The 140279-nt window shown below is 47.3% G+C and overlaps 6 protein-coding genes across 12 annotated transcripts; 2 read left to right on the plus strand and 4 right to left on the minus strand.

Moving 5' to 3' along the window:
• Nucleotides 1-1961: 1961 nt before the first annotated feature.
• On the minus strand, nt 1962-43323 carry RTF2 (replication termination factor 2). Of its 3 annotated transcripts, none has more exons than XM_032878924.1 (9): nt 43195-43323; nt 38383-38477; nt 37584-37677; nt 35245-35384; nt 31255-31333; nt 6817-6930; nt 4045-4099; nt 3642-3728; nt 1962-2706 (listed from the first exon to the last, which is right to left on the minus strand). In XM_032878924.1, the coding sequence occupies exons 1-9, from the start codon at nt 43261-43263 to the stop codon at nt 2528-2530; spliced, it is 912 nt and encodes a 303-aa protein (XP_032734815.1). In that variant the 5' UTR covers nt 43264-43323; the 3' UTR covers nt 1962-2527. The 3 variants fall into 3 exon arrangements, with proteins under 3 accessions (XP_032734815.1, XP_032734814.1, XP_032734813.1); XM_032878923.1 differs by having other exon boundaries at nt 1962-2703; nt 3642-3737; XM_032878922.1 differs by having other exon boundaries at nt 3642-3737.
• Nucleotides 17704-24090, plus strand: LOC116880165 (beta-1,3-galactosyl-O-glycosyl-glycoprotein beta-1,6-N-acetylglucosaminyltransferase 7-like). The gene is made up of 3 exons (XM_032879026.1): nt 17704-18796; nt 19935-20030; nt 23867-24090. Exons 1-3 carry the CDS (start codon nt 17827-17829, stop codon nt 24088-24090), a joined length of 1290 nt encoding a protein of 429 aa, XP_032734917.1. The 5' UTR covers nt 17704-17826.
• Nucleotides 43324-49708: 6385 nt separating the features above from the next.
• On the minus strand, nt 49709-84016 carry CASS4 (Cas scaffold protein family member 4). Of its 2 annotated transcripts, XM_032878925.1 has the most exons (7): nt 83408-84016; nt 63179-63601; nt 57921-58022; nt 56592-56672; nt 54097-55407; nt 52537-52614; nt 49709-50694 (listed from the first exon to the last, which is right to left on the minus strand). In XM_032878925.1, the coding sequence occupies exons 1-7, from the start codon at nt 83441-83443 to the stop codon at nt 50284-50286; spliced, it is 2442 nt and encodes an 813-aa protein (XP_032734816.1). In that variant the 5' UTR covers nt 83444-84016; the 3' UTR covers nt 49709-50283. The 2 variants fall into 2 exon arrangements, with proteins under 2 accessions (XP_032734816.1, XP_032734817.1); XM_032878926.1 differs by lacking the exon at nt 63179-63601.
• Nucleotides 84017-90914: 6898 nt separating this feature from the next.
• CSTF1 (cleavage stimulation factor subunit 1) lies at nt 90915-101196 on the minus strand. Of its 3 annotated transcripts, none has more exons than XM_032878928.1 (6): nt 101066-101196; nt 97658-97858; nt 95796-96073; nt 95456-95653; nt 94237-94627; nt 90915-91510 (listed from the first exon to the last, which is right to left on the minus strand). In XM_032878928.1, exons 2-6 carry the CDS (start codon nt 97824-97826, stop codon nt 91251-91253), a joined length of 1296 nt encoding a protein of 431 aa, XP_032734819.1. In that variant the 5' UTR covers nt 97827-97858; nt 101066-101196; the 3' UTR covers nt 90915-91250. The 3 variants fall into 3 exon arrangements, with proteins under 3 accessions (XP_032734819.1, XP_032734818.1, XP_032734820.1); XM_032878927.1 differs by lacking the exon at nt 101066-101196 and adding an exon at nt 100891-100969; XM_032878929.1 differs by lacking the exon at nt 101066-101196 and adding an exon at nt 100857-100969.
• Nucleotides 101197-101251: 55 nt separating this feature from the next.
• Nucleotides 101252-119317, plus strand: AURKA (aurora kinase A). 2 transcript variants are annotated; one of them, XM_032878930.1, is made up of 9 exons: nt 101252-101454; nt 105811-105857; nt 108506-108785; nt 110025-110079; nt 111180-111371; nt 112248-112386; nt 115970-116118; nt 118359-118533; nt 118661-119317. In XM_032878930.1, the coding sequence occupies exons 2-9, from the start codon at nt 105816-105818 to the stop codon at nt 118844-118846; spliced, it is 1218 nt and encodes a 405-aa protein (XP_032734821.1). In that variant the 5' UTR covers nt 101252-101454; nt 105811-105815; the 3' UTR covers nt 118847-119317. The 2 variants fall into 2 exon arrangements, with proteins under 2 accessions (XP_032734821.1, XP_032734823.1); XM_032878932.1 differs by lacking the exon at nt 101252-101454 and adding an exon at nt 105578-105695 and having other exon boundaries at nt 105784-105857.
• A 3144-nt stretch (nt 119318-122461) lies between these two features.
• On the minus strand, nt 122462-130332 carry FAM210B (family with sequence similarity 210 member B). The gene is made up of 3 exons (XM_032878933.1): nt 130130-130332; nt 124189-124364; nt 122462-123780 (listed from the first exon to the last, which is right to left on the minus strand). The coding sequence occupies exons 1-3, from the start codon at nt 130313-130315 to the stop codon at nt 123564-123566; spliced, it is 579 nt and encodes a 192-aa protein (XP_032734824.1). The 5' UTR covers nt 130316-130332; the 3' UTR covers nt 122462-123563.
• Between the last annotated feature and the right edge of the window lie 9947 nt (nt 130333-140279).

Consider the following 140279-nt stretch of genomic DNA (forward strand, 5'->3'; position numbering starts at 1 on the left):
GGTGGTCTGCGAGGGGCTGGCAGGGATGCAAATCCAAAGGTCTGATTAGAAAGTAGGCAGTGAAAGAAGCCCTCCCAAGGGGCTACTTTGTAGCTGCTCCTTTGGGAAACAGGTGGTTGGTATCTCAGGCCACGTGCTGGGGGGGGGTGCCCGGGTGACCCTTGGGGGCTCATCCTCGGAATCGAGGCTCGGTCCTGATCTGAGCAGCCTCATGTGGGTCTTATGGGAGAGTCACCCCTGTTGCCGAGCTACGGCTGCAGGGTATTTTGGGGTGGCCCCGTGTCTGTGTGGACCCTATAATTTAAGTCACCCCCCCAACAGTACTCTAAAATGTGGCAGTTATGGTGCGATGCAGTGAGGGGCACACAGACTTCTCGTACATGGGTGACCCCACTCCACGGGAATGCTTGGGAAATCTCGTCCCCACCTGATTTTTGTTATTCGGAAATGTTGACATAGATTCCACGACAGGAATCACACTGTCTTGGTTTATACTGTGTTCAAAAGTCAAAGCACTTTTCAAGAGAATGAGGACAAGTGGAAAAGCAGGTATGAAGCAAAGATGTTTGAGCCAAAGTGCTCTCTGGGTCCAAATCCAAGCAAGAACAGGTTCAAGGTGTTGAGTGGAAATCTCAGTTCATTGTGGGGAGGCTTTCGTTAGATTTCTTGGAAATCAAAGACTGAAACAGCCTGTGTTTGGAGCTCTCGCCCTCCCGGGTCCCTCCGGCCTGGCAGAGTGGCTCGGGCCCTGCGGCGTGGGCAGAGGCAGCGGGAGCTTGCGGGCGCGTGGAAGCCTCGTCCCCCCCTTCCGCTGACTGACTGGCAAGTCTCTGTGGGAGAGACGGCGTGGCATCCTGACCGGACACGAGCTGTGACCGTGTGTGCGATGCTGCAAGACGTGAGGTGGTCACCGGCCCTCTCTGTGGTGGGCGAGTCCCAGGAGATGAGGCCCATTGAGGCTTCAGTCAACATAGCGGCAGCTCTGAGCCATGACTGCTCTGCGCTCCTTCGCCTGTGTCCCTGGCACCCTGCCAGGCCCGGAGGGACACAGGCAGACCGTTCCCCGCCTCCAGAACAAGTTCTGCTCCTCGGGCCTCTGTGGACTCCATGCCTTGCTGGACACGGAAGGCTGGAAGCAGTCCCCACGGCAAGCTCTCCGCCGGGGCTGCGGTGCTCGTGGGGCTGGGGGGAGCCGCAGGGGGTGGCTGCTGAGTGTGGCAGAGGCTGGGGTGGAAGGCAGGGCAGGGGGACACTCAGAGCTTGGAGGTGACTTTGAGGGGAAGCAGGCGGCTTGAGCTGCTCAAGTTTTGATGCTGGGGACACTGTGACCGGGTAACGGGGAAAAACTGGAGATAAACTAATCCCCACAGAATAAGATTAAGGCTAAAATGAGGTAAATTGAAGTTGGCAGAAATAATGGCTGCTAATATAAAAAAAAATGCAACAATTAGGAAATGGTTTTACCGAGCTATATAGGAAATGGGTGAGGAAAAGAAAATGGGCAATTCAGTTTTGTTCTGGAAACGTCCACCACAAAAATCCACTGATGTGAACTGAATTCCGATTAAAATGATTCTGTTCATAACAGAGACACCGCAGGGCCGAGCTTCCATTCCTCGGAGACAGAGGACATGGGGACACAGTCCTCCCGCCCAGGCCTCCGGCCTTTCTCCCCGGCTCCATCTCCCGCGTGCTGATGGCAACCGGCCAGGCCCGTCCACGGTGCGACCGTCTCCAGAAAGCTGGGCTGATGTGGGGTGTTTCCAGCTCTGAATCAGTCCCACGGGACGTTTCCATGCCTGACGTCAGCACACGGGATGGACCAGTGAGACACATCGATTTTACACAGAATTGCCTTCATCTTCTGCAAGAAAAGGGAATTCATGATGTGGAAATGCTCTGATTGCCATCAATGGAGAGGCTGTCATTTTCTTAAACATGGAAGAGAGAAAAATACAGACGAGAGAAAAGGCAGACTTGCTTTATTTTTATATCAAACCCTCAGGTGCCCAACTAAAAGGCTTTCAACTTGAAAGTGATAAAAATAAAGGAACCTCCCTCAAGACGCGACCGGGAAGGCTGCAGCTCCGCTGGGGGGCGCAGAGGGGTGCCCGCCAATGGACACGCCAGCGGGGTGCACGGAAAGCTCATGTTCTAAAGTCCAATTCCACCTGGTCTGTTTCACTACCGGCAGCAAAATTAGAATTTCAGGCAAAATGGGCCACCCCCACACCCCAAGGAATCTGGAGTCTTTATTTCAGCCATAAAAGGTACAGCGAATGCCTCCTTCCAGGCCGCAGGGAGGGCGTGAGCCTGCAGGAGGGGGCGGGCAGGGCCCAGCACGTCACCACGGGAACCCACACACGTCACAAGCAGGGGAGACCACGCCAGCTCTGGGGGTTGGGAGGACGACTTCATAGCTCGGCGCAAACGGAGAGCCAGCAGGACACAGGGCACGGGCATGCCCCGGCCACCGGCCCTGGTGGAAACTGGACGGGCCTGTGTGGCACGGGGTGCAGCACGCGCTTCAGAAGCAGTAGGACGTGTGGGTGACCCAGTGGGCGGACTCCTCCTTGGAGCGCTTGGCGGAGCTGTGAGTCGTGAAAAGGGACTTGTAAGCCTCCGACTCTTCACTGTCGGCAATGGACCGCTTTGGGGGTCCACCCAGAGGCTTCCCGACTTTTCCAGAAGAGCTCCCGTTTGCTGCTGAAGAACGAAAAGCCAAATACGTTAATGTTGGGCCTACACCTCACTCCACATATCACGTTCTTAAAAAGGGAAAAAAAAGTCTGTTAATCTCAGGAATCTCCCTCTTCCTTCCTTGGGGTAAATGAGAAAGTACATCACCTCAACTGCCAACTCCTAGAAACAGATGAGGCTCCTGCACCGAAGTCTATCACTGAAAACCACACCAGTGACTGTTCGCTGTCCTCTGCGCTCTGGTGCCAGCCCTGTGAAAGCTGTAGGTCAGATCGCCTTCGGGAGAAGTGCCACCAGCCTGCCTCACAGTGGCAGGTGCGCAAGTCCCAGGAGGCCCGGTCACCTACCCCCAGGCCAGTGGCCACGCTGTGCAGGGTGGAGGTTGGAACCCGTTAACCGTGGCGGGTGCCACTCACGACACAGGATTACACCTTCTTTCGCCTAACAATAAATCTGTGTTGCCTTCTTGTGAAATCTCTTTCCTTTAAGATAAAGATGGCAGGAGAAACGCACTGACTTCTGGGATATGCATCAAATGTCCCTCTGACTCTTGGCCAGAGGCAGGTAAAGGGAAGGCTGGTGGAATGCCACGTGTGGTGCACGTGAAACCCCAGCCTTATCAGGGACGTTCCCGCCCATGCCCCGAGCCTCGGGCCACTAACCAGTTTCGTGGTATGTCTGAGTCCGGCTCCCTGGGCAGCCTGGCTAGCCTGGCGCCAGAGGCGGGCTCAACAGGGGAACAAGTAGCATCGGTGGCCAGACTCCTTCAGCCAGGCTTTGGGGTGGAGCGGCTGTGTCTCAGCCTCCCAGAGAGCTCAGGGACTACTAGAAACATGACTTAGGATCAGCTCGAGCTTTCAGATTCGCTCCGCTGGAACTGGGACATCAGCTGCTGGGTCGGCAGCCCTCCCAACAGCCCCTGTAGTCTCAGTAGGACCCACCTGCACTCCGGGGAGCTGAGCTGGCTTTCTTCTCTCTAGAATCAAGGCTGGCTTCTTCAGGCTTCCCTGTCTTAATTTTTGATGGCCCTGGAAATTCTGTTTAAAAAATAACAAAAGTAAGGCAGACAAAAACAAAGCAAAAGCATGAATTTTTTTTTTAAGATTTTTAATTTATTTGACAGACAGAGATCACAAGCAGGCAGAGAGGCAGGCAGAGAGAGCGGAGGAAGCAATCTTCCAGCTGAGCAGAGAGCCTGACGCGGGGCCCGATCCCAGGACCTGATCCGAAGGCAGAGGCTTCAACCCACTGAGCCACCCAGGCACCCCAAAAGCATTAATTTTTGAAAGAAACAGCTCCACAGCCTTATTTTTGCTGAAATATGGCCCTCTTTTAGTGTCTTACCTTCACTGACACCTGGCTTTGAGACAGACTCTGCCGCCTTGGGCTTCTTTGCTTTCTGTAAAGAGAAAGAGCAAACCCGAGATGTGCTTGAACTCTACTTCAGCGGAAGCGTGGCTGCTGCCGCCGCCCCGGAGCCCGCCGACAGGCCGACGCGGTCCGTGTGAGGGAGGTGCTCGGAGGAGCCAACTCGGACCGCACGAGTCCTGAACCCCGACCCTGGGCATGTGTTTCCAGTTTCGCGCTTCTGCTCCCTCAGGAATACAGCTGAAGAGATCTGCGTGGTTCTCTACTCATATTCCAAAAACCACATTCTCAAAAACCTTAAACGAAGGCGCCAGATTTCAGGGGTACTTGCATCAGCGGTGACTACCGCACACGAAAGAGCGAGTCCAGGAGCCGCGAGGCTACGGATGGGCGCCGCGGGCCGGCCCGGCTAAGATGCACCAAGCCTCACCCATGCCGGCCTCTCGTGTTCAGAGCGGCAAAGCTGCTCTGAAACTTGTTTATCTCACCAGAGACTTGAGGCCAGGGACACTTGGCTGGCTCAGTCTAAGAGCGCGCCGCTGTTGATCATGGGGTCATGGGTTCGAGCCCCACGCTGGGTGCAGAGATTACTGAGAACAAAGACCTGACACTGTGCTAAAGGACACTTGAGCCCATCCTCCTAAACTCTAGATTACTCCTGTTAAGACTTCTAGGCACTAGAATTCTGTCACTCAGAATCATGACATTGGTCAGCAAAAATTTAAGAAACGAAACTAACCATTCTAAAATCACACAGCTGTGTCAGAATGGATTCAGAGCAGGAACAGAAGGAGGTTTATTCAGAGAATTTACTTTAACATGCACTTCCCTAAGTATCCAAAAGGTGGCGCTAAAGACACACGGCCTAATTATGACCAAAGGCTGCGGTCACTAGCAGCAGGGGGAGCACACCTTGAACCTGTAATACAGACAGGCAGAATGACTTGTAACGCTTCTACACAACGTAGAAACTTCCCGTTTGCTTCACACATGCAAGGCCCACATTCAAATCCGTGAGGATGATACCCAGTCCTCAAGGAAAGACAACGGGGTTTTGGAGCCTTTCATTCACAGCTGAGGCTTCTAAAGGCAAGAGCAGTAAGAAGTCGGAGAAGAAATGCCATGTCCTGTCCTCGGCTGGGAGTATATTTGGGAAATATTTTGGTATCCTGGTAGCAGTATCTAAGAGGCATTCCCAGAAGCTGCGGAGAGGGGTGTGCTGGCCCCACTGGGCTTTCAACACCTCAGCGGGAACTCTGGGACTGGAGCCCGCTCCCTGCAGCGGCTCCGTTAATGACAACACAAACGCCAGAGCCTCGGAAACACTTTTCTTGCCCTTTCGTGCTTTTTAAAAACTAAGCTTGATCAATGACAGCAAGGAAGAACCAGCAGATCCTTTTTGATAACTGTCAAAACTCTCTCAAGCTTTTTTCTTTTTTGCTCATACGATAACAAAATCACACAAAACTAACAGAATGAGTGCACTTACATTCCGGGGGGTGTAGGGTCCTGTTCTTTCGTCTGTGATGATCAGAAAAACACAACTCCGAAAAATCTTTGATGATTACATCACTGACACATGGATGCCCCACAGAGGCAGGCAATTTTCCCCACTATTTTATCGTCCTCAGGACACTGAAACGCATTTCGTAATGCTTCAAAACATTCCTCTTAGTTTTGATCATAAAATTTCTCCCACATTTGCCCTGAACCTAACTTCTGTATTTTTAATCTTATAATTTAAAATTGTGATTATTTAAAAAAAATTTATTATCTTTTAACAATCTCTACACCCATCATGGGGCTGGAACTCACAACCTGGAGATCTAGAGTTCTGTGCTCTCTGGACTGAGCCAGACAGGTGCCCTAACTTGTTTTGTTTGAAGAATGAAAAACTTGCTGTTCACAAAAATCACAGGAATCATTTGTAAATATTTAAGAAACAACAAAATTTGCTGCTGGACCTGTAACGGATGGCACACAGAAGGACTTCTTAGCTAATAAACTGTTTTGAGCCTGGTCCTTAGGCCAAGTCAGGAGGCAATGAATCCACCACTTATGGAACAAGATCCTAGGCCCAGGGCCACAGAACAAAGCCCTCCCACCATGTCTGTGTCCACACAGAGCTTTAGTTGCGGCCATGGGTCCCCAGCACTGGTCTCCCTTCAAAGAGCAGAGGCAGCCCTCGCAACTAGAGGCCGGGCAGGGCTCAGGAAGGCCGGGGGCAGCCCCCAGGCGTGGGAAGGCTGCTCAGCCCCACACTACCTGAGGTGCCTCAGCAGTGGGTGGGGTTCGCAGGCTCCCAGGGCCCCCAGATCTCCAGGGGATTCGCAGGTCATTCAGACCTGGACGGACAGGCTCTCCGGATGTGCTGTCCACTCTACCGTCCGAGTCTTACACACTCACACTCTTAAAGCCGGCACAGCACAGTGGGGGTGGCGGCCGCACCCCTCCCCACTGGGCTGCAACCGGGCCCCATCTTGGTGACCCTCCTGAGCACCCTGCCCCACACAGGTGCTGTCACCAGCCCCATGTCACAGATGCAGCAACTGAGTGAAGGAGGGCAGAACCGCCATGCCCCCCACAGTGAGCCCAGGCCGGTCAAGGCCATACAAGAGCCTCCATCACTGCACGTCCAAAAGCCAGCCCCCGCGGTGCAGTCCCAGGGTCTGCCATGGCCCCACAGCAGAGGCGGCAGGTGGCAGCTGAAGACTCTGGGGACGGGGGTGGACCCCAGGGCTCTGTTACCTTCTCCAGCTTTGCCCTCAGCCTCCTCTCCTCCATCCTCCCCTTCAGCGTTTCCACGTCCTCCTTGGTGCCGTTGAGCACGATGACGTCGTCATCCTGGAAGGCGGCCCCACACTGGAGAGGACAGAACACAGGAGAGACTCCATGAGCACGTGGAGGGCCGCTCAGCTACGCCCCCCAGATGCTCCCCGAGCCCAACCACAGCTCTGCGAACCCTAGGGAACTTCCTGCCCGGGTCTTGGCTGAGCCAGCTTGAGAGCGAGCCCTGCTCTGGCCAGTTCTGTGTACGCAGGCAGCATGGCAGGCCCGAGAGGGGCTCTGTGAGGCTAGCCCCACACTGGTGGCTGCAAATCCGGAGGGGGCCCACCATTTCCTAACGGCATCGGGCTTCTTTCCATCCAGGTGTGCTCCGCGGCCCCGACCTCCAGGCGGCGGGAGAAGGGTCCGGTTCACAGCCACGGGCAGCGGCTGGGCACGCAGGGCACGTCTGCGCCAGGGACCGGCCTATCTCTCAGCACTTGCTGCTGGTTCGCCTCGGGAGGATCACTCCCTGACAGCCCGTGCTGTGCCCGCCGCACCCCGCTGGCCCCGGGCTGAGCCTCGTCCCAGACAGAGCAGACGTTCGCCAGCCTGACCTGGCGTCAGGGTCTCCGGGAGCGAGGGGACCCTCGGCCGGTGTCCGATTCAGGAGCTCCGGGGTGAGGCCCCGTCACCCGCATATCTCCCGCGTCCTCAGGTGATGCAGACGCTGCCTGTGGGGGAACCCTGCTTTGAGAACCCCTGCTCCAGCGTCCGGGAAGATGGCCAACGGGGGGAACTGGGCTCCATCCCAGCAGCACAGCGGAAGGACCTGTGTGGAGGCAGGGGCTGCCTGCAGCTCTCTCCTGGGCCGCTGCCCACTCTCGTTCCCAGGGGGGGGGGGGGGGGGGGGTCCTGCGTCTTCAAAGGCCCGCCTGGGGAGCCCACCCCGCTGAGGGAAGGATTGGGGCTGTTCTGGGCTCTTCCTCCTCCTGTGGGTCCCAAAGCCCGGACACTCCCGTGCATTCTCTGGGCCTCAGTTACCGCATCTGTTAAATGGGAAGTAAACGGAAGTCCCAGCGCAGCCGGGAGGAGGTGAGAATTCAGGGCGATGGCTAAGGGAGCGGAGCACAGGGCTGGGTACCCGACAGTCAACCAGAGGGGCTACGGCTGCGGGCTGCGCTTTCCTGGACGAGCGCCCCCCGTCCCGATGCACACCGTCTCCAGGACACATCTCTGTGTTTCTAACTAGCTTCCCTGGGAGAAACCTCACACTTACATGAATGCATGTGTCTTGAGGACACAGTGGGTCTCTGTGCCCTTTCACGGAGGGAGAGCGCACGATTTCTGCTGACCCTGCCCAGGTCTGTCCCTTACCATCGGCCACGCAGCCCTACCAGCCTGCTGGGATAAGCATGAGCTGTGAGCACGACGACGTGCTGACCCCAGGGAGGCCTCGAAAGCCTATCCTGCCCGGAAGAGGAAAAGCCACAGACCTACTGTACCCAGAATCTCTTTTCTACAACACATTCTCAGCACAAGACACGGAAGTGCTCTTCTTAAAACTTGCCAAGTTCTTCCCAGCACCTCCCCACACACAGGAGAGCCACTGGACCTGGGGGCTGCCTTAGCTTGGTTATTTACTGTGGTTCTCACCCCCAAAACCCACTGCACACACCGAAGACACCTCCTTTCCTAGGAGGGACCTGGTAAGATGTCACAGCTGAAGAGAACCCCCACCCCCACCCTCTGGCCCACACGGCCCGAGATCAGGGCCACAGGGAAGTCCTAAGAACAAGAGAAGAGGGGCTGTTAGCACCTCGCTGGGACTACCTTGGAAGAAAAGGAGCTTGTTTGTCGCCATCACTGCAGGGAGGCCTCCAGGCTCTGCAGGAGGAGGCCCCCAGGGAAGCCCCACGCTGGGGGAGATTTGGGTAGAGACTTCCCTTGGGGGATCTCCTTCTTGAGAAGGGAGTGAAAAGGGATCTGCAGGAACAGAATCATGTGGCGGATGTGGCCCAGGGGGGCTGGGGCAATGGCGTCAATAACCCTCCTGAGCACACCACCAAGAGGCTGAAAGGAGTCCCCATTTGTTCCATTAGCCTGCCCCCCTTTCTTCCCCACCTGGGGTTTCCGTGGCTGATTTCCACCAAACTAAACGTGACTGTTTAGTTGTCTAGATAGGATTGTGGACCCCATTCTACCTACAGTTGTGGTGTGTTGTGCCCAGAGTTCTAAAGTTGAATTAGCCACTAACCATAAAAAGTCAGGAACACCTTTCATACTAAAAATTATCTTGCTTTCTCCCCCAAACTCAAAAGGTCCATTAATACTAAACCCACGCTCTCCAGGCCTTAATTGCTGGGACCTGAACAGGGCTGCCCTTTAGAGCCCAGGCACATGAGTTCCCACTGGCAGCAAGCCCCATCCTGCTGGGGGTGCCTGACCCTGGCAGGCTTCTGCCTCCAGGAACTTGCGTGAGTGGCCCATTCCTTGGGAGCAAGTGCAGCCAGAGCAGGAAGCAGCTTTCCATCCACAGTTCCCGCTGCCAGCCTAGGGCTCTTCTCTCGGGACTGAAGGGAGAGGGAGGGCTATTTCTGAAAGTGAGGGGAGGGCTGCAGCAGAGACACGGCTGACCCAAAGGGGCGGACCCTCTCTGCTTATAAAGTAACTCATATCATAAGCGAAAAACACCCATATGTTCCTGCAAATGCATTTCTCTATGTGTACTGTTACTGCACAGCTGAGATCATGTATTTATTTTAAATTAGCTTCCTTTTATCACTTATAACTTAGACGCCCCCAAGATGGGGAAAATCAATCACAATCCATTCTTTAAAAGGGCAGGCAGATAGTTATTTTAGAGTCTGACAATGTAGAAAGTGCTTATTAAGCTAAAAGAAAAAGAAATTATATGTCCATGATCTCTAGATATTAACTTTTTTTTTAAGCATCAGGGGAAAACAAGCCAGCCGAGAGAACTGTAAAAAAAAGGGCCGAGAGAACGGGTAGAATTATGATAACATGCTACTCTGCTATTCTGCCTGCAGGTCTGTATCCTGCACAAATGGAAAAGTGGTTTCTCAGTCACTCTTCTTACAAACAATCTTTGCAATGAACACCCAAGAGCATACATCTCAGACCCCAAAACCCCACTTGTGGGACTTGTTTATTCTCCATCACTGAAGTCTGTTTCCTACATAATACTTTGTGACACGTAGTAAATGAACGTGTGCCCCTACGTGGGTACTGACTTTTAAAGTAGTGCTTCCCTCTGTCACACCGGAAGCCCCGAGAGGGACGGACTGGTCGTTATCCGCCTCCGCTGTGGCCGAGTAGTCCCGCACACACTGGGCACCAGGAAATAATCGCTCTATGCATAAATGAAAGCACGACCCAAAGAAATACCTCAAACCAGGATGAAAGGGAATAAAATTTTAAAGCCAAAGAGTTCTCGTGAAAAGTCATATGAACTTTACACTCCCTACCACATGTAAGACTTCCCATCACACCACATAATTTGAAGGAACAAAAACGCTTACACTGATCTGAAAGGTAAAAGAAGATAGTTCCTTTTTGGCTTTAAGAAACAAAAATCCCCACCGCATTCCTACTGCCTCTCGGGCATTACGTGTATATGCTGTAGGTCCACTTTACTTATTAGGATGTTTTTTAAAGACTTTATTTGAGAGAGAGCGCGAGCGTGAGCGGGGTGGGAGGAGGAGGGGAAGCAGGCTTCCCGCAGAGCAGGGAGCCCCATGCGGGGCTTGATCCCAGGACACCGAGATCATGACCTTCGCCAAAGGCAGATGCTGAACCCACTGAGCCGCCCAGGCGCCCCTACTTATTAGGATCTTCATCCAAAAGATTTTTACTTGAACCAACCTGTGTAAGAAGCTGATTCATTAGGCCTGTTGACCTTTGGTCCACTTATCACAATAATTCCTCCCGTGTGTTTGGTTTTATTCTGTATTTCCCTTCGAGCTACGGAAGCGTAAAGCTGTATGCAGGCCACTGTGTTCTCACTTGTTTCTTCCACTGCTTTTTGCTTAGAGAATCTTCCCCGCTCCAGGTTCAGGGTGTGAGGTGCCAGGTGAAGTCCAGCACCGATCCTATCCCCTAGGAATGGGCCACTGCGAAGCACCCGGTTCCCGAGCACCCACAGGCTGACCTTCCCGACAAGCACTCAAGGTACGGGGGACACAGCTGCGCAAGACCGCACCAGTGGCCGGGAGCCTTTCCTTTCCCGATTCTTGCCCGAAAACCTCACCTCCCGGCCTCTGAAGATCTCCCTGCAAACACATACAAGGTCTCACCACTGAAAGGCAGCACGAGTCTGTTTCCGTATAAGAAGCACACCTGCCACACACAGCCACGCTGTGGCCCCATGAGCTTAAAGAGACTCGACCTCATCGGCCCAATGACGCAGTTTTCCTACGGCAACAGCGACACCTGTCCTGCAGAAGAGCGACAGGCACCTCGGATCACCTGTGACCAGGTGAAGCGAATCAGGACCCACCGGACTAAACGTCAAGCTCAGGTGCCTGGACACCTTCAAGAGGAGGCGTGTGACTCCCGCCTCTTGGCTCCGCTCTTCTCAGATCTGTGTGCGGGAAGCCTGAGAGACAGCAAGTGAGGGACGCTCTGAAGCCAGAGAAGGGAAGGGAGGAGCACGAGCATCCGGCCGCGCAGACAGCAGAGCGGAAGAGCGGCACCGGCGCAGAGGCTCCCTCAGCCCGTGCCCGGGCCCTGCCTGCCCCTGGCGGAGGCCCCAGGCAGCAGGCCGGGCACAGCTCCCCTGCACCCCTGAACTCAGGCCCTCGGGAAAGCCACGCTGAAACGCTTGGATTATGCTGAATGCTATTGAGGAAGCGACCAAAAAAAAAGATTTTTAAAGGACTTTCATTATCTACCCCTTTAATGAAAAAGGCTCAGATAACCACATCTGGCCTCCGGTTTTTAAAAGCATTTATAGAATTCGCCCCTCGACTGCCAGGATCTCGTCCAGGCTTCCGAACGCCAGACCCCTCTGCTGCCCTCCGCCTGGGCCAGGCTGCTGTCGCTCATCGTGTTCGGAAGGCGGTGACCTGGTCCTAGAGAAACACTCAGAGAAGCAGACGCTGTTTTTCAATCCTCAGGTCAGACCCAACAAGAATAAAATCCTCCAGGGATGAAAGGGTAACAAAACCGGCCAAACGACTCCGTTCATGTGATCTGAGCGGAAGCCACGGGAAGAGAAGCACCGATGGGAGAGAAAAAACCAGACCAGGCGCGGAGGCGGCCAGCATTCCACCCCTCGGAATCTTGAGGAGCAGCTTCTGGAAAGTGCTTCACTAAGTACGCCCGGGTCATAAGCGGCAGAGGCTGAGCAGGTACAGTATGAAAATAAAATGTTTTTCTTTGCCTCCTTTAGTTCTAAAACAGAATATTGGGAGATGAGTAGTATTTTTCAATGCAGATGTAGCAGGCATCTTTTTCTCTCAAAACCAGCCCTCAAGTCTTTGTTTCAGCCAAAGAAAATAAAAGTAGAATGTTTTCAAGTTTGAGATTAGATTTTTTTTTTTAAGATTTTTATTTATTTGACAGAGAGAAAGCACAAGCAGGGGGAGCAGCAGGCAGAGGGAGAGGGAGAAGCAGGGTCCCCTCAGAGCAGAGCCTGATGCAGGGCTCGATCCCAGGACCCTGGGATCATAACCTGAGCCCAAGGCAGATGCTTACTTAGCTGACTGAGCCACACAGGCGCCCATGTGATTAGATTTTTAAATTTAAAATGCGACCAGCTGCTCCTTCCTCACAGAGCAGATAACAACTAAGCCGGTATCAAGGCCATGTCCTCAGGCCTCACTTTGTGCCAATCATACATGTGCTATTTTTGTTGTGGGGGTTTTTTGTAGGATATCCTAAAACGAAGTTTTCCTCTTCATATTGGAGCTGAGAATTGTATACCTACTGTGACTAAGACATTTGTTTTGCTGGACAGTTGGGACAGCATTTGAACTCAAAAATAGTGTCATGTTCTAAACAAAGAGTTCAAGAAAACCAAATGTTTTTAACTTATGGGTATTGTTCTGAGCCCAGAGACCACAAAAATAACAGGTGTCAAATTTTCATTGCTGCGGCTGGAGTGACTTTTTTTAGAACAAACCTACAGTAAATGACACCGTTACCTTCAGTCTTGGGGGTCAACACTAAGCACCCCACTCCTGCTCAAGCTGAGTGTCCATCCCCGGCGAGGCTCAGCAGGAAACTCACACCCACCTGCTCCTGGACTCCTGTCCTGGTGTTCCTATGGGGCAGGTACTACCATATACCCCATCTTCGGTCCAGGAAATGGAGACTACAATGTTTAATCTGGGCAAGCTAATGTTAATGGTCTGAAACAATAATATTCTAGAGTATGTGGCAAAATATTTTAAGTTCATCTTTAAAGATGCCCATTTATTATCTGTTTACTCACAGATATTACCAAAAACTAAGTACAAAAGAGTCAGCAAAACGAGTTAGCTTATACAGGATATTGTCAACTCCCCTGAAAAGTTGCTACAATTCATCCCATCCTAACAAACAAAAAATGACTCCCTTAAAGAAAGTGTTCTACTGGTAACACCCGGTACTGAACCCATGCTGCCCACTTGTGTTTCTCGCTGTTAAGGCTTGTCGTGGGGGGCGGGTGGTGGGTGAAGGGGGGTGGGCACTGTGGCTGGATAAAGAAAAGAAGAAGAAAACCATACTCGGTCTAGTAATTAGGGGAGTAACGCGTTTTGAAGTAACTCCTTGATAATATTATATGCTCGGGCAAAAACATAAAAAGCAAAACAAGCCCATTTTGAGAACTAGTAACTGAAAATCATTTCTGCTATTATATAGATTCTAATGCTATAAAAAAGGAAAAAAATTAAACCCCATCCTTAATCACAACTTTGGTAGTTATTTCTACTGAAAGAGATTCTCGACTATCTCTTGGATGTCATGTCTTCGGTCAACTGAATGTATGATCTTCAAAACATGACTCATGGTTTAGAAGCTATCTGCGCACTGAACATATTCCCTGACTCTGTCTCCCAAAAGCTGCAGGGATGCAGGCACTAAAAGATTATCAGAGTATGTAAGACTCTGGAAAGGTAATTTCAGTAACTGACAATAAAATAAAAAGAGACTTCGAATGCTCTCACTTACACACAAAATAATACATAGTTCCAGGAACCATGTGTGACTCCAGTAACACGTGAGGAAAGAAGATACTGGAGTAGTAAAAAATGGGTCTAGTCCGGACAAACAATCTTTATATCTGCTCCATAAAACACAAGGATAACTACCAGTCTTTTTTTTTTTTTTTGTAAGATTTTATATTTATTTGACAGAGAGAGATCACAAGTAGGCAGAGAGGCAGGCAGAGAGAGAGGGGGAAGCAGGCTCTGCACTGAGCAGGGAGCCCCATGTGGGACTCGATCCCAGGATCCTGGGATCATGACCTCAGCCGAAGGCAGAGGCTTTGACCCAGTGAGCCTCCCAGGCACCCCACTGCCAGTCTTTCTAAAGCCTTTATTATTATTACTATTTTTTAAGATTTTATGTGTTTGAGAGAAAGTGAAAGAAAGCAAGCGCGTTTGTGCATGCCGGGGGGGTTGCAGAGAGAGAAGCAGACTCCTCACTGAGCAGGGAAGCCCGACATGGGGCTCCATCCCAGGACCCCAGGATCATGACCTGGGTGAAAGGCAGATGCTCAACTGACTGAGCCACCCAGCTGCCCCTTTCTAAGGCCTTTAAAATAAATACTTTAAATAAAGATTTTGCAGACGGGAAAAAAGGGTCCAAAAATCAGTCTCCCTGCCCTTCTACGTGAGCTGCCGATCCCTCACACTTGAAAAACACCACGGACATGTCTGGCAATTAGTTCAGTGATAGGAAAGTCACCTGTTTAACGATTACATTTTCATGATGGCAACAAAAGCCACGTTTAGGGCGCCTGGGTGGCTCAGTGGGTTAAGCTGCTGCCTTCGGCTTGGGTCATGATCTCAGAGTCCTGGGATCGAGTCCCGCATCGGGCTCTCTGCTCAGCAGGGAGCCTGCTTCCTCCTCTCTCTCTCTCTGCCTGCCTCTCTGTCTACTTGTGATCTCTCTGTCAAATAAATAAATAAAATCTTTAAAAAAAAAAAAAAAGCCACGTTTACATCCCAGACAAAACCATCACAGATCACAAGAATCAAGGCTAGGAAGCGTTTGCAAAACCAAAGGTGGGGCACGTCCCCCCATTTAAAGAGGATGGGCTGGCAGCCTGGCCCAGAGATGCCACGCCCGCAGGGGGTGTCACTGGCACGTGAAAGCCAGGCAAGAGCCCCAATCACGGGGCAGGCGGGCCTGCCGGGAGGAGCCTGCGGTGAAGCAAGGACAACTAAGCTCCACCCCACTGCCCCGGGCACCGGAGGGCACAGCGGCTTCTGCAGTGCAGAGGCCACCCGGGCGGGAAGCTGCGACTGCACAGGCCTGAGCTCTGCTCGGCCAGACCCGGGGAGAGAGGCGGCAGGTGGACGCAGCCCCGCTCACACGCCCGGGGCTGCAGAAGGGACCGAAAACACTTAGCTCAGGGATGGCCCGGAAGGACAACGGATTGCACATGGGACTTGTCCTCATTTAATTATTACAAACTACTGAAAAGAGCCAATTCCCTGGGGCGGAGCCACAGTTTCTATGGCGTGTGACCTGTCAGCGAAGCGGGGCTAACAACAGTCCTACCATGAAACCAGAACCTTTTACTTTGACCCGAGCCTAGAAACCACCCCGAAGAGGACAAGCCCCCAAACCACCTCCCCACACTACAGCTGTCACACAGTGCCACAAACTACGGTACGTGCGCGCCCTGGAGCCAACATCTATAAAAATAGCTAAATTTATTTTAACTTCAGGAAGGTATTTCCTTCCTGCTGAATTTCTAGGTTTTGTTTATTTTACAGACCAGACAGGAAGTGTGTTCATTATAGTGAGTTTTTGTCTTTATAAAAAGTATTACATAATTTAAAAAAAAGTCTTTAAAATTATGCCATTAGATTTCATGTTTGGGGCTATCCACAAGCGTTTACTGACCTGGCAAAAAACACTGTAACTTGGTTTATTTGGGCAGTGACTGCTTTTTATTTTTGAAGCGGGATGAAGGAAAAGAAACTATGAGAGGAAAATAAATACATTTTTAAAATTCACAACCTGTAATCAGCACTTACAACCTTTATTAGCTCATAGTTTAAGAACACAAGGAGAGGGGTGCCTGGGTGGCTCAGTGGGTTAAAGCCTCTGCTTTCGGCTCAGGTCATGATCCCAGGGTCCTGGGATCGAGTCCCACATCGGGCTCTCTGCTTAGCGGGGAGCCTGCTTCCCTCCCTCTCTCTCTGCCTGCCTCTGTGCCTACTTGTGATCTCTGTCTGTCAAATAAATAAATAAAATATTTAAAAAAAAAAAAAAAAGAACACAAGGAGAGCTCACATGCTGCCTAGTCCATGCTCCATCTGTGTGGCGTCTGTAATAATGATGCGGAAGGGCAAAGGGACTAATGTCAGTGTGAGCTAGAACACTACTCAAAAGCAAATGGGCTTTTTAAACAGGCAACGATACGACTTCTTATGGAAACCAGGAGTCAGGATTTATAAATAAGAAAAAAGTAATTACTATCACATAGATGTTTTACCTGATCAGTTTTCTTCCTAAATTTCAAAGGTGATGACATCTTCATGCATTAATAATGAATCAAAATGCTTCTGGTCGCCTTTGCTCCTGCTACTAAACCTATTCATGCATTTCTGTAGGGTTCCAGAAAGGCAACTCATTATCAATTAATTTTTATCAGATAAAGATACCATGTTTTCAATCACTGAACTCTTCTCTAAAAATAATCATAAACTCACGTCAACAAGTCGAATTCTGTGATCACAAAACTTCTCTCCATATGTTGCTTCCTTCACTGAAAGGAGTTATAACATGATACGGAGTAACAGCATAAAATGAACTCTGAATCATGAGGAACAGGACAGGGTCTATCTACATCTGTTCCAAAACAAAGTCTTAAGTAGATATGAAACATCATGACTATAAGTTCGCTGAAGCCGTCATCAGGATTTTCTGCTGTAACATAAGGAGACCTCCAGCACCACAGGTGTTGCAAATGGCTACTGTGTGCAGTGTGCAGCCAAGGCCATCCAGGATGGCTGTGCCCAATTCTGACATAACGTTATGGGTAAATAACCCCTGGAAAATAAACCACAGACCCACAGTATATCTCATACTTTGGTAAACATGATTTGTGGATCGCTTTTCAATTTTCCCGAAGGCTGATACATTTTCAATCATTTGAATCCATAAGTGTTAATTCTGAGTCGGTAGGGGTCACCTAACCACCTACCATCATGTTTTGGTGCTAAGGGCTGCACCTTTCAATAAAGCTACTGAAATAAAAAAAACAGAAACAAAGGGCCAAAGACTTGTGCATGAATGCTTATAGTGTCTAGTAATATCCTGAAAACTGGAAACATTTTCAATGTCCACAGCAGATGAACAGATAAACTGTGGCGTGCCCGTGATGGAATCCGGGACAGGGATAAATGCAATGATGTGGATGAAATCTCAGAATGAGTAACCAAAGTGAGACAAGCCAGGCAGAAAGCACACAGTGTAGGACTCCATTTATATAAAGTTACAGAACATGCCAGCAAATCTGGTGACGGACAGAGCATCAGAAACTGCCCAGAGACACAGTGGAAGGAGGATGGAGTAAAAGGGGCCCAAGGGAACTTTCAGGCTGAGGGGAATGCCTGTCACGATGATCGTGGTGATGGTTTTGTGGGTGTGGACGTATAGAAGAACTAGTGCGTTATACACCTTAAATATGTGCACTTCAGTCATGCTGCAGGTTGGGGGAGAGCTGCCACACCCTAAATTCTCCCTCTTGTTCTCGTAGGAAGCTTAAAGGAAAACCCTTCAAACCATAGTGCTGAGAAGGCCGGAAACATGAGCCAGCTGCGAGCCACAAAGCCCGGGCTCCTCGTGTGCGCGGCCGTATGCATCTTCGTTTTGCTTTATTTACGGAACCCAACCCCTGAGGAGGCAGAGGAGGAACCCACCTACCCAGCAGTAGTGGAATGCGGCTTTTATCCGGATGAACTGTGTTCAGCTTTACTTGAAGGGAAAGGGGCCGCCCTCCAAATCGCAAGATTTTGTAAAAACCCTCACGGTTCTCAAATTCTTGCTCATTTACGCACATCAGGAAATTGCTCAAGGATTTCCCAGGAGTTGCGTGTCATAACCAGACCCTTGTCTGCAGAAGAGGGCAATTTCTCTCTGGCATACATTATAAGGATTCGCAAGGAGCTGGCGATGTTTGCACAGCTTCTCAGAGCGATTTACATGCCTCAGAACGTTTACTGTATCCATGTCGATGAAACGGCTCCGAAGAAGTACAAGACCGCTGTGCAAACCCTGGTGAACTGTTTTGAAAATATTTTTATTTCATCAAAGAGCGCAAGAGTGGCCCACACCGGCTTTTCAAGACTCCAGGCGGATATTAACTGTATGAAAGAGCTGGTCCGTCCCAAATTCCAATGGAACTACGTCATTAACCTTTGCGGGCAGGATTTTCCAATCAAAACCAACAAAGAAATCATACACTACATCAGAAGCAAATGGAATGACAAAAATATCACTCCTGGAGTAGTCCAACCACCGAACGTGAAATCCCAGACAAGCGAAAGTCATCCTGAATCCGCCCCTGAAGGAAATATCTACGTATCTCCAAATAAACGATTCAAGGACAAACCGCCCCATAATTTAACAATTTATTTTGGAAGTGCTTACTATGTCCTGACGAGGAAGTTTGTAGAGTTTGTCCTGACTGACACCCGTGCGAAAGACATGCTTCGTTGGTCCAAAGGCATCCAGAGCCCAGAACGACATTACTGGGTGACCCTGAACCGACTGAGAGGTAAGAACAATCAGGCACGTGGTGTCTGTTCAAATCAGAGACAACGACAGAAGTTTACTCTTGAGTGAAAGCTCTATCTCACTGTTTTCTATGGCGTGTAAATAGCTCTGCATTTTGCAAGACCTTCCACTTGAGTATGGGAAGCTCTTTGGTTTTAGGGATCCCAAGTTTGCTGAGAATGTGCCATGTTCCCACACCAGCCCGGCTGCTCCTGTTCCCTTTCTAGAAAGAAGTCCTACCAGCACCTGAGCATGAATCTTCAGAAACTTCTTCATTTAGTCATTAAATACTACTGTGTACCTACTAAGTGCCAGACATAATGCTAGGGGCTCTTTAAGAATAGAAAATATTGGGGGACCTGGGTGGCTCAGCTGGCTAAGCAACTGACTTTGCCTCAGATCATGATCCTGAGGTCCCAGGATTAAGTCCAACATCAGGGTCCCTGCTCAGTGTGGGGGAGTCTGTTTCTCCCTCTGACCTCTCCCCTGTCATGCTGTCTCATTTTCTCAAATAAATAAATAAAATCTTAAAAAAAAAGAATAGAAAATACTAAAAGTAGTAATTTTGGGGGTGGCAGACAGGATACCTCGGATGGGTTCCCTGAGAGGCAGAGGGAGGGCTGATGTCCTTCTGTACGTGACTCACTTTCTCTCTGCATAAAGCTGACTGGCTCCTGCAGGGGATGTGGCTTCAGGCTCGAACAACTAAGCTAATCGGTCCAGATGACAATGCAAGTGCCGAATCCAGTAGAAACCAGTTAGGATCTTATTATAATCTCTCATAGCCAGTGAAAATCCTATTTCCGAATCCCCTCAGAGGGCTGTCACGGGGAAGACACCATCCCAAGAAACCCAAGATCATCAAGCCCAGGGCACGCGCTACCTGGTCAGTGACTTTGGGGCTGCAGGAAGGGATGAAAGCGGAGCACAGCGCTGGAACACGAGGCCAGCGCGGGGCCCCCCACTGCCCCCCAGAGCCTTAGCCCCTCGTCGGATGACAGCGGAGAGCCGAGCCCTTGTGGCGAGGCTGGACTTGCCCTGCGCCCCGCCTCTCCCCCGGACCCCTGCCCGGGGAGCAAGGGGAAGGGCCGAGGTGCTGTCTGCGCACGGGGCCATGCCTGTTCTGCTTCCCCCCCCAGATGCCCCGGGAGCCACCCCGGACGCCGGCTGGGAAGGAGGTGTTCGCGCTGTGAAATGGAGACACGAGGAGGGACGTGTTCACGACGGATGTAAAGGTAAAAATCGAACCAAACCAAAAGCCAGCCTTCCTGTTTGATGGAAACTGTCCAGCTGCCGCCCGGGTACTGTCGGGAGCCGCGGACGATCGTGCGCACAACAGGGATGGGATGGACGAGCTTCCGATGCCATGGGGTCAATTTTTAAAAAACTTATTTAATTATAATACCTAGACAGAAAAGCGCACAAATCCTAGGCATTTGGGTTGACACATTTTCAAAAAGTGAAGCCAAAACCGGGCTGCAACTTTAAACGTTTTAAGATAAAAATACACAAAAGCTAGCGGGTTTCTTCCGCCCGCTCCTAGAATTCAAACTCAACACCCACTTCAAAACGCTGTGTGTCTCCCGGGCTCGCCACCAGAACAGACGATCAGTAACAAACACAGGGGGAAGGTCCGGAGCGGGTTTTTAAGTGGTTCTTGCTGAAGGAAGGTCTTTTTGCTTTTTGCCCTCAGGAGACTGTCCTGGGGAGCTGTGAATTCTTGTCTGGTGTCCCGAGGTTTTAGTTACCAGGACAATACAGAACAGCACGGCTTGGGTGGGGAGGGCGGTGTCCCCCGGTGGCGAACAGGCTGGAAAAGCACCGGCTGCCGGCAGGGTCTCAGGCACCCGCTCTCCGCACCCACCCGGAGCCCAGGGTCGGACGGCTGCCCCCGAGGAGCACATGACCTTGGGGACAAGCCGGAGGCCAGCGGTCACATTGCCACATATACAGTCCCACAGGGAGAGACGCAAACCCTCTGGGAGCCTGCACGGAAAGGCAAATGAGGGGTCTGACCGTTATGGGGCCGCTGACGTATGGGACGGAGAAGGCCGCAAGAGTGGAGCAGATGTGCGTGCGGGCAGCCAGGGCACAGCAGCCCCTGTCCGAGGGGACCCGGCCTCCCCTTTCCGTCTGCACAGGGCTGCCCAGCCATGGTGGGGACTACCGCCAGGTACAGCCACCTCCTCTCAGTGGGCATTTGGCTGTGGTCCTCGGGCCTGAGTTACAGTAGACCAGAGAGAACCGGGGTCACCCAATTTTCAAGCTGTTTAAAAGACTGACCTAAAAGAAACAGGCTGCAGACAAATGGAAAGTCCAACACCCAACACCAGAGTAATTTGAAAACAAGCAATTCCTGCTGCTGTGTGTGCTGCCATCCTCCCGACAGGAACCAGGTCGGAAGGGCTGGAAGAATTTTCCAGATTTTTTTTTTAATATTTGTGTTCCCTTCCTTTTTTTTTTTTCTTTTTAAAGATTTTAATTATTTACTTATGTGACAGAGAGAGAGCACAAATAGAGAGAGGGGCGGAAGCAGGCTCCCCGCTGAGCAGAGAGCATGATGTGGGACTCAATCCCAGGACCCTGAGATCATGACCTGAGCCGAAGGCAGAGGCTTAACCCACTGAGCCACCCAGGCGCCCCCTAGATATTTTTAATAAATATTTTTGCCAGGATTCAATTAGGGACCTAAGGAGCAACCTCAACCTTTCTTTACAAAACAGGCACTTGCTGCCATTACACAGATGTGGGGTGAACAAGCCTGGTCAATAAATGCTCGGGTGGGGCTGGGGGGCTCAAATGCTTCCTGAAAACATGATTCACTCACAGTATAAGAAGTCATGAAGGAGGGGCACCTGGGTGGCTCAGTCGTTAAGCGTCTGCCTTCGGCTCAGGCATGATATCCGGGTCCTGAGATGGGACCCCACATTGGGCTTCCTGCTCAGCAGGAAGGCTGCTTCTCCCTCTCCCACTCCCCCTGCTTGTGTTCCCTCTCTTGCCGTCTCTCTCTCTGTCAAATAAATAAATAAAATCTTTTAAAAAAAAGTCACGAAGGGCTGTTGCTATCAATAATAATGATTTTGAATTCTCTGAGTGACGACCTGGATATGTCAATGTTGGCAAAAAAGCCCAATTACTGTGAATATCTTTTTTCTTAAGATTTTCTTTATTTGACAGAGATCACAAGTAGGCAGAGAGGCAGGCAGAGAGAGAGGGAAGCAGGCTCCCCGCCGAGCAGAGAACCTGATGCGGGGCTCCATCCGAGGACCCTGAGATCATGACCTGAGCCAAAGACAGAGGCTTAACCCACAAGCCACCCAGGAGCCTAATTACTGTGACTCTTAACAAAAATCAGCACTGCTCCAAAGGAAACACTTCAGAAAGCTCTCGCCCTTGCTCACTTCAGCGTGCAGACCATCTACAAGTAAAGCAGTAATATGGCCCCTGCCTTTGGCCGAGCACTGGCAGACCCGGCCCCCTTCCGGGGTCTGGCTCTGGGCCCGCAGTCAACGCTCACAACGACTCTCAGTTTTTAACTGTCATAGTCACACTTTACAGAGGAGGAACCCCAGACTCTGAGAAGTGAGGTCACTTCCCCGTGTCACAGGAAGTGGTGGAGCCAGGTCTCAAACCAGGTGCTGCTGCCTGGTACCCCTCCATTGGATGAGCTGACACCGAGAGGGACGGTCACCCTGTTGCTATCGGCAACAAGGAGTTCATTTGTAATCACCAAAACAAGAGGAACCCGACTGAGGACTTTCCGTTCGCTTGTGTACCCTTCTGGCTCCAACTCATGTGTATGCAGATGACAGAATTATCCAAACACAATCAAGGTGCTGCTCATTCTTCTTTCAGTCTGTCCTAAGTATTCCAGCCTGCTTTTCTTCACAGTCGGACTTTTCTTTCTTTCTTTTTAAAAAGATTTTATTTAGTTATCTGACAGAGAGCGAGCGAGCCAGCGAGAGAGGGGACACAAGCGGGGGAGTGGGAGAGGGAGAAGCAGGCCTCCTGCAATGCCGGGAGCCCGATGCGGGGCTCGGTCCCCGGAGCCTGGAGTCATGACCTGAGCCCCGCAGCCGCCCATATTCAGAATTTTCAAGTGGCGAAGTATCACTCTCTGGTGACTCTGCGACACCGTACCAGGAGCGTCGATCAGCCAGAAAGATTTCAATCAGACGACAGGTGCCTTGTCCAGAGCGCTCACTGTGTGCCAGCTGCTTGGCCTCCTCCTGGATGAACGCCTGCTCCCAGGGGAGGGTTCCCTCGGCCTCTCTCCAGCCTCACAAACAGCACCGGACGGTTCTGTGCTTGCAGTTCCGCTCCTTCCCTCGTTCTCTCAGACAGGTTTTCAGGAGTAGGATGGCGAGGCTGGTGTGGAGAGGAAAGCTGGGCGGAGCTGCGCAGAGAGCAAGGTCTCCAAAATGGGTAGACCTTTCCCTCACACACAAACTGGGAGCCTGCTTCTCTGGGAACCGAAGGTGGTAACGGAAGCCACCTCACAGCGCTGGCGGGAGGGTGACAGAGAAGGAGGCGCTGCGCGCGGACTCAGGCACATGAAACATGCTACTGAGTTCACCTAGAAGGAATGAGCACTGCATTCTACCATTCCAATTTTAATGCCTTCCATTTGTATCACACACTCACTCAGCAAGAGCAAGAATGGACCGTAGCAAGGGCCTGTGGCCACCGAGGCAATTCTTGAGAACTACCCACAACCAAGGAAAGCAAAGTTCATGGGACCTAACACAGAATTTAGAGTGGGCCAGGCAAATGAGCGCTATTGAACCCCCCTCGTGTGTTTGTGACTAACGAACCTTCCACAGCATTCCCTTAAAGTAGCCATTAAACATGCCAGAGATCACGGACAGAAAGAACGGCAACATCCCTGTCCCCACTGACTCAAAATCCTACACAGAAGCCCCGTGAGAGCGAGCTGGGAAATCACACTCAGTCTGCGCTCCTACGAAGCAGGGGCCTTTACAGATGACCCTGGAAAAGTGTCCCTTTTTGTGTGTGAATGTGACCTGACGAGGACACAAAGGTAGCTGGGTTTTTGTGCTTCTTTCCGCAGGCCGCTACGTCCACGAGCGCTGCGTGTATGGCCCGGGAGACCTGCCGTGGATCACTCGGTCACCTTCTTTGTTTGCCAGCACATTCGACTCGACAGACCCTCTGGTGGTGACATGCCTGGAGCGGTGGCACCGGCTGCGGGTGCTGCAAGAGGCAGAGGCTCCCGTGGAGCCACACTGGCGTTTCCCACAGGACAGTCACTTCAGCAGGAGACCAAGCGGCTGAGCGGGGAGCTGCCGAGTGTTTGCTTTCTTACTGCTACCGCCTGCTCCTGACTCGTAGTAAGAGAACTTTCAGCCAAAGAAGGAAGAGTGAGAAATGATGACTTGATACAAGCCAGTCGTCAGATGACTTTAGCAACACGCTGTTGACAAGCCGTTCCTATTAACCATGGGCCACCTTCCAGCTTTGAGGAAGAAATCACGAGAGGAAAGGTGACTCAAGGTACTGCTGGGGGCCCCGGACCTGCCAGCTGGAGGGCTGACTGCTCCCGTAAACAGTGGCCGCGACACTAGATCCTGACTCAAGTCAGACAAGAACACGTTGTCTCGGAGACCTGCTGTGGATGAGGGTCTAAAGCGGAGCGAACCCACTGGAAAGGAGACTTCACTTGTCTCCAAAGGTGCTCTCTGGCTGCGAACCACGCACCTTTGTTCCGCTAATCCTACAAAAACACAGAAGCGTCTACTTCCTTTGGGTAAAATGAAACTAATCCAGAGTTCAAACACACTTTCTTAAAAGGGTTGCCCTACGTCTCTGGAGTCTCACAGTGCTAATGGCACCATCAGCACCGATGGCTCCGTGCTACGTCTGAGCTGTCCCATACCAATGACCACAGCCATGGCCACAACCACAGGGGGCTTCGGGGCATTTGAAATGTAGACAGTGTGACTGATTAAGTCCATTTTCATCTTTATTTTTAAAAAATGTAATGAACTGGAAATTTAAATAGTCACATGTGGCTGGTGGTTACCATACTGAACAGCACTGGCCGAAGGCAGGAATGATCTTAATTCTCTCCACTTGCAGATCTGGGTCTCTTAGCAGTGCATGGCTTTCTCATCATTCTGTTGAGGACTTTCCTCTATATTCTCCTTCTCTAAAATAGTTCGTGGCATCGTACAAGATTGAAAATGTCCAACTATAAAGTGGCAAGACATGGAACCACCAAAATAAATCAAAGCTGGAACCACAGGAGAAGACACTAAAGAAATAAACACGTGGGACGCCTGGGTGGCTCAGTTGGTTGGACGACTGCCTTCGGCTCAGGTCATGATCCTGGAGTTCTGGGATCGAGTCCCGCATCGGGCTCCCAGCTCCAAGGGGAGTCTGCTTCTCCCTCTGACCTTCTCCTTGCTCATGCTCTCTCTCACTGTCTCTCTCTCAAATAAATAAATAAAATCTTTAAAAAAAAAAAAAAAGAAAGAAACATGTGATTCAAAAGCAGAGTCTAAAGCCTCCAGGAACTGAAGCTCCACAGTGAAATGAAATCAAATCAACTTGGTCAAGGCCAAGAGCCCCTGGAAAGCACAACGCTAAACAGAAGGAAAAGAGGCTCTGAAAGCAGGTGCCACGAATCAAATATAAGAAACCCCAGAACACTAAAATCCCCGTCTCAACAAGCATTTCTCCCACCTGGACACCTGATTCCAAAGAAATCACACACTGAAAATGTTAAGACTGTGAAAGAGCAGAACGCAAGGGCCCCACAATAGCACAGCTCTACTTTTCTACACAGTTTTGCAGGCCAGCACAGTGCTCGCGGATGATGCCAACTGGCTATGTTCAGAAAGCTTGAACCCACCGTGGCTGTATTTTATAACAGCTCACTAGCAAGTTAAGGGCAAAACCCATTAAAAAAAAAAAAGCAAGCTTGTATCTTTTCAAGTTACTTGAAACACAAACCTGCCTTCATTTTGTTTCAATGTCAACTGAATATTTCATTTCGATGCTCATTTCATTCCAATTTCATTTCACTGTCAATCCAATAGTCACTTTACTATGGAAGGGGCCAACCTGGGCCTCTACTTAACAGATCTGCTGTGAGGATGAAGCACTTAGAATGACGTCTGACTCCTCTCACAGATGAGGAAACTCAGCCAGGGCAGCAGCGGAACCTTCCAGGACCACACGGCTAAGCAGGAGGAGCTGGGATTTGGATCTAAGCAGGCGGCCTGGCTCCAGAGTCCAGCCTTACTCTATGCGGAGTCAGACTCTCCCTGTGTCCATTTGTAAAAACAAAAGTAAATCGCATGCAAAGACAATGTCTGAAACATAGCGCTACAGAATGTATCTTTAAGGTGACACATTTATCAGATCTTGAGATAATTTCCCTTTTCGGGAGCAGAACCTTCTTGCTTATAACGCAGACTCTACTGTTCAATTTTCCTACTGGTTTTCTCTAACGTGAAAAAGTTCAAGGCTGCCTGTGCTGCAGGTTATGCAGTTCCCTGAGGCTGAATATTTCCAAGGACCATAATGATGGCAAGAAAGCTAAAATTGCCCAAAGAAGGTCAAAGCATGAAAAAAAAAAAAAATCAGCATTCACAGACCCCTTCTGAAGATACCCCTTTCTCTAACATTTTCTCCCCTTTCCATTCCACCTCCCCACGAAAAGACAGCAGAAGAGTGGTGCCTGGCCAGCTTGGTCAGCAGAGCATGCCACTCTTGATCCTGAGGTGGTGAGTTCAATCCCTATATTAGGCTTACAGATTACTTAAAAAAACAAACAAACAAACAAACCCAGCATGAATGTAAATTTTTGTTTCACTTCTGACTTTAAAATATCCACACACCCTACTCAATGACTACAAAGCCTAAATAAATGAAGTGAGTGGAAAGTCACACCTAACTCTCAATCAGAGATTTAGATCACTCTAACACGGACATCAGGGATTCTCAAATGTTGTAGAGCACACAGATCCTCGGGGTGGGGGCATCTTGTTAAAATGGAGGTTTTGATTCCACAGGTCTGGAGAGGGACCCAGGAGTCTGCATTTCTTAAAAAGAGAAGCACAAAGGAAGTCCCAGGTGATGCCAATATGGCAGGACCATAGATCATTCTCTGACAATGACAAGCACTTAGTTCATTTGGCAAACTCTAATTATGACTCCAATGTGTTTCCATTATTACAAGAAGGGAAGAAGACGGTGGGGAATACAGTTAGTTTTTGGCTAGTGACTTGTTTATAGTGAAAACAAACATACACACAAACCTAACAACTGCATCTCCTAGGACCCTGTTCAGGGAAATGATGTGTGCGCGCCGTATGTTTCAGAACACACAGCCGGAGTGATCTCAAAGGCCAGAATCTCTTCTAGTCAACTGCAAACCCAAATGTGTATGGAACTAGAGTGAAAAGTAGAGAAAACGTACACCCTAAACATCCCTGAGTTCGGGAGTCATTCTTATGACACTCGTTTCTCTAGATTGTAGATGTTACTTAAAAAACCGAAAATACTTGTTTTATTCGTCAATACTGTGGCTTCAGCTCCCTGCACGGACATTTCCCTGATGCTCTGCAGCTCCTGGAGCTGCACGTGACTCTTTATTTTGGCAGCTTCGGCAGAAAAGGCTGGTCTCGCTCCCTCCTGGGCATCCGGCTCTAGCACCTTCCCCAGGCTTCCCTGCAGTTCGGTGTGGCCGTGGGACTGATGGACAACAGAAGTGATGACCCACTTCCCGGCCTGGGCCATAAAAGTCTCCCACGTTGTGTGCTCCCTGCCTGTTCCCATCAGTCAGCTGAGAGCAGAGTACTCCAAACCCCGGGGGAGGTCTGAGCTGAAAGACAGCAGGAGCCCGAGTCCTTGAGTTTCCCGTGGAAGAAAGCTGCCCACCCAGGAACTGTCCCTGCGTTGGCCGCTGGAATGGGAGGGCTGTGGGTCGGAGCAGTTGGCCAACCTTGACTGATACGCTTAGTTCTCCTACACTTGAGAGACTTTAAATGAGAAGCAGGAGTTCGATTCCTGGTAGCAGGATATACATTTGTAATTTATTATTTTAAAATGTTACTGTTTGGAATCTGGATCTAAAAGGAAAGCTGTCTAAGAATTTACTATAAACTTTCATTTTATGTATTAGAATCTGAAGCCCAGAGAAGAGACAGTCTCAAGCTAGCGCTGGTGTGTGACCCAAAGCTGACTCTCCGTGTTGGTTATGTGGACAAATGACTCCCACTGAAGGGGGCCACTGACTGTCCCATGCTCTATGATTTTCTAAATTGCACAGTGTTATACACTGAATGCGTCCCCCACAAAAAGCTAAAGTCCTAGCCCTCAGTATTTTAGAATGTGACCTTCTTTGGAAATCAGGTCGCTGTAGATGCAGTTAAGATGCAGTTACTGGGGTGGGCCTAATCCGATGACTGGTTGTCCTTACAAAAAGGGGAAATCTGGACACAGAGACCGCCTCCATAGAGAGAAAACCACACGAAGACATGCAGGGAGAAGATGGCCATCTCCCAGGCCTCAGAAGGAACCAACCCTGCCAATACTGTGATTTCAGACTTCACGCCTCAAGAACTGTGAGTAAACTTCTGAGGAGCTCCCCAGTGTCTGGCGCCTTGTTGCGGAAGCCAGTATGAGCAAACCAGTATTCCATCTGGCTTTGCGAAGGCAATTTTTTTATGTGGATCCTGAAGTGAGAAAGTGCTCATTATCTCGCTCTTCTGGCAACAGATTTATTTTCCCGAAAGTTCTCTCCCCGAGGGATTCCTGGAGGGTAGCCAGCGCCCTGTCTTGCCTGTCAGAGGTTTCGACAGCCATGGCAGCTGCCCTCATGAGAGAGGAAGAGCCCGCGCTCCCGGTTCTCACCTGCCCCTGCCCCTTCTTGTGCAACCCCTGACGCCCTCAGTTCCCCTTTCCACCTGCTTCCTTCCCTTCCCTTGAAGTACCCAAGGTGCTGACGTTTAAAAGTTCACTAGCGCCCAGTAAAACTTCTCAAGTACCAAGAAAAGTGTCCGACTTCCCCTGCAATGCTGTATTTCCATGACATACAATCAACCTCTCTGTGAAGCCCTGCACAGACAATCCTGTTTCGCTACAAGTTTGTTAACGTGGTCACCGATGATGTGCGAGGTCAACCCAGGCAAAGGGCAGCTTCGGGCCATCCGAGGGATGGTTACCATTACGGGTAGAAGAAAATAAGGTCTGGCTGCTTTGGATCAGCCACTCGCCCCTGCCCCCTGGCCTGGCTGCCCACTGGAATCGTTCTGGAAACTGTAATAAAAGCAGTACTCCGCGGGGTTCTTCCCCAACTGTGAAGATCCAGCTTTAGTGGCTGAAATGGGGGACGGGAACCGACATGGCTGTGGAGACTCTACCGTGCGGCCTGGTGTGGCAGCCACGGATTTAGCGGGTTTGGCTTCTCTACTACATTTCAGCATTTCCCACCTCCTCAACCACACTTCCGGTGCCTGCACTGTGTCCAACACAGAAACACCACCTTCCATACTGCGTGGGAAAACAAACACACCCGAACACGATGTGTACAGAGCTCCCCTCCTGCCCGAGGGAGCCCCAGGCCAGCCGCGGGCCGGCGCCCACGAGGCCTCCCCCACGGGAGCCCCGCGCACACCCGCCGCCCGGCTCCTCCCCTTGGCCGGCCGGCACCCTCTGCGTGCCCTGCACAGGCCGACACTTATGCTCCCACAGGCATCGACAGCGCCACACTGCACGCGCAGCTGGACCTGCTCCTTGCGCTGGCCTCGAACTTTTCACCACCCAGTCCGACCCCCTTCCCAGGCCTCTCTCCTGGCCCACACGCCCCGCCCATGTGTGGACAACACCTTGCATTGCACCTCCCGCTCTGCTGGATCCCCAGGCCGCTTTCTCCTTCTGACGCGGCAGCGGGGCCTCTCCCTCCTCTTCTCAACAGCCTCCACCTCTTCCCAGAGCCCCACCCACGTCCTGCGCCACCACCTGCGACCTGTCCCATAGCTTCAGGCTTCAGCGGGGGCTCATGTACCATCAGTGTCTTGATGTATTTCTGTAAACATGCCTGTCATTTCTAACTTGACTTAAATTTACTCGAACACTAGCTTTACTCTCCTGCCATAAAGAGCAAAGCAGCAGCCCTTGCCACTGCAGCAGCCCCTCTCCCTAGGGGACATCAGCCTCTGTTTCCTTCCCAGCAGCTGTCACGATCCCTACTGCCGTGCTCAGCAATCTGAGCCCCTCTTTCCAACGGGACTGGGGGTCCCGTGAAGGCAGAGTCTGTAGCAATCTTATCCACCAGGCTATCCCACTGTACCATGCTTCGGACAGAGGCTGGCCCCTCACAGGTGTTCAGTGAAAGCCGCTGAATGAAAGAACATTCCCAGCAGGGAGAAGCAGGGCAAGCGGCCCGGTGAAAGCCACACAGGGTTAATGTGGGTGAAAATACCATCAGGAGCTGCTGGCATCCACGACATGAAACTAAACAGTTTCCCATGGCCAATGGAACACCAGAGACACAGATGTCTGGTCTGCGCCAACGACAGTGGGAAAGCAGGGCCATCGGCACTTCCGGCACGTGAGCTGCACGAGCAGCTCCTACATCAAGTGTGAGCGTGCACGGACGCGCTCTGCGGGTGCAAGACGGACACGCCTTGCTCCTTGCTCTCACACACTTCCAGGTGGAGCAGAGAGGACCGTGAGGGCGGTGAAAATACTCTGCATGACACCGTGATGGCAGACATGTCATCAACCATTTGTCCAAACCCACAGAACGTACGCCACCAACGGAACCTGACGAGATCTGGGGTGATGGTGTACTGATGGAGGTTCATCAGTCCCCCCAGCGAGGGGGGACATTGATAATGGGAGAGGCTATGTGTGGTGGGGAGGAGGGTAGAATGAACAGAGGAAATCCCTCACTTTCCTCTTAATTTCACTATGAAAACTACTCTAAATAAATAAATAAAGTCTTCCAGGAAACAAAAAGGGAAAAAAACAACTGTCCCAGTCCAGTGGGGAAACCACAACGTAACTACCAATGACATTTTGATGAGATCTGTGGGGTAACAAGGTGCTCGGGGAATGGGGAAGGAGGCCTGGCAGCAAGGGTTCACAGAGGAAGCAATCGCTCTGCAGCTAAGGTTCACAGGGGGCGCGACCTCCCTAGGCTGGGCAGGTCAGGGCAGAGGGAACGAAGGCACACACGGGAGGTGGTCAGGCAGCGGCCTGAGCTCAGCCTGAGCTGGTCAGTCAGGACACGTCACAAAAGGCGCTCTGAATCCACATGCAGCCAGGATGAGCCATGCAAGCGTTTTAAGCAGAGCAACAACGAATTAGATCTGTATTTTGGAAAGAATTGAAGGATGATGAAATGCCACATGAAGGGAGGGACCCTAAACCATCTGATTTCCTGAGCTACAAAGACGGAACAAATGATGTATGTCAACTACTCACTGTGTGACAAACTTCTGCTTTTATCTCTTTCAAGGCTCGCTCAGAAAACACACAACCACAGCACCGCAGGAAGCAAAACCTGGAGAAATAATCCAAAATGGAGGATGACTTCAATAATAATTTAAAAATGATCGCCCAGATTATCAGTTAACATTTGCTCAGTTTATACATAGGCCAGGAACTACAAAGAGAAAAATGGTCACATTTAATCCCATTAAGGAAAAAGAAATTACTATGTCCCATATATATTTACTTACATACTACTTTATATAGCTTTTATATATACTTTATATATTCTGGTCTACATAGACCAGAAATACAGGCCATAGTCCCATTCCTGGTCCCTTGTAATAATCCTTTAGAATAAAGTCTCTCCTTAAAAAAAAAAAAAAAAAAAAACCACCCCCCACAAACATAAAAAGTCACAATACAGAACAGGAACACTGGGAGAGACGATTTTAAATATATGTGAGATTCAGTGTTTTATGAATATTCACAACGGTCTCAAAAAGCAAAAATAAACAATGTATTAGAAAAACGGGCAAAGGCATTAACATGCGATTCATGGGAGAACTATAAATGGTCAAAACATATAAAAGATGCTTAACCTCAACTGTTAATTAAAGAAATTCATGGCAAAATAATGAGGTACCACATTTTACGTATCTGGCAGTAGTGAGAAAGACTGAGTTACCCTGCTGGAAACAGGTGCATCCGCAGGTGGTGGGCACAGCACTGTGCATCTTGGAAGGACAATGCATCAGTATTGGGCAAAGAATCACTTTTCAGAGCATCTCCTATAGAAACACGCTCACAAGTGTGCAAATGCATAAATATGTATTTATGAAGTTGTATAAAGACAGTGCCACTCTTTTTTTTTTTTTTTTAAGGTTTTATTTTATTTGACAGAGAAAGAGAGATCACAAGTAGGCAGAGAGGCAGGCAGAGAGAGGAGGGAAGCAGGCTCCCCGCCAAGCAGAGAGCCTGATGCGGGGCTCGATTCCAGGACCCTGAGATCATGACCCGAGCCAAAGGCAGAGGCTCAACCCACTGAACCACCCAGGCGCCCCAGGACAGTGCCACTCTTACAAGGAAAAAGGAAAGCACCTAGATGTTCATCAATAGAGGAATGGTTACATAAATTATGAACACTCACACAGCTATTAAAGGAGCAGGGTCAATCTGTGTGCAAGGCCATGGAAACACGCTCACATTAGAGAAGTACGAAAGAAAGGTTACAAGATAGGTTACAAGATGCATATAACACCTTCCCACGACTGGAAAAAAAGATACAGTTATTTCTATTTCCAATGGCAGGGGTGTAAGGAAGTACAGAGTATGTGTGTTGGTGCTGGGCAGGTCTGTAGGGGGGCATGAAACTCCAAATAACTAAGAACATGACATGGGAGGTGGAAACTGGGGGAAAAGGAAAGTCATGTACACATTTTACTTCATACAGTCCTCTAAAAACACCACAACAGAAAGTCTCTGCAAGGGGTGCCTGGGAGGCTCAGTCAGTTAAATGACTGCCTTCAGCTTGGATGGTCCTGGGATCGAGTCCCACAGGGCTCCCCGCTCAGCAGGGAGCCTGCTTCTTCCTCTTCCTCTGCCTGCCGCTCTGCCTACTTGTGCTCTGTCAGATAAAATAAATAAAATCTTTAAAAAAAAAAGAAAAGAAAAGAAAAAGAAAAGAAAGTCTCTCCAATTCTCTAGGGATTATAGTGGATACAGATTACCTTAACAAAAACCCAGTTAGTAACACTGTTTGTCAGTTGTACCTAAATAAATACTACATTCATTTACTGTGTTTGGGGCAAAAAAAATATTTTTTTATGGATGCTTACTAATTATTAGTAATTTAGAAAATTATTTTTCTTTAAACAAATGCTCAAAGTTTTCGTTACATTAAGTCATTTACATCTATTTTTCTCTGTATTTAAATCTTTATTATATAAGCTTTTAATAAACGTATGAAGTCACCCCCAAATCAATTTTCTACTGTGGAGGCCCTATTAATAGCAGGAGGGCAAAGCCAAAACAGGCAAAGCTCAATTAACTGGGAAGAGAGAAGAGAGGAGACTAGTAAAAAAAGGGAAAAACTAGGGAACCCATAATCAGAACAACAGGTTATAGGTAACCCCTGCTCAAGACCCCAGAGTTGAGTCTTTCTGCTAAGTTCCTCTTTTGGGGTGAACCATGGTTTTCCTAAAAAGAAGTGGAAAGCCAGACACAAAAGGTCAAATGCTGAGTGATTCTACATATAGGAAATCTCCAAAATAGGCAAATCCATGAAGACAGAGCAGACCAGCGGTGGCTGGGGCAGGGGCTGGGGCTGTGGCTGGGGGTATGCGCAGAGGCTGCTGCGTGGCTACAGAGTTTTCCTGTGGGGTGAGGGGAATGAGGGAAATGCAAGGAGACAGAGGCTGGTGGCTGCACAGCACTACGGTTGTACTGAACACCTCTGAAACATGCACCCTAAAATGGTCACTTGGACGTTATAACTTTAAACTTGAAATAATGTGTTGTACACCACATACGAAACCACACACAAAAGTGGGATGAGGTGAGGTACGTGAGTCTGCTTCCCTAGAACTTTAGCTTTTTAATTAATTCATTACTTTTTCTTTCTTTCAGCTTTATTTAGGTACAACTGACAAACACAACTGTCTATACTTAGGGTGTACAGCTTGATATTTGATATATGTACACATCATGAAATGGTCATCACTATCAAGCCAATTAACATATCCATCACCACTAAATGGTAAACTTTGAGAGGCTTAATAAAGTCAGACTATCTAAAGAATATAATCTTTAAAAGCTCCTTGGCCCTAAAATTTTATTTCTCCCCAAATCTACAGAGCCACAGGTTCCGCCATTTCAGGGCATGGTGGTCCTGCTCTCTGACGTGGTTTGCCACACAGAGTGCACACACGTCTGTTAAACGGATGTGTACAAATGCGCCAGAATGCTCCAGATCCTATGTGGTCATTTATAGCTCAAAGTTTTTACTTACTTGAGATTCTCCCCCTACCTCAGCCCCAACCCGTTTCCTGAATGAAAATAGTAAAAAAATACTATCTTTCAACAAGTAATATCTTTTTTTTTTTTTAAGATTTTATTTATTTTATTTCACAGAGAGAGATCACAAGCAGGCAGAGAGGCAGGCAGAGAGAGAGGAGGAAGCAGGCTCCCTGCTGAGCAGAGAGCCCGATGTGGGGCTCGATCCCAGGACCCTGAGATCATGACCCGAGCCGAAGGCAGAGGCTTAACCCACTGAGCCACCCAGGCGCCCCTCAACAAGTAATATCTTAAATGGAAGATTCCAGATGGCAGATGGGACCACCAGTTATTAAAGGTATTTCTAAATGGTAGGAAGAGCTGAACGCTTTGGCTTGCTGAGACATCTTATAAAAAGGCACTGATTAACCATTCAACACTCATATTTTTTAAGGCAGAAATATACACATCTCTTATGTTTGCTATAGAACTCTCGACCTCAGATTTCTGGTGCTCTAGTCAGAGGATTCGTTTGCTACAAATTCAGAGTAAGCTATAATCATCAGCTAGGTCTTTAGGTGACTGACCGACCACATATTCAGTGACCGTTTTCCACTGCATAGTTTTCAGCAATTGTAAGGAAATGGGAGTTGTCTGATGGGCAACATTTGTCCTTTGCTTTCTTCCCATAAGAAAAGACCAAATAATCCAACTCAAGTCTTCTAAGTGTCCCGTGAAAACTTTTTAAAATCCCTCTTGAGGTGCTCCTACTTTCAAGAACAGAAAGCAGAGACAGTGAAGTTAAGGGTCTCGGTGGGACACCACGTTATAAACAGCTGTTAGGGAATGCACGAGGTCTTATGGCAGCACCACCACCTCTAAGGTGCCACCCAAACCAAAGGACCCCTTAAAGAGGACTGTGTGATTACATGGCTACAGCAACATGATCTAACCAGACTCCACACCAGCTGCCCCCCAGCCCTTACTGACCTGTGCCGGCCATTCATCTCCAAGCCCACCACGGGGCAGATGAAACGTGCCCGCTGGAGGTCATCGTGTTTGTCACCTTTTGTGTTTCCTTTGTCCCCTTCCCAGGCAGGATTATCAGAAAGCCTCAGTTCTGTCACATTCTGTGAAAAACCATCCATAGTTTATGAATTCATGTGATAAACGGATCTTTCTTAGCCTCAATAACCACCTAAATCGATCGAGAAACTGTTTTTCCAGACCTTTCCCATCCAAACCTCTTCTTCCTAGCTCCTTTCCTTCGGCTGTCAACTGTAACATGGGTAAAAAAATTAAATCATAAATTATGATAGAAAACAAGACTTCTAAAATTCACTGACTGGCAAGTGAATTAGTTAACTTCTATTTTACAAATATTTTGCTATTTAAGGAAAAGTAACTTTGGACATGAAAAATGACTCCACTAAGAGAAAGCTCTGGATCGGTTTCATCCAGAAAGCAACATTTTCTTTCCCTGCCAATCCTCACTGAGGCTGCTCCATATTCCTGGCAGCCCAGATTTATTTAATAACTGAACAGACAATAACATCTATGAGGCCACAGTCCAGTGAGTCCAGCACAGAACATTAGCCAGGGAATACCACCGTATTCCAAGAGCTGGCCATTCGTGGTTTCAGAAGCTCGCCTTCACAAGGACTGATGCAATGGCACCACGTCAGCACTTGGGCATTCCTGTACCACCCTGATGTCAGCACTCCGGACATTACCTGAGTGCTCCGCAAGGAAAGCCACCACGTGTACCGTCCATACAGTCAGCTTCTGGTGTCTCATTCAGTTCTCCACTCAAGAGTCTGTGAGGGCTATCAACTGACAGTAATGACTACCTTGCATATTTGCACTGTTTTATTTGCATCCTTCTGCCATTACAGTTCTGATTTCTTGGAAGTCTTTTTTTTTTTTTTTGCATTAAAATTCAAAATTCAATCATGTGCCTTGAATATTATTTTAAATATAAAACTGTATAAATTAATTTCAAAGATAATCACTTTTTTTAGATAATTATCTCAAAAATAATTATCATTATAATGGGTTTTTTAAGAATGAATTCTCTTTCCCAAATAAAAGGTGATAAAAATCAGCATGGTTATTTCTTTCTTTCTTTTTTTTTTTTTTTAATATTTTATTTATTTATTTGAGAGAGAGAGAGAGAGAATGAGAGACTGAGCATGAGAAGGGAGAGGTCAGAGGGAGAAGCAGGCCCCCTGCCAAGCAGGGAGCCCAGTGCGGGACCTGATCCTGGGACTCCAGGATCATGACCCGAGCCGAAGGCAGCCGCCCAACCAATTGAGCCACCAGGCACCCCAGCATGGTTATTTTTAAAGCACTACTTTACCTACATTCCAGAACTGCTGATTTGCTTATAAATAGCATATATCCTGTAATCACTCCAAGAATTCAAACAAAAGGCCCAATATAATAAAAATTTACAAAGAAAGATGAGAAAAAACCCAAAGCCTTTTAAGGGAAGCAGGGACTCTGGTTCTGGGTTAGGTACCTCATTAGCTATGCAGCCTCAACAAGTCAAGGACAGTGAGTATTCTCACCTGTGAGATGAAGTGCCTGCCAAAGCGATGGCTCTCAAATTCTTTACCCCTTTCCGGATTTTTCTCCCATTGACCGATTTGTAAGATTTTGTCCTCTCAACTTCCTGTACTAAAAAACTTATTTTTTCCATTTTTATAGAAGAATTTTAACTGCCAATCAGAACATCTAATTAGCAGGAGATACCACACTGACTTACTAGTGATCTACCTGTTAAATTCTCCAATTCTATTAGTGTCTTCCAAATCAAAACTTCAAGTAGCTGAGTTTTAACTACAAAAGTGATGTCTCCTGGGGCGCCTGGGTGGCTCAGTGTGTTAAAGCCTCTGTCTTTGGCTCAGGTCATGATCCCAGGGTCCTGGGATCAAGCCCTGCATCAGGCTCTCTGCTCAGCAGGGAGCCTGATTCCTCCTCTCTCTGCCTGCCTCTCTGCCTACTTGTAATCTCTGTCTGTGAAATAAATAAATAAAATCTTAAAAAAAAAAAAAAGGTGATGTCTCCAAACATTTGTACATCACATTAAGAGTTTTCAAAGTTCTTTTGCATGTATTAAATTATAACAGATTTATAAGGCAGGAAGGATAGGCGTGGGAACTCCTGGCTTGAGCTTTAAGTGACCTTCCCCAAATCACACTTTCATTAGGTGGCTGGGTGGGACCAGAATTCCAAATTTCTAAGTTCAGTCTATAATGTACATGAATTCTTTAAAATAAACGTTAGCCACTGAGACCCCTGGAGAACTTCAGAATCACTGGTCTTACCTTAATGCTTTTAATGTGAGATGCTGCCTTCCCAAGAGCCTTTTCAGAAGATTTGTCCAATAGAAACTCAATGACAGCATCTTTGTTATAAAGTCTGCAACAGTAAGGATGAATCAGAACATTCTAGCAACAATAAACCTCCACACAAAGGAGTAAGATGAAATTCAGTACAATCCAAAGTCATTTACACCTGATAACAGGAATGCCCTGCATTATTAAAGAAGTAAATTAAATCCTGTCTCAACTATTTCCAGAGTATACAAAGAAAGAACTAGTTTAAACCAAGGGTTGCAAACTAGCAGTCTGAGGGCTGAATGTGATCTGAACAGGATCTTAAAAATCGGGTAGTTTAATATAAAAGTGCATTTTCCACTTTTCCTGGGAAAAACCAAGCTCTGAATCATTAGGCCCACATTCTTGAACTGCAACATCTGGTTGGAAATGAGCAGCAGCTCCCCTTCCACAAAGAACATGAACTCTCCAGTTTCCTCCAGACCCCACCATTCCCTACTACCCCACATAGCTCCTTCATGCATTTCTGTTTATAAATGAGCTCTTACTGGCCCCTGAACTTTTAAATCACAGATTAAATAAACCAAACTGAATAGAAAAATGCAGACATATGTTCTGAGACAGGGAATGATAACCTAGGCTTCACGAATTTGTTTGAGATGATTCACATTTCAAGAATCAAGAACTGCATTTACACCTTAAAATTCTTTTATTTTTTTTCCACATTAAAATTCTCTCAAAGATTAGTTAATAAAAACTCATCTTAAGTAAGTAAAAGGAACCCTACCTGCCGAGTTCACAGGCAACTATTGGTCGCCTTAATATTTCTTGACTTAGAGTGCAATAGTTCCACTGGGCCACTAGCTCAGCATCTTTGTCAACCTGAGAAAAGAAAAAAAAAAACCCTTTCAATTAACTTTTACCTCTGAAAGATAATATGGGCCACAGTTCTACATATAAAGGCTTATTTAGTTATACCACATGTGATGATTTTTTTGTCTTTTATATCAAAGATAGTGACACATGAAGCTGAAACTTTAAAAGTCCAAGTAACTTGGGTGCCTGGGGGGCTCAGTCATTGGGCGTCTGCTTTTGGCTCAGGTCATGATCCTGGGGTCCTGGGATCGAGCCCTGCATTGGGCTCCCTGGTTGGCGGGAAGCCTGCTTCTCCCTCTCCTATTCCCCCTGCTTGTGTCCCCTCTCTGTGTCTCTCTGTATCAAATAAATAAATAAAATCTTAAAAAAAAAAAAAAAGTCCACGTAACTAATACCATGTCAAATCAAGTTCCCACTAAACAGGACACGTACAACAAAAGAGTTCACATTAAGCCGAATATGAGTATTTGCATCTATTTTTTAAAGTTTATGAACTCATAACCCTGAGATCCAGAGTCACATGCTCTTCCAACTGAGCCAACCAGGCGTCCCCTAGCATTTGTACCTTAACAGTAAGTTAGAAAAGTCATACAGGTGCACCTGGGTGGCTCAGTGGGTTAAAGCCTCTGCCTTCGGCTCAGGTCATGATCCCAGAGTCCTGGGATCAAGCCCCGAATCAGGCTCTCTGCTCAGCGGGGAGCCTGCTTCCCTTCCTCTCTCTCTGTCTGACTCTCTGCCTACTTGTGATCTCTGTCTGTCAAATAAATAAATAAAATCTTTAAAAAAAAATAAAAGTCATACTGAAAAAATAAATAATACGGGTTAATTTCTATCAATGGAAGAGGCTATAAAGTTTTAGCTGAATTTAAAGACTAAGAATTTATAATATAGGTTTTTTTTTTAAGTTCAGCATAAAGACTAATATAATTCTTTATAAAAATCACCAATTTAGGGTCACCTGGATGGCTTAGTGGGTTAAGCCGCTGCCTTGGGCTCAGGTCATGGTCCCAGGGTCCTGGGATTGAGCCCCGCATCGGGCTCTCTGCTCAGCGGGGAGCCCCTTCCCTCTCTCTCTCTCTCTCTGTCTGCCTCTCTGCCTACTTGTGATCTCTCTCTGTCAAAAAAAATAAATAAAATCTTTTTAAAAAAATCACCAATTTAACTTGTTCATTAGGGGGCATCTCAAATCCTTACCCACACTCTAAAAATCCAAACACAAGAACTTCTATTGCCCTCAAATGATATTTCACCTATATAATATTCCATGGCCCACTCTTTTCCCCTCCTAAAATGCCAAATCTGAATAATATAATAGAAGGGCACAAGTGGGAGAAAGTAGGAAGAGAAAAAAAATACAGAAAAATTCCCTAAAATTTACTTTTTGCAGTAACAACTGCTTGTTTACTGTGTACCAAATGCTATGTTAAGCAGTTTCTGTGACTTAATCTTTTAGCCCTTATAAAAACCCCAAACTTAGTACTTTTTACTCTGCTACTGAGGAGATGGAGGTACCAAGAGGTTCGGTTACATGTCCAAGGTCGCAGAGCAAGTAGATGAAGAAGCTAAGAACCCATGTGACTGGCTCCAGAAACCATGTTTTTGTGTTGGTTTTCTTTTCTTTTCTTTTTTTAGATTTTATTTATTTGAGAGAGAACGGGGGAGGGACATGGTCAGGAAGAGTCTCTGTGTTGAGTGCGGAGGCCAAGGCAGGGCTCGATCCCATGACTCTGAGATCATGACCTGAGCCAAAACCAAGAATCAGACACTTACCCAACTGTGCCACCCAGGCACCCCAGAAACCACGCTTTTAATTGCTACTTTCTACTGCTTTTCTATTATTTCAAACAGAACAAAATAAAAACAAAACCCACACTACGGCAACTGTTATTCTATCCACACTGCAGACCCAAAGGCTATACTTTGGCTCCTTAAATAACTTTTATCAAAATTCACAGTGTAGCGGAGCCCCAAGAGAAACCTGTCACCAGTGAAGTCGTTTACTACATCCTTTGCAGAGTCAAAAAACCCATGTCCAACAAGTCCAAGATCTCCTTTCTGAATCCCTCGCCTGCTTTACCCATAGTCCTTTGCTGATTCACAAAATAACTGGAAGAGCTGCGGACAGAGAGAAAAGTGATAAACTAATCCTTACCCAGATTGATAACCCCCCAAAACTTCTGAAACCCTTTTTTTTTTTTTTTTTTTAAACCAGGGTCTCTCTTCTTTTCAGGGCAAGGTCTTAAATTACAGCAATGGTTTGGCCAGACCAAACATACCATATGAGTGATCAAAAATATTAATTATATATGAAACGTAAGCAATGCAAAGGCTGAACTCTGTTTGCTGCTGTGTCCCCAGGGCCTAGAATGGTGTCTGTGATAAGCATTAAATAAAGTATTCGTAGAATAAGTAAGGATAACAAAAATCCATCCTGCCTGAGGACTCTGCTGGTCTCAGATCACGATTTCTTCTTTTCTATCTCCTTCTGACACCTTGCCAAGCTTTGCATTAAGCTACTCCTCTTCAGCCCTGGCCACAAGTTAACAAAACTAACTGAATCGTTTTTTGGCAAAAGCGCTCATAAATGCTAACGACCTGCCATTGGTCTACACATCTGTAGGTGTGATGAGAGGACACACTCCATCCTCTTGAGAGTTCATTCATTCTCAAATTCAACACATTTACCAGGTGTCTACTGTGTGGTGGACAAAGGTAAGACACAAAGTCTCCATTCATGTCCGAGAAAGACAGACAATACACAAACGAGAACAGCGACAAGCACTATAAAGCAGCAAAAGAGGACAGACAGCAATGGAAGCGAGATGTATGTTGGCAACAGTGAACTGAGATGACATCTGAGGAAAGAACTGAATGACGTAAAGAAACAAATGATGTGAACATCTCAGTGAAGAGCATTATCAGGTTATGGAACTTACACTCCAGGCGGAGAAACAGAGGCCGGTATGGCTGAAACAAAGACCTGGAGAGGGTAGAAGCTGAGATGGAGAGGCAAGGCATCCGATCATACAGGACCTTGTATGATTTTGTTCTGAATATGACAAAAATCTGCTGGAGGATTTGAAATATAGTAGCGATACAGGAGATTCACCTTTTATAAAGATTTTCTAGCTGCTGGAGAATATGTGTAGCATCCACGTGTGCCACACTCTGTTAGCTAACTTTGCATGCCCTCTGTTAATAAAGAGTAATTACTGGGGAATCTGAGTAGCTCAGTCTGCCTTTGGCTCGGGTCATGATCCCAGGATCTTGGGATGGAGCCGCATATTGGGCTGCTTGCTCAGTGGGGATTCTGCTTCTCCCTCTCCCTCCTGCTCCCCTGCTTGTGCTCGCTCTCTCTCTCTGTTAAATAAATAAATAAAATCTTAGGGGAAAAAAGTAATTACTAATGCGGGGCACCTGTCTTAACTGGTAGACAACTTGACTCTTTATCTCGAGGTCATGAGTTCAAGCCCCACGATGGGCACAGAGTTTATTTAAAAAATAAAGGCTTAAGGGGCACCTGGGTAGCTCAGAGGGTTGAGCTTCTGCCTTCGGCTCAGGTCATGATCTCAGGGTCCTGAGATCGAGCCCCATGTCGGGCTCTCTGCTTAGCAGGGATCGTGCTTCCCCCTGTCTCTCTGCCTGCCTCTCTGCCTACTTGTGATCTCTCTCTCTGTCAAATAAATAAATAAAATCTTTAAAAAAAATAATAAAAAAATAAAGGCTTAAGAAAGTAAAGTAATTATCAATGCTAACTTTGAATTCCTGAATAAATGGTTGGAACTCCTGGCTTCATTACCTGTCCGTTGTGTGATTTTGGTCATGTTACTGACTCAATTTTGCTGTTAATAGCATGAAAATTATTATATACAGTTCTTCTCAGTTACCTGTGAGAATTAAGAATTATCCACTCATGGGGTGCCTGCGCGGCTCAGAGGGTTAAGCCTCTGCCTTTGGCTCAGGTCATGATTTCAGGGTCCTGGGATCAAGCCCGGAATCAGACTCTCTGCTCAGCACGGAGCCTGCTTCCCCACCACCCTCTGCCTGCCTCTCTGCCTACTTGTGATCTCTGACTATCAAATAAAAAAAGAAATCTTAAAAAAAAAAAAAAGAACTATCCACTTACTCATTTAATCACCGTATTTACTGGGCCAGGAATTGCGCTAGCTGTACAGGGGAAAGGCAAGATTGTGCCACAGGGAGCTTATTTTTATCTGTGGCTGACACTAATCGGCCATGAAGGCAGTATGCAGGGCGGTAAGATAAGAGAAGGACCTGATCACATGTGGATAAAAGAACCTTTGGGACGAATTCCCGGAGAAAGTGAAGTTACGTGTGTACAAAGCTCAATAAACAGCGGCCGTTTGTATCACTGTAACTGACGGCGCAGATAAGCTTTAAATCCTGGCCCTGCCACTTGCCAGCGTTGCAATTTTGTCCTCTTGGCCCTCAATTTCAATGTCTGAAAAGCGAGGATCATGGCAATACGTGTCCACAGGGCTGCTGTGAGACCTGTACGAGCTACCCCATACTAAGCACGCCGCCAGGCGAATGGCAACAGCAAGCACTCAATAAGAGTCTGATCCTAATAATGTTAATTCGGAATTCTCCAAGTGAGATAAATGAACACGGCGGCGTCAGGAACCCCACTAGCTCCCCGCCCCCACCCCCACTCCCTGGGGACCCCACTACCGCTGGTCCCCACCGGACCCACGTCTCTGACCTTCTCAACCTTCTTCGGCCCCTTCACCAGCTCGTGTCTTTTGGGGATTGTTCCTCCGTCGCAACCCATCGCAAACCAGGAGTCAGAGTCAGCCGCTACACTCCAGAGCGACCACTTCCGGGGGGCCCCTGGCGACCGCCTCAGTCACTTCCGGCGCGCTGGGATGACGCAACACGGCGGCCGCGCCGCAACGGGGCGGATCCGTTGCCAAGCCCCAGTTGCCATGGAGAGCGTCGCTAGGCGCTGGGCGAGGCGGGGCGGCTAGGGCTGCCTGAACGCGAACGGGTACTCGCCCGCTCAGGGGTGGGCGGAGCGTCCCCAACTCCGCGCCCGGCCCGTTCCTCCCTCCTTCCGGTGGGTGCAGGGTTTCTGCTGCGCCCCGGCGATCGCTCGCCGCGCTTCGGGGTGCAGGGGTGCTTCGGGGGGCAAGGGTGACTCGGGAGCACCCCCCTTCCTTACGCCTCGTCCCACCCAAGCGTGTCTGACTGTGGGTCTGGCGCGTCCTGGGGTGGGAGCGCCGCGACGGAAGGGTCTGCATTTTGTTAATGCAGCTACGAGGCAGGTGAAGGGCGCCCGGGGGGTTAAACGAGAACTTTGCACGGAGCACCGCGGTGGCCTGAGCGCTCGCAGCAAATCCTGTGACGTGGAGTTGAAGGAGATTCTGGGGACGTACGATCCTCTGAGGCCCGGAGCTTTGACGTGCCATGCTACGGTCTATGCGGGAAAGTTGCAAAGAGTCTGTACGTGCGTGTGTGCGGTTCGCAGCCTCCTGTATTTATTTACTAATAATCAGGTACAGTGAAGAGAGGCCGGTGTAAAAGCCGCACTGATGTTTACCTGCCTTTCCCCGGAGACGGGCTGCGTCTTAACGAGAACACAGATCCTTGCAAAACCCCTGCTAAAATCCACGACTGTCTGCGTCTATCCTCTTGACTATGGTTCCAGTGGTTCCTTATGATTAGGAATATTTGGGGAAAGTCTAACCACGGCAAGCAGGGTGGACCTACATAATTGGATGTCACCTTGCTGACCAAAGTGAGACATAAAAAAAAGAAAAAAAAATCTGAAAATATTCCCCAGTTAGGAACGGAATATAAAAACTTCACGGATTGTAACATTGGTTATCTGTTACTGCAATGAATGAGAATTAAAACAATGTAAACCCTTTAATCAGTTCGTCTCTCATTGCCTTATGACTTATTTTTATGCCGCTCACAGAAATTGTAAACTCTGTGAGGATAGGGACTACGCTTTAGTCCCCTCTGTGTCCTCAGTGAGTGGAACCTTTGACACACTTAATATTCATTTCCTCAGTAAACCAAAAGGAAGTACAGACACATTCAGGGAGGGTGACAAGTCCAATTTTGGCAGCCCCTAAATCTGGTGTAAGTGCTATGAGAATCCGTTTACAAGTAAGTAAATAAAAGCCAGGAATGATCAAGGGACTTACCCAAGGTCCCACAGCTAGTAAGAGGGAGAGCTGGGACTGGGTTACAAGATTAGTTTTCTCCCTTCTGTCCCCGAAGGACAGAAAGTCAGGTTACAGAATACCATAAATGCAAAGATCTTTAGACAGACTCTCAAACCAGTGCTCTTTTCTGGCAACTTAATCTTCCCTTCACCAAGTTCATTTGGAGAAATTAAAATAAAAATAACCACTCTTTATTAAACCATGACTCCACTGGGGGACTTGGAGGCACTGCTTCCTCTGTCTTTGTAATTTAGGACATAGGGCATATAATGCCTTCCATTTCCCAAATGACAGACCTGAGACTGAGGTGTATAATCTTGGGTCAGGGGCACACAGCAGTTGAGTAAAAGGAGTGCAGGTTGGGAGGCATTCTCAGATGAGGCCCTTGTGACTATGCCATGCTCCTTAGCCTCTCCCCAAAAGCTGTGGCGCCCCGCAGGGCCAGCTGGGTGGATGCTGAAGCTCTGGCAGCTGGATTTTTTTTTTCTCTTCCTCCTTGGTGTCCTCATTTAGAGTATTGGTTTTTAGGCTACTCTGTGCTGCAGACAATACACAGCTTAAGGTTTGTAGAGTTAATATCATCAACAGCAACTAATTTGTGTTGAGAGCTGGCTGAGTGTCAGCTCCGTGACTTGAGCTGTTTTGTTCCAGGCACGGTGACACACTGGTGTCATTAGCTGCTGTTACTTTCCATTGTTTTTGCAGAATGAATTAATGCAGTATATTCCCTTGCAAGGATCTTTGCGATTTGCCCCAGCTGAACTGTGGATTTAAAGGACAGGAGAGGAATAAAACCAGGAAAGAGAAAACCATCATCCTCTGGCAAAACCAGTATTTCTTAACCTCTTTGGTGTCATTGGACCTGATAGAGAATTTGATGAAAACTTTGGACTTACTCTCCAGAAAAATATCCAGTAGTACATAGAAAATTTTGCTACCGTTTACACATCTATGTATTTCATGCTTCCCATGCTGAGGCTCAGGCTAAGAACAAGTACTTTAAGCGCTCCTACTGCCTATTACAATCTTTCCCAAATGTTTCAGCCTCCTGAACCTTGAGGGTTTGATTTCCAGTGAGTGCTGCCCATGTGCTCTCCCATACCTGGAGTTTACAATTCTGTCTGGACAAGGCAGGCAGGCAGAGTGACTCATTTTAAGAGTTAGCATGAAAAAAATGACAAAAGCCTGTGTGTTAGGATTCTTCGAGAGTATCACAACCATCATGTACGGTGACACTTCTGAGGTTGTCCCAAAGAGGGTTAAAGTCAAATAAAGTGGAAAGCTAGAAGTAATTCATCCTGACATAATTCAAGACCAAAAGCAATTACTTTTGATTTTCAGTTTTAGGGGAACATTAAACGTATTTCAGGAATATACAGGCCTTTCATGAACTGGCCTTTGGCTACCTATCCCAGCTGATATCACCCATGTTCCCTTTCCTCTCTTGGTTCCAGCCACATTGGCCCCTTCTCTCCCTTGAGAGCTCCAGGTTCATTTCCACTTCTGGGTACTTGCCTTGCTGTTCCTTCTCCAGGAGCACTCTTTTCCCACTGGTTTCCAGACTGCCTCCCTTAAGTGACTCAGTGTCTGCTCCTGGCAGGAGGGGTGGGTGGTGTCTCCGTAGAGCTTCGTCCCTGACCTCTCCCAGTAAAAGAGCACTCCCACCCCATTCCTCCATCCACTACCACCACCTTGATTGAATTTCGTCATTGCACTTACGCCACTGACCTCATGTTATAAATCTAAATTTTGGTATCTTGTTCAACATGGACTTCTTTGCACTGGTTGTAGCAGCTCTAGTGATCAGTAGAGGCCTGGTGGATAGGAGATGTGCAATAAATAGTTGTTCAAGGAATAAAAGAAAGGAAAAGGGCATTAGCAAACCACCTACACAAATGGGCAACCTTTGTAAATGGACAGATTTGGAGACCTGGGTGGATCCTTGGGGAGAATATAAAATTTTAAAGAGATGTTTTATTAAAAAAAAAAAAAAGAAGGATAGTTGCCCCCAAACCAGAAACATGGCTCCCCGGTGCTTGTCACACGGAAGATCTCTCAACGAGGTCCCTCACCACTTCCATCCTCCTGATGAAATTCAGCTTAATTGAGGTCAAGTTGCTATCACCACCACACCACCCACCATTTCCTCTTCCTACTTTGAGAGGAAGCGGCACAGAATTCTGGGCATAAAAGAAAACTACTTAGCAAAACATTGCTAAAAGTTACAAACTGTGATATTAGTTTTCAGTGTTTTTCAGAAACAATTATCCTATCGAATTAAAGGAAACTCATCTCATAACTGCCCTCCCTCAAAAAAAAAAAAAAAAAAGGGAAGGAAACACATTTAGCTAAGAGCAGCAGCTTTCATTATTTTCAACCCAATTGTTTTGTATTTTATCAACAAAGGCTTGAACTGGTTGGTTTGAACTCGTCTCAAAATATATGCAGAGAACCCCCTCCCAAATGTTACATAGACAGATATGTCTCCATATATATTGATCTGCCTATCTGCGTACATACATCGATGGTATTCTGAAAGCAATGGGGATCTGTTGATTACCTGTTAGAGCCTCTCACGTATGAGGGACCAAAAGAGTTAAAACAGATAAAGCATTAAAACAGGATGTGGAATGTAGTAGTCCCTTAATAAATACATGCTATTGTTATTACTATGGTGCAAAAATCATCTTGCCAGCTGGAATACAAGTACTAGTGCCTCCCTGCACCGTCCCTGACCCTGCATGTCCTTCCAGCACAGGCATTGATGAAATTTTGTTCTGAATTACCCCTTCAAGGTGATTTTCAGCAAACAGCCTTAGAAGACAGAGATTGTGTCTTTCTCCAGAGCACAAAGGCAGGTTTGCTTGCTGTCCAGTATCGTAAAGATCCTGTCTGCCTCTAAGGTAAGTCTTGGTTAGGTTTGCGCAGAGGCTGCTAAGAAAGACTGGGGTTGCCTGTGCTAAGTTCTTTGGCTTTGGCACAAATTCAGTGTGCGTGTGGCATCACCCGTGCCCTCTTTTGCTCTGCCCTGGGACATGGGGTGAGGTGGAAATGATATAAGCATAAGCTGCTTGCAAGGCTATAAGGATAATCCCAGGTCTCTGGGCGGAAGAGTTGACATAGCAAGCCTAAATAATATTCTTAGAAAGGCTGGCTTGCCAGGATGGCCTTTGGTTGTTTGTAAAAACTTGGATTTGGGGAGGGTTCCCACCATCCCTGGAGTTGAGAATGGGTCCACGTGCCAAAACTGTTTGTACACACAATGTGGTTCATACTGGACACCTGCTTGCCTTTGGAGAGTCTGGAATTCGGGAATGTACCATGTAGAGACTGCCGACACGATCAGCCCCATGGAGTCCTGGAGGTGAGGCTCTCGTGACCTTCCCTGGCTGGCAACATCTCACGGATGTTGTCACAATTTGTTGCTGAGTGAATTAAAAGTGACCCTTGTGACTGCAGAGAGAGGACTCTTGGCCACTTCAGCCTGGTTTCCTTTGTACCAAACTCTTTGAGCTTTTCCCTCTGCTTTCTCTTTTCACTATACTAGATCAGAGCCATGAGTAGGAACACAATGCTGAGTCTTGGGATTCCTCCTTGTGAATCACTGGACCAGCCATGGTCTTGGGGACCCCAGACATAGTTGTTGACCCCAGAATCTTATGTCTTCTTGAAACACCCATGAAAGTGGCAGGCTAACTTGTTAATTGAAAGCAGGGGGATCCCAGACATGTCATAGCTCTTGGCAAGGCTATTCTTTCCCTCTCTCAGGACGTGTGTGTGTGTGTGTGTGTGTGTGTGCGTGCGCGCATGCATGTACACATGGGGAGGGGTGAATCCCAAGTCTAGGTCAACCTGAGTACTACATTCTCTCCTTGTCCTGGGGATTTCAGGGGCAGGCACCTGCTCTAAGTTAGGCCAAGTAGAATCAAGCCTCTTTCTTCTCTTCCAGCCACAAACCAAAGACATAACCTGGGGCAGCCACCTTGCAATCATGAGAGTTAACACAGAGAAAGTGGGACTGAAAAACTGGGCAACCCACACCAGCTGTCCTTGAAGCCAGTCTGTCCCTGGGTTATTTTAAGACACTTGAGTCAATAACTTTCCTTTATTGCATAAGAAAAGTTGGATATAGTTTTTGATCACTTGCAATAGGAGTTCTTGCCGATACAGATCACAGCTGTTCAAAGAATGCGGCATCTCTGTTCTAGTGTAGAGAACCCAGCAAGCTTCACAAAGATGTGATCCTTCTTTAGAGACCCTAGGAGCAACTCGGTGAAAACAACCAGCTTTCTAACAATCAACCATTAGAAGTGCCTGCTAAGTGCAGAGTAGCGGGCAGGCTGGTGACATTTCAGATGACTTCCAGCCTGAGGATGCTGGTTCCAGGTTACAAAGGTGTTTAGTGGCTGAGATGTATATAGGAGACATGGACCTTCACTTGAAACAAAGTAGAGATGGTGTCACCATAGCAACATGAGCTGAAGACCCAGCCGCAAGGAGAGGAAGAGCAGGTGGTTTGACTTGAGGTGAGCTCTGCACCGCTTTCAGATCTGTGCCCAGCAATGGGTATCCTGTCCACACCACACCTCCCGTTGCCTCACCACAAGTGATGGCTTTGTTTTTGCCACACTAGCCTTGTGCATGAGCACCTGGCCTCTATGGCATCTCCTTGCACACTTTGGGGAGAAACATTTGAATAAGAAAAGTAAACATGGGTGGCTTCGCTTTGATATCAGAACCTGGGTGACAAGGATCACCAACTTTTCCGAAGAGAGGATTGCTACAGAGAATGCTTCAGTTCATGATTATATTTACATAATATTACAAATGGTCACAGATCGGCGACTGTTGTAATAAAAGCCTTTTCTGAGTAAACATACTGAATTTATCAACATAGACTGTTATATACAAAATAAATTAATAAGGAACCCAACAGAACACGTTATGTTGTAAATATAAGGTGTATCTTTAACTCAGTTAAGGTAAAACAGCATATATATATATATATATATATATATATATATATATATATGTTGTATAAGATGCAGGTACATGATTTGTACCAAATCTTACAGACTTAATTCAATTCAAAATGAAAAACTTATCACATTTGCTAATGGATGCAACAGAAATTCATCATTTGAGAATTAGTCTCTCCTCCTTTACCATCTTGCTAACACCTGACAATTTGTGCATGTAATTCTTTATCATTTATCGTCTATCTCCCCACTAGACTGTAAGCTCCCTGAGGGCAAGGTCTCTGATTCACGGCTATATGCCCAGCACCTACCATTACATAAGTAAATGCCCAATAAATAAGTCCTGAATGAATGATTTTAAGGCAGGCATACATTTGACCAATATAAAATTGGTTTCTACAACATCCCTGCGTACACTGACCCCACAGGCTACACTAAAAACTCCGCAAAGTTCTTTCTTAATACCTGGACTTCTCTGGGCTAAGTCAATGTCCTGGGGTTGTTTAGCCACTCAATAATACCAGCTTGTACTCACTGGTGCGTCCCCAGGTTGGCTTTGCCTGTAAGACAGAGTTGCACATGTCAGGCTGGGAAAGCTGAGGCTAAGAGGTTAAGAAGGAGAAAAAGGGGGAAGGAGGCTCATTCTAACGTCCCTCTGAATTGCCGAGTGTGTTGCTCCAGCTTCTGGGCCTCGGCCTGCAGGTGCCCCAGGGCTGCGGGGCTGGGGTACTTGAGCACGGCGTGCTTGGTGGCCAGTGCGAGGTTCTTGAGCAGGCTGCACAGGTGACTGCTGCCGCAGAGAATCTCGTTGCGCACATCCCTCTCCTGGGTCTCCTTGCACAGCGTGTCCACCAGCTTCTGCCCCACCATGATGACCAGCTTGCTCTGTGTGATGAAGACCTCGGGGGGCTGGCTGTTGCAGAGGCTGTGGTTAAATACGCTGAGGGCTTTGAAGAGCGCCCCAAAATAGAGCCGACAGTGTTCAGAAAGTTGGAATCTCTTCTCAGGATTCTGTTGACTCAAAGGCTGCAGGATGAGGGAGTTAGGATTCTGGAAAAGGGAAGAAAACCATTGGTAAGAGACAGATTTGATCACCAGGCTGTGGTTGTCTCCCATTTCCACATTTGCTCAATTTTCTAGATTTTTTATAAGAAAAAACACAGTTTTGTTTGGGAAGCTCCGCAGTGCACCATGTGCCTAACAAATTAATCTTTTCAAAGCACTGTTAACATATGAATTATAATATTTATATATACAATCTTACATATTGTGTTGTCTATATAATTTCACATATTAAGTATATAAAATCTTATTTAGTACTCCCAACAAACCATTAGCTGCCCATTCCATTAGATAAAACATTAGACAATGTCTAAATCTATAACTTAAAAAAAATAAAAGAAAACTTGATGGTGAGATTTTAAAATTTACTCGAAGAACATATTTTAAAGGATTTAAGAAAAATCTTTAATTCTGTTATCAGCAGTAAACCTGAGTCCCCAAAATTTCTAGAAGAAATCCAAGTATGTTGACCTAGCTCCCTTAATGTTATGATATTTCTCCAAATTTCTAATAAGATTTCATCTAGAATTTTACTTCCATGAGTTGTATTTTCCAAAATGTGGAACCAGTGTCCTCCCAAAGCCTAGGCACTGTTGAAAGGTTCTCAGCATCTAGCTTACAGGCAGCCACTCCAGGTAACCATCCAAAGACCCTTTGTTAGGACAGGTGGGGAGACTGGAGCTCTCTGAAGTGGGGGGCCTGCCCATGGTCATTCATTTAGCAAAATGAAGAGCCAGAGCTCTAAATTGAGCCAGCTAAGTCTTTTTGTTAAACTGCTCTCTCTCAACTACCTTCGATCTCAAAATTCATAGCTTGGAAGCACTGACAGTGTGAGGGTCTGATTTTTTTGTGCCTCCCCCCCTTTGTTGAAACTCTACCCCATAACATGAAGGTAGTAGGATACGAGCCTGTGGAAGGTACCTGGGATTGGATGAGGCCATTTGGGTGGGGCCTCGTGATGGGAATAGTGCCCTTGTCAGAGGTCACTTCCCTTCTCTGCTCTCTGCACGAGAGGACAGGAGAAGACAGAGGAGAGCCCTCCCCAGGATCTGACCATGCTGGCTCCCTGACCTAGGACTTCCTAGGGGTTCTTGTCCCAGTTTGCCCCCAAGAAAATGAACGATCTTGTCCATGTCATGAGACATCATTCCTCCCTCCTCCACCCCCACCCACCCCCAGCCGGGGAGTTGATCTGGTTCAGTGATCCCAGGTTTCAGGTACTCAGACAAATTTCACAAGTGATGCCCTTTTTGTCTCCCTTTTAACCTGACTTGCTTCATCTTTGTCCTTAAAGGAATTCACTGGTTTTACTTATATTTGTTTAACGGAAATGCTTCAAATTGGTAACTGGAAAATCATTGTCATTTGCCACCAGTAGAAGGCAACCAATAAAAATAAGCACAATGATAACATCTTTGACTAAAAAAAAAAAAAAAAAAAGGAAGGAAAAGAAACATCAAGTGTCCAAAAGGTGTTGATGATACACAAGCTCCAAACCAAAATATCTTTTCTACTGTAATCAGAAGCATTAAAAGAGGATGTCAAAGGGAGTGTGAGTCCGAGCTGCCAAAGGTCAGGTCAGTCCCACCTGTGATAAACCTGCAGACAGCCGAGAACTATGTCACAATGGTTCAAGACTCATGCTCCATGTCCTGGGGTTCACTGGACTTGTTCAGGGCTCCTTCTACCTCAAACAGGAAAAACTGTCACAAAAACAGCTACTCCCAAGGGGATAATGACTAGCATGCCAACTTGTTCATAGCAGGAGGTATCTCAAGGGATAAAAAGTGTGTGAGTCAGAAGTCTGGGAGACACAGCGCTATCACTTACCTGTCCTTCCAAGTTTTTGTTTTCATCCAACCTTCCTTCTGAGATGGGTTTTTCTGTCTCTTCTAGGTTAGACAACTTCTGAAAAATGAAATCTCTTCCAATTACCAATGTGAGTGGTTTTTACACTGTACAGAAGTATTTTTTTTTCAAAGATTTTATTTATTTATTTGACAGACAGAGATCACAAGTAGGCAGAGAGGCAGAGAGGGAGAGAGAGAGGAGGAATCAGGCTCTCTGCTGAGCAGAGAGCCCGATGTGGGACTTGATCGCAGGACCCTGGGATCATGACTAGAGCTGAAGGCAGAGGCTTTAACCTACTGAGCCACCCAGGCATCCCTGTACAGAAGTATTTAAGTCCATTTTTAAAAACTTGAACATTTCTCTTTATATTTTTGTCAGTGGTTCTGCCTCCAGATGCCTTTTTTAAATTAAAATCAATTAATTAGCATGTAGTATATTAATATATTAGTTTCAGAGGGCTGATGCCTTTTTTCAACAAAGGAGACTTTGCAAGACCAAGGTCTGAACTTTGCCTACCAACACGGCTTAATACAAGGACATATGAATTTTTAAAAAATTATATATACATTTATATTTGTATTTATACTTATGTATATTATACTGCTTTATATCTATGTCTATATTTTTAAATTAGGGAATGAGAAATACCCAAATTTCTAGCTTCTCTAGAATGTGTGAAAGCTGTAATATTAACCAGCATGCACTTTAACAAAACACTATGCACGACTAGGGCTAAAAGGGCCAAGTCATGTTATCCCCAGGTTACGTGCCATGCCTCTTGGCTCTCGCAATCCTTGAACGAGAGGTTCTCTTTCTACAGAGTCCAAACTCATGCAGCAAAGAATTTCTAACAGTAGCTGCAGTCTGGAGGCTGCTAAGACCATAGGCAGTTGGAAGGGTGTTTACACTTCCTCTTCTGTTTCTAAGAAACACAAAAACAATGACTAAATCAACAGCTTTCAAAAATGCAAGGAAACTGGGTGGTGAGATTTTAAAAAGGGGCTCAAGGAACAGATTTCAAAAGGTTTTCAAAGTCCTTCCTAACTCTAGTATTACCCCATGGGGCTTTCCAGAAGACATCCTACTGCCTTAATATTAAAGTGTTTAATCTTTTTTTTTTTTTTTAAGATTTTATTTATTTATTTGACAGACAGAGATCACAAGCAGGCAGAGAGGCAGGCAGAGAGAGAGGGGTAAGCAGGCTCCCCACTGAGCAGACAGCCCAATGTGGGGCTCAAACCCAGAACCTTGGGATCATGACCTGAGCAGAAGGCCAAGGCTTTAACCCACTGAGCCACTCAGGCCACCCCTTAATCTTACTTCTTAATAAGATTTCATTTAGAACATTACTTTCATGAATTTCATTTAAAAAAAAAATGGAACCAATGTCTCTCAAAAATTATTGAAAGATGAGTATCTTTCAATATCCAATTATTGAACTATCTAACAGTTAGTGAAAGCTTCTTAGCATCTAACTGATGGGCAACCACTCCAGATAAAATTTGAAAGCCTCCTTATATTATACCACCCTGAACTCACCGATTCACACATAATTGTCCCATTTTTCTTTAGTAGCTCAGGGGAGTGTTCATTTTCCTTTCGTTTATTAAAAGGAGTATTTCTTTCATCCCGTTCAATTTCCCTTTGGGGAAGCTGGATGCATTTTGCAAGTTTCAGTTGTCCATTGGGGGTCATTTGCAAGGTGTCTTCCTTTTCACAGTTCTGTTTGAAAAGGAGCCTCCCATTGGCAATGACAATGGAGGCAAACCTCTTGATGTCTTCTGGAACCATCCGTGCCACCATGACAAATCGCTCGAGGTTATCTGGGCTGTTTTGGATTTTGTCCGTCACAAGGACTTCCAAGGACCACTTGCAGCTATCCAGGCTTTCCTTTGTCCCAAGCAGGATCTGGTAGGAGTTGGAGATGGTCTGTAGCTGGTCCCTAATCCTGGCCTGAAGGTTCGTGTCGCTGAGGTTACAGGCGGTCCCACGGACCTCGCGGGCAAAATCCAGAAACGCTCTCAAGGATTCTTCCACGCGGTCGGCGGCGCTGCGGATGGCGCTGAGGTTGGCCTCCAGGTAGTCTCGGAACCTCCACTTCCTGCTGACAAAGAGCATCAGGCTGGCGACAGAGCTGGCCACCTCGTGCTGCAAAGCCGCGACCGTCTCTCTGGCCAAGTCCGGGTCCAAGGAGAGCTCCTTTCCTGACTCCTCCAAGCAGGAACCAGACGAGGAGTCCGTGGACGTGGAGGAACACGAGGAGACCACGCTGGCTCTGCTGTCCGAGCTGGAGACGGAGAGCCGGTCCGGGTCCGGAGACAGCGAGGGGGCCGGGCTGGAGAACCAGGACGAGCTGCGGTCCACGGCGATCTCCGGAGCCCCGCCCGCTCTCCCTGGCTCGTTCCCCGCCTGAGGGTCGCTGGGCGTCGCTTTAGGGATGTCGTAGATGTTCGGCTTGGTGTTCTGCTGCTCCACCCGGGGGATCAGAAAGCTTGAGGGCACCTTGTAGCCGGCACCGTCGTCCAAGGGAAATGTGTCCCTGGGTGCCAGGGCTTTATAGGAAGGAATTTCGGGGAGGCTGAGTTTTTTCTGCATGGGCACGTTTTTATGCAGGTGCGGATAGTGGGACCTTGCTCTGCTGTTTAGAGGATTCTGGAAGCTGGACATGTGCCCCGGGGGACAGAGGGGCTCTGACTCTTCCACAAAGCTGCACAGAGATGCATTTCTGCCGTCAGCTTTTTCTGGAGACACTGGCGAGTCATAAATCCATTCTGATTTCTGGGGGCTGGGTAACGTGTTGTAGCCACCTCGCCTCGTGGCCATCACTGATGTCAGGGGAGCACACTGTCCCTGTGAAGAACCACACAAAAATGCCCAGGTCAGAAGCATAAAAAGAGGATTCGAGCAACCCATGTGACAAATGTACATCACGCTGAGGGCCTACTGAGTGCTGGGTATTGTGCTTCTTAGAAATCTGATTGTCACTCCCCTCCTCAAGCACCTTCAGTGGCTCCCCATTGTCATGATCACTCAAGGCCCTTCATTAACCGGTTGTACCCGCCTTGAAGCCTCCCCACCAGGGCAGGCACCAGCCTCCTTAGGGGTCCAGTCACCCCGGCGGTTCACTTCCCCTGAACCCAGAGGCCCTCTTAGCCCACTATGGTTCATTTTGCTCAAACTAGTCCTTCTGTGCTACGTGGCCGCCTAACGCTTTCCATTCCCTCCAACAACCTCCTCTACGTTCCTCACGATACTGCGGAGATGACTTCTCTTTTGTAAGGCCTCCCCCAGAACACTTGGGAGTAGGTATATGTACTGTAAATGTGTGACAATTCAACGATGAACGTGGATTCCAGATTTTCAAATTAAGGCATGTCCCCTATAAACACATAAAAATCTACCTTAACGCAACATATCTCTGAGATGGGGACCAAGAAGAAAAAGAAGGAGGAGGAGAAGGAGGAGGGGGAAAAGGGGAGAAGGAGGGGCAGAGGAAGGGGGAGGAAGAGGAGGAGGAAGCCTTTGATAGGTTAAGGTATAATTATTTGTCAGGATGAATATACTATTACTAGGACATTTTGGAGCCAGAGCCAAACTTTACAAAAATTCAGCAATAACAACTACATGTGACCCCATACAGAGTTCTGCTCTTTGTCAGCAGGAAGTGGATGTTCAGAGACTAACCAAGTCAAGAGGAGGAGAGGGAGAAGGAGAAGGAGAGGAGGAGGCATTTACCTAAGATCTACTGAGCTTCTGCTCCGTGCAAAGCACTACACCTGTACTGGGTCGTCTGCGGGGATTGTCTCAATGCTCGCAATTAGTCCGTCATGAGAAACTGAGGCACAGAGAAGGTAGAGGACTTGCCCAAACCACATTACTCACCTTGTTCCTGAACACCGCTGCCATCGGGGATTTCAAATGAAATCAGCTCTACTATGAGGAATTTGCCTTCCCAATCTGACCAGGCTAATAAAACATCCCAGAGGATGCTCCCATTTTCCCAGCATCAAATCTCTGTGCCTCGTCATACTCACACTCAGTTGGTTGGCCGAGGGACCCAGTCCTGCCTTCTGGGGGCTGGGGGGTATATCATATAATTGCCTCTTCTCTGGCTCCTGGGGGAAAGACAGAAAAGGATAACTTGGATTTTTCCTTCCTGATGGACTCACATCACAAATTCTGCCCACACCAGCAATTTTTTGGTTTTTGTTTTGTTTTGTTTCCAAATGAAAACAGAAATCACCAAGGAATTTGGGGCTTTTGGTCATGATGTTCGCATGGTGGAAGTTTATGTAATTCTGTTTTCAACAATGTGGACTTTGTGCTTTAAAAAGATGCCTTCTTGGGACGCCTGGGTGACTCTGTCGGTTAAGCGTCTGCCTTCGGCTCAGGTCATGATTTCAGGGTCCTGGGATCAAGTCCCATGTCAGTTTTCTTGCTCAGCGGGGAGCCTGCTTCTCCCTCTGCCTGCTGCTTCCCCTGCTTGTGCTCTTTGTCTCTCTGACAAATAAATAAAATCTTAAAAAAAAAAAAAGAGAGAGAGAGAGAGAAAAAGAAAGAGCTGGACTCTGGATAGGGGTTTTCTTTGGAGAAAGTTGACCTGTGAGTTTCCCACTGATTCCTCCCCACAGGGGAAGGGTGGGATGCATTTCATTCCCTTGAAGCAGAGTGGAAAGGGCACCAACAGGACCTTCATTGATGAATTGTGACACCTGGGTGTGGGGTCGATGTGCACAGGGGCTAACTCCAGCTTGGGCAAAGGTTAGGGTGAGAATCCGGTGGCTGTGCTGGGGATGGCCTGTTCCTGGGCAGGGATCAGGGTGAAGAACATGGCCACAACAGTTGAGGCCCCCCCCGCAAATTCTTGGTCATCAAGATAAATAATAATGGAATGCGACATTAAAAAAAATCACAATGTGAAAAACTCAAGATGAACAAAATGTCACCATTTTCAGTAAAGACAGGGTCAAGAGGGCAAGGGTGAGGTGAGGTGAGTCCTGCACGTGTGTGTCTTTATTTAAGACTTTTGTGCCCAAGGCCAGGTCATTCTGCTGGCACAGCTGTGTCCTGGAGAAGGGAGCGCGTGTGCTCATCCACGGGCCAGAGGCAATCACACGTGAGCTGGAGCAAGGAGTGTGGGATATCTCAGGAGGCTGAGACTGGAGATGACCGGCCGCCCCCAACCCTAGGGAGGAGCCCCCTGGGAACCTGGCACCTGTGGGTGAGAGACGCTCAGCCACGGGGTGGGGTGGTGGGGGGAGGCAGGTGCGGGGAGAGGAGAGGCGGGGCGCAGCTTGCCCCAATGCAGAAAAACAATCTGCCTGCCTAGGGGAACCCCACAGCCGGGCCAGGCCAACACTCACCTTCAGGGCTGGGGGGCCCCGGCTCTGGGCCGGCACGTCGTACACCTGAGAAGGCAGCGTTGGCAACGAGGCCCGAGCAGGTCTGGGCATCGTGAAGAGGGCCTTGGAGAAAGAAGAGCCGAGGGAAGGAGACGTCACCGCGGAGTCCACAGATCAAGTTCCAAGTTAGCCCCGACAGACAGCGCAGAGGCCCTGTCCCTGCGCCCACCCCTGACTGGCGGCCCTTCACTCCGACCGTGGGCCTGGGCGGTGGAGGGAGAGGCCCCGTGGTGGCGGGGTGCCCACAGCTGCCTGCGTCAGCCCCACCTGGGAAGCAGGCTAGAATGCAGATTCCTGGGCCCTGCGTCCGGGGTACTGGGGTCTCTGAGTCCTGCCGGGGAGCCTGGGAATCTGCAGTATCAGGGAACTTCCCAGGTGATTCTGATATTCTCGAGGGATCGAGGCTGTGGTTCGAGTCTGGGGTGTTAACTATTCATCTGATGGCGCAGGGGCCGGCGCGGTGCGCGGGACAGGCAGGTGGGTCCGGGTGTAAAGTGGAGGGACTTGTGGGGGTGGGGAGGGGGCAGGGAGCCTCTCGCAGGACGTGTCGCTGGGGATGAGGGTCGATGGGGCAGCAGGAGGAGACGGGACCAATGGTGGCCCTCAGCCATGGTGGCTGTGTCTATCACTGGACTCCAGTGAATCCTCTAGAAGTCATGAGTGTCCCCACACCGGGTACCACGCTGGCTGCTCCCCACTGCAGCTTCCAGACCTGGCCAGGGAAACCACGGCGGGGCGAACTTCAGAATGATACAGTTGCCCAGCTCCACATCAGACCTCTCTCAAACAAGGACGTCGTCTCCAGGAGGGGCCCGGGAATGGGTGATTTTATAGGGGAATGGGTGCTGTGTGTCAGGGTCAGGTTCTAACAGGGGAGGAATAATGTGTGGACACAGGCAGGACACAGGCTGGAAAGCAAGACAGGGCGTTGAGGAGAGGAAAGGGTCAAGCCCGGAGAGGCTGGCAGAGGGAGCCTGCGTTTCCCACCAGGTCCCCAGGAACCTGTCCCTGGATAGGGCTTTCTGAATTGGATGGCGTGGCTGGTGAGGACCTGAGTCTGTGCAGACGGGGAGGGCCGGTGGCGGAGCAGCTTATGAGGACAGGATCAGAGTCCCTTTGCTCACCAGGGTGACCCCGCATGGCATGAAGGAAATGCGAGTATCTTCTTATTTATTTGCTTGTTTTGGGTAAAAGAAAGTGCACAGCTTGAGGCAGAGGTGGGGGACCAGCAGGTCCCACCACCCGTCAGGCTGGAATAATGGATGCAGATAAAGCAGGTGCAAAGCAAACGGGCAGACATTCCTTCCCACAACACAGCTGTCAAGTGTCCAAATAACCTTCGGGCAAGTGATGACTTCTTCCGTACTCACAGAGAAAGCTGGTTCTCTAAAATCCTGGACTCTCGGGAGCACAGCAGACTGAAGTCATGTCAGTGAGAAGAGAACATCCCGCTCTCGTGAGAGAAGCAGGCTCGCTTTCCATCCCCAACGTGGAGCTTGTAACATGGGGTATCAGATGGGACATTCCCCATGTACCCCATCCCAAGGAGAGAGCAGTCTGCTTTGCAGTCTGGGCTGAGGCTGACCCTTGACGCACTGCCCTGTTTTGCAGAGAGCCCATCAAGACAGCCCTCGGTATACAAAGGGCCATGGTCCCTTACCTCCACCTCCGCTTGTTCTGACACCCCAAGCTCTCCCCTACCACAGAGCTTTTCCAAATGCACCCCCACTGCCTCTTACCCCCTAAAACTCCAAGCCCCTTGTCTTTCTGTAGCTGACTTTGTGGGGAGACCACCCACAGAGAACAAAGGGGTTTTCCTGGGTGTGGAATTTCAGGTGGAGGAAGCTGGTTCAAGGTGGCAATCAATTAAGGAACATGCTTTAGAACCACAATTTCAAAAGGTTTAGGGGCACAGAAGGAAATTCCAGTTCAGAACTAGTGCGTCTGAGAATAATTCCACCAGGAAGTTGGATCCTTTTTACTTGAAATATGAAAGATTCCCCTTTCTGAATGCAAACCAACATCAAATGGGTTCTTTGTATGGTGATTAAAAGGAAAAAAAGTCAGGCCAGCATATTATATTAAGGAAGTTGGAATAAAAAGTAAAACAAAGCTCAAGCCAGTGGTTCCCCTAGAGGAAGTGACCAGGAGAAATCGTGAGGGGCTTCTGGGGGGCTGCTTTTGTTCTGTTTCTCCACCTGGATCCAGCGACTAAGCTACCCCCTTAGGATCTGGAGGTTACGTCTCAGTAAAAAGCTAATTGTGAAGAAGAGATAGCGTCGCCACAGAGTTAGGAAAAGGCAGCACAAGGGCAAGCCGAGTCCAGGGGCATCGGCAGCCACGCACGGGCACAGGGAAGCTTCGGTCCCTGGAATTCCTCCTCCTGGGACCCTGGCTGGGCCCCGTCACCTCCCTGGGAATTGGTTCCCTCGTTCCTAACATGATGAGTCGTTCTCAGGACCCACCGTGGTCTCTTTCAGCAGCACAGACGTCTGATCCTGACACGTGGATTCTTTGATTAGAGAACTTGAGAAAAGGGACGTATTTTCACCTCCTTGGTTTTTAATTTTTGGCTAACCTTAATCTGGTGGTCATCATGCAGGGCTAAGGGCAGTCTGTGAAACAGGTCACCTGGGCCAGTTCCAGCCTGTGAACTGCCCGTTGGAAAACAGCTCAAAGCTAGTGGCCGGATTTGCCGAGTTACCCCCCGACTGCACAGACGGGGCAGCAAGGTCTGCCTTTACTGTGGAGCAGAAGCTTCTGAACTGGGTTTCATCCACTCTTTCTAGCTGCTTTCTTCTTGGGGTAGAAGGAGTGGAATTATTTAGAATCACTAGAAGGCACAACTTTGAGGAGCCCTTAGAAATGGGCAAGACAGAGAGGTACAGAGGGGTGTTGGGACTGGTCCACTCTCCCACTGTGGCGGTGGCTGCCCCACAAGCCAGGTGACCTCTGGTACTGCTGATTTCCAAATCACAGGTGGCATCACTTGCTCTCAGAGACTCCCCCTGCCCCCAAGCACAGAGAAGGCGATACAAATAAAACGTTGGGGAGGAGGGAGCAGAAATGTTGATGGGGCAGCCACCGAGGAAACGGAAACAGGAGAAAAAGGCAGGAAAGTTCCCCAGGTGTTTTACTGGGCCCACCTCAAGAGCCCCTGGTTTCTGAATTCCCCCATCGGGCTGTGGTTTCTGCCCACGGCCTCAGCCATGCATGGGGGAGGGCTCCCATCACAGACACGTTTCATGTCAAGGACACATCTCCCAGCCAATGCCCTGACCCTGTGCTGAGTTAGGGTGAGAGAGTAAATGCATCCTTCTCTTTATCGTGATGCCTGTCTAGAAGCTGGGGTCCACAGTCACTTCATTCATTTAGCAAACATTCAAGTGGTAGGAGCCTGCCTGCCCAGGGCTCAGGTGCCAGGGCCAGCTGGTGAATAGCAGACGCAGCCCTCGGTTGCCTTTTAGGGAGGGGGGATGCCCAAATTAACTTCAGCAGAGGCCACTTGTCAGGGGAGGGCCCACCACCAAGGCCCCTGCTCTGAGTCAGCTGCTCCAGCAGCAGCTGGGTGGGCCAGCTGTCCCAGGGCCGCCTCGTGGGCTGCTGCAGAAGGCTTGACCCGCTTCCGATGGGGCTTTGTAGTCAGCCCCTCTGAACCGCAGCTGTTTTGTGCACAAATGATGTCTACTTCTCTGCCTGGCAGCCCCAGGGGTTAGAAAATCTGAAGTATTCAAAATATTTTAAGAAATCAACACCTTTCAGGGCACTTGGGTGGCTCAGTTGGTTAAGCGACTGCCTTTGGCTCAGGTCATGATCCTGGAGTCCTGGAATCAAGACCCGAATCCGGCTCCCTGCTCAGCAGGAAGTCTGCTTCTCCCTCTGACCCTCTCCTTTCTCATGCTCTCTCTCTCTCTCTCTCTCAAATAAATAAAATCTAAAACCAAAACAAAGCAAAATACCTTCAAATTTAAAAAAAGAAAAGAAATCAACACCTTTCTGTGGTTGGAGGTGCTGTGGGGAAGGCTAGCAAGACCTTCCCAGGGTCCCCAGCTCGTGCATCAGGGGTGGGGTGGGACAGTGTGGGGGTGGCAGCCGTCCTGGACACAGACCTTGCCAGGATCCCTGCCCTGAGCTCAGGCCAGGTGAGACCAAACTTCAGGAAATCCCCATAGTGACCCCAGACCATGAAAATCTGTTCTGCTTGCTTAACACCTCATCAAAGCCTAGGCCTGGGGACAGCAATCCATTGTTTTTCTCCTTTCTTCTTTAAATTCCTTTCCATTAAAAAAAAAAAAAAAGTTTTCATTTTGCATTTACCTAGTGCTTCTTTTCCTCTGTTTCTTTTTAATTGCTATTTTTGAAAACTGCTGATGTCATACATACTGTATATAATACACAAACCAACTTTCTGATCTCTCTGCTCCTTGACTGGGCACCCGCCCCAAGCCAGGCACAGTCGCAGGCACAGGGACGATATGAGTGACCAACTCTACTTCCCAAGGGAACCTTAGTCAGTGAATGAGCACACACACATATATACACACAGATCATCTGGTTTCTTTTTCTTTTTTTAGTTTTTGTTTGGTTGGTTTTGTTTAAATGGTTATTTTTCCCCCTTCTACATGCCTCCTAGAACAACTTCATCTTTCTTTCGACAAGTGCCCAGTATGTTGCAAACATTGATATAACCAGTCCCCCCATTAACAAACATATAGGCATCTTCGATTTTTCCCTATAACAAAAAGTGCGATTATGGCCATGGCCTCCTCCACTCAAATATATGTTTGCCTCCTTGGGTATTTCTGTAGTAATTCTGGAAGTTTCTTGGCTGAAGGGAATCTAGATGTTAAATCTAGATTCCCTTCAGCCAAGAAACTTGCCTTTGAACCCATCACTAGAAGTTCTAGTGTCCAAAGGGCCATGGCAAAGGTCCTTAATACTTTCATAAATACTCCCGCTAAGCATTCAATTTCCCACCAAGCATGGGCGTCTTGGAGAGCCGGGGTGGGGTGGGGGGAAATCACTGGGGTGCCGAGAATATCAGCAAGAAGCAAACTGGGGGCCAATACAAGCCCACCTGTCATCACCCAATCAAAGGGGTCCAGGTTCCCATTTTGCACATGGTTCCTCCTGATGGACACCAAGAACTGAAGGGTGAGGTCAGCCCCTGGGTGTTACACACCCCTCGACGCATCTGTTTTATCTGGAAACATGCATACCTGTTTCGGAAAGCTTAGAGTCTTTTCACAGACGATTCTGGCCCCCGCCGGTGCGTCAGGGAATTCGTAGACTTGGGCGGTGGTGGGTGGAAGCCCCTCCACCCAGCTTCTCATGTCCTCGTACACGGGGCCTGGAGTCAGGGGCTTGAGCAGGGTGGGCACCTGGTAGGTCTCCTCGGAGCGGGTGAGAGGTTCTTCTAGGCCTCTCAGGAAAGGGGCACACGGCCTGTCTGCGGGGGCCTCAGGGAGGATTTGGAGGCGGTTGGCAGGGGCCAGACCTTGCCTTCCATGGAGCAAACACTTCCACCAGCCCTCGCTTTCTGGCACGTTTTGTTCCAGAATGGTCAAGATGTCTCCTCTGCAGAAAGCCAGCTCGTAGGAGCAGTCTGGGTGGTTGTCAAAAAGTGCTCTGGCCAGGAGGGTCTGGGGGTGGGAGGAGAAAGAGCTCATTGTGATTCCTGCTGCCAACATCCACTCCGCCAAGGCCACTGGCTTGGAAACACATTTGAATGTTTCCCTGACCCCACAGGCTCTTGTCCCTACTCTTTGCCTGATTCGTTCTGACCCATCCTTGGGGACTCCGGTGAAATGTCCTGTCCTCAGGGCGGTCTAACTTGTCTAGTCGCCTGAATGTGCTCTCAGGCCCTGTTTCCACTTGTGACGACCACGAGCTGCGTGGGTCAGCGCAGCAGAGCACGTAGTTGAATTGAAATCCTGGCTCTGCGACTTCTTAGCTGTGGGCCTTTGAGCAAATTAGCTACTCTCTCTGGGCCTCAGTTTCCTTGTCCGTTAAATGGGACTAGTGATAATATCTCCCGGGGCGGGGTGGGGGGTGGTGGTGGCAAGAATGAAAAGAGCTATTATGTACGTAAAGCTCACTGAACAGAGCCTGGCCGTTAGCAGGTGCTTGGTAAAGGCTGTTTACTGTCCTAATGATCACGGTGCTCTTTGTCTGGTTGTTGTTATTTCTCTCCTGAACTGGATTCTAAGTTCCATGACTGCTGCCACCATATCTCCCTTATTTGCTGCTCAGTCCCCAACATCAAATGCAGATTCAGATGCCTGGGAGATGCTCAGTCGACCTTCATTAGCGGGGGAGTGAGGAAGGAGACACACGGGAGTTAGTGACTAGTCTGTGGCCACACAACCAGGATCAAAACCCAGTCAGGGGCACCTGGGTGGCTCAGTGCGTTAGGCATCTGCCTTCAGCTCAGGTCATGATCTCGGGGTCCTGGGGTTGAGCCCCGTGTCGGGCTCTGCGCTCAGCAGGGAATCCGTTTGTCCTTCTCCCTCTCCCCCTCCCCACACCCATGTTCATCCTCTCTTTCTCTAATAAATAAGTAAAATCCTAAAAAGAAAGAAAGAAACCCAGTCAGTCTCCCTAATTCTCAGATTCATTCTCTCCCTGTAAGACACACACATGGTCCTGCCTCAGGGACAGCAATGGGTAAGCCTCCTTCTTATTGGATTTTGTTACTGTAATTACATGAAGACAGTTTGTTTCTCGGGGTTTTAACGTGACCACCTGTTACTATGTCAATGCACAGTTTTCACAGAAAAATTAGGAAATTCAGAAAAGCAAAAAGAGGTGAAAACTACCCATAATCCCACCACTCGGAGGTAACTTTTCAGACCATTTGGTATTTAGCCTTCTGGTTGCTTTTTTCTTTCTTCGACTAAATTTAGTTAATTATACCTTTGATAGTCATTAGCTCCTAGTACATACAGTTTATAAATAAGACAAAGCAAATTGACCTGCTATCCCATTATGTTTGTCAAGGAGTGTTGCTTTTTATTTATTTTTTTGCGTAAAGTCTTTCTGTTACGAAAACGGAATTGGAGGTCCAGCTGCGGAAAAGTATCGTTTTAAGCACACAGTGAGGTCTCTTTGCATTTAGAGAAATACTATTGCGTGTAAATCCAAGAAGCATAAGTAGAGTCAGGTCCTGCGTGCAGACACTGATAATCCCATATTAAATCTACTGCAGTTGAGGTCCCAGGAGATCAGGAATAAGTTCTGTACCTGGAACTCTCTTCTTACTACAAAAGCAGTAAACGTTCAGGACAGAGAGAGTACAAAGTAATGATAAGCAAATAGAAGAACACAGAAGTGCCTGCCACAGATGACCACTGTCACTCCTTGGGGTCGTCACCTCTTGGATCTTGTGCCTATTTGTTCCTATTATGCGCAGGGTCAGTTGTGTTTTAAAAACCTCATGCATGGTTTTACAATCTGCTTTTTTTTTTTTTTTTCACTTAATAGTAGGTTAGGAACATTTTTCCATGTCCATGAGCAGCTTCCTTCTCTCAGTATCCTTTTAAACAGTGACACTGTTTTCCACTGTGAGGATGAACATGGTTGCTCTTCCTGGTTCTGGGACATTTTAGCTAATTCCAGTTTTTAGTTATTACAAACAGTGCTGAGAAGATCGTCTTTCTCGCTAGATATTTGCAACGCTCCTTATTTATTTCCACAGAGAAATGCCCAGGGGGCTGAAATCCTTAGGACGCCCCCTGCCCTCATTGCCCTCAGACACGGCTGACCCATGTACCCTTCCATCCACTGTGAATGAGACGGCCCACTTCCTCACACCCCATCACCCTCGGCACGAGCTCTTGGTTGGATGGTACATTTGTTTTAAAATCTTTGTCATGGAAACTTGAGATTTTTTTTTTAAACACATTCTTGGCAATCAACTCCTTTTTAAAAAGAAGGAACACATGGGGTGGCTCAGTGGGTTGAGCCTCTGCCTTCGGCTCGGCTCGGGTCATGATCTCAGGGTCCGGGGATGGGGCCCCGCATCGGGCTCTCTGCTCGGCAGGGAGCCTGCTTCCCCCTCTCTCTCTGCCTGCCTCTCTGCCTACTTGCGATCCCTCTCTCTCTCTCTGTCAAATAAATAAATAAATAAATAAAAATCTTTAATTAAAAAAAATAATAAAAAGAAGGAACACAGTCCCGAAGCATTAGAGGTGTGTGTGTTGTGAAGGACATTCGTGCCAGTGAGCTTCTCCTCTTCCATCCTTGAAACCCTCCCCTGAGAGGGGTGACACAAAGCTCACCGATTGTAGGCAGAGTGAGTGTGTCGGATTACACGGAAAAGCAGAGAGCCCAGTTAGGGCTAATAAACACCGATTGCCTCCGGGGTGTGAGGGACTTCATGAAGTGTCCCCTTGGCCACCTACAAATTCCTTAGATAAGGGCAGCCGACCTTGGCTGAAATTTCATGAGCTACAGCACTGTTCTGTGTGCTTGTGTTTGGAGATACCAATTTTGACCATGTGGTGGTCCACTCTGTTTATGCTTTCCACGGCTCCCCCGTAGCCCGTGCTCTGCCCAAACCTTCGGTGCCCTGAGAGATCCCACTCCCGCCCACATCTCCAGGCTCGTGGTATCACTTCCTCATCAGCCCCACAGGAGCACACCCTTTGTGTGGGCTTGAGTCCCTCACACAGGCTGCTGCCTCTGTCTGAGAGTCAGCAGCTGTGTGCCGAACCAGACCCACTCATCTTTCCAGACTCCTCTTAGATGTCCCTACTTGGCAGAAGGATTCCTTGACACCCAGAGTCCTTCAGACTACACTAGTTCTCTCCATTTTTTTTTGCTCAATGCTTTTCCGTGTCAGGACTGATGACATTGGCATATAATTCATTAAGTAGGTGATGATCATCTATTCGGTGTCTATGTCCGGGCTAGAGCACCGACTCCGGAAGAGGACACCTTCCTCACTCTAACTGCATCTCCAACTTCTGGCACATGGCAGGTGCTTATTGGTGGCTTTTTGACTGAATTGGGTGGATAAGGGTCCTGTGTGCATAAAAGGACACACAGCTGAGATGAGAGCTCCTGTTTCTTTCTAGAGTAGGATAAAAAGGAGGGTCTCTGAGACTCTCTGCCCATCCCATTAGGTGGCCTTTGATGGGAATGACCACCACGAGGTCCAAAAGATGGGCCAGAAGACCCGGCTAGTCTGGTCACTCAGTGACTGCCCCATGGATGTGGTACAAGTGCATTTCCAGCCTGGGGGGTCTAGCAGAGCTGAAGCATTTAGAGGGAAGAGAATTGTCGGTTCTTATAAAGAGTACCAATTAGGGCGCCTGGGTGGCTCAGTCGTTAAGCATCTGCCTTCAGCTCAGGTCATGATCCCAGAGTCCCAGATCGAGTCCCACATCAGGCTCCTTGCTCAGCGGGGAGTCTGCTTCTCCCTTTGAGCGTCCCCCTCTCACGCTCGCTCTCTCTCATTCTCTCTCTCTCAAATAAATAAATAAAATCTTAGGGGAAAAAAAGAGTACAAATTAAAGGCCAGGATTTAGTGAAGTTCTCTGTTATTTTGTAGATTTTTTTTCTAGTTAATAATAATCTCTGTATAGTAAGAAAAGAACCTGAACGGTTACGGTCTATTACCTTGTCAGACTTTAACCAGATTTAATAATCGTTATTCAATTGCCTGTGGCTACCTGGATTCTTAAAGGCTCTCTGACCCAGTTTGAACATCTTCCTGGTTCTCTCCTTAACGGATCCGTTTAACAAAATCTTTGACATGAGTCCGTGGTACGTGCTCTCGAGGGTCCTGAGCTGACCTTCCTGAACATTACACTACAACCGTTCACACTGGCGGGAAAACAAAAACACAGTCTCCAACCAGGCATCACGACTTCACGAAATACACTTGGCACAGCCGTAAAAGGAAAAGCAGATCGTTGGAGAGCCGCTTGCATTTGTCTAGAATAAGATCACGTGTGTGTGCAGACAGAGCAGTTGCCGCATTATGGCCGCTGCTCGGAAGCGCCCAGACTGGCATCAGCTTCGTTGGCGGATTTGCCTATTACGAGAGGCAGGGACTGCTTCCTGGAGAACAGCTGCTCGTACCGTCAGCCGCTCCAGCGGCCACCCACAGCTGTCCGCGACGACAGCCCCCATGCTACGACTCTGTGCCTCCAGCCTGCAGGGCAAACACGCCTCCCTAACAGGCTGTAAGCTCCAAGCAAAGGAAAAATCCTATGCATGTTGCTATCACTTAACTGTCTTCGTTCTAATTGGCAGGGATGTCTCTGGACACCTCGTGCAATCAGCCAAAGTCTCAGAGTTTTAATAGCAAAGCCCATCAAAGTTCCTGTTCCGAAAGAGGAATTTAACACAAGTGAGGCATCTTGGGGCTCTTCACCTGGAAAACAGAGGACCGTATTGAATGGGGCCCTACTTTGTATTGGGGGTGATGCGGTCATTATATCCCTTATGGGAGTTTTCTTATCCTCATCTTACAGAGGAAGAGACTGAGGGTCAGAGAGATCAAAAGACTTGTCTAAGGTCACCTTGACTCTAACTGCTCTCCTCACATCCATTACTGCACCGTTCATTCCCCTTACAATCCATTCTCCAGACATTCAAGCACATGAGTATTTAAATCCTTAAATCAAATCGTGCTGGTTTCTTATTTAAAAACCTCCAGTGGCTTAGAAATACACTTAGAACAAAACCTTCATTCCCTGTCTGGCCGCCCTCCTGGCCCACCACTCTGCCTGTTGATTTTCCTTCAGCCGCATTGTTTTCTCCCTTTTCCCAGATGCACTGAGCTCGCTTCCACTGCAGGACCTTTGCCCTTGCTGCTCCTCCTGCCCAGAACACTCTCCCACCAGACCTTTGTATGACTGGCTCCTCTTACTGATCTCAGCTCAAAGGTCACCTCCCACAGAAGCTGTCCTTGCATGAAAGTTACTTCTTGCTGAAATGTCCCTGACCACCCACCCAAGTAAGGCCAATCTTCTTGTCTGCGTCCTGACAGACTGAGATGCTGAGCCTTTAGGCTTGCTGAGGAAAGAATCCAGTCAGGGCAAGCCAGACGTTTTTGGGCCCATGGCCGGTGTGGGGAAGAGAGGAAACAGCAGCAGCAGCAAACACTCAGCGTTCACCTATGTCCCTGGCATTGTGCTAAGCTCTTCATGGATAACACTTGGAAGCAACCGCCAGCCCGCCGCGAGGGAACCTCAGGACCATAGCGATACTCTCTGAGGCCACTCACAAGGTATTATTTTAATAGGGTGTTAATTTGGAAACTGTGTAGATATTGAGAAGATGAAGGAAGATGTATGTTTATACTTTTATTGGCTGTGGCCACACTGGGAGAGTCTGTGAGTAGTGAAAGAAATATTCCTAACTAATTTCCAGAAGGGGCATTTCCCTCACATGCCCCACCTCATACAACAGCTGGAGAGGAAAGGAAAATGAAGATGAATTTGGAAGAAAGAAACAAAGACAAAGTATAAGATTCTCTGGAGAGGGGGTGCCTGGGTGTCTCAGTGGGTTAAGCCTCTGCCTTCAGCTCAGGTCATGATCTCAGGGTCCTGGGATCGAGCCCCACATGGGACTCTCTGCTCAGCAGGACTTCTGCTTCCCCCTCTTTCTCTGCCTGCCTCTCTGCCTACTTGTGATCTCTGTCTGTCAAATAAATAAATAAAATCTTTAAAAAAAAAAAAGATTCTCTGGCGAGACCTTTACACAACCGTCAGATGCAAGGCGTTCGTCTGTGTTGAATGAGCTATGGGAGTAACTAGCTACAGCTGGAGAAATCTGGGATGTTGTTCGTTCATTCATTCATTCATTCATTCACCAAGATCGTATGAAGAGTCTACTATATACCCAGTGCCCTGCTAGAGATACAGCTGTGAACAAAGTTCCTGATCTCATGTCAGTCTACGTTCCAGTGGGGGGAGACAAACCTAATCAGGCTTTCCCAGAAAGCAACAGAGGGTTTCTGCTGCTCTTCCGGACAAGGAGGGAAAATACAGGAAGTTACGAGGAATGCGGGTGTAGTGAGAGCAGAGCCATGGAAATTGTGGAAATTGTGCTCTGGGGGTGAGGGGGTAGGAGTTAGTCAGCTCAGAAGTCATCCAGGCGAAGGAAGAGAAAGGTTTGAGGGCTGCGGGGGAGCGATGGAGGGAGAGGGTGTGTGTGGAGTGGTTGGTGAGTGGGGAGGAACCGAAAGGTGGCCTTGCTGAAGGGAGAGAAGTAAACAGAGGATCCCAGCGGCTGCTGCTTGTATCTGGTTGCTGGGTGAGAGGGATCGGACGGAGCGGCCCTGAGACCAGAGAGGCTCATCAAGGCCAGTGGCCCAGCAGATGAGGGCACAGGCTGGGTTTAGGACAGCCCGGGGGAGGCGGTGGTGAAGGATCGCCTGCGATCTCTAAGGCGAGTCTTGAGAGAAGGGCAGGATTGTGACCCCCAGAGCAGGGAGGAGGAACGCAGCATGGGCCAGGGAGAGTAACTGCTTCTCGTGCTTTCTGTCTGCTGCAGTGGCGCAGAGATCCAGCCGCCGCGGCCACAGCTCGAAGCAGAACCACAGAGAACGAGCCCGAGGAGGGGCCGCCGTGGAAGCTTCGGCTCTGTGCCTCTCTTCAGTCATCACGCTCTAGACCGGGAGGGTGTGCAGCCCCTTTACCTTCCATTGTACTTTCCTTCCTTGAAAGAACAAAGCTGCAGACACTCAGAGCCTTAGAGCAGGGCGGGGACCCAGTATGCTGTCTTCATTCGCCTCATTTGAGAATGTTCCATGCCTGAGACCCGGAGAGGTTACGCGACCCGCCTGAGGCCACTTTGCCAGCTCGACGCAAGACCTCTCCAAATCCAAGTCAACCTCTTGCTCTGATCTGCCAAGGTCTAAAAGCATGTACTTGTAGAAGAAGCAGCGAACTCACATGATGATAGGAGCTGGGCAGCAAGCGCACTGGGGCCAGGGGTGGGACATTTGGGAGCGTTGGAAAGTGCAGCAAGCTCACACAGATTTTAAAATATAACTTCTTGGGCCAAGAGAAGTGCGCTGCCGCTGAGTGCAGCCACCTCCGGCGTCTTGCAGGCCCCATGCTGCCCTCCTTTTGCAAACCCGGAGCTAGTGCGCAGGAGGCTGGAGCATTTCTGCTCAGTGCAGGGCTCCCGAGTGAACAGGCGATCTGCTTTGATGAGCCCCCACCCCGCCAGGTTATGTTATGGCCAGGACCGTGTGCTGACTGCTCACAACATGAGACTCCTCTACCCTTTCCCGCTTGCTCCTCTCCTCCCCTTCTCCGCTGACACAAGTGCTATCCCCATTCCCCATACTCCAGTATTCCTAAAATGAAAAAGTTAGTAGCCAGGGAGATAGGAGAGACCCTGAGATGATTTCCTGCAAAGTAGACAGAAGATCGTCGTTTCCTTGGGAATAAATCGTACCACAAGGTCTCCAGCGCATGGCCGGAAACAGTAAACAAGTAAGCACTCAAGCAAGAGATAAGAGCCTGTACATGTGGCAAGAACCGAGAGCCCCAAGTGATGGCTGGCCCCCCGCTCTTACAGTCATAGAATCTCATCGCTGACAAAATGAGCATCTGACTTCTACTGAACTCCTTCTCTGAAAAATGTCCGTGTTTAGCATTTTAGCCTCTTCCTCAGCAATTCCATCACTTGTTTCCAAGAATTCTTCATTTTAGGAGAAGGTAGCAGAATTGTTCATACTTCCCCTCTGAGGATCATGAGAAAATAGTAACACATAAACCACAATTTTTTTCAAAGCACACACTGTAAATATTCGAAGGCTTTGACAGACGGCAAGTGTGGATCTCTGAAGTTCATAAAAGCTTCCCCTGGATGGAGGAACTTTGACTTTGAGATCAGTGAGAGCTTCCCTCATAGATCTCTATGGGGCGGCTGAACCCAGACTTGGGACACCAGGAGTAGACACGGAGCGGAGAAAGCCCTTTGATCCTCATTAGGGACAAAGTCTCCCTCAAATGCCCTGGAAGAATTCACCAGAAGTATCTCACGCTGGGTAAATACACAGGCTTGGAAAGACCAAAGCAGGGAGAATGGTGCTGTCAGCTCGTTTGCACATTTACTTTCCATCATTTTTAAAAGCACATTATGTTTAGAAAAAAATAAGTTTCCAAGAATATAAGCAAAATCCCCTCACCACCTCCATTTTCTCACCCGTATTCTCCAAAAAGGGAAGAAAGACAGAGGAAGAAGGACAACCCTGGGGAAGAGACAAAGTGACATGCTACTCACTTTGTGAGAGGTTTTGGTGGGGAGCAGCATTCTGTGAGGTAAGAGGACAGGACAGACGTGTTTTTAAGGAGTCGTGGCAAAGATGGTCTGGAAAGGATTCCCAGTTTGCAACCCCCCCATAACAATTTAACCTACTCCAAACACACGCTGTGTGTTAGCTGCTACTGACTTCCTGCAGTTAATCAAAGAGAAAAGAATCCCCTTGACTTTGGGCTGCATGTTGAGTCAGGCATCACGTTAATTTCGGTTTTTACTACTTAGCCACTTCCTTTTGGATGAGGATAGCTCACAATCTTCCGACTTCTGGGCCAGACACTGCAATAATTCGCCTACATTATCTCTCCTGGTATTTACCACCCCACGGAGCAGTTACTGTGACTAATGTTCTGTTTGAGAGATGAGAAAACTAAGGCACAGAGAGGGTGATACAGTATCTTAAGGGGGCTCAGAAAACAAGACACAGAACGGGAATGAACACAAGCAGTTTGGACTCTGGAGTCTGCCCTTTTGGCCCACAAATCACAGTGCTTGGCTCAGACAGCCAGATGGCACGTGTGTCTTGACAGACGAGCAAATGACAAAGTGTGCCTCCAAGAGAGGGATGTTAAGCTGATAAATACATTTTATTTTATTTTATTTTACTTTTTAAAGATTTTTATTTATTTAACAGAGAGAGAGATCACAAGTAGGCAGAGGCAGGCAGAGAGAGAGGGGGAAGCAATCTCCCCGCTGAGCAGAGAGCCCGATGTGGGGCTCAATCCCAGGACCCTGAGATCATGACTGAGCTGAAGACAGAGGCTTAACCCACTGAGCCACCCAGGCTCCCTGATAAGTACATTTTAATCAGTTGTGTACGTTGCATGGTCATTTATCAGAATTAGATCCTGCCCTAAGAATTCAGAACACAGCTCACAGGTAATTACTGGTAAATAATGATATACTTTTATAATGGAATACCATAAGGCCATTAAAAAGAATGAGGTAGAATTTATATGAGTTGAAATGGAACCATCTCCAAAATATAGTATTAATTTAAAAAAAGTCAGGATGACTAAATGTGAGTATGGTGTGTTCCCATTTATGCTATTGTGAATATAGCATCTTTGTGCAAGGTGACATAAGTTTTTGGTTGGTGCTTTCCCTCTCTGGCCGGGGGACCAAAGCCCAGGAAACCACAGATATTTTGGGTTAAAGGAAAACATGCTTTTAGTTTGTAAATGCTCATTTGTAGTTAGAATTTTGTAAACCCTGGGTATGTGTTTTAGTTTTAAAAAAGGGTTCGGTTCTATTGGAAGAAAATGGCTTTACATTGGTAAACTTGAGTAACTGTCATTAATCACTACCATCCATTCTACCCTGATTAGATAGAAGAAACTTTGCCTCAAAGTCAACTTCGTCTCAGCTGAAAGCAGTTTTCTGCACAAAGTCATGCCACCAACAGAGAAACTAGGACAGTGTTGCAAGATACAAGAGAGGCTGTCGTGTGCCTGTAAAGTGGGGGAGGACAGCGAGGGCGACTTGCCACTGCTCCCCCCCAGCTGTATTCTGAGGTCTGTAGTTGAGATGGGACCACCTTCTCTTCCTTTTCTCCACCCCCACCACCCCATTTCCCGTTTTCTATTTGTCCCTCCTTCCTTCTTCCCTCCTCTTGAAGAATCTCCCCTTGAAACAATAGTTCAAGAAAGAAGTTGTTGCCTTAACTTCTGTTTTCCCTCATGGTTTCAATAACTTTCCAGAGCAACACTGACATTGACAAGTGCAATTCCACAAGGTATAGGGAACTAAGCGTCACGGAAGACAGCAAAACGGTACATTTCATAATCAGAACGTGCCCTGGGACTTGCAATGGTATTCAGCTACTCACCTTTCATGGGTCATGCCTAATGTGCTGAGAGAGCTCGTTGGTGCTATTGTGGGGCTTGAGACAACTCTGTGTCAAGAATCCGCATTTTAGGGGTGCCTGGGTTAAAGCCTCTGCCTTCGGCTCAGGTCATGATCCCAGGTCCTGGGATCGAGCCCCGCATCCGGCTGCCTGCTCAGCGGGGAGCCTGCTCCCCCACCCCTCCTGCCTCTCTGCCTACTTGTGATTTCTCTCTGTCAAATAAATAAATAAAATCTTAAAAAAAAAAAGAATCTGCATTTTAGTGGGGGGTTTGGGAGGTAGGAAAAGAATAAATGAAACAAGATGGGATTGGGAGGGAGACAAACCATAAGAGACTCTTAATCTCACAAAACAAACTGAGGGTTGGGGGGTGGGGGGGGTGGTTATGGACATTGGGGAGGGTATGTGCTATGGTGAGTGCTGTGAAGTGTGTAAACCTGGTGATTCACAGACCCGTACCCCTGGGGCCAATAATACATTATATGTTAATGAAGAATTAAAAAAAAAATCTACATTTTAGTCTCAGAAATATTTGGGCTTTTTTTTTTTTTAATGAGGTGACAGCTAAGTAATTTCTTGCATCATTCTACGACATAAAGAAGTTGTTTCTCTTGGAGCTGGTTTTAAAGGCGTAGCAAAAGGAGAGACACGGAAGGAAAGCTGCTGTCGCCTGTCAAGAGAGGCTGAGGCTGGGAAAATCAGCGAGTTTGGGCTCCAGCCGCTGCTCTGAAAAAGTGGACCAGTTCTCCAGTGACCGGCTCCAGAATGTGGACAAAGTGACCCGAAGTCACTTTCACTGAGACACCAAAATACCCTTTTCTCCCAATAACCTTTATGTTTAGAATAACACTTAGGCTTAAAAAAAAATTAACCGAGTAGCATATAGCTTTTTAAACAAAATATAAATTCTCTCTTTTTGGTTCCGAAGCCAAAAATGGGCCATAGAGCAACTTTCAGTTGCTTCAACTGGTGTGACAGCCCTTTGAGGACGATCCTTACCTGCACTCTTAACTTAGGGGGAAAATTTGAAATAACAAGTAATAGACCCCTTCACATGGTTAATGTAGAGTCCTAAACAGTTTGAATAGTTGCAAGAAATGGATGCCCGCTGAGAGAAACTCTGATACTCACATTCACCTTCATCTTGATCCTTTAAAGAAATCATTTTTCAGAGTGATTATTCCATATCCTGGAAAACACCGGCAGAAATCTCTTGGGAAGGGAAGTCCTTCGGTGGCAGTTTAAGCCGGAATGCTGAGGGGTGTGGGTCGAACACAGTTGTGTGTAAACCGTGTGCTCCTGCTGCAGCTGTTCTCACCAGCAGATCTGAGCGGAACTCAACAGCCCTGCCAAAGGATAAGGCCGGCCACACCACGCCTTCCCTCCACCTGCCCCCTGCTCCCCGCCCCCCATCCATGGGGTGCCAATAGCCATTGTGGTGGGAACAATCCTGGCGAACATGGAAATGAGACGCTACATGAGAGAAAAAGAACAACTTAAGTCAAAGAATGATTCCTTGTTCTCCTAACACCTGTAAAAATGGCCCTGGTTGATGGCATCATCTATGAAAAAGCAGAAACGTGAAGTGATTTCTCCACTGTAACATTGACCTCTGAACCCTCCAGCTTTGAAATCTTCTTGATGGTTCAGATGAGAAAGCCCCTCATCCCAGGACTTCCGTAGCTGCGGAAGGTCCTGTCCACGGATAAGACTTTGAGGAAGTGACTGACCAGAAAAAAATTCCGAAGACGACCAATGGAAGTGAAGTATTTTCTTCCCTGAGGCCTGAATGCTGTGGTTTTCCAATAGGTTTGAGTCTTGACCAGATCCACTCCTTTGAATCTACTTCCCCTATTGATGGGAACCTTGCTAGAATGCACTTTTCGTGCTTCATTGATTTGGCAATCATATATTAAACCCCTACTGTATGTTTGACAACATATGCTGGGGGGAGTGAGCAAAGCAGTACAGGTCCCCTTGATGTAGCCTCAGGATAGAAATGATGCAGTGAGAAACCAGGCCTTCCAGTAACTGATATTTAATCGGTTATGGCCCAAGACGGGTCCCTGTTATACCAAACTGTCTCCTTCAGTCCACTATTCCTCACTGTTCCCCACCCCCCACACACCATCTCCACGTTCCCTCCTGGCCAGTCACGTCCCTGGGTTATCGATTAAGATACCTTGTTTAGAAAAAAAGAGAAGTTGGAAGCAACTTCTGGAAGTGGTTGAGGTTCAGCCCTTGCTCGTGAGAAGTGCAGGGAGGGAGGAGGGCTAGTAACTGGGAAATTTTCGGGGCCTCCACAGGTGGGTTCTTTCCCTTCTTAGCTTCCTTTCCTCTCTTCCTTTTTTCTTTCTTTCTTTCTTTCTTTCTTTCTTTCTTTCTTTCTTTTGAAGGAAAAAGAAGAGGAAAGACAGGGGGCTACAAGAAGGTGTTCTGTGCGATCGTGCCATGTCCGATGAGGAGGACACTTTGTCTAGGATGGCACCTGTCAACTCCGTGTGTCTATTAACGGCTTCCCGTCATAGCCATGTATCATCGTCATTGGTACATTGTTTTACTTAGAGTAAAATGTTAAAAGAGACCAATCACAAACAACTCTCCCTAAGCAACCTTACCTGTAAAATTGTTTGATGAGCTAGTATTCGTTTTCTCTAATGCATATGAGAATACATAACAGACGTTAGAAAAATGTTCTATCCGTGTCCCGCATCTAAGATCATCTTGGAGGCTAGCAGTCAAGGGCCCTTCAGGGTGTGATTTTTTTTCCATCTGATTGATCAGGAAGAATTCAAAGCTGGCCCAAGCCATTTAACAGATCACAGAAAGGTAAGGGAAGGTCCATGCCTGTCCACGGAATTCTCCATCCCCCCGGGTCATTTTTAGGTGTGTTAGGAAAGCAAGGGGCCACCCTGTTATGTAAGCTTGTGGTCTCCCCCTCTATGGGTGTGAATTTATCCCAGTGCCTGGGCTTATTCACTGTTGTCAGTAAGGAGTTGTGGATAAACCTGTCGCAGGTCTTACTTGGGAGAGCACACAGACGGCGAGAGGCGGCTGCGTGCAACTGGCCGTGTAGACCTCATGATGTTCATTAATCTCCTCACTTCGGGCAACACCCGTGCAGGAAAGAGCCAGCTGGAAGTACTCGCTGTCTATCCTCAACTCTTATGCCCTTTCAACCTCGGGGCAAGTTTACATTCTGAACCTGAAGCGAACATCCCCCAAAGCCTTTTCCACTTTCTATTAACTGGAGGGCAAACATCGCCAAGGGAGAAAGACCCTACTGCTTTCTTGTCTCATTTCTTCCGTTTTCTTCTTCCCAGATGACAGATTGCCTGTAACAGAGGCAGAGCAAAAGCTGCTTTTGGTTCTACGGAGAAACAACACTTTAAGGAAAAAGAACAATACTGTCTATCCAGTAACTTCTAAGCTCACGGAGACATTCTCTCTGAAGGGAGTGGCCACATGGGTAGCCCAGATGTGCCCGTGGATAACTTTTCAGTGGTTTCCGTGTTTTTCCTAGAGGAGTCTGCAGAGACTGCAAGCCTTTATCCAGGAGCCCAGATGCTGTCCCAGGTGCAGGACACACTGCCTTCTTACCATTACCTCTGTTCCCATGGTGTAGACCCAAGCGTCCTCTTCCACTCCAGCCCACAAATGGCTTATGAGCAATACAGTTGGACATGGTTCCTAAAATATTTATTTCCCCTTTTTGCAACTCATGTTGGAGTATCCAAATATCACTCTCCCCACCTCCCACCTCCGTCCTTTGAAGTTATTTCCCCTCCAGGCACTTGTCATTTCCTCCCTTAGTCATCCTAGTTCCAAAATGACCATGTTCTGTTTTTAGGGCTGCTTCCCCATTCGATGATCATGCAGGCTACTTTTCTTTGAATAATCTGGTAACTTTGGGGGTCGTGAGGGTGTTCTGTTGAGTTTTTTTTTTTTTTAATAGTGAGCTCTCTAGCAAATAAACTGTTACGAAAATAAAAGTTATTAAACAGGAGTGATCATACAATATGACGGGTATTTTATTAACTAAAATGATAGTTTATTATATTGGGAAAGGGGTGGTGTTTAGAACAGTGTATGGCACAGGGCAGGCACCCGTTAATTTGTTGAATGAATGAAAGGTATATTGCCTGGAAATAAGGTTGGTAGAAAACAAACATCAGTTTAAAAGGATGTGTAGCATGTGTCGTTCAATAAAAACTGTTTACATCTTTCTTTGGTCTTCTTTCTGTTCATATCCCCTGACAGTTTCAAATGTCAAAAGTTTTTTCAAAGGACAGGGAAGGGATTTTTGTCTGTGTCCACTGAGAACAGCATGGTGGCCTGCAAAATGGAAGGAGAGACCACCCGCCCTCGTCTCCTGACTCATTCCCCGCTTCTGCTCTTCTTGGCCAACATCCATTTGTTGCATAGCAGCCTGAGTGATGTCTTAGAATCATAAATCAGACCATGTCATCTTCTTTAAATAGGCCAGTGGCTTCCTTTGCAGTTAGAATGCACCTCAAAGATCTCACAGGACCAACAAGGTCCCAAGTGAACGTGACCCTGCTTCTCCCTCCAATCTCATTTCTGCCCACTCTCTTTCCTTGTCCCTCTGCCCCAACAACATTGGCCTTTTTACGGATCCTCCAACAGGCTAAATCTCTTCCCGCTGTAGGGCCTTTGCCTTTGCTGTCTTCTCTGCCTGGAATGCTTCTGCCATCGTGCAGGTCTCCGGGGAGGCCCTCTCTATCCATCACCTCTATCAGATCACCTTGTTTTATTTTCTTCATGGCAGTTATCACCACTGAAATCATTGTGTCCAGTTACTCATCTACTGACTTTCTGGCCCTACTAGAATATCAGCTCTGTGTTGATCATCCAAACCCCAGGATCCAATAACTACATTGGATCCCATTGCTGGGTAGATGGCTAAACGGTGGACAATGAATTGTGTTCTCAAGCTGGCTGTCATATCTGGGACGTTTTGCCTTGTGAGGCAGGTAAAGGGATGGAACTGCTGGACAAGGTCATGGGGAGGCTGCAGGTCCTTGTGACCTTGACTTCAGCTGCAAAGGCTCAGATCTAAGGCAACATCTGACCATGGGAGTGAGAAGGGGGCCAGTTCTCGAGAGTCTAGGCTGAGTGGGTCAGGCTGGGGGCAGGTAGGGGTTAGGGAGCTTAGAGTCATGGTGGCCTCAGTTCCCAGGTGTCTGACAACTAGGAAGTACTATCTCTGACCTTGTGGCAGGGCAGGGCTATGTTGCAAGTGTTCCATCTGCACTCTCTGTGACCTCCCACTTATTCACACACATACTCAAAATGTTTATTGGGCACCTATGGGCAGGCACTGCTGTAGGCACTGGAGGCCCAGCCCTCAGTAAGAAAGCCCAGAAGACATACAAATGGCTATCAGATGCATGAAAATATGTTCATCATCATTAGCCATCAGGGAGATTCAAATCAAAACCACACTGAGATACCACCTTACACCAGTTAGAATGGCCAAAATCAATAAGACAGTAAACAACATGTGTTGGAGAGGATGTGGAGAAAGGGGAACCCTCTTACACTGTTGGTGGGAATACAAGTTGGTGCAGCCACTTTGGAAAACAGTGTGGATATTCCTTAAGAAATTAAAAACAGAGCTTCCCTATGACCCTGCAATGGCACTACTGGATATTTATCCCAAAGACCCAGATGTAGTGAAAAGAAGGGTCATCTGTACCCCAATGTTCATAGCAGTAATGGCCACAGTCACCAAACTGTGGGAAGAACCAAGACGCCCTTCAACGGACGAATGGATAAGGAAGATATGGTCCATATATACAATGGAGTATGATGCCTCCATCAGAAAGGATGAATACCCAACTTTTGTATCAACATGCACGGGACTGGAGGAGATGATGCTGAGTGAAATAAGTCACGCAGAGAGAGTCAATTATCATATGGTCTCACTTACTTGTGGAGCATAAGGAATAATACTGAAGACATAGGGAGATGGAGAGGAGAAGTGAATTGGGGGAAATCGGAGGGGGAGATGAACTATGAGAGACTATGGACTCTGAGAAACAAACTGAGGGTTTTGGAGGGGAGCAGGAAGGGGGTTTAGGTGAGCCTGGTAGTAGGCATTAAGGAGGGCACATATTGCCTGGAGCACTGGGTGTGGTGCATAAACAATGAATGTTGGAACACTGAAAAAATAAAATAAAATAAAGAATAAAGAAAGCCCAGGTCTGTCTCTTGTGGAGCTGACGCTCCAGAGGGGATGACAGATGATGAATAAAGGGAGAAACAATTGGGAAAGATGATTTCAGACGTTGATAAATGAAGAGGAGGAGGAAGCTGAGAATGACCAGGGAGGGTGTGGCTGGGGAGGTGCCTTGGGTGGGGAGGTCCAGAGAGGGGTCAAGCGAGTGAGTGAGTGAGTGAGTGACTGTGGAAGGTGCTTGTGGGGAAGCCCCAAGGCATCCAGCCCCCAGATGGAGCATCTCAAGGCGGGGGAAGGGGAGGCAGTGAGGTGGGGGATTTGGCGGGAGGAGGTCAGGCTGGCCTTGTGGCCGTAGTAAGTTCTCTGCACACATTCCTGCTGCCATTCCTCAACAAAGACTGAGTTAAAATGTCTTGCTTCCCACCTCAGAGGTCCTAAAGGCACAAGGAGAGCCTGCAATTCTCCCCGCCTGCAAGTGACATCCCCAATGCTCTTGCCCGGAGGCACCAAGGCACGCTCAGTCTGGGCAAGCGACAGACGCACCGCCTAGCTGTTGGGCCTGCCTGTGTCTAGACAAGCCCTGGGAATGTTGGCGATCTTTACCGAGCCCTTCCCTGAGGGGCTGGAGGACGGCTCCACCCAGAATTGGGATGGCAGAGGGCTAAAGGATATTTGCTCTCTACTTGAGGTGGAACCTGAAATGTTAAGGACATCTAAGAACACTTAAATGTGCGTGAAACCTAAGTATTATTTTGATCAGTTCTCTGGACAACCACCCTTCAGAAACGGGGGAAAGACACTTGTCTGAAAATTCCTTTCAGAAAACCAAGTGAGCCTACAGCCATATTGACAGAAGAGAGAAAGTGCAGGTCGTAGAGAAAATACTGTGAGAAAGTAGGTATAAAATAGAATCAAATTTCAGAAATTCTCAGAAAGTGAAGGAAAACAAATACCATGCTTATCTGACTCTCCTTGAGTTCCAGTGAGACAAAGATGTCTGTACCCAAAGATGCCAGTTTCAACATCAGCTCTAATGGTGTGCATGGGCACACACACACACTCAGAAGTGAATACAATTTGTAACACACGGGACCCCGTCACTTAAGTACACGCAAACTCTGTTTTCATAAATAAGGCACTTGTAAAACTACCCGAAATCCCAAACAAGGCTTTACATATAATAAAATCACTTATTCACCCTTTTAGACCTCACTTTCCAGCATTTCGTGAATGGAGTTGAACATGGAGGCAACCAGCTGCTGTCCAGTAAGCCAACGAATGACGTGTTAGATGCAGCACTTTGCCACCCATGACGAGCTACTACCTCTGTTGCAAATGTACCACTCCCCAAGTTTCCTGAGACGAATATCATCTTACTTACTTTCCATTTTTCTTTTTGTTTTATGTGAGAATTAGGGAAAACCTAATCAAAGTCAGACAACTACACAAAGGCTGCTGGTTACAAAGGCGAAGACTCTACTGACATGGAACAGTTGGGTGACAAGCAGCAGCACCAGGGGACAGCATGAGAGGCAGTCATGGTCACCCCCCACTGTCTGCAGGCCACCTTCAGGGTATGAGAGGCATTCCACGGTGCCCCCGATGAACCTGAGGGTGCTTCAAAGCCAAATGCACTGAAAGCTGAGAACCACTTACATGGTATGCCCCCTGACTGCATGGTGTCCCTCTAATAAAAAGCAATTAATTAACAAAGGAGATCAACTGTGCCAAAATAAATGGAACTCTAATAGGTATTGCTCATTGTAAAAGGTGAGAAGCTCAACAGTTGTTCCATTAGTGCTCTTACTTGTAGAAAGCCTTTAAATAAGTATATTATATCATAAGTGCATTGATATGTTTTGTAGGCGTCCCTGAGCTGAGGTTGCCTCTGGACTAGGAGTTGAAAACATGGGTTCTTGCCCTACTGCTGCTGGTATGGACTTAGTGTTAGAAGGACATTATTAATTCAACGTTAGATTTTCTTGCCTGTGATCAGATTGGAGTTGTACAGAAGAATGTCCTTGTTTTTAAGAGATACATATTGATGTGAAGCATCCTTTAGGGTGAAATGTCCTTATGCCCACAATCGGTTTTCAAATGGTGTAACAATAACAACAAAGTGTGCACATACCTCTGTAAATACACGCAAGGAGAGGCAGAAAAATGTAGCAAAGTGCCAGGAATCAGTGAATCTAGGTAAAGGCTACGCAGGGATTTACTGAATTACCCCCCCCCCCCAGTTTTCTAAAGGTTTAAAATTTTTTCAAAGAAAATAGTTGTGTATAAAATTCCAGGGTTCCTTAAATATTTACACACAATCCATATGAGTGAGGCCATCATAGGTTACTCAGCAGTAAATTCCACTGGTGACATCCATTGTTATTATTTTAATACTAAGTAACATATTTGTAATTCATATAAACAAGCTTCCCCTTTAGTAACTGTTTCATTTTTTTCCTGTTCTACTTCACATTTTAAAAAAGGTGTAGCAAGATCATCCTTGAGCTTCGTTTTCCTTGTGTCCCAGCTGTTTTTCCTTTAAAGCAGCCAACACAACTTTCTAAATAGTGAATCTTTTTTGATTCATGACAGACTTGAGCCCCACTCATTACATATCAGTACAAAAGTTCTCGGGAATTAGTGCACAGAATGTTCCCTGGGGAACCAGCTCACCGGAGGCTGAGGGCAGATCTAGACTCTGCTCTTGGGAAGGAACACAGAATCAACCAGGACGCCTGGGAGTGACATTAATAGTCTGCAGGGTCCAGAGAGAAGGGAGGTCAGCATGGGCGGAGGCTGAGACTCACCTCTTGCTCGAGAAGTTTGTTAGAAGGTGAATGGACGCAAAGGGATGGGTGGGTTGTATCATCAACCCCACAATCTGGCTTCTGCTAGGAAGTCATTTTCATCCATCTCTGAATCAAACTGTCAGAGGCTTTAGAACACATATATTTTCCACACTTAGACTTAGTTAAACTTCTCCATCTCAAACTCACATGTTACTACTATTTACCTTTCAACTTCATTAGAAACTTGGAGTGAAAATCGGTCACTGTCCTTAACCATAACAGGGTGTTTCACCCCCTGCCCCTCCAAACAGTCCCCATCACTCACCTTGGGCATACCATCCATGATGCCTGCTCCTTTCATCTTGCTGTGAAACAGCTCCCGTGAGCTCTCCGGCTGATATCTCCGGCTTCAGAAGAGGATTATGCAATGTCACTGCAGGCCTCTGGCCTGTTCTCAGAAACTGAATTCTGTGGAGCTATCTGGCAACACGGGAAACTGTCAAAACGATTCTCCCAGCAGGCAAACTTTCTGGAAAGCACGATAAGAGTAAAATAAAAGGGATGATGGAGAGGGGACAGAAATCCAGGCCACACTCACTCCTCAATGCCTGGCCTCTCACTTGGTCTATAAGTAGGGATTGTCACACTTAAGCTATGTGAAACCACAAAAGATGAAAAAAAAAAACAAAACGCTCTTCTGCTTTATAGGGTGAAGTTCCTACTTTGAAAGCTCAGCGTATGAACGCTCTGCATTCTCGTCCCCACAAACACTATGAACAACTTCCACCAGACAGAGCAAGTTCATTTTTCTGATTAGAGGCCGCTAGGCCAAATTTGTGATCGTGGTCAGCCTCCCTTCCTTCCTGCTTCCTAAACTTGCCCCACAAACAGCTGGGAGAAAACAAGTCAAGGGGGATGCCCTAAAGGACCCCGTCCCGACTCATCTCTCCTCTGATACATACTGCTCCTTGCTCACCAGCCCACCCAGGCCCACCTCCTGGTCTTGGCTCACAAAACTTCATGATGAACATTTCTGAGTGCTGACTCTTTACCGGGGCTCTCTGCTGAGCACTTTTCTCTTATCTCTTAAATTGTCTCTTAAATCTCACCCACCCATCATCTGAACTTGAAACCACAGCATTGGCTCAGTGCAGTTCAGCATTACCTGCTAAGTATTTTTACTTTCCCTGAATTCAGAGTAAACGTTCAGAGAGGACATACAGGGAAGACTTGCTAGGCACAGTCACAGTACCATGAACTGGTACCCATTCTTCTGAGCCTGGCTCAGGTTACACCTCCAACAGTTTGTCTCTCCCTGTTGCTACCTTCCTGCCATTATGGCCCTCACTGCCTGGTCTGCTGGGTATCCACCCCTGTGTAGTCAGCGCTCCCACATCTGAGCACCAGGAAGGATTTACTGGAAATAGCCGGCTGATTTCTGGCTGAGACAATTCATATTTTAAATTGTTATCATTGTTGGAAGTTAACTCCTGGGGCCAAGTGACTGACGTGACACACATGGGAGCAGATCAACAGGGAGGGAACGACGACCCCACAGGATGAGAACACGAGCTGGCTTAGCAGCAAGTTCAAAGCGGAGATTCATAGAGGGGACGACAGAGACGGGAGAATGGGGAGTAACTGAGGGAAGGTTTCATGAGGAAGGTAGGATAGGAGAGGCGGGGGGCAGATCAGTAGAGAGGCAGAAATCGCTCCCAGCTGCAACGCCATGAATATGCAAAAAAAGAGATGGAATTAGCAAGTTCCATTTAAGGCAACGAAGCGGGGTCAGATGGAAGAGCAATGAGTCACAAGGGCTGAGGTTTTGAGTGACAGCCTGGACTAGCCGACGGATTTTATCCCGTTGGTCTTGACAGATAGGACGAATCATGAGAGCGGTACTCCTGCAAGCCGCACAGTGGGTAATGCTTGGCAGGCAAAGGCCTGGACAAAATGGCACGTGATGTCCATGTTGTTAAATGTGAATCTGGACATTTTGCCGGGGCGTGTCTCTTACCTCCTTTCTTCTGGCCCTAAACTGCATGTCTGTGTTGGTGGGCGTGGGTCGTTCTGCATCTCAGATGAGGAAGATGCAGGTACTGCTGGGCTCAGGCTGAGGTTCAGGCTTCCAGGGTGGGAATCCATTAACCTCAATTTGAGGCTTCTGTGTCTATTTCGTGGTAATTATGTCCTGATTTTGTTTTAAAAAGTCCTTATCTCTCAGGCATACATACTGGAATATTGACAGATAAAGATCTGAGATTTGCTTCAAAATAATTCAGGAGAGGGGAAAGTGGCTAGAGGTATAGGTAGAAGAAGATGAGCTATGAGTAGCTGGCTGGGGAGTCTGTGTGATGGCTACATGGAAATTCATTATATTGTACTCTTGACATCAAATTACAAAAACAACAGCTTTATTAAGATAGAATTCACGTACCACAATATTCACCCTTTTAAAGAGCACAATTCAGTGTTTTTTTTTTCTTTGTTTTTGGTATATGCAGGGTTGTGCAACCATCAGCACTACCTAATTTGAGAAGATTTGATAGCCTTGGAAAGAAACCCATACCCACTAGCAGTCACTCCTCATCCCTCTGATGGACTCCAGCTCCTGGCAATCATTGTTTTTTTAAAAAATTGTATAATGCACCTTCACATATATTTGAAAAGAAGTAAAAAGGATGGACAAACTTGCTCAAGGTCACACGGTGATGGGACTGAGGCAGAATCCAGACCCAAGCCTCTCAGAAGAAAGCTAGACTTCGCACAAGGTCCAGTCTGGACGGTTCCCACCATCTCCACAAACTCCTGACAGTGATCCTTCCCACAACTGAAGGGCTGACCCTTGAGTTCCCAATATAGGCTAGAATGCTGTAATTTGCACATCTTATTTACTTATTTAGGAGAAACAACCTAAATTAAGAAACAGAATGAAGTCACAAAAGCCTCAGATTTGGTCCCGAAAGGAAACAGACTCACGCTTACACAGACTCCTAGTTTTGAATTTTGTGAATGAGGGGCTTGGCTTCTCAGTCTCCTATCTGGCCCTGTCGTTTTACTGAATGAAAGCCCTTAGACATTTTGCTGCAATCCATTTGTATTTACTTCTTTAGGCGAACGTGTCCTCCTGTGCACAAATATTCCAAGAGTTTGCTATTCCAGGAAATTAGGTGGCTTTCGTATCATCCCGCTGACTGAAGGTTGAAACAGCTGCAGTTCAAGGGAACTGAGTCCGAGACTCTAATGAGATAATTTTCTCCCTTCTCTCAACAAACGCTACTGAGAACGGTATTTTGGATGAATTTTTTCTTCAAAGCCTGGGGCATCTGACCACTTCACTTCTAGAGCTCCTAATAAATGCGCAGGAAGGTAGACTGCTTTTGTAGATGGGACTGTGTTTTGGGTCTGCGTTATACTGTTCTCACGTGGACTTCTGGCTAGCATGCTCCTTGAGGGGTAGACTTTGGACGCTGGGCACTCAGTGCCTGAGTTTTTTAAAGTGCAGCTGGACACCAGGTGAAGAATGTCCAAAGCATTAAAGGCTTAGCAGGAAACTTCAGACTGCATGGCTTTAAAAAAAAAAAAAAGGTTATTTATTTGACAGAGAGAGAGAGAGGTCACAAGTAGGCAGAGAGGCAGGCAGAGAGAGAGGGGGAAGCAGGCTCCCCGCTGAGTGGAGAGCCCGATGCGGGGCTCAATCCCAGGACCCTGAGACCATGACCTGAGCTCAAGGCAGAGGCTTAAACCACTGAGCCACCCAGGTGCCCCTAGACTGCACAGCTTTCAAATCATCTAGTAATTTGGCAGCTTTTAACCTCAAGAAGGTAACTCAAATACAGCTCTTTTGGGGAAAGCAGAACTTCATAAATTGTCAACAAATTCACCTAAATTCTCCAATGCACAGATAAAACAGGGAGGACTGGGATTTTTTAATGGTCAGTGATGACTCTGTTTAATAGTCTGAATTTTGATGCCATGGTGGAGAGGGAAAAGAAAGCACGACTTGAGAAACAGGATGCAAAAGAAACGCTGAAGGCATCAAGGGGGCCAAAAGCTGGAGGAGAGGGGCTGAGTGTTAGCAGGAACACAAGAAAATCCCGGGGCATCACATGGGGCCACAGGCAAGGGGTTACTGTCAGGTGAGCGGCCAGCCAAACAGTGAGTGAGAAAGAGGTTCACTGGATTAGAACACCACCAAGGGAGTCAGAAGGTGAAGTAGAAAAGCTCCAGAAAAAGGCCAAAAGCCCGAGGAATGAAAGTTATAGAAACGTCAACTATTGGGGTGCCTGGGTATAGCTCCATGGGTTAATGTCTGCCTTCAGCTCAGGTCATGATCTCAAGAGTCCTGGGATGGAGCCCCATATGAGCGGGGGAGTCTGCTCAGCAGGGAGCCTGCTTCTTCTGCTCTCCATCAAATAAATTTAAAAGATCTTAAAAAAAAAAAAGTTATTTTCTACAAGGTTTTTGTTGTCCGGATCCTCTTGGTCACTTTTTTTTTTTTTAAAGATTTTATTTATTAATTTGAGAATGAGTGAGAGAGAGCATGAGAGAGAAGACCAGAGGGAGAATCAGACTCCCCAAGGAGCTGGGAGCCCGATGCGGGACTCGATCCTGGAAGTCCAGGATCATGACCTGAGCCGAAGGCAGTCGCTCAACCAACTGAGCCATCCAGGCGCCCCTCTTGGTCACTTTTTAAAGTCTCTTGGTCCTCAGTCCTGTTTCATCTCTTCATCGTCAATGTACTCACATACCATGCATCTGATTAATTCCAAGTCTTCAAGTCTGACTCTCGGGTCTAGTTTCTACTGCTTCTCCTCATGGGGGCAGTATCCTTACATACTTGATTATGACCCCGTGATTCTCAGAGCTGGATCTGGGAGCACTGGAGCCTGGGGGAAAGTTGTGTTCTTCCTTCATTGGTGTTGGCTTTAGACTCTTGGGTTGCTTGTCTCTAGCCACAAAGGTAATGCGAGTTGTTTGTTCCCACCTTAAGTGAGATGGGACTGTTAGAGAAGACCCGCCCCACAAACCCGAGCCAGCACCCAGTCACGCAGCTTTCCTCTTCCCAGGAGGCATAGTTTTTGTCAAGTTCACCCTTTCAGGGAATGGGGCTCCTTCTGGGTTCTATGTTTTCCTTCCAGGTCTGGACCAAAGCTCCCACCATGTGGGGTCACAGCTCAGAAATCATTCGGCTTCAGGGGCTTGACAAATGTCCTCAGTGCAAACGCCGCCCCATAGCTCCTGATTATCTAGATTTGAGCTCTCTGGTTGCTTTTGCCTCTCAAAAATTCCCTGAGAACTTATTGCTAGCTCAGCTATTTAGAGATTAAAAATAAAAATAAATTCTGTACAGGTGTGTGGTGAGAGGGTTCTGAGAGTATCTGCTTCACCATATTTTCAGAAACAGAAGTCTCCCCCCCACCCCAAATCTGTTGCTGAGACACCTCCCCCACCCCACAACATCACCTTTCCTAGGCTCAACTGAAGTCTAAGGAGAAAGGCTGGTTTCTCTGAGTCATCAAAAGATATGGGATTATATTTAGTTTTAGGTAAGGCACATAGCTAAAGGAGGTTTGGCTATAGAAATCTGACTTCTAAGCAGAGAGAGTCAATTATCATATTGTTTCACTTACTTGTGGAGCACAAGGAATAACACGGAGAACATGGGGAGATGGAGAGGAGAAGTGAGATGGGGGAAATTGGACGGGGAGACAAACCATGAGACTGTGGACTCTGAAAATCAAACCAAGGGTTTTGGAGGGGAGGGGTGGGGGGTTGGGTGAGTCTGATGGTGGGTATTATGGAGGGCACAGGTTGCATGGAGCACTGCGTGTGGTGCATAAACAATTAATTTTGGAACGCTGAAAAAAAAAATCTGACTTCTAGAACAAAACACTAAAGAAACAGTATGAAAAGTACCAAAGTCATAATTGCTATATGAGAATACATGTTTAAGTATGGAAACATTCAAAGTAAGGTCCAAAAAAAAAAATGAACTAGCTTTAAATTATCATTATATACAAAAGTTTATTTTAGAAATCACGTATCTTTAAAAAAATAACACAGAAGTTATAAGTTCTGACCCTGACTTATTCACTGTTTGAAAGCCAGGGTGTTATGTGGTACAGTTAATGACATGCTGATGTCAAGTCCATGTAATATTGCTGGCCTTTATACCAGTTCAAAATATTAATGTGATTTTATTTTTTAAAAGATTTTATTTATCTGAGACACAGATATCAACAGAGATAGCAAGAGAGAGCAGGAGTAGGGAGGAGAGGGTAGAAGCAGACTTCCGGCTGAACAGGGAGCCTGACGAGGGGCTCGATCCCAGGACCCTGGGACCATAACCTGAGCTGAAGGCAGAGGCTTAAACGGCTGAGCCACCCAGGTGTCCCAAAATGTGATTTTTAAAAGAAAAAAAAAAAAGAGTCTGTTTTGGAAACACACAAAGTATCTTGATCCTGTAAGCGGGAGTCCTAAAACTATAGATCCACTGCTGAGACCATTCCAGAAACTGGAGAAAGCAGGCATCATTATTTAAATTCATCAACAGTTAAAAAGACCCAGCGGAGCTTAAATCGGGAATGCTTCAGGGTCCCTCTAGTGCATGTGCTGGAGCAGAAGGACGCAGAAATGTTCAACCTCTGTTGTAGTTTCATAGGGCTGAAAGCAAAAGAAGCAGCAAAAAAAGAAGCGAGGAGTTTTGGCTGGTAATTTTCTATGGAACTGGTTATTCTTGTTCCTATTCAGTAGGTTTCTTCCAATCTTACGAAAGCAGCACCCGCAGATGACCAAGTTCAAATGCTGGAGAATCAAGACACAAAATAAAAATAAATCCAAACTCCCTACAGACTAAAAAATACCGCTCTTTGGAAATCTGAACTAAAACTCTGATTTAACACATTAAGAATGCCTAAGATGGTTTCATAGTCCAAAGACTTGAAATGATCCTTAAGGCGGACTACGGAAGAATTTTTATGCAGTAAACCTCAGAAGATTTTTAAAGTTCCTATAACATAAAACACTTTAACTTTAATCTATTTAATATTTTTATCAAATGACCCTAAATTCTAATTCTAGATACTCCTACCCAGATCATGAGGTATTTGTATTTGGGGATAAATATAAACCAAAGTCTATCTTTCAGAGGGGAGGGTAGGGTTCCCTCATCTAGCCTGAGCTGAATCCAGAGAAATAGTGTCACATCCTAAAAAGTTTTGAGAAAAAGAAAACCCCCATCGGTTGGTTAACTGCAAAAATCTTCCAAGAACATAGTTGCTGTGTGCATCCACGACGAGCAGTGATGATTCATGCTGAAGAGAACTGAAAAACGAGATTAAAATTACACAAGAACAGAGTCAATCGGTATTAATCATCTGTGAAACAAGCGAGCAGCGCGGGGGTCACCTAATTTTGATTAGATTGGATGGATCTTCAATTAGGTTTTCTATAGACCAGCAATAATCTTATTAGAAGTATTCACTGAAGATAAGCACTGCAGGCACTGAAAGGACAATGTGGGAGGTACAAGGAAACATCTTGTCTCCTACAAATCTTCAGGGAAAACTGGCCGCTATTTTATTGAAGTGAAAAAGTATAACACTAAGGTTGGAGATCTGAGCTTTATTATCAGAATGATGTCATTTTAGGATAGAACTGATGGACGCTCTAAAACAGTTTTAATACGGCACAACACTCGATTCTCAGAGCTGTGTGCCCACTTGTCGGTCGATATGCATTCTGCACGGAGACACACGGACAAGGAGGGTGGAGAACAGGTGCGAGAGGTGACAAAACTGCCCCATGAAAATTCCTCGGGACAGGTTCAGTTGAGACCTAGAAAGCACTTTAATACTCTATCCTTCTTCAAGTGATCAAGAGATTCAAGAGAAATGGCAAGTCCTGTATTTACAAAACCGATGAAAATCACACTGTAATAATCAGTGAATGCAGAACCACCGCACAGATCTGCGTTTCCAACTTTTCCCACCATGATTCTACATCAAGGTAAAAAAAGATTCTTTTGTACAAATCCAAGAAGGATGGAGAGAGATGGCAGCACAACTGCCAGGTGGTGCAGTGACTTACGACCGGAGCTGGTGACGGGGCGCGGGGGCAGGAGGGGCACAGTCCTCGAGAAAAGAACCCTAGATCCTGGAGGCGGGTTAGTCCGTGGTGGATCTCCGGTACCAAAACCGTGCTCGGAAGTCGTCGCTGCATGTCATGAAGCCGGGGTTGGTGGGCGAGTGCACGATGCAGCGCACGATGTTGTTGTGGCCCAGGGAGAGCAGGTTGCGGCGCTCGGCCGTGCGAGAGTCCCAGCAGCACAGGCTGATGGTCCTCTCGTCGGGGAGCAGCACGTAGTCCTCGGTGTGGTTGAACACGGCCTGTGTTCGGTGCACCTGCCGCCCGCTCAAGCCGGCACCTGCACAGAGATGAGAGGTTACGGGTCTGAGTGCCAAGGCTGGCCGTCCACGTTGATGTTTTCCATCCTCGGACTCTCGCACGTTGGCTAACTATCCTGTCACTGGCAAAACAGCGTTTTAAAATGGAAGGAATACACATTTGTTGTGCAATTTGGGACGTTCCAGGAAAGCATGCAGACGAAAATCACCCCCAGCTTGCTACCTCGGGCAACTAACTGTGAACACTCTGATATACCTCTAGGCATAAAAACATCTTAAGAAAAGATACAAAATTGGTGCTATATGTCTTTTCTGTCACAGTTTAAATCAACTTTTTGTTGGGTACATTTGTTCTTCCATGTTTTTTACTGGCTGCAAAATGCACCATTTTGGGAAGCACTATTACTAGTTAATTCTTCTCCGGCTAGGCGTTTAGTTTGTATCTGATTGCAGATAACACTGTGACAAATTCTTTGTACCGAACACATTATTTCCTTGATTAAATTCCTAAAACAGAATTACTGGGATGTATGGACATCTTCTCTCCAAAAGGAACCTTTAGGCTTTTTTAGGACCAGGAAAATACAGATTTTATGTTTAAAATACTGTATGAAGCATAAAAAAGAACAACTGCCTGATGGTTTTGCACCCAGAGTCAGTATTCTGATGAACACCCTTCCTCCGAATCTCTGTACATTGTCCGTCATCTGTAAAGCAGAGCACACACCACTGCTTTCACTCAACAGGCTGGAGCAGAGCTCTATGAGGAGGGACTATGGTTTAATGGATAAAAATACAAGTGTTGGTGTCAGATCTGGACTCAACACTTACAAGTGATGCGAACATGGACAGATCACATTGCTCTGTTATGCCTTCGATTTCACCTCTGTTCTGTGGAGGGTAATGACAGCACCCACTCACATGGTGGCTGCCAGGATCTGCACAGGGTACAACACACACAGAGCTTTGCAGGGTGTTTATTTTTCAAGGCTGCATACTGTGAAAAGGATGCCGAACAACAACTCACTTAATTCTCTCCCTTTCAGCTACTCTAGATCTCGTTGGCACGGAACCTTGCTGTGTGTACATCTGCACGCTTGCTCAGAGTCTTTTTAGACTGAATTTTTAAGAGTGCACCTCATAGGTCCAATGCTGAAAATTTTGATACAGGACACCAACCTGCCCAGTAGAAATACTTTACCAGCTGACACTAACAATAGGATATGTAATTTCCTAAAATGTTGATCAATACAAAGTAATAGCAATCTTATAAATTCCCGCCACCTGACGCGTACAGAAAGATATTTCCATTCCCATTTCTTAGGTTTACAGAACTGCCAGTCACCTTGCCCTCTCCTGGAGCTTGCTGACCGTGCATGTGCCCACTTCACAAGCTCTGCGTACTGCTTCCCTAGTTCAGCATTTTTAGTGTTCTGAATTAATTTTTAACATTGAAATTTCTAATGCTTGATAATCTTTCCTTGTCTTTCAATATTTCAAGAACCCTTTGAATTCTAACTAGACACTTGAGCTGGAAACACAGATCTAAACATGCTGCCATGGAATCTTAACCTGTGAATTAGAAAATGAGGGAATTTGCGTATAAATTCCGTAGAATCTCATTTTGACATCAAATCCCAATTCTCCACCAAAACAAACTCATCAGCCACATGTAAGCATGAAACATTCCAACAGTCACAAGATAAAACAAACACAATAAATCTCGAGACTCTAGCGTGCACCCTTCCTGACACACTGCACTCAGTTACTTCTGAAGATGGAGGAGGCTTTCCCACTTTCACTCTGATCACTTTTGTATCTTCTTTTTGCAACAAGCACACAGTCCTTGAACAGTAAGAATTAAAGAAATTCTTCAAAATAGCTCCATACAAAAGTGTTTCAACAAAGTCACAAAGAATTATGATAAAAATGACTCTCCCCAAGACTTGTCAGTTGTACCGCCTGTGTCAGAAGCCAGACAGATGGCAGGAAGCGAACTCTGGCCACCAGGAGACAGATCAGAGGGGGTCATGCTGCTCCCTAGTGGTTCAGATGTCTGTCTCCACCTCTTCACTTCTCTTCTCTAAAAGGCTAACTAATAACCACCACAGCCAGGCCCTTATAAATTGTTTTCTTACTAAGTTCTGGTGCTGGTGATTTTAGTGTATGACACAAACATCTCACAACACAGGAAACTAGCTGAAGTTTCCTGGAGGTTTTCTACCAAAAAACAGCCTTTGCTGCTCCGAGGAACAGGGAATGAGACACGGTATTTTACCAACATTCACTGCCCAAGTAACTATTAGGGTTACCAGCTCTCTTAGGAATAGGCCAAGATCTTCCCTCTCAGCCTTCTTTCCCTAATGCATATATTTACTGTGATGCACTAACTCAGGCTTTTCTCTGGACTGCTCTTATGTTTGAGGAAAGAAGGCAGACCACTGGTCTACAAATGGACCACCAGAATCTCAAATGTTAATTGCATGGAATCAGATCTCATTTAAGCCATAACGTATGGAGAAGAATAAGGTTACGAAACTATCGTTCTATTTCCAGCTCTGCTTCTTACGAACTGCAGCCTTGGCTGAATGACCTAATGTCTAAGCCTTGATTTCTTATTTAAAAGAGGAATCACATCTGCCTTGCTCAATGCATACATTTACTGTGTGGCTCTCGTGAGGATTTAAGAGCTCTGGAAACCATAAAATGCTTCAGAAACGTTAAGTAATAGCAATTTTTCACATACCTGTGTATCTGACCAGCGTTCGTCCTGTCGATATCTCCCAAAGTTTAGCTACAGAGTCTTTTCCACTGGAGAGAATGTATTTCGAATTTTTGGAGAAAATGGCAGAACAAACTTCAGCACCGTCATGGGCTTTCTCAAAAGTTGTGATGCATCGATTTGAAACACCATCCCATAGCTTGATGCAGCCGTCCTTGCTACCAGTTACATACATATTGGCACTAGGATTGTAATTCACGGAGCATATAGCATCGGTGTGTTGATCTTGAGGATTGCATGAGACAAAACACTGAAATGTATTGATATCATAAAGCCGAAGAGTAGGGTGCTGAGTCCCAACAAGTATAAAGTCTCCGGAAGGATGAAAAGAGATGGAGCGTAACATTTCGGCTTCCTGTTAGGACAGAGACATTAAGTAACCAACTGGTGAACAATTAAATCCAGAGGAAATGCGGAAAGTATTTTGTTGATGGAAAGAATACTTAAGACAATGGTCAGATGTTACACAGGTATAAGAAGGAACAATGAACTTTCTAGAGTATCATTTGAACAGAGATTTTAAAAACTATTTACTGGTGAGATTATTTATTCCAAAAACCACAGGAGCGAGCTTCATTATTTGCAAATTAACATCGGGTGAACTCAGAATGGAACATTATCGGGCTAGGATACATTCACATATGAATGAACAAGGATAAATACAACTTGTACATGGGAAGAGCTTCTTCAGTTTGTCCTGGGTCTCCAAATATTGAGTAAAAAAAACCAAGTTAAATTATAAAAAGGTAGAAGCCCCTACCAAAACATTAGTGTTTCTGAGCTTCAAACTCAAAATACGGTACCAAATGTCACTTTTCCGGGAAACATCTGATAGTCTCAATGGAATGATTTTTTGATTGCCATTAAGTTACACTTCAGCCAAGTTGGTCTGTTTTGTCTTTAAACAGGGATCTGCAACTCTTAAAAAGTGACACACATTGTGAACCCTTGCTGCATAAACTGCGGCTAGCAGTCCTGACCGGCCGATGGAGGCGGGCACAGGAAGCATGCGGACCACGAGTCCATGCGAACCAGATTCCAGAGCAACCTGCGGCACGCGTCCTTGTTGCTCCTGTTTTCTAGGATGATCACTGAGCCTACTTTAAAAAAGGGAACAGTCATACAAGAACAACGCTTTGCTTTCAAGAAAAAAATGTAAAGCTCCTTTGCAAGCATTCCTAACCTGAATGTATTTGAAGGCTCTTTTTGCAGACGGCTTGGAATAATCAAAGAGTTTAAGCGTATAATCCCTCGAGCCAGAGGCAAGGATCTGTTCAGTTGGGTGGAAAGCGAGACACGTGACTTCATCCACGTGGTCGTAAAGCGTTCGAATCACTGGGTGGTTTTCCATGTTCTGCTGTGCAGTCTCATTCATCATGACCTAGACCAACGAGAAAATAGGTGCTCACACTCTAAAATCTGATTCAAAGTACCCAACTATGCTAAGTCAAGTGTGGTCTACTGGTCTCTCATTCTCCCAGTGAACAACAGGCACACAGCACACACGTCCCTGGCATTGTTACCTCTATCGGCATGGCACTTTTGGCCAACATTCTCTCTGTGTCAAGTATCTTTATGGAAGCGTCAGCAGATCCAGTAGCTATTAACTGCCCATCTCTACTGTACGTAGCTACGCGGCATGGTCCTTTATGGGAAGTGACATAGCACGTTTCGTACTCTGAAGCCTCTGGGGACATGGTCTGGACGTCTGCATCAAATTCCAGGTCAATTCCTGTGCCCGGGGCAACTGTATCTGAACGACCAATTGCATACTGAACTGCGGTATCATCATTTTCCATTCCTGAAAGGAATAAAGATTAAGTGCGTGAGGGGCACCTAGGTGGCTCAGTGGGTTAAGTGTCTGCTTTCAGCTTGGGTCATGGTCCTAGACTCTTGGGATCGAGCCCTGTGTTGGGCTCTGTGCTCAGCGGAGAGCCTGCTTCTCCCTCTCCATCTGTCCCTCCCCTTGCTCATGCAGTCTCTCCCCTCAATAAATAAATAAAACCTTTAAAAAAAAATTAAGTGCATGAAAAAATGTTACTTTAAAAAGCCAAGACAAAATTCTGGATCCAGTGTCACTTTACTCTTTCTTGGAGCCGCAGGACATCTAGCCCTTCACAAAATATGTCTCTGACCGAGGTGCACGAACAGTGACAACCCTACAGGCAGTATGGATCACGGAAGCTTAGATTCCAAGAGGTTCCATCAGCTCCCCCAATTTCTGCCTCCAAAATTTCCTACTTTAATTACAACTACAGAAATGTAAAAAAAAAAAAAGCAATTCTGTAGTTATGCTGTCCATTTTTTCCCATTCTGTATTTTAGTATTTTTAGTGCTGAGATGTTAGTAGCAGCTTTGAGGCTCATTAAGTCAGATACATTGTTAGCATTAACACTAGTGAAACATATTTGAAAGAATGTTGATATTTAAATAAACAGAAGTTTCTCCAGAAAATGCATTTTAAATTTAAAAATAACTTCACATATCACATAAACAGTAAGTTTATTAAGTATAAGAAAAACCAGGAATACAGATGAACACAAAAATAAAAATGATCTTCTATTAGATCACCCAGAGATAGTTACTGTTAACATGGTGGAATGAAATTCTTCTGGACCTTTGTTACAATTCTTAAAAATAGAACCGCACTATATGGTATTTTGTAACTTGTTCATTTACTCAAACAGAATAAACATCTGGCCAGTGTAATGTTTATCTATATCATGTTGCTGGACCCAATGTGATGGATACAAGAATACTCACAACTAACTCCTTATTTTTGGGTATTTCAGTTGTATTCACTTTATTTCCTCAAATTCGTATAAAAATTATCAAAATTGGCATTGCCAAGTCAAAGGGTATAAACATTATGGTCATTCTATATTTTACTGAGTGCTTTCTACAACTCAGGCAAGCATCGGGATATACTGTTGAACAAGACAAGATCCTGGTCTTTATTGAGCTTACTATCTTTTCTGGGGAGTACAAACTGCGTGGGAAACAACCTCAAACAGTGAAGAAAATTTCAGACAGTGATTCTATTATGACAGAAATGGAACTGTTGTTTTAGAGTACCTGGGGAGGTATGGGGAAGATAGCAGGTTATTTTAGAAGAAGAGAAGACGACTCTCTGAAATACCATTCGAGCTGAAATTTGAAACCATATCACAATGAAAGAACGCTTCAGATAATTCTTATACAGAGCTTGAGGCTAGAACCAGCTCGAAATTGTCATTATCTGGAGTTTGCTTACTCTTTCAGTATCTAGCACTGTACTTGACACATACTAGGCACTAAAACGAAACAAAAATAATCTTGAACAATTCTGATTGCGAAAACATCGGGAACCTTGTCATGGAATCAATGAATCTGCATTCAAAGCTACCTAGTTTGATGAGATGCAGCAGCTGCTCCGAGGGCGCACAAACAGACTGAGGCTTGATTTCATTAATGAGGCCATTAGCAATGCTGATGTAGCCATCATAGAGCAGCTGGCTAATGATCAGCTTGTAGAGCTGCTGGCGGTCCTTCAAGCCCACTTTGGTTCTGTACATCTTGGAAAAGAAGAAGACAACCTCCTTGCCGGCTGCAAGATGAGAAAAGAGGGATGGTGAAGGGCAGAGGCACTAGTAAGTCACAGAGGCAACACAGCAGTCTGGTCAGACTTGCGGGGAGCACATCCCAGCTCTACCAGTCGCGTCATCTTTGGTCATCAACCTCCTTCCTCTGAGATCATGTTCCTCAGCTGTTAAGTAAGTTAGTGAAGGTTAAATAAGAATGGTGTGTGCAGAGCATTGAAATCATGTTATTCAAATTCACGTTAGCTAATATTTACAGAATATTACAGAACTTTTCATCAATTTTTTTTGTCAAACTACCTGCTTGCCATTTTTATTCTATATTGCTATCCTAGAATCTTCTATTTCTTCTGTTATAAGACACTGACTGGGCCGCCTGGGTGGCTCAGTGGGTTAAAGCCTCTGCCTTCGGCTTACGTCATGATCCCAGGGTCCTGGGAGAGGGGAAGCCTGCGTCCCCCCGTCTCTCTGCCTGCCTCTCTGCTTACTTGTGATCCCTGTCTGTCAAATAAATAAATAAAATCTTAAAAAAAAAAAAAAGACACTGGTTTTTGCAATAGGTAAGACAGCTGCTATTGCTGGATGTCTAGACGCTAGTGTTTCCACCAGCTGAGCTACATGTTTACGCATGTCAGTTATGTTCATTTTTTTTTAAAAAACGGTTCATTTATTTATTTTACAGAGACACAGCAAGAGAGGGAACACAAGCAGGGGGAGTAGGATAGGGAGAAACAGGCTTTCCACCGAGCAGGGAGCCCGATGCGGGACTGGATCCCAGGACGCTGGGACCATGGCCTGAGCTGCAGGCAGGCGCTTAACGACTACCCAGGAGCTACCCAGGAGCCCCAGTTATGTTCATTCCTTTTTTTACAAAAAATATTTTATTTATTTATTTCAGAGAGAGAGAGAGAAAGAGTGTGTGTGACTGACAAGCAGGCTCCCTGATGAGCGGGGAGCCAATGTAAGACTCAATGCTGGGACCCTGAGATCATTATCCGAGCCAAAGGCAGATACTTAACTGACTGAGCCACCCAGACACCCCCCAGTTATGTTCATTCTTAAAACACATTTTAAGGTGACTAAATTTGTTAAATTACATAATATAATTACATAGTAAAGAGAAACACAAGGGCACAAAAGCCACAATGCTATGAAAACTAAATCAAATTGAATGCTTTGGAAAGATTCAAAGATGAATTGCTTAATAAAATACTGGCAAAAAGGATATGGCCAAGACAACAATAAAAACATGAAAAAAAAGGGCAAAAATCTGAAGGATTATGCCCTTAGATTGGTTCAGAAGTGGTTAAGATATCCCTTAGAAAGTAAAATGAAAACTGCAGATGATGGTTTCTGGTGTATGCAAAAAAAGTAAGTACAAATGGTGAACATGAGTGCATAATTTGACTTCCAAAAATCAATGTCCGTATGTATATATATGTCGGGACAGCTATCAGAAGGCCCCAGGAGTCTGGGGCCGTTAATAAAGAAGAGAAGTTGCAGGCAGACAAGAAACTGAAAGTCAGAGCACAGGGGAGAGAGAGAAAGGAGGAGTGAGCAGTAACACTAGCCCTGCCTGGACTGCTGTGCTTTACTGGGAAAGATTCTGGAAAGGAGGGTGTCTTATAGTAAAGGAGTGGGGAACCATGTTTTCTAACTCCCTCTGGAGAATAACTGAAGCTACTGGTCATAAGAATAACTAACAGGAACTGAGTATTTAGCATGTTTTTTCTTACTTAGTCCTCAACACCAATCTGTAAAGGAGACCCTGTAATCTTATTTACAGATCAGAACGGAAAATAACTTGTCCAAGGTCCCAGGACGAGTGCATAGAGAAACCAGGACTAGAATACAGATGGTTTAACTCTAGATGGTGTTGTTGCTGATGACTACCTGTAGCGCTCCTTGAAAATTTAATGACAGGGGCACCTGGGTGGCTTAGCCCATTAAGCGTCTGCCTTCATCTCAGCTCATGATCCCCAGGGTCCTGGGATCCATTCCCACATCCGGCTCCCTGCTCATGGAGGAGCCTGCTTCTCCCTCTGCCTCTCCTGCTTCTCCCTCTGCCTCTCTTGCTCTCAAATAAATAAAAATCTTTAAAAAATCTAATAATAGTTAAAATCTACTAGATACAAGTGTCATATATAACACACAGCGTGCAAGCAACCTGTATGCATTATCTCACTTAATACTCACCTAATCCTATTTTAGAGATAGGCAACCTGAGGTGCAAAGAGGTTAACTCACCCAGGCTATCTGACCTCAGAGCTCCAGGCCTTACTGGGCTGCACTGATGGGTGTTAATAACAGCTGCTAACATTTATGAAGTACTTGCCGGGCACAGTGTTAAGCACTTTACAAGCGTTAGCTCACTGAATGAAATCGAAGTATTTAAGCACACGTAGAAACAACTGTATACAAATCTATGCTTGTGTAGACAACACTTGGACACAAAAGAGATGAAACCGGCACAAAGAAGTTAGGAAACTGAAAATAAAAGGTGGCTGGGTAACGCGTCAAGTGGCCGCCAGGAATGCCCACAGCAGAGCCCAGAACTTAACCACAATTCTCTCCCGCCTCTGCCCTCACGCCAGGAGCATCACGGGGTACACAAAGAAAAAGAAAGAAAAGGACGAGGCCCGCTTCTCAAGTCTCACAGAACGTTCGCTCGCTGGGCTACTAAGTGCCTAATTACCACCCCCAATTTGCAGATGAGGACGCCGAGGCCCGAGGACGGGAAGAACAAGCCGTAAGAACTGTCTAAACCCGGAACTGGAAGAGGGACCAGGGCGGGGACACACATGCCCCCTCACGAGGCTCCGCTACCATCCCGCGGTAGAAGCGAACTAAGGACGGAGTGAGGGTGGGAGCGAGGCCTTCGAGGAACAGAAGGGGGTGTGCAGGCCCGGCCTGGCAACTCAGGGCGCATGCCAACCCTCTCACTATACGGCCTTCCCGCCCCGCTCATCTTTCCTGTGGTCCCATAAAGACCCCAGCGAACCGCACCAGCCGCTCTCCATGCATCCCAGGCCCCCAGTACCCTCTAGTCCGGCTCTCTCGATCTCCCACTCTCTCCCAGAAAAATGGAGGCGCGAATTCTGCCCAATCGATCGCTCTGAGCGCACGTTCCCTGCGCACGCGCAAAGGGCGAAACGCCGAGCGCTGCGCTATCGATCGGCCTCACTCTCTCCTGCCCTTCTCGCCATCTTACTTACTGGCGCGTTCGAGTGGTTCGTTAACCTCCTCCGACTTTACCTCTTGCGCGACAACGTTGATTGACACCAGAGAAATGCTGTTTCGTGGACAAGTGTCGGATCCCGGAGAGCACCGCGGGCGCTAGAACGGCCAAAGCCTGGCGGGCGGTTGGCTCCACCACTTCCGGGGCCTTACCGGACAAGTGCGCCTGCGCGCTGTCAGCGCCTTGGATGTGACTCAAGCCGTAGGGTTGGCTGTAAACCAATCAAAAGGCAGCGCCTCTCTGGCCCAGGCCAATCAGCTGTCAGATTAGAGGGTTTAACTCCTATTTAAAATGAAGACTTTGAATCTTAACGGCTGAGCTCTAAGGAGCGCTCGGCTCCCTTGGGTCGGAGGCGGGAGCTGACGGGTTCGTAGACCCTGGGACAGCTCTGGGAGACGGGTGGGCGAGGGCGGCGGGCCTGGGTGGATGTTCAGCGGGCGGTGGAACGGGTGGGAAGGAAGAGGGCGGTGGGGCTGCGGGGCCCGCGGGGAAGAGTGGAGGCGAGGCCTCCCTTGGTGACTCCGTCGCCACTTTGGTCCTCCTCTGTCCTCCTCAGCCCTCCTGTTCCTCTCCCCACCCGCATCTTCCCCTCTCCCCTCTTCTGCCCCCCCACCCCGTGCTTTCCCAGCTCTGTCCCCTCTCCTTCCGGGTCCTGGGGCGCCGGTAAAATGCCGCTTGGTGTTTACTAAACCCCTGCGGTGCATGGGGTGGTTGAGGGGCATTGGGGGTGGGGGTGCTTTCTGATGGGGTTCTCGTATTCGTTGAGCACCTGGGTAAGAAAAAAAAATAGCAGGGCTTTTGCTCCCCGGTAGTTTGTGTTCTAGCGGGGGTGGGGCGCCAGACGACGAACTGACCCGAGAACTTGCAAAAGAAAACAGTAGTGTGGCTTACCGGGGGCTCCGTTGGGTAGAATAGCCAGGCGGGACACTTTTCCTGGATGGATGAGGGGTGAATAAATGAAAACTTCCTCAAAGAGGCTTTCTTTGGTCAGTGCTTCTCAAACTGCAAATCTTGGACCGCGTTTACCGGGATTTCTAAGGGTCTTGTGAAAAATGTAGACCCAGCTAATGAGTCAGAAGAGCTTGGGCATAGAGGACTCAGGTGTCTGTAGTTTGTCAAGTTTCGCAGGTGATTCTGATGTTTCGTGGACAACCAGTGATCTAGGCCAACGCGTACTAGACGTCTGGGGATGTTAAAATGCAGAATCTGATTTATTAGGTCTGTGGTTGGGCCTCAAAGTCTCCATTTCTAACGAATGCCCTCCAGAAGTAGGTGGAGCTACTGCCCTAAACTTTCAAGGGTTCATCCTCTCTCCTTAACCTTTCTTGTTCTTTGAATTAAATGCTTTTCAGCCACATACTTATTCCCATTCTCCTCTGAGTCTGTGCAGACACTAGCAGGTTTGGTGAAGAAGAAGTCGAAATGCACAGTGCTGTACAATCTTTAACAGTTTCCTGTTTAGAATAGTAGGATATGTGGTTTGAGTTGCAGGGATCTTGTGAAGGTCATTAGGTCATGTGAACCTGGCTGTGGACTGGAATCATTTGAGAAACAGTTTTCCTGGGGCTCTCTGGAATCTGTGGATCAGAATCTTACTCCATTCTCTTCTTTATTATTCATCTCCCTGAGAGGGTAGACTATATTCACTTGGGGCAAATATCTAGCTTTTGTGGAAGACTATTGAATAAATGTCTTTAAGCCTGTGTGATCTCATTAGTCTGCTGCTTGCGATTTTGTTCGGGAGAGTGAAGAAAGCGTAAGAGCGTGAAATTAATGTTTGCGTAACACAAGCTTATAACTTCTTTTTCCTTTCTGTCATTTCTCCTAATCCGTTTGATATAAAGACTCCTTGCTCTGTAGCTGTGGTTCCATCTTCAAGGCGGAGTTATTTGCTTATTTGTGAAATGGATGTGAAAGTGTGGGGATGGGGAACATTTTCTGATTGGATTCTAGAATTCAGAACACCTGTGTAGGAAAAATACAGAGAGGTTTCTGTTTTCTTGGAGCTTATGTTCTACCTATTTGATAGGTTGCTGTGCCTGACTCACAGTATGGGCTTAGTAAGTGCTATAAACTATTTGCATTATTGATGTGCTTTCTTAATGGATTAACTCCTTTCCCGAACACTGGTGTAGGAACTGTGCAGACATGTTCTGGGGAGGCAACATAAACAAAATGGAACTAAGCCCTCACTCTCATGGAGCTTACAAGTACAAGCAATGTTATGTAAGATGTTAAGTAAGGGCTATGAAGAAAATAAAAGCAACACGATCAGAAAGGCAACATTTCAGCATAGACTTGACTGTAATGAAGGAGCAAGCCACACTTCTATTTGAGGGAAGAGCCAAATGGGTAGAGAGAACAGGAAGTACAAAGGCCCTGTGGCAGGGGACTGCTTTGAGGAAAGAAAGAAGCCCTGTATGGCTGGTGTGCAATAGACAAGAGGAGATAAAGCAAGAATGGTGGTCAGGGTCCATACTCTATGAGACTGTAGGCCTGTCTATGCAAATAGGATTTTGAATTTGCGTTGAGGGACCACGAGGGGCTTCCAAACCAAGGAACTGACCAACATAGCCGACTTAGTAGTGTTGTGAATGGACTATAATGGGACAAGGGTGGAAGCAGAGTGACCACGGGGAAGCTTGTTGCAAAGAATTGAAGGGAGAGAGCATTGGTTTGATCAGGTGGTAGTATTAAAGGTCCTGAGCAGTGATTTTTCAATGTAGAGCCGACAAGATATGCTGATGGATTAGATGTGGGGTTTGAGAGAGAACTGTGTAAAAGACAGTTGACCTGAGCAACCGGCAGGCTGGGTTTGCTAGTAACTGAGATGGAGACATCTGCAAGAACAGGGTTGGAGAGATGGGAGGGAGCAGGAGTTCAGTTTGAGACATTTTAAAATTGAGGGTACTCCGATTAAAGGTGAAGGTGTTTCCTAGGTGGTAGGAGATCAGGGGAGAGCTCTGGGCTGGAGATGGAAGTCTGGAGGTCCTGAGCCTCTGAATGGTATTGAGGGCCAGGAGACTGGATGAGTTCCTCTAGGGAATGAGGATAGCTACAAAAGAAAGTGTTTCTGGGCCCAAGCTCAGGCTGCTCCTGAGAGCAGAGGGGAAGAAAAGCCAGGAGGAGGAAGAGGTTCTTTCCTGATGTGCTGGGATTGAGGTGCTTGACAGACCTTTTTGGGGAATACTGAGCAGGTAGGTAGGTAGTCTGGTGGTCGGAGGAGAGGTTAGGGTAGAAGATGTAAATTCATATCATCTTAAAGATTGTTTAGAGCCCTGGTGCTGGATGAAGGACACTAGGAAGGGTGTGGATGGAGAAGTGGGGTCAAATAACTCATTCTGGGTCACCCCAGACTTTCAGGTTGGCAAAAGAGAGGCTGATGGAGCGAAGGAGGTTGCAGTAGGGCAGCTGGTGGTGTGGGGGGACCACCCTGCAAGCTAGCAGACTTTGGGAGTGGGAAAAGAGCCACCCTGTCAAATGCTGCTGTGGGACGCCAGTTTGGTGACGCTAGAGGTCAGTCATGAGTCAGGCCCTCTGGGGACAGAATCATGGGGGAGGGCTAGTGGCTGAGAGGAATGGTGGATGTGGTGAGTGTGGATGACTGTTCTAGAGCTTCAGTGTTGAAGGATGATGGGGGAGATGCTGTCCTCGCTGGAATCTGTTATGGGGAAGAGAGGACCTGCTTTTTTTTTTTTTTTTTTTAATATTTATTTATTTGACAGATCACAAGTAGGCAGAGAGGCAGAGAGATAGAGGGAAGCAGGTTCCCCACTGAGCAGAGAGCCTGATGCGGGGCTCAATCCCAAGACCCTGAGATCATGACCTGAGCCAAAGGCAGAACCTTAACCCACTGAGCCACCCAGGCACCCTGAGAGGACCTGCTTTTATTTTATTATTTTATCTTTTTAAAATATTTATTTGACCAACAGAGATCACAAGTAGGCAGGGAGGCAGGCAGAGAGAGAGAGGAGGAAGCAGGCTCCCTGCTGAGCAGAGATCCCGATGTGGGGCTCGATCCCAGGACCCTGAGATCATGACCTGAGCCGAAGGCAGAGAGGTCTAACCCATTGAGCCACCCAGGCGCCCCGAGGACCCGCTTTTAAAAGGCAGTAGGGGGGACGCCTGGGTGGCTCAGTTGGTTAAGCAGCTGCCTTCGGCTCAGGTCATGATCCCAGCGTCCTGGGATCGAGTCCCACATCGGGCTCCTTGCTCATCGGGGAGCCTGCTTCTCCCTCTGCCTCTTCCTGCCATTCTGTCTGCCTGTGCTCTCTCCCTCTCTCTCTCTGACAAATAAATAAATAAAATCTTTAAAAAAAAAAAAAAAAAAAAAAAAATAAAAGGCAGTAGGGTTGGAAGGAGGCTCCTCACTGATGGACGTAGTCCTTTAGAGACCAGCTGGTGGAGCGGGAGGACTCGGAGGGGAGGCAGTGTGGGCTAGAGGCCTCACACCTGTCCCTTATGTCACTCGAGAAAACAAGGCTCCCTTGCTAGCTTCATCTGGACAAAGAAAAAGTATGAAATTCTGTGTTGTGGAAGCTTTTTTCATCAGGAGCTATAAGCCTGATCTAGCATAACAGCACTTGGAAGCATGAGGATTTGTATAAATTGTATAAATATATTATACATTAAATAAAATTAAATTGTATAAATAAATTAAATTGTATAAATTGCATAAAGAAATAAATTGTATAAATTAAAGGTGGTTCTTTTTCTTTTCAGGCATCATGGACAGATCTAAAGAGAACTGCATTGCGGGGTCTCTTAAGGTAAATTGAATAATCTGTAATCTCGATCACATTTATAAAACCCAATGGAGATTGGTTTTCTATCTGGAGTTCTTTTTACTTTTACTTTGGATTGTAACTTTAGAACTCTCTACTACATTACTGGACGTCAGTCCCTTTTCTTGGCATTCAATAATATTTTGTGGATTGTCACAGTAGCTTTTATTTTGTTCTGCTTTGTCTTCTAGCTATCTGTTTAAGTATCTGTATCCCTCCATTGTGTGGAGGATAACACTGTACACAACAGGTGCACAATACTTGCCTGTGCTTCCTTGCTTGCCAGAAATGAAATTGCTTTGCCCTAGTTTGTTCTGGGCAGGATTCGGGGAATGGTAAGCCCAGAGGCCGTCAGGCTGCATTGTAGTGAACATTTCCTGGGTGCCCACTTTAAGCCAGATTCTGTGTCCTATGCAGGGATGATTACAATGGTGAAAAGCACATGGTCTTTCATACTGAGGAACTTAGCCCTTTTGGGGAGTTATGTGAGCCAGTACACGCCTTCCTAAAATATATGTAAATGAAGTGATCTGAGGTAGTTCTGCCAAGGTGTGCTCAGCACACATTAGGCTATGTTGGAACCTAGGAAGGCTTCACCTAGGAAAGACCCTGGGCTCTTCAAATTTAGTGAGTATTTGTGGAGCAGCTGGGTGAATGAGTCTTTATATAAACCTCCTTTAATGTAAACAATCCCCAGATTTTATTCCTTCTAGGAAGTCAGCATAAAAACACAAATCTTGATTTGTGTGTTGGGGGGGTGGTTTCTTGTTTTTAGAAGTTTTTCTCTTTAATTTTTTGGGTTTTTATTTGTGTGTGTGTGCACGTGTTTGTGTGTGGTGTTTTGTTTTTTGTTGTTGGTGGTGGTTTTCTTTTTTTGAGTGAGCATGCATGAGCAGGGTGTGGGAGGTGGTGGGAGAAGAGGGAGAGAGAATCTTAAGCAGGTTCCACACTCAGTGCTGAGCCCGACCTGGGGCTGGATATCTGGACCTCCTGAGATTACTGGAGCCGGAGCCAAGAGTTGGATGTCCAACCTACTGAACGACCCACATGCCCCTATTTTTCACTTTTTGAGGAACCTCCATACTGTTTTCCACAGTGGCTGCCCCAGTTTGTATTCCCACCAACAGTGCACGAATGTTCCTTTTTCGCTACATCTTTGCCAACACTTGTTTCTTGTGTTTTTGATTTTAGCCGTTCTGACAGGTATGAGAAGTTTTCATTTTCAAATAAATGGATACGTAACCATTTTTTTTTTTTTTTAAACTGGCTGGAAGTCTAAAATAACCAATCAGAAAAAGGCTAACTTGAATCCTTGTATTTGATTCTCAATTCCTATGATAAAGCTCATTTTATTTTTTTAAAGATTTTATATAGATATATATGAGAGCCTGTGAGTGAGCACATGTACACCAGCAGGGGGAGGGGCAGAGGGATAGGGAGAAGCAGGCTCCCCACTGAGCAGGGACCCCCCCCCCCCCACACACACACACACCCCCGACCCCATGCTGGCTGATCCCAGGACTCTGGGATCATGACCTGAGCCACCCAGGTGCCCCTGATAAAGATCATTAAAAAAAACTGCTCTGTGTGAAATGTTTGTCACTGCCTGAATGTCTGCTGTGTTGTGGAGGTTGCTAATTTCAGGAGTAATTGACTTTTTACTTGGAAGTTGGAAACCAACTCTTATGAGGCACTCTGAGGCTTCCCTTGCCAGCAATGTTCCCCCGTTTGTGAGGAAATTTCCTCCATTGAAGTTTAGTTTGATTAGTTCAAGTTCTTAGAATTAACTGTATTTTAAGCTTGTGATCCCCTACTTACAGGCATGTAAGTAGTATATTTTGGCATAACTTCGAAGAACCTGTTTATTTCCTCTTTGCCATAGCTCTTTCGGCTGAGACCTATTTTGTAAGTACTTGGACAATGAAACATTAGTAAATAATAGTAGTTAAGTATTTTGTGTAAAATCAGGTAAATGCAAAAATTCAGACTTTTATTTCTTTAAGGATTTTATTTATTTGACAGAGAGAGCGCGTACAAGTAGTGGGGGAGCAGCAGGCAGAAGGAGAAGCTGGCTCCTTGCTGAGTGGGGAGCCCAAAGTGGGGCTTGAACCCAGGACCCTGAGATCATAACCTGAACTGAAGGCAGATGCTTAACCACCCAGGAGCTTTTCAGACTGTCTTCTGAAACCTAACCACTGATGAATATTTTGACATATTTGTCTTTTTTTCTAAATGTCTGTATGGTATTGCCAAAGAAATTTTATGGAATTGGGATTTTTGGTATAAAGTTTCTGTGTTGTAGCTTTTTGGTAAGTAATAATTTCTGAGTCGTTGAGAATTCCTGAAAAGTGTTTGATGTCTCCCTCTTCAGATGGAAGTTGAGTAAATGAACAGTTATTTATAGGAGCATGGTTTTGGGGGGGGGTGTTGGGGTGGGTGGGCAGCACCCTTAATACTCCTTTCAGCTGTATATTAACCAAATCCTCTGGGAGTGCTGATGCAAATAGCTTTCCCCTTCCATGGATTATCAATGACCTTCAATATTTTGTTATACTAGAAAACAGACTTTGCGAAATTGTCAAAATACTCAGCTTTTGTTCATGAAGACATGAAATTTTTCCCTCCCAACCTAGACCACGATTGCACTCGGTGATGGTCCAAAACGTGTTCCGGTGACTCAGCAAATTCCTCCTCCAAATCCGTTATCTGCAAATACTGGCCAGGCCCAGCGGGTCTTGTGTCCTTCAAACTCCTCCCAGCGGATTCCTCCACAAGCACAAAAGCTCGTCTCCAGCCATAAACCGGTTCAGAATCTGAAGCAGAAGCAATTGCAGGCAACCAGTGTCTCTCGTCCTGTCTCTAGGCCACTGAATAATGCCCAAAAGAAGGAGCCGCCATCATCATCAGCCCCTGGTAAATCAGCTTTCAAGACTTCTATTGGATAGTTACTATTCGTCTTAGTTGCTTAAATAAAGGGGGTGCGAGTGGATAGACGTGCATTTATGGTCTGGAGCCCTCCCATTTACTTCATCTTTATTGCGGATGCGGGGGAATCTGATGTCAGGTTGGAGAGCAGTGTCTCCTGTGGGCCAGCCCCACGCCCAGGATGGAGAGCGGCTTCCTACCCTCCTGTGTGCTTGAGGAACTGAAGAGTTCCAAGGTTGGCCATGTGGAGGGCAGTCAGGGAAGTGGATGGACTTGGATGGACTGAGGCCAGCCGGGTAAGGTCACGGTAGGCTCTCTGGCTATGTCGCGGAGTAGGGCTTCATCCCCTCTGAATGGGGAAATTGCTGAAAGGTTTTTGAGCAGAGGAGGGGCTGGCCTTTTAGAAAGAGGCTTCCTCTGGATGCCTGGAATGACGTGGAAGCGCTGCACTGTAGGGTGGCTGACAGCAGGCGGGCTGGTGGGGGTTCGGTCAAAGCCTGCAGCGGCCTCAGCTGGGTGCAGCAGGGAGGATAGTCACAGGGATCATTTAGCAGCTTTGTAGATGGGACTGTGTTTTGGGTCTGCGTTATACTGTTCTCACGTGGACTTCCGGCCAGCATGCTCCTTGAGGGGTAGACTTTGGACGCTGGGCACTCAGTGCCTGAGTTTTTTAAAGTGCAGCTGGACACCAGGTGAAGAATGTCCAAAGCATTAAAGGCTTAGCAGGAAATTTCAGGCTGCATGGCTTTTTTTGTTTATTTATTTATTTATTTGACAGAGAGGTCACAAGTAGGCAGAGAGGCAGGCAGAGGGAGAGGGGGAAGCAGGCTCCCCTCTGAGCAGAGAGCTGGATGCAGGGCTTGATCCCCGGACCCTGAGATCATGACCCAAGCCGAAGGCAGAGGCTTAACCCGCTGAGCCACCCAGGCGCCCCCGAATCTGCATAGTCTTAAATCTTGAAATTATCAGAGGGCCTAGCTGTATATGTATCTGCTCATCTTTACTCTAGAAATCTATAAAGACTTCACCTGGTATGAGTCAGGTTATGGTGTGATTATCTTTTTTCTATAAAGAAAACTAAAAATAGCCCAGATTGACCATTCTGGACATACCATTAATATTTTGGTGACCATTCTTCATTTCTGTTCATGGGGTTTTAATTACTTACAGTTATTCTAAAATAATTGTAGTTATTCTACAAATGCATTTTTAATTTATTCTATATAGGAAGTAATTCTGGAAAGGAACTGGCAGCAAAACCGAAAAGTGAAGAATCAAAAAAGTAAGCTTTATCTTATCTACAAAGTCCTGTGCTATCATTTTAGTAGAATACACCACTGCAAGTTTAATTATGGGAACATGTTAAAAAATAAAAAGGTCTTTATATTTTCACTCAGAAAATAAAAACGTTTCCAAATTCTAAACTTGCAAAAAAAAAAAAAAAGGAATTTTAATGATGTTTACTAGAGGCTCAAGCTTTTCTTATTGCTTTCCAAATTTAGAAAAGAACCTGTATGAATTTGTTACAGAAATGTGTAAAATAAGTTTCTCTCTACCCTCAGAAGTAACCACTACAGATAGTTTAGGTATGTTTTTATATTTCTATTATAAAAAAGAGCAAGTTTGTTAAACAAAAGGCAGTCATGTTGCAAAACTATGACACATGTATATGTGACTCTGAATAATTGTGACAGTATCAATTGAATTATTCTTTATAATATCTTCCCCGGATATTTTACAAAAGTCTGCTCTCAATTTCTGAGCTGTCTAGACTCTAGAATGTAGAATGTAATTTCTAGAATGGAGGAGGAGGAGGAGCCAAGAATGAACCCACAGGCTTTTGTGCTTTAGCTGCCTATGGTAGCAGCTTTCTGAGAATCTAAATCCAGGGGTTCTCACCTCACCGCCCTGTAGGATCCAACCCTCTTGATTCATCCACTCCAGATTCTCCACCCCAGAGAGCTTAGCTTCTCTGGAATAGAGGAGGAGGCTGTGTTTAGTCTTCCAGAGACCCACAGAGAGATCTGAAGACTTCCTCCAGTTACTTACCAAACCTTTCCTGTGATCTTCGGTGCTGGTGGTAATGGGTCTGTAATTCAGAGTGTAGTAGTGCCTTGTGACACTTTGCATTAGTGCTTTAGCTCTAAAAGTCCAGATTGTTCCTTGTCACAGACTCATACAATCATTGGCAGGTGAGGGAGTGGGGGGTTTAAAGTCGGTGGAGACTCACATAGAGTGGTTATTGGCTTGGTTCTTGCCAAGGTACATATTGAGTATGACTTCAAATATAAAATTATTGATAGGTACATCTATAACTCCTTAATAAATTGTTAGAAAAGATTTGTTTTCTTCACATTTTAAAATGCTCACATTTCTTCCTAGAAGGCAATGGGCTTTGGAAGATTTTGAAATTGGTCGTCCCCTGGGTAAAGGAAAGTTTGGTAATGTTTACTTGGCGAGAGAAAAACAAAGCAAGTTTATCCTGGCTCTTAAAGTATTATTTAAGGCTCAGCTGGAGAAAGCAGGAGTTGAGCATCAGCTGAGAAGAGAAGTAGAAATACAGTCCCACCTCAGGTGAGTTTCCAGATTGATGTTCCAAAGCGTGTGGTGCAGAACTTAGTTACTGAGAGTTAGTGATGGCAGCCTGCTCCGTAGGACTGCAGAGCGTGATTTAATTCGTCATTTTTTAAGAATTTATCTAGACAAGTGCTGTGGTCCTTAAAAATCCCTCAGACGTTTATGCTTTGTTAATGAATTATGTACATGAGTAGCCAAGTTTGCGTGTGTGCGTGTGCGTGCGTGCACGCACATGCATAGTGAAGGGGAGTCCTACTTCTGAGCTCCAAGCGGAGGTTGCAGACTGGCAGCCTCTGCAGGCTGACTTTGGCCAGTGGGTCTTTTTCTTCTCTCTCTCTCTCTCTCTTTTTTTTTTTTTTTTTTGCAGACTTGAATCAGTCATTAATACTGACAAATCTGCCCGCATCATGCCTGTATCTTTCTCTGGCAGCCGCTGGCGGGAGCTGAAGGCTGCGGTCCTGGGCCGTGTTCTCAGCTGCCCAAGTCCTCAGCTGCACATGGCTTTGAAGTTGTGTCTTCAAGTGTTTAGGGATCAAAATGTTGTGGGAATACCGTGTCTCTCTTTCTCTAATGTGCAAAGAATTAACATTTAGCTGAATTTCCCCCCAAAGAATAAAGATGGCCTGAAGGAAGGAAGTCGTCTAAACTAAACCCAAGGTCCATTAATACCTTGTAATGTTTGTCACTGACTTCAGATGTATTTGTTTTTTTCCCCGATTCTCAAATCAGGTGGGGGGGGGTGTCGGGGGAGGAATCTGTGTTCAGGCCCAATTTTCATTAGTTTTAAAAACATGAGGGGGTTGGTTAGTAGTTAGTACAGATTTTTGGATCTTTTCCAGAACCAGGCGTTAGAGCATTCATCCTTTGTTGCAGGCATCCAAACATCCTCAGACTGTATGGCTATTTCCATGATGCCACCAGAGTTTACCTAATTCTGGAATATGCACCTCTCGGAGCTGTCTACAGAGAACTTCAGAAACTGTCGAAGTTTGATGAGCAGAGAACTGCTACTGTAAGTTTTCATTTATTGTCCCGACTAATTCTGTTTCCTCTGTTCCTGTGCTACGTAACAGTGTGTGCAGCGGCTTAAGAGAGCGCCTAATGGGATCAGGTGTTTGAAGGAATGAGAGTATCGTAGTTGTACCCTGGGTCAACTCGGGGACCAGGTGAAATACTGGGGCTGGTTTATCTCTACAGCTGCTTTTTGTGGAAACGTATATATTTATAGTTGCCCTCTTTTTAAAAAATAACTTATTTTAGAATAGTTTTGGATTTCAAGAATGTGGAGATAGTGCAGACTTCTTTTCTCCTGTTCATCGTCCGTTAGTGCGGTCCCTACTAGAAACCTGGCTTATGGCTGGGGCTTTTGGCTTTGGTGACCTGGCTGAGGTGTCGCACTCGTTAGATTTCTCTGCTGGGAAGTTACTCTTTCTGTCTTTGCGTGCTGTGCCGTGCTCTGTGCCGACACTGAAGAAGGAACATGGCTTGCGCCCCACCCCTGCCTCTGTCTGCCTACATCATTTTGGATTCTTCTGCATTAGGTTGGTCTGTTCTCATTTACTGGGTCGTTTATGAATGTGGACTCATGGCTGTTTTAAACTTTGAGTTGTAATCTCATACTCTTTTATTTTGCTGGTCAAATTGTTCGAGCTTTGGCCTTTGGGATCCCTTTCACATGGTCCCTGCTCTAGTTTTTTTTGTCCTACCCCCAACATTGTTCCTTTGATCAAAAAATGTTATTAGAAACCAAGATCTGGGAGCTAGATATGCTCATTGCTACTGGAGTGTCCTTATATCTAGGCCCTCGGCAGACAGAACAGGGACATATATGTGTATATTAATCTGTGTATATTCACGTATCTGTATTTTTATCCATTTGTATCTACATTAAGCAAAACATGAGTCTGGTGCTACGTGGCTCATTCTACCCTCTTCCCCTTATTTATCTGTAGCCTCCCATTCCAACCTTGAAAAATCTAGATCCTACCAGCCACCAACCATTTAATTATTCAGCTCCTGTGTATATGGGTGGTGGTATCAGAATGATGAACCAGTTAGCCCGGGGCGGGGGGGTGGACAACTGTATGCATTGAAGGGTCACCTGTGTCCCTCAGTGGGCATAGGGCGCGGTCACGGGAGCTCACTTGTTCTTGCTGAATAACTCTGCAGCACGGATGTAGTTTGGTTCATGTTGAAGGTTATCTTGGTTACTTCCGGTCACTGGTGATCGTGAATAAAGCTGCACTGAGCATCTGCATGCGTGTTTTTGTGGGATGTAAGTTTTCAACAGATTGGAAAACTGGCTTGTGAGTAAGATCACGTGTAGCTTTGTAAAAAAAAAAAACAAAAAAAACCCAAAAAAACTGTTAAACTGAAGACAGACCATCTTTGCGTCCCCCCATGCATGTGTTCCTGTTCCTCCTCTTCCACTAGTGACTGGTGTCATCAGTGTTTTGGATCGCAGTCATGCTCATCGGTGCACATGGTACCTCGTTTTAATTTGCAGTTCTCTAGTGACAGAAGATGAGCATCTTTTCATGTGCTTATGTGCCGTGTGTAGATCATCTTTGAGGTCTCTGTCAGATTTTTTGCCCATTTTCAATTGGGTTTTCGGTCATCTTGAGTTTTAAGAGTTCTTGTATATTTTGGAGACAAGTCCTTTATCACATATGTTGTGTAAAGCTTCTCTCCCTGCCTATGGCTTGTGTTTTCATTCTCTTACCTGGATCTAATCTTAAAGTCCAACATAAGCAGGTTTTTGGGATTTTATTTTTTCCCCTATGGATTGCACTACTTTATTTGAGTGAAATTACTTGTTTGAAGAAATAGAGGGTCTGGGCGGTTCTTTGTTGAACTGACAGCTGATTGTTCTGGGTAGTACGCGCACTCAGTTGCTTTTCGGCATTGGTTTAAATGGCATTACTTTGAGGTGGTTATACTTCTGAAATCATAGCCTTATTGGTGAATGACCTTTTGGTCTTGTCTCAGCAATAAGACATTTTAAACTTAAGGGACGTCTGGGTGGCTCAGTTGGTTAAGCGTCCGCCTTCGGCTCAGGTCATGATCCCAGGGTACTGGGTTCGAGTCCCATGTCAGGCTCCTTGCTCAGCGGGGAGCCTGCTTCTCCCTCTGCCTGCTGCTCCCCCTGCTAGTGCTCTTTCTCTCCCTCTCTGACAGATAAATAAAATCTTAAGAAGGCATTTTAAACTTAAGCATTTGCTTTTTAGCTAAGTAGAAATAGATTCATTTTACTTTTCAAATATTAACTAACCTAATTACTTGTCTTATTTAATCGGCAGTTAATACTTAGACTACTACTACATTTTGTTTAATCCAGATGGAGTTTATGTGGATATAAGCACATAGTTATTGGAAAGGAAAGCTTGGTTCATTCATTCGTTCGTTCGTTCTTTCTTTCTTAAGATTATTTATTTGACAGAGAGACCATGAGAGAGGGAACACAAGCAGGGAGAGTGGGAGAGGCTGAAGCAAGCTCCCTGCTTAACTCGATCCCAGAACCCTAAGATCGTGACCTGAGCTGAAGGCAGACACTTAATGACTGAGCCACCCAGGTGCCCAGCTTGGTTCTTTCTAGATTCCCTAGTAGTTAGAATGAATATTTATTTATATACTCCTGTTTCCCTTTTCTGATTAATTCAAATAGAAATAACTGTAGAGAAATATTAGGGACTTTTACACATATTCACAGTCTGATAAGGAAGGTAGGTGCTAGAGAGCTCTAACACTAGCTTTTTTTTTTTAAAGATTTTATTTATTTATTTGAGAGAGAGCATAAAAGTAAGAGACCACAAGCAGGGGGAATGGCAGAGGGAGAAGCAGAAGCAGGCTCCCCTCTTAGGAGGGATACCAATGTGGGACTCCATCCCAGGACCCCAAGATGACAACCCGAGCTGAAGGCCGATGCTTAACCAACTGAGCCACCCAGTCTGCCCCTGATCTTGGTTTTAAAATGGGAATTGACTACTTGCAAGTTAAAAAAAAAAATTTTTTTTTTAATTGTTTACATGTCTGACTCCCTGATTTGTGCCAGTTTCTCAGTATTATCATAATTCATTGCTATTAGGCCATAAATCGCCATGTGGTGATGAGTTCTAGCTAATCAGTTTTTCCCTCTTCCTTCATATCCTGTCTGCTGTATTAGCAAATAAATAACTTCGTATAGGATAACTAGTATTTTATGCTAAACACTAATTTGGTTCAAAAAAAATTTTTTTAAGAGTCATCAATTGTTGGGGCGCCTGGGTGGCTCAGTGGGTTAAGCCTCTGCCTTCAGCTCAGGTCATGATCCCAGCATCCTGGGATCGAGCCCCACGTCGGGCTCTCTGCTTAGCGGGGAGCCTGCTTCTTCCTCTCTCTCTCTGCCTGCCTTGCTGACTACTTGTGATCTCTGTCTGTCAAATAAATAAATAAAAATCTTTAAAAAATTAAAAAAAGAGTCATCAATTGTTTCTAGCTTTTGCCTCAAAATTTATAAAACCTGTTAAATCTATGTTGGGCTTCCTTTCAGAAGAGATGTCTAAAATTGTGTTACATAAAATATACAGACTTTCCATACTTTTTTATTTTTAAAATAGTATATCACAGAGTTGGCAGATGCCCTGTCTTACTGTCACTCAAAAAGAGTCATTCATAGAGACATTAAGCCAGAGAACCTGCTCCTTGGATCGGCTGGAGAGCTGAAGATTGCAGACTTCGGGTGGTCGGTACACGCCCCATCCTCCAGGTACGTACCTTTACAGGTGGAACGAACTTACTTTAGCAAAAGCCCTGGGGACTTTCAGGAACTAAATAGAAAAACACCTGAGCATAGATGTGTGCATTTGGGGTAGGTAACTGACAGCACACACTTTGGAGTAACTTGGGCCCAATAGAAGTGTCTTTGAGAATTCTGCAACTATTTTGAGGCTATTTAATGTGTCCTCGGCCTGGGTTAAAGATGCTGGATGTCTTTAGAGGCTAACGAAGGGGGCCTATGTGATGAGTACATGACCAAGGAAGTGCAGGATGTGTGTAGGGGTGATGACTGCAGCGGTGGGAAGGGGGAGACTCTGCTGATTCCTGGGCAGACCCGTTCCGGGGGCAGCACACACAGCTAGGACTGGGAGCACAGTTCTCTGGGGGAATTTCCAAAACCAAATTGGTTTGGATAGAACTTTCAGGGTGGTGGTGAGGATTCTCTGTGGTCTGCCTTTGTCAACAGCAGAGTCCTTTCGTGTCGCCTCTTAACAGAGTGAGAAATCTAACGAAACAATTTAAATCTTAACTTTGCAAACAAGAGCTAAAACACTGTTTTAATTTGGGTTTAAGCTTTTGAGGCCTCGTGAGGTGTAGAACATTAAAAACCTACACCTACTGATAAGTTGCATGCACGTAGATGCTCACCTCGCCCCACCTCCCCCGACGGGAGCACCTGTAAGAGCTCCCGGGTGTGGTGGTGCTTGAGACCTTCTGACTCGGGCCATTTCTGCCATCTCCGTGGTGCTGCGGGGATAGAGGTCTGGAGACGTAGCGCCTTCATCCCAGGCCGCGGGTCACCACTGAGCTCAGTGCACTCTTGTGTGCTCTTGGGGTGCCGGGTGTGGTGACCAGCGTCGGCATGACCCCCTAGAAGAGGCAACGGCAAAGAATAACTGATAGAAAACGATGAAACCTACATGGTGTTTGCTCCTAGTTCAATGTGTGCCACCCTCCGCTTACTTCCAGGCTTCGTTGTTAAAAACTCAAACATACAGAAATGCCGAGCTGGTGGTTGGCTGCTCACTGTCCATCCGGTGCCTGCATTCAGCAGGTGGCCACATTTTGCCATACGTATGGCCGCACAGCACACTTGCTATATTTGGCGGGGTCTGTTTTTCTGGTGAACCTTCAAAAATAAGTTGCACACCTCATGCTTCCTTCTCTGAGCACTTGAGTATGTATCTCCTAGAAATAAAGACGTTGTCCTCCTAACCACAACCATTGTGACTCCCAAGAAAATTAACTGCCTTGTTAGTATCTGTGTAGCCCATGATTCAATTTCCCTCGTTGACCGCAAAATTTTAGAGCTGTTCTTTTAAGTCGGCACCAGCCAAGGTCCATCCGGGTGTTGTATTTGATTGTGTTTCTTTGGTCTAAGTTTGCACCAGTTGTCCCACAATTTAAAATGGACTTTTCTCGCCTAAAATGGTGTTACTTGGTCCTTTATCCTCTGTAATTGCTGAGAATTGGAAGTCGGTCAAAAGGCCTACGTAGTGTTTTTGGCAAGAATACCTCATAGGTCACCCCCAAATTGAAGTGTCTCTTTGGTAGCAGCAGCATGTATCCGAGGCCAAAGCGCATGCTTCCTCAGTGGCAGTTTGTAGTTTCTCGTCACTCACGCCCCCTGGCTGTTGAGCTGCTTAGCCGGTCTGTAATGTAAAAACAAATCTGGAACTCTAAACTGTATTCACAGAGAATTTTGATGGCTGCTGTTATGTAGTAGGGATTCTTGAAGTTTCTCATTTTTTAGATCATTTAAAAAGGTTCTGGAGTTGGACACCTTTGGGGTGTGACTTGGTAGCTAGCTGTGTGATGTTGCACATCTCCATCTGTTTTCTATCTAAAATGGGGGATTTATTGTTTTAAAGACTCGTTTATTTTAGAGCATGTGCACACGTGCGAGCCAGCGGGGCGGGGAGGAGCAGAGGGAGAGGGAGAGAAAGAATCTCAAGCAAACTCCCACTAAGCGCGGAGCCCGATGTGAGGCTTGATCTCACGACCCTGAGATTGTGATCTGAGTCGTCACAATCGAGAGTTGGACACTCAACTGACTGAGCCACTCAGGCGCCCCTCAAACCGGGGATTTAAATCGTACGTGCCTCGTAGCGCAGGATGTGGCCTAGGAGGAGCGCGCACTCAATGTTAGTGTCGTTGTGAATGGCGTTTAGCCACTCTTGTGCTGATACGAACAAGAGCACACCACGCTGAGCCTGCCTCTGTTTTTAGGAGAACCACTCTCTGTGGCACCCTGGATTACTTGCCCCCAGAGATGATTGAAGGCCGAATGCATGATGAGAAGGTAGATCTCTGGAGCCTTGGGGTTCTTTGCTATGAATTTCTTGTTGGGAAGCCACCTTTTGAGGCAAGCACGTACCAAGAGACCTACAAAAGAATATCACGGGTAAGACCTAATGGGAAATGATCCGTTGCTTGTGGTAGAATTCTTATCAGCCTTAACTGTGCCTGTGAGCCGGCTAGCCACACTGTTCTGAGCTGCGTTTTGTGATTGTCAACTTGTTGTACTCCAGGTTGAATTCACATTCCCTGACTTTGTGCCGGAAGGAGCCAGGGACCTCATTTCAAGACTGTTGAAACATAATCCCAGCCAAAGGCCGACTCTCAAAGAAGTACTAGAACACCCCTGGATCATAGCGAATTCATCAAAACCATCAAGTAGCCAAAAAAGCAAAGAATCAACTAGCAAACAATCTTAAGAATGGTGCACGGGGAGGAATCTGAGAGGCAGGGCTGCCATCTGGTGTCAGCAACAGGCCTCCCCGTGCCCGAGGGCACTGCCGACAAAGGCCTACTGAGCAGGTGCTGCCTCAGTCTCCCCACCCAAGAGTGCACTCCAGTGAACACTGCTCTGGAGTGAAAGGAGCCACAGGAATTGACAATGTCACTAGTTTCACAACCCGGAAGCGAGGTTCACCTGGAGCCTCCCCACAGCCTGGCTGGAGCGAGGCCTCCCTGTGGAGGGGGGACCGGCTCGGGGTCTGACTGCGGGGAGAGGGGCCACATCACCGTGACTCCGTCAGTGACACAGGCGTGCAATAACCTTCTGAGCCCCTTCGTGTGTGTGTGTAACTTATTGGGTGGCCAAGCCTGGGAAAGCCGTCAGGATGAACATGTGATTCTTTCTTTTAATGTTAAAATAAAGATTTTTGTGTCGACTTCTATCTTCATTTCCGTGGCATCCCTTCAGGACCGCCCTCTGTTCCAACACGTCTGCCAGACAAGAGCGCTGAAGCCTGGTTAGCGAATTCTCGTCGCCCCCAAGACTTTGTGATACAGAAGCGTGTGCTCTGCCCTCATCTTGGCTAGAGAAGACCTGTCTCAGCTGTTTCTAAATGTTAAAGGGCTTATTTCATGGTTTTGAGGTTTTAATTTTTGTAAAGCACATTAAGTCACCTATAAAATGATTACACTTCATGTTCTCCTGTGTCTAACTTTGAAATGATAATGCATTTTGCAGCTCATTCTACCCTTTGAGAAATGCCAGGCGGAGTGTGGGCCCACTGGGAGGGTGGGAAGGCCCCTCCGTGGTGCTGCCAGGGCTGCAGTTCTGGAGCTGGTCCGGCCTGTGAGCATATCCCCTCTGACAACTGGGGACATGACTTAGTAGGGTAGCCACCAACCAGAGGCGGGGAAGAAGGAAAGGTCAGGGAGCCCACGAATTATGATGGGTAATCATAATTTACCAGTGACACCAGCCAGAGGGAGTGGCATCTGAGCCAGACTTGAGGGACAGGGAGGATTGAAAGGGTGGAGGCAGGGACAGCAAGAGGTCCCCGTAGCCCAGGGAGGGAGCAGTAGGAAACATGGCAGCACAGGGGGCAGGCACAGGGCTCTGTGACTGGGTGGTAGAGGGGGAACCAGGAGTCAGGTTGTGGGGGTGGTTAGGAGCATGAAGCCAGCACCCTCTCTCTATCCTGGCAACTGTCCTATGTGCCAGGAAGTGTGAGTTCTGTTGTAGGCTCCGGACCTTCAGTGCCGGAGCGCAGTCTGGAGCATGGAGCTGGAATCTTGGGTGGGTCCTCACCCTGGGGAATCGCTGTTGCGTCCACAGTAGTTCGCAGACATGGGTACAACTGGCCTGGCCTGGGAACTTTCAGGGTTCACTGGAGCTGCAGGTGGTCAGGACAGAGGAAGTCTTCAACTTCTATGTCCATACCTGCTTCTGACCACGTTTTCAGTAAGATGCAAAGAGCTTTACATGTGGGGTAAACTAATTCTTTGCAAACTGATTTTACAAGCATGGGTCTTTTTTTTTTTTTTTTTTTTTTTTAAGATTTTATTTATTTATTTGACAGAGAGATCACAAGCAGGCAGAGAGGCAGGCAGAGAGAGAGGAGGAAGCAGGCTCCCTGCTGAGCAGAGAGCCCGGATGCGGGGCTCGATCCCAGGATTCTGAGCTCATGACCTGAGCCGAAGGCAGCGGCTTAACCCACTGAGCCACCCAGGTGCCCCATAAGCATGGGTCTTAATTCTCTGAAGGAATGTTTGCTTAATAGAATCCCTCATTTCCAGCCATGGGGGATCAAGCCTGCTGCCCCTTCAGTACCCCTGGTAGAGGATTCCTTTGCTCCCCTTGTTATCTGGCTCCCAAGGGACACCTGGCAAGTTATTAAAATTTATTACTTTGGAGTTATGGCACGTATATAAACTTTTAATAAACTTTAAAAATAAGGACGCAAATACATCTAGGCTGCACGGGTAATTCTGTTCACTATCGGTTCACTGTTGGCCTGGAAATGAGCAGGTGCCACGAAAGGAGCCGGTGTATCCCTTTCCGATCTCGTGTACTATGTGCTCCTAGTGCATAAAGCTACATATCTGTTTCTAGCTGCCATCATCTCCTTGACCAAAGAGGGTGAACTTGACCTTGGAAATGCTGAAGTTCCTGAAAACTAATACAGAGCTATGCTTTCATGGCTGACCTTTGTTCAACAAAAGGAACTAGATACTAGAAATGACTACTTCCATGTCAGCTTTGGTGACACTGTGACAGAAGCTTCAGAACACAACTGAGTAAAGCTGCAGGTGTCCATCCGGTTAGCCACCTCGGGATAAAGGAGCTTTTTCAGTCTTGAGTTAACCAACTTTTACATTCCCAAAGTAGTCTTTCATGTGCCATCCACCCAAGTGATAGTTAATATGACATGACCAACTTTACCAGTGACACCAGATAAACTTCTGTCATTTCCCCAGAATCCCCCACGAGCAAACAAAGTAGCTCACTGTAGTAGCGCACCATTAACAAACCAGTCACACACAGGGCTGCTTCCTAGTCAGCAACAGTTATGGCTTAACCAAACGAGGAATCCAAAGTTCTTCGTACACTACAAAGATGTTTATTTGTTTCAGGGAATTTAAGCGGCTCATTTGGTCAAATACAAAATCGGGTGAACAATGGCTTACATTTTTAAAATAGATCATGTTTTATTCCCTAGTTCCATAAAAACAGTGTAAATACAAGCATTCTGTACATCTCGCTGGTGAAGTCACATATTCCCTGATCCTTTGATCTCATCTTCTCCAGGTTCTCTGTTCTGCTGGGGCCACTGGCCGCAGGAGTGGAGCGGATGTGGGGCTTAGAAGAAAAGGCCATGGCTGTTTGGTTTGGTGACTAGTTTTATTGCTTTCCTGTCAGTCCCACTTCCATTCCTCCAAACGTGGAGTCAAAGTTTAAGATTTCAGCCCTTGAACCTGTAGGACCCACGGTCAACTTTTTTTTTTTTTTTTTTTTGCATAGGCATTACTAGGGATCTGAGTGGTAGGGAGACTGTCGGGAAGGTGGTTAGGAGCATGAAGCCAACTGTCCTTGGAATTAGATCCCAGAAAGGCAGTTCCAATTTGAAATCGATAAAGCCTTTTGGCAATGGGCTAATTGCTTTAAAAGGGCGGCCGTGAGGGGGGCCCAGAATCCACTTTTAACGATCTTGCAAGTGGAGAATTTGTTCCATAAAGCTTCTTGTAAAAGTTAACTGAAGTAAGGGACATAGGTTACGAAGGCTTAATCAGGGAACAGTCAGCAGCAGGTTGGTAAAACCACGATGGTCAATTTCTAGTTCCTTTAGTCTTCTGATTGTCCTTTCTGCAATTAACCCTCCCCCCACAAAGTGGATCACCCTGGACCAGGGTGGCAGGGCAGAACTGGTTGAATGGGGGTCCCAGTGTGGACAGTGCTGAGGGTGGATACAGCCCTGAAGGGAGCATTACATGAATCCCACAGAAAGGCATTCCCTCCAGTCTGCCTGCTCCTAAGCATTCCAGGGACAAAAATGTCCATTTGAATCTGTGTGCTTGTTTCTGTTTTTAATAATGTCCCTCACAGCAAGGGGGGGGGGATGGGAAGCTCAGGTCAAACCTCCTTTATCAGGTAAAAGTGGCTCAACAGAAGGTAATTACACCTGCCTGACCCCTCCCTCCCAGGCTTGTATTATGTTGTATTTCCCAGCTGCCTCCCATTTACAGCAACTGCCTCTCATTTTCCTTTTTAGAGAGTGATATAAAATATTTTTCTACATAACAATTTCAACTCAAAAAAATATAAGTAGCAACACAATGTAAACATGGTGATGATAGTTCTGGAATGTCTGACGTTTGAGAGATAGAGGGTTAAGCAAAGATTGTCTTAGCTTTCCATGAGTGCAGTGTCCAAGCTCACCTGTGGATTAGGCCATCAGAAGCCATGTGATGCCATTACTATTGAACAGAATTTCCATTTTTTACCCCAACAGAGACAAATGACCTTGACCTACTTCAGTGAAATTTGAGAATGTCCAGACTGGAAGGTGTTTTAGCATCAATGAAACACCAGAGATACTGGTTATTCTTCCTCCCTAAAAGAAGGGTAATGAACGTCGATGCGTTGACGCTAATTTAGATCCTGATTACATATTGTTAAGTCTTAAATTCGGCTTCATTAACGGTAACACTGGAAGCTGCTTTGTAGATACTGTGCATGAAACTGCAGGCGGCCTGACAGCAGACACTGGAGGAAGGGGAATTTTAAAAACCGGCTTAATGAATCGTTGCCCTTTAAGAATTTGAGCGAAGATTAACCCCTGAGGGCTTTCGCAGACTAGAACCTCAACAGTCATCTTCCAGAAGGACCGTCTGTAGGCGAACAGTTTTGAGATGACAACTCAATTTGTGATGACAACTCAATTTGTGACGTTTCACTGACATTTTAGATTACGTGTACAAATTCTATGAGGAACAGCATTAACAACATTTGTAAAGCAAAATAATTACAATTATTAAAAAACCTGAATTTTGTTGCCAAAGGGAAAACTTATTCATGAGAACATAGCAATTAGCTTCCTGTCCCCACCCTACTCCTAACCTCCCCCTCAACCCCGGAAAAGCTCTATGCTAAAATGAACCCAAAATTTCTATTTAAAAGAAACAGGTTTGAAGCGTTCATCAAGGCTTTGCAGCTGGAGGTTTAAAAAATCCCACTTTGCGAAAATATCTGACGATGAAGGGCACGGACACTAAGGTGATGCTGATTCGCACGGGGGCAAATAGCTTGTGGATGGCGTAGGCCACAACAAAGGTGCTTGTGCCTGCTGCCATCTTCGACTGCACCAGTGACTCTTTAAATCCGAGTTTGAGCAGGATTGCAGACATGTCCACACCACTGCGGAAGGAGACCATCGACAACAAAAAGGATTATCACAAGGGGTTAAATTAGTCGATCAATGTGGCTCTAAGATTTAAACTATTTTTTTTTCAGATTTTATTTATTTGACACAGAGAGAGAGAGAGATCACAAGCAGGCAGAGAGGCAGGCAGAGAGAGAAGGGGAAGCAGGCTCCCCACTGAGCAGAAAGCCCGATGCGGGGCTTGATCCCAGGACCCCGAGATCATGACCTAAATCGAAGGCAGAGGCTTAACCCATGAGCCACCCAGGTGCCCAGATTTAAAGTATTTAAAAAACATGCTGGAAGCAGCTAGACGAATACACATTCATAGGAAAAATGTTCTCATTTGCAAGAATCCTACATGACCGTAAAGAACAAAGAGATGTTCCTGCCAGAGCTCTTACCTTGAAACCACCATGTAAAATATCCCCAAGGAGATCAGGGAGATTCCGACGTGCAGTGACACGCCCACGGCACCATACTCTTGGAAAATCCTTCTCAGCTGCTGTGACTTGCTTTGCTTTTCCTCCTCCGAGCTGCTGACGGGAGGGGCTGGCGTCGCGGTGATCTTGCTGGGGTCCTGCGCACAAGGAGGAAGGGGAGATGCTCTGGGGCAGCAGCAAGGCGGTTAGCGACCGTCAGGAGCTTTCATATCGTGCAGGGTTCCACCCTCCCTCTGCCCAGCGATGGACCAGTTACTCCCTACCTCCTCGGTCAGCTGGTGCCCACTTCGTCACTGAGCATGCTGAAAGGCTAGGTGCCGGGTACGATCGGCAGAACAATGGCCCCCAAGATCTCTGGGTCCTAATCCCCAGAGCCTGTGACTATGTTACCTTACATGGCAAAGGGATTTTGGAGATGGGACTAGGCAGGGCATCATGGATTTTCTGAGTAGGACCAATGTTATCTCAAGGGTCCTTATCAATGAAAAGAGGAAGGCAGGGGGTCAGGGACGGTGTGACTACAGTAGCCGGGTCAGAGATCTGAGGAAGGGGCCACCGGCCCATGAGTGCATGTGGCCTCTAGATGCTGGAAAAGTCGTGAAATGGATTCTCCCTTAGAACTTCCAGAAGGAACAAGCCCTGCCCATGCCGTTAGCCCAGTGAGACCTGTTTTGGACTTCGGGCCTCCAGGCCTGTAAGATAATAAATATGTGCTGTTTGAAGCCACTGGATTCCTGGTAAGCTGTTAGAGCATCAACAGTAACTAAAACTGTGGGGCATACACACTTGGGGACACTGATGGTGCTTTACTGAGCACTCTCCCAGCCAGGCAGTGCTCAGAAGCTTCTCTCCATCTGCTGTCGGTTTCCATCCTCATGACCACCCTCTAGGTAGACACTGTTTTTTTCTCCCCACTTTCCAGAAGAGCAACACAGGCATCAAAGGCCAAAGAATTGGCCCAAAGTCACCAAAACTAGAACCCAGGTCACCGGGGTCCACAGCCTGAGCACATGACAACCATCCTAGACTCCACAAAACAAGGACAGTGGGTGCAAAAAAAAAAAAAGAAAGAGAAAAAAAAAAAGAAAAAAAAAAGAAAAAAAATGGAGCAGAAGCTACGGTATATTTACTACCAGAATCAAGGTTTTCCCTGGAGATCTGAGCAGATACAGGGAGGGCCAAGTCCTGGGCCATAAATGCACTGGCCTGAATTTGCACAGAAACAAGTCACTGGACTTGGCTTCTCTTAACATTTATCAAGCACCTACATGGCCTGGAATGTTTGGCAGAAATAAAAAAAGCCAAGAACGCTGGATTTCTTTTAAAAAAGTCTCCTCAATATGGAGAGTGCCTTTTTTTCTGAAAAGATCTCTAGAATCCTAATGACCTGTTTCAGAGCTCTTCCTGGGAGGAAGTATCTGGGTCAATGAGCTCCAGTTTCTGCCTTGTAGCACGATGGCTTTTTCTTTGTATTTTTAGAGCAGGCTGCACCCGAGCAGCATTTCAAAGGCAAGAGGGAGGAGTATGATGCCCAGAGTCCCTGGGAGGGAGGCTCAGGACTCCCCAAACGAAAATGAAACAACATAGGGGCTCAGAGCAGCACCTCCAAACCTCACAAGGCTCCCCAGGGCTGCAGGGGACCTCCCAGCCCTGTCCTGCTTCAGGAGCCCCTGCCCTGCCTGTGGGGCGGGCCGGGGTGGGGGAGCTTTGCTCATGAGCTCCCAGAGGGCTCAGGTGATGCTGGTCCACTTGTATCTGTGTCCAGGTGCCCAGCGTCTGATTTCGTGTTCTGGGGAGAGGCCTGGGCCTGGGATTTGTTATCAGGTGTCCAGGGTTGCCAGGTAAACCCCTGCTTACCAATCCTGCCTCACCTTGCCAGGCTTTCCCCCACTCAGCATGTTCTCCAGGGGGGCCTTGACCCAATGTGGGGCTCGAACTCACAACCCCGAGATCAAGAGTCGCGGACTCCACCAACGGAGCCAGCCAGCTGCCCCTCAGAGAGTGCATTCTGCTAGGCAGTGGCGCATAACTTCCTTTGAAAGGTTCTGGGGAAACTACCTGTGTCCTCAGGTTAGGTCCCCCTCTACTGAGCCAGGTGCTGGGCTTAGCGCTTTAAAGGTGTCATTTCATAAAAACCCTCACGGTAACCCCCATGATGTGGGCACGTCTGTGGCTCCCACTTTGACAGGTGGGAGAATGAGGTTCGGTGCGGGGGCGGGAGAGTGGTGAGCTGGCCGGCCACAGGGCTTCATGTCCTGTAAGAGCTGGACACTCTGAAAGTTCTGGAACACTTTTCCAGGACTTCAAGGCTTTGGCAGGGAGACAGAAAACCAGTCAGTCTCCTAAAGGTTGGCCAGCACGTGTGACTTCCCCTTTTCTTCAAACCTTTCGTCTGCCTCTTCCTCCGGCCCGCCAGAATGGCAGCTCAGAGCTCGGGTTCTTTCTGATAAACACGGCCCCACCCGCCTTTGGTGCTGAGCAAGCAGTGCCTATGGGAGAGCTGCCAGACGTCAGGCCCTGATAGGACAATAATCTACAATCCCCAGTCCAAGTGCCACACGGCATTCTGAGGCAGAGGAGGGAGAAAGCCCCTTTCATTTCCCACCCTTGACACTTGGCCCAACCAAACTTAATTATGCCCCATCTGTCCATTCACCAGAGCCCAGTGGAGCTGTCTCTGTTGAGGGCTCTTTTCTTTACAACTTCTATTTTGGCAAAAGGCCTTTTGGCCAAAAAAGAAAAATAAAGAGGCAGCCAGACTTCCAGCCACAGAATGACCCGCATCTGCTGAGAAACAATGGGAGGGATAAAATATTCAGACACAATGGACCACTTCCTGGTAGCCGGTTCTTTGTGAACCTAGAGTTAGAATCTTGGGACAATTTTCTTCCTTTTATCATGGTAAAAGGAAGTATCTTCAAGCACTGTGAACCAGTCGTTTTCTTCCTAAGCCTGGAAGAGACTGAAGAAGCTAAAATAAGGGAATTTCTGAGGGGGTGGCTTGCAGGGAATGGAAACTTTTCAGACATTCACGTCTTTGTGAAATATTCCCCCTAAGTCCCTGTGCTATGTCGTCAGGCACTGCCCTGGGTGCCTGTAACATGACACACGCCCCTGGTGTCTGGACTCAGCCAAAGTGTCTTTACAAATCCTTGTGTGTGCCTGTGCGATTGCCACCCCCCAACCCCAAGCCAAATGTTTATTAAGGTACAAAAGGCTCTTTCAGAAGGGGCAGGAACGTTCGAAGAACAGAACATTTGAAGAATAAAGCAAAGATGTTGCTCACGAGTTGCTCACATTGGTTGGAGTACCACCTGTTTTCATTCATTCAGTAATAATAATACTGAACACAACACTACATTGTATTTATTTTGTACCAAGCACTCTTCTGAGTACTTTGAAAATATTAATTCAGATAATCCTCACAACAACCTTGTGAGACAGGCACTACTATCATCCTCCCTGAACAGAAGAGGAGCCTGGAAGCCCAGAGAGGTTGAGTAACTTCCAGAGGGTCACACAGGAATTACCTGTCAGGGGTGGGATGGAAACCTACTGGGTCCAAGGCTTTTGCTCTTAACAACTATGCTGTGCTTCTCACTTATTCAGGGATAACTGCTCTATGAGGGGTGCTGCTCTAATTGGGGGAGACAGAACAATGAATGAAAAAGAACTCTACCGTCAGGGGGCCCAAGTCTAGTGGGGGAGGGTAGCGACAATAAACAGAAAAGGAAAGTATCAGGGCTGCTAGATAGGACAAGTGCAATGGAGAAACACCACAGAGGGGAGGCAGACTGGCAGGACTGTCGGGGGGATTGCGGCCAGTTTAAGGTCATTAAGGAGGGGATCCCTGAAAAGGCAGCACATGAGCAAGAACTGACAAAAGACACTGGGGCTCAACGAGAGCCAATCGTTTGCCTAAGATTTCCCTCCTGTAGTGTTTAAGTGTAGGCAGGCTGGGCTGTTCTGCGAGGTGACATGACACGAATCAGGTTAAGTGAAAGGGGCAGGATTCTCCTGTGGCTTTACCTCCTTCCTCCCGGTTAGAGTGGAGACCCCACTGAGGCAGACGTGGGAAGGTCTCTCAGGTACTTAATTAAAATCCTGGCATGTTTGGAGACTCTAGCTGCACTCCCTCCTCCCAATGGCCCAAAACAAGGTGCCTGTGGGTAGCCAGGAGCAGCTGACAGGGGAGATCCCTGCACCTGCTCCCAGGCCCCAACGGTGATGTATTTTCTCAAGAAGATGACACTTTGAGTAATGAGCATCTTTTGCCCTAACATCCTGTTAGGTTCTGACCCCACTTGGATCCTTCCCATCTACCAGATAGCAGGAGAAACAAGCACAGCTCATGGGGCCCCGTGATTTATACATTTATTGCGACAGTAACATCAATAGCTAACTAATTTAGAATGTCCCCGATGGCAGGTTTCACACTCATGCTCTAAGAAATGTGAATTGTTAACATCCCATTTTACAGACGAGGAAACTGAGAAACAGAGAAGTGGGGGAATCTGATCAAGGCCACAGAACGATTGAATAGACAGGAATATGGGGAGTCTGAGACCACACTCGTTACTACTATATGCACATATCATGCCCACACATACGCATGTTCACGCGTGCTCACACACACACACCCCTGCCAGTGCCAGGGCCTCTGCTGGGGGCAAAACTGATGTGGCTCATGGGACAGACAAGCAAGTTAGGAGACCATTCCAGATGATGACTGCAGAGAGAATCCACACCCAGGGGGCTGAGGGAGGCCAGTGGAGGCACCCAGGGCATCTCTGGTGGTCAGGAAAGGCTTTCTGGAGGAAGAGACAGAGGGACTGATCCATAAAGAATCGCCAGGAGGAGGCCAGATGTGTGTGGAGGGCTCAAGGTTTAGAGACAAGATCTGCTGCCGTTCGATGGGGGAGCAGATGGCAGGAGGCATGTTAAGGGTGTGAGTCAAATCCCCATGCAACATTCATTCAGGAAGCTCCACAGGCACTGTGCTCAGGCCTGCTTCAGCTCATGGAATAGTCCCCCAACTCTTGTTGGGAAGCTGCTATCTGTAGCCCTTTGAAAGGTCAGCAAACAGGCTCAGAGCCTGCAGCCTATGTGGGTTGAGGTGACAGGCTAGTGAGTGCAGGCACAGGGATCCCATCCTTAAGCAAAGAAATGGACTGCAGGAGGCCAGGTTCTGCGTGTTCCAACTCGTCAGTCCTGTGTCTCCAGACTGAGCTACTTACCGTTTTTCTTTAAGGAGACAAACTTCAAAAGAAAAAAACAAAAACAAAAAAACTTAAACTTTTTTTTTTTTTTTTAAAGAAAGTCGGGGGATTACCTTCTGAAGGGAAACCAGTTTCATGTATCATATAAAGAAGGTAACCAAGATGAAACAGGACAGAACACTGTTTCTTGCCTGAGTCTCGCCCGAAGCCCTGCAGGGAGGACTGCTCTTTTGCTTAGATAACAAGGGAGTAGCAGCAAGTGATGGGGGTGTTCGAGACAGCAGCACCCCCGGAGCCGGTCTCCTTGGCCCCGTGTGGAGGATCCGGCGCTGCTTGAAGGGGAAACAACTCTGACAGCCATGTGAGCACGCTGAGAGCAAGTCCAGGCCCCAGTTACAATTCTCTCGGCTACCGCCACGGTGCCGGCCCACGCTGTGGGAACGTGGGGCTCTGCCAGAGACTGTGTGACCTTGGGCAGATAACCAGCCCTCCCTGAGCCTCAGTTTCTCCAGCTGTCAACTGGGAGGATCGCTTCCTTGGCTTGTAGGGATTGGGGCCTCGGGAGCCCTGGAGGGGGTGGGGGTGTCTAGGTCTTAGAGAGCTGCACGACTAAAGCTCTATTTTGGCGAAGATGGACCGGGATCCGGGCGCCCGGGGGCCGGGATGGGGGTGGGGAGGCTTACCTGGCGGCCGCGGCTGTCCCCGCCGACCGCGCGCAGCAGCGGGGCATCGGGCCGGGGCCGGAGCAGCGGCAGCAACAGGGGGCGCGGCGCGCAGTGGGCTGCGGCGCCCAGGAGCCAGGAAGCGCGAGGCCGTACCCGGGCGCCCACCCTGCGGGCGGGGCCCAGGAGCGCCAGCAGCCCGGCCATGGCGCGCGGCTAAGCGCTGCCGCCGGCGCAGCGAACAGCAGGGGAAAGGAGCGCCGGTGGGCGGGGCCCGCCGGAGACCGGAGCGGCGTGGGCGGGGCCGGAGCCGCGCTATCCGTCCCTGGCCCTGCCCACCGGCTCCGCCTCTCCGGAACGGCACGCCGGGTGGGCGGGGCCGGAACGGAGCGAGCCCTCCAGACCCCGCCCCTCGGGAGCCCGAGGCGCACGCGGAGTGGGCGGGGCCGAGCCGCGAGATTCCTCCCAGGCCCCTCCCCGCCCCGCCCCACCGGAGCTCCAGCCTCGAGTAGAGTGGGCGGGACCGGACCCCGAGCGCTAGGCAGAGTTCGCCGGGCGGGAGATTCGTGCCTTTTCCATATCCTTGGAGTTTAGGCGGTGTCGGCTCGGCTGTGTTCTTTTGGTTAGAAGAGAGTCAGAGGACAGCCGAGATTCAAGAGCGAGGGGTTAGATTCCTCCGACGTGATGGAAAGTGGCGATGTCACCTGTGGAAGGCTTCTGGGATGGGAAATACTGTTGTGACCGTCTTTGAGAGACGCAATCTGCCACAGTACTCAATAACTATTAACTGATGATAATGATAATAATCATCTTTGGTCTCCATTCTACAGAAGAACTGAGTTTCAAAGAAATGGTGACTTCCCTGAGGCATCTTCATACACTTTTCATGCCCAATATCTTTAGCATTTTTTGGTTGAAACTAGAGGATTCTAAATGTTTCTAGATCTTCGCTATTTTAGGCAGAAAATAATTTAGCACAGGGAATTAGTGCTTGGAAAATAACTGGAAAAGCTAGAGGAGTGGGCACTAGGCTCTTCCCCAGGAGAGACTGCTTGGACACAGCAACACTGGCCTGTAACAACCGGCAAGGTGAGCATCAGGAGTTGGCCAGTGGAATGAATGTGCTCTAGAACTCACTGCCACAGCTCTGATCCAGGGTGCAGCACTGCTTTCCAGCTCCCACAAAACAGGTCACTGGACCCTGGAAAGGCAGTCGGGCTGCTGACTCTGCCACAACTTCTTGTCCACACCCATGGCCTGGCGACCGGCACCTGAATTCTGTTGCAGGAAACCCCCAATCTCTGCAAACTTGTTTAGCAGCAGCAAAGAGCTCAAACCACAGGGAGATGCCTCTGCTCCGTTTCTGCCTTCAAAATATTGTGCAAGTGCATCCAATCGGCAGAAATGAATTCATATCCAGAAGCCCAGCTGCAAAGGAGTCTGGGAAACTTTGGCTTTGCTCCCAGGAAGGTTCTGGAAAGAGATGGGATCAATTTGCCCAAACTCAGTAGAACAGCAAATAAAAACCCTTTCTAGAAGCTCCCACCCCACCTCCCAACACGAGAAGCCCCTTCTGTCTCATTGGCTAGAACTCTGTCTGTCACATGATCACTCTTAGTTGCAAGGGAATCTGGCAAAAGGAAGCAGAGTTGGCAAAGCAGTTCTCACATTGTCTTCCTAACACAGTTGAGGTTCCCTTGGCAGATACCTAGAGGGAATGGCTGCTGGGAGGTGAGGTGGTAACTCACAGATGGCGCCACGGGGGCTGTGTGTGCATGTGTGGTGGAGAGTGAATAACACGGGAGGGCATGTGTGCAAGTGGGAAGTGGGTCACTTGAGTGTGTGTGTCCAGTGTTGAGGAGGAAGGGGGTGAAGTGCTGAGGAAAAGTTTCCTCCCTTCCATCAGAGGAACCCCTTTTTCCCGGTTTCTAAGGGAACATGTTATTAATCTGCTCTGGGGTCGGGGGTCTGTGTTTACTCATGTGGCTTGTTTCTATAGTAATGTGGGGGATAGATTCCTGAGCCCAGGCAGAGGGACTGTGTTAAAATGGAGAGTGGGCAGCGTTTGGGAGCAACTGCTGAGTTTTCTCCCAAGGCATATTCTCTGATCATACCTAAGTCTTCCTGTGGACCAGAGCATTTTTATTCCCATTCTCTTTCTTTTTTAGATGATGCAATGACTGTTCCAAATGTTTTTGACCTGTCTGGAGTCCTCCCATCTGTTTCTGTCCCTTTTCCCAAGGCAAAACCAACCACCCCAGCCCATCTATCATTTTTTGTGTCCCTCTCTGTTCATTTTCAATCAGCATTTATTATTCTGATGACTCTGTGTGCCCGCTGCCGTGCTGGCAGCGAGTGACACAGTGAAGGGAAGGTCTTGTTGTTTTAGGGTTTGGTGGTTAGCCTCATGGATTTGGTGCAGTCCAGGCCTAGCTTAGAACCTGGTTCTGCCACGAACTTTTGCTAAGTGACTCCAATGAAGTCTCTGCTTCCTTCCTTGTAGGAAGTGGGAGTAAGAGCACCCATCTCAAAGGGCACTGTGAAGGTTAAATGTGATGACACATTTCAGGGCTTGTAGAACCGGGCCTGGCATGAAGTAAGGACGCAAGAGATGAAGACATGGCTGCTAGTTCTTCCTTTTTTTGTCTACTCAGCTCCCTCTTTGTATTGAGGAGTGCACCTCTTTCCCTGTTGTAGCTTGGGAGCGGCTGTCAAAATCTCAGTGCTCCACCTGCCCTCTGGTCGGGCTGGACCACAGGATCCAGGTGTTGCCAAGTATGCATTGTCCCTGGTATTGAAAAGAATGGGGTCGTGCTGCAGATGCTGGAGAGGACGCGGAGAAGGGGGACCTTCCTACACTGTTGGTGGGAATGCAAGCTGGTGCAACTACTCTGGAAAACAGCATGGAGGTTCCTCAAAAAGTTGAAAATAGAGCTACCCTACGATCCAGCAATCGCACTACTGGGTGTTTACCCTAAAGATACAGAGGTAATGATCTGAAGGGGCACGTGCCCCCAAATGTTTATAGCAGTAATGTCCACAATTGGAAATAACCTAGATGTCCATAAACAGATGAATGGATAAAGAAGATGTATACACACACACACACACACACACACAGGAATACTATGCAGCCATAAAAAACCCGAAATCTTGTCATTTGCAATGACATGGATGGAACTAGAGGGTATTATGCTAAGCGAAATAAGTCAACCAGAGAAAGGTAATTATCATATGATCTCTCTGATATGAGGAATTTGAGAGGCAGGGCTGGGGGGAAGGGTTGTGGGAGGAAAGGAGGGAAAAAATGAAATAAGATGGTATTGAGAGGGAGACAAGCCATAAGAGACTCTTATCTCACAAAACAAACTGAGGGTTGCTGGGGGTGGTGGGGGGAAGGATGGGGTGACTGGATTATGCACATCGGGGAGGGTAAGTGCCATGGTGAGTGCTGTGAATTGTATAAGACTGATGAATCACAGACCTGTACCCCTGGGGCAAATAATACATTATATGTTTGAAAAAAAAAAAAGAATGAGGCCATGCTGTATAATTGCATTATAACATGACTCTTTTTACTTCTTTTTTTTTTTAAGATTTTATTTATTTATTTGACGGAGAGAGAGAGAGAGAGATCACAAGCAGGCAGAGAGGCAGGCAGAGAGAGGGGGAAGCAGGCTCCCCGCTGAGCAGAGAGCCCAATGCGGCACTCGATCCCAGGACCCTGAGATCATGACCTGAGCCAAAGGCAGAGGCTTAACCCACTGAGCCACCCAGGCGCCCCGACTCTTTTTACTTCTTATGTCATGGTTTTCTTTCCTGTTGAAACCACAATAGTGGAATATTATTTAAAAGCTGCAGAGTATCCTATGGTGTTGATGTGTCATGACTTATGTAATCCAACCTCCTAGTAACGGATGTTATGGGCTGAATGCTTGTGTCCCCCCTCCAACCCACCTCTTCAAATTCCTGTGTTGAGCATTAAACTTTGCTATGATAGTATTCAGAGAGGAGGACTTTGAGAGGTAAATATGGTTAGGTTAGGTTACAACATGGACTCTCATGATAGTATTAGTGCCCTTATAAGGAGTGGAAGAGACCCCGAGCTCACTCTGTCTGCCGTGTGAGGCCACAGCAAGAAGGCCATCAGCAAGCCAGGAAGGGGGCTTTCACTAGACCCTGTCTGAGCTGACACACTTCCAGCCTCCAGAACCGTGAGACATAAACTTCTGGGGTTTAAGTCCCCAGTCTCCCAGTCTGTAGTGTTTTGTTATGGGAGCCCAAGCAGACTAATATAGATTATAATTCCTTTTTTTTTTATAGGTGAATTCCTTTTTTTTTTTTTTTAATAACTCAGACTTAATGGCCAAGTCTCCTAGCCCTTTTTTCAATACCCATTATTTGTAAGGTCTTGCAGCAACAGATCCCATTAGCAACCCTCTCCTTGAAACAATCTCATCCATTCACTTACTGGCTTATTCACTGTGTACTTACTGGGTACTGATGACGTGTGCGGGGCTTGCTGCCATCACGCGGTGCCTGCTGATTCCTGTCCCTCCGTGAGGCAGGGTCTTCAGAGGCAAACAGGTCATAGGTGAGTTCTGGACCATTAGCCATGTGTTCTGGAGGAAGGTATGCAACCTCCTCGAACCTCGGGTTTCTTTTTCTGGAATGCGGAAATAGCAACAGTGCTTCTGTGGCTTCTTGGAAGGAAAAAAATTCACCCCATGGGTGCATGGCGGGGGTGGTGTAAGTGTCCCAGAGGCTTCACTCCCCAGTCCCCTTCCCTCCATCTCAACACAAGTGGCTTTGCGGGGGATAACGGGAGAAGGAGAAAGGGGGAAAACATGACTCTGCAGACCAGTTTTTTGTTTTTTTTTTTAAAGTAGGCTTCATGCCCAGTGTCGAGTCCAAAGTGGGACTTGAACTCATGACCCTGAGCTCAAGACCTGAGCTGAGATCAAGGGTCAGGTGCTTAACAGACTAAGCCACCCAGGTCCCACTTATAGACCAATTTTGAGTTGGAAACCATGAAAACTTGAGCTATGCAGTTTCTTGTAAAGGGAGGTGGGCATTTACTCATTTGTTCAGCAACTGGGGGCTCAGGGTCCACATGGTGTTTGGTGCTGTGTTAGGCAGAAAGGGGACTAGAGAAAAAGTACAGGTCAGGGCTCTAGTCATTGAGAAGACAAACACAGAAGAAGCCCTAAAGCTCCTCCATTCCTAGGAAATGCCCCCCCCCCACCTCCTGCCCTTAAGCTGGTGTGGAGAAATGTCACCAATGATAGTGGTGGCCTCTCACTTTCTCCTTCTGACTCCCACCCCGTGGTAACTCCCTCCCTGTTTGCACTTGGACCGACTTTGGGTCCCCTTCTCTGCTTTTCTCCATCTCTTTGAGGAAGAATCATGGCTAAGAACATGGGCTCTGGGGGCAGATGGGCCTGGATTTGATTCTGAGGCAGCCACTTACTAACTGTGGCACCTTGCAAAGTTGCTTCATATCTCAATGCATTCGGTCCTCATCTTTGAAACGGGGACAGAAAAGTACGCACCTTGGTGTTGGTGTGAGGCTGGAATGGGATCGTTCTTTCCAGTGCTCACCCCAGAGCCTGGCAGGGGGCAGGAGCTCGACAATGTGAGCTGTTAAGGGGATTCTGAATCCTCCTGCCCCGGTTCCTGCCTGGTTGGGTTTTCTCTTCTTTTTTTTTCCACAAATAAGGTAGAAGATTGACCCAGTGCTTTGGAACTAATGACATTTTGTGGTTTGGAGCCAAGGCCTGGGGCTTTGGAGTCAGATGGCCTGGGGTGTCCCCCCACCTTCCTGCGTCCTAACCGTGAGACTAAGCAAGTCACCCAGCATCTATGAACATCAGTTCTTCTCTGTGAATTAAAATAGTTATACAGGTAGGGACCCGCCCACCTCACAGGGTTGCTGTGAAGATTCAGGAAAATGATGCACATATGGTGCTGGGCACAGGGCCCGGAGCATTAAGTGCCCTCTGGAAAGATAATCATAGTACACCTGGGGACTGTTATTGTTTCTATTCATTCATTCACTCATTCATTCATTCAGAGAGGACAGTGAATGGTGTGAGCTAGATGTAAATAAAGGTCTGGTGGTGGAGGGCCCAAGGCATGGGGCCTGAATGTCCAGTTCCGTGAAGCCGCTCAGGGAGACAGGCTGCTTTTAAACCCCACCCTGAGATAAGTGATAGTTTTTGGAGTTGGAAGATGGAGCTGTTGAGATGCATTGAAGAATCTCCTCTGGACCGTCTTGGAGATAAAATCAGATTATTCTTGGGATGCCTGGGTGGCTCAGTTGGTTGAGTGTCTGCCTTTGACTCAGGTCATCATCCCAGGGTCCTGGGATTAAATCCCACATCGGGCTCCTTGCTCAGCAGGGAGCCTGCTTCTCCCTTTGCCTGCTGCTCCTCTCTCTCTCTCTCTGACAAATAAATTTTAAAAACCCCACAAAATCAAACAGAGCATTCTCTGTGCATAGGAAGGCTCTGGAATAACTGGGACTGTGATGTCTGAGGGATTTTGTTTCTTTTTTTGTATAATGTCTGAAACAGTTGCTAATGAGAATGTCTGGAGGAGTTCCTAGTCCTGCTTTAAAGACTACAACTCACATCTGAGAAGCCTGAAGACTCACAGGACATAAAATCAATATCCATAAAGCAGACCAGCAACTCACCCGTTCTCTTGGCAATTGCAGTGATTTTAAAAGCTCAATTGATTTTTTTTATTATAACAATACTTGGTCATTGCAAGAAATCAAATTCAAACAAGGTGGCAGGTTAATTTGTTTATTCATTCAATAAACACATTTTGAACACCTGCTCAGTGCTGGACCTTTCCAGGTGCTGTGGACACCTGAACTAGGAAGACAAAAAAATCCCATAGAGTTTATGCTCTAGTAGGGAAGAGATGTTGGGGAAATAGAATTAGAAAAAAAAAATCGCCTGCCAATCCAGAAAACCTTTCCACAAAAGGAAAAGAGAGGGCAGTTTTATTGTTGAATAAACACTAAGGCAGAATGTGATGCATATCACAGGCGATTCACTAAATAGATTGCAAAGACGGAAAGAAATCTCACCCTTTTATGTAGCTCAGCAGATGCAACGCATTATACCCATATCTTCAAGATAAATGATAACTAGGTCTCAAGTAAGGGGACTGGACAACACTATTTGTCACACGTATTTCATCTTAAATCCACTGGTAATTGGGATGGCCATTTGTGATTGCTAATTGTCTTTATCTGAAGGAATAATAAACTTCTCATGTCTCTACGACAAGGTTGCAATTATAACAGGGAGCTACACCTAAGTGAGACCCTCAGCTAGACTAGGAGTTCAGGATACTATCTTTCTTCATGTTTACATTTCCAAGATATGGCTCTCAGGTGCTTAAGAAACCCATTTCTGGGTTGTACAACTGGCAAGAGCTTATTTCACCTTTAAAAAGGTTTGCATGCATCTCATAGGGGCAGAAAAGGGATTTTTAAGTTTTCTAAAGGAAATATCTAAGAAGGAAGGGGGTCTCTTCTCTTTTTGCACCATGGAAAATTAACTTTTTTCAGTTTGTTTTCACCCTTATACAGACAGGCAGTAAACAAGTAAGTATACTCCCTGGGGTCTGGCAGCAGGAAATGCCTTGTGGAAATCAGAAAGGAATGGGGAGTATTGGGGGGTGGGGAAGGTGGCTTCAAATAGGCTCGTTGGGCAGATGTCACTGAAGAGTTCCATGTGCCCTGAACTGCAGCAAGAGGACCAGGGAAGGCTCTGCTAACCTCAGCCAGTCTTAGTGCTTTTGTGTCTTTCCAGGCAGGTTCCTATGCATGAATGATGGCATCTAGCTGTTCTTTTATTTGACTCAAATGGGACCCTAATGTGTCCTTCTGCTTTTTCAGTCACTGTCCTACCAAGGACGTCTATTCGTGTGGGTAAACCCAGAGCAGCCTCATCTTTCTTGAAAGGGCTGCACTATCTTCCCTGTGGTGGCCCTGGAGGAGTGGTTTACCCCTTTCCCCACATGGCGGACATTTACGGTCTTGGAGTGGAGGCTGAGAGTAAGTCTGGCGTGAAGCCCAGGTTCAAGCTCTTCCTGTATGACACTGGGAAATGATTTCACCTGTGCCTCAGTTTCTGCATGCAGGAGATGGGAGAGTGATAGCAGACGCATGATGGGGTAACTGTGAGGAGTAAATGTATTAACATGTGTAAAGCGCTTAGAATACAGTCAGGCCTGGAGCAGGCTTGCCCTGGTGATAGCTATTACTATAAATTATATCAGTAATTACTGGTTGTTCCCTATAGGGTTCTATCAGTATTCTCATTCCATTCCTCTGTCCCTCCCTCCCTCAGCTCTCTCATCCCTCAGCTTTCAGTGGGAAGAGGCTGCGGAGCAGAGGGGTGGCAGGAGCGCATTTCCGAAGAGGTCGTCTTGGCGTGTGGGAGCCGGCAATTCAGAGGCCCCAGTGGCCGGGGGCACAAGGAGGGAGGGGCATGGCCTGGCTGGAAAAGGTTGCCGGGGTGGGGGTGGGGAATTTGGCCAGAGCAGTGGGTTTTATTCTAGACGCAGGGGTTAAACGTTGCAGGACTTTCATCCCAGGAGTGAGACAACCCGGAGCAGGCAAGATGAGACGCGCCGAGTGGAGATGCTGCAGACTTTCGGGGGAGGGAGGAAGAGGAGGGCAGGGCATGTGCCTTCGGCTCCTACGGACATGGGGGCCACGTGGCAGGACGTGAGAGCCACGTGGAAGGCCTGGGGGTGGAGCAAGGTGAGGCGGCTCCGGGATTGGCTGGGAGGTCACCGGAAAGCACGTGATTCTGGGGCTGGACCGGCTGCCAGGTGGCCCCGCCCACCCATCTGCGCCGGGAACCACGGCCTCAGGGAGTGAGGTGGGGTTGCGTCTGCCCGGACGCTGACCCAGCTGGGCTGAGGCCTCTGGGTAAACTTTAAGCTTCTGGCGGTGGGGGCGGGGAGCACCCCCCCCCCCCCCCAGGTTCCCTGCTGCCTGAAACTGTCACCTGCCCGGCTCCCGTCTCTGCGCTCCGTGCGTGGCCAGTTTCGGGTGCCGCGGGGACCCCGGCGTTGGAGCCAGCGTGGATGGCTGCAGGACTTCTCCCCGTTCACGCCGAGCTCCGGAGGGGCGGCTGGCCACTGGCTGGCGGGGAAGACCGGGGAAGAGCTGGCCTGGTGGGTAAGTCGACATTCTCTCTCTCTAAAGGTTCTGTTCTAGGGTCCGCGAGACAGCAGAGGCAACCGAGTTGCGTTCGGCTGGGCAGCCACGCTGGGCTAGCTCTCAGACGTGGACGTGCAGGGAAGTTTTAAAGTGATGTTGGGGGGCGCCTGGGTGACTGGGTCCGTTACCCGCGTTAGGCTCAGGTCACGATCCCTGAGTCCTGGGTTCGAGGCCCCCACTGGGCACCCTGCTCCGTGGGGAGCCTGCTTCTCCCTCTGTTCCTCTCCCTGCTGGTGCTTTCTCATGCTCTCTCTCTCTCTGTGTCTCTCAAATAAATAAAAAAATCTTAAAAATGAAAAAGTGATGTGGGTACTATGAGCGGGGAATGTGTGGCACACCTATCTCTCATTTGTCTCTCAGGACGATGAAAGTGTTGCTCATTAGCCTTCCTCTGTTGGCCTCAAGCTTCTGCACCATTACTCGCGTTTTGACCCTGGTCATTGTGGCCTAGAACACTGGGTTCTAGGCTGGCACCTCCACTGGCTGGCTTCTGGGAATGACAAGCAAGTGATTTGAAGTCATTAGCTTAATACATCCTCAGCATTTTCTCCCTGTAAGATGGGGGACAAATACCTAGGGCCACACCATGCCAGTGAGGAACTCAGCAGGCAGCAAAAGCATCCTCGAGGGGTATGGGGGTTAAAGTCGTTTGATTTGCTTAGTCCCCTACCCTTTTTAAAAAAAATATTTTAGTTATTTGACAGAACATAAGCAGGAGAGCAGCAGGCAAGAGTGAGAGGGAGAAGCAGGGTCCCCACCAAGCAGGGATCCCAGTGTGGGGCCTAATCCCAAGACCCTGGGGATCATGACCTGAGCCAAAGGCTAATGCTTAACAGAGCCACCAGGCACCCCTAGTTTCCTCTTTTTTTTTTTTTTTTTAAAGATTTTTATTTATTTATTTGACAGAGATCACAAGTAGGC

The sequence above is a fragment of the Lontra canadensis genome, unplaced genomic scaffold (genome assembly GCF_010015895.1).
Source record: "Lontra canadensis isolate GAN:19392208 unplaced genomic scaffold, GSC_riverotter_1.0 scaffold65, whole genome shotgun sequence".
Lineage (NCBI taxonomy): Eukaryota > Metazoa > Chordata > Mammalia > Carnivora > Mustelidae > Lontra > Lontra canadensis.

Bases quoted from the DNA above. Each gene is read 5' to 3' on its own strand.
- LOC116880165 (XM_032879026.1), top strand. From the start codon at position 17,827: ATGAGCCAGCTGCGAGCCACAAAGCCCGGGCTCCTCGTGTGCGCGGCC. The intron at 18,797-19,934 runs GTAAGAACAATC...TTCCCCCCCCAG, and splicing joins GACCCTGAACCGACTGAGAG to ATGCCCCGGGAGCCACCCCG. The intron at 20,031-23,866 runs GTAAAAATCGAA...TTCTTTCCGCAG, and splicing joins TGTTCACGACGGATGTAAAG to GCCGCTACGTCCACGAGCGC.
- RTF2 (XM_032878922.1), bottom strand. From the start codon at position 43,263: ATGGGTTGCGACGGAGGAACAATCCCCAAAAGACACGAGCTGGTGAAG. The intron at 35,385-37,583 runs GTAAGACCAGTG...GGTTTTTCACAG, and splicing joins CTCACATTAAAAGCATTAAG to AATGTGACAGAACTGAGGCT. The intron at 4,100-6,816 runs GTAACAGAGCCC...TTCTCTTTACAG, and splicing joins TGAGGGCAAAGCTGGAGAAG to AAAGCAAAGAAGCCCAAGGC.
- CASS4 (XM_032878925.1), bottom strand. From the start codon at position 83,443: ATGAAAGGAGCAGGCATCATGGATGGTATGCCCAAG. The intron at 55,408-56,591 runs GTGAGTATGACG...GGTTCTTCACAG, and splicing joins CCTCGGCCAACCAACTGAGT to GGACAGTGTGCTCCCCTGAC. The intron at 50,695-52,536 runs GTAAGTGATAGC...TCCCTTTTCCAG, and splicing joins ACAAAAACTTGGAAGGACAG to AATCCTAACTCCCTCATCCT.
- CSTF1 (XM_032878928.1), bottom strand. From the start codon at position 97,826: ATGTACAGAACCAAAGTGGGCTTGAAGGACCGCCAGCAGCTCTACAAG. The intron at 96,074-97,657 runs GTAGCTTTGAAT...TATTCCTTTCAG, and splicing joins GCTGCATCTCATCAAACTAG to GAATGGAAAATGATGATACC. The intron at 94,628-95,455 runs GTTAGGAATGCT...CTGTCCTAACAG, and splicing joins GAGCCTTCAAATACATTCAG to GAAGCCGAAATGTTACGCTC.
- AURKA (XM_032878930.1), top strand. From the start codon at position 105,816: ATGGACAGATCTAAAGAGAACTGCATTGCGGGGTCTCTTAAG. The intron at 105,858-108,505 runs GTAAATTGAATA...CTCCCAACCTAG, and splicing joins GCATTGCGGGGTCTCTTAAG to ACCACGATTGCACTCGGTGA. The intron at 118,534-118,660 runs GTAAGACCTAAT...GTTGTACTCCAG, and splicing joins CCTACAAAAGAATATCACGG to GTTGAATTCACATTCCCTGA.
- FAM210B (XM_032878933.1), bottom strand. From the start codon at position 130,315: ATGGCCGGGCTGCTGGCGCTCCTGGGCCCCGCCCGCAGGGTGGGCGCC. The intron at 124,365-130,129 runs GTAAGCCTCCCC...CCTTGTGCGCAG, and splicing joins GGGACAGCCGCGGCCGCCAG to GACCCCAGCAAGATCACCGC. The intron at 123,781-124,188 runs GTAAGAGCTCTG...CTCCTTCCGCAG, and splicing joins TTTTACATGGTGGTTTCAAG to TGGTGTGGACATGTCTGCAA.